General features: G+C 42.7%; 1 protein-coding gene and 2 pseudogenes across 3 annotated transcripts; 2 read left to right on the top strand and 1 right to left on the bottom strand.

Moving 5' to 3' along the window:
- Nucleotides 1–3,849: 3,849 nt before the first annotated feature.
- Nucleotides 3,850–4,406, top strand: LOC311589143 (ferritin light chain 1-like; annotated as a pseudogene). Its single transcript has one exon. The product of its transcript is annotated as a ferritin light chain 1-like (transcript).
- Nucleotides 4,407–53,219: 48,813 nt separating this feature from the next.
- TMEM260 (transmembrane protein 260) lies at nt 53,220–116,517 on the bottom strand. Its single transcript, XM_084768074.1, is given in 17 exon segments — nt 53,220–55,446; nt 57,958–58,048; nt 59,168–59,221; nt 60,931–61,107; nt 66,395–66,543; nt 69,042–69,213; nt 79,442–79,611; nt 81,020–81,134; nt 82,526–82,609; nt 85,379–85,419; nt 87,662–87,841; nt 90,689–90,802; nt 92,284–92,461; nt 110,941–111,092; nt 111,795–111,826; nt 116,151–116,250; nt 116,252–116,517. Coding segments are annotated over 17 exon segments (2,112 nt in total). The 5' UTR covers nt 116,300–116,517; the 3' UTR covers nt 53,220–55,191.
- Nucleotides 116,518–123,388: 6,871 nt separating this feature from the next.
- On the top strand, nt 123,389–124,782 carry LOC311589322 (ras GTPase-activating protein-binding protein 1-like; annotated as a pseudogene). Its single transcript has one exon. The product of its transcript is annotated as a ras GTPase-activating protein-binding protein 1-like (transcript).
- The last annotated feature ends 19,397 nt before the right edge of the window (nt 124,783–144,179 follow it).

The following is a 144,179-nucleotide window of genomic DNA, read 5'->3' on the forward strand; positions in this document are numbered from 1 at the left end:
AGTACAAGCCACCAGCTTACAAATCTACATAACTTAATACGGACTTTGCTGTGGGACAGAAGGCCCTCATTGTCCGGGCCACACAGGCTCAGGAAGTGGGGCTCCAGTCCCTGGGCCACGTCGGTCTTTCTGAGTGTCCTCCTTAGTCCTTGCTAACTCTGCCTCCTTGCGCTCAATACCCGGAAGTGGATAGAGTGATGCAAGCTCTGAACTGAAGGCCTCACGTGGCCGGGTGGATATGCCTTACTTCCCTGGACGTCCGATCTTAGCTTCCCTACACACTTCTTCGAAAAGACAAGAAAAAGAGGCCCGCCTCCTCAAGTTGAAGGCAAAGCCCTCCTCTGAGGGCAGCAGGGGACTTGCCCGTTCTTTTCCCACGCTTCCTCCGTCCTAGGGAAGATGGCGGCTGCTATAACCATGATTCTTGGTGGGCAGAACAAGACATTCCGTTGTTATTAGCTGTGTTTGTTTTGTTTGTTTTGAGGCAAAGGCTTACTCTGTAGGCCAGACTAGCCTCAGCTTTCCAGTTCTGGGATACAGATATTTGCCACCACACTCGGCCCCTGTGAGGAAGGTGTTTATCCACCCTCTCCCAAAGGCTTTCCTTGTCTTCCATGAGTCACATAAAGCCACAAACTAGTGGAACAGACCTCCTATCACCTCTGTGCTACAGTCTTGACCTTTTTCTCTCAAGACCAACCCGCCTCCATACTTGGCTTCAGTCTTTCTCTGATGGGTTTTAATCTCAGGTTCCTTCTCATCCCTGCCCGCTTTGTTTCCAGGGTGGCATCACTGCAAGCAAACCTTCCATACCATTTGTCAGCTATTAAGTTGTTGGCAACATTACACAGTGGGTTTAGATTTGGATCAGTTAGAGCTAATAGAAATTTTCAGGAAAATATTAACCAAACACACACAAAAGTCGCTCGTGTGGCTCCATCCTCTCCTTCAGTAGGATTAATCGAGTTAGATATTTACTCTTTCCTCCACGCTAGTGTGTTCCTACCTTCCATTCCAAACAAGAAAATGACACTAAATTCATTCAGTACAAATTTATATTATTATCTGAGGCATTTTAAACAATGCTTAATTTAATTTCCGTGTTTGGAGTGAGCTATTGAAGAACGGAACTGCATCATAACGCATAAATGGGATCCACACATCTGTCAGTCGCTGGGCCATATTCTCTGGTGGCTCGAGAGGCCCCAGTGCTCTGTTTATCTTTGATTGCTATTCAAATGTACCCGATCATCTCTAACCTCAGTGGAAGGAGAGTCAGCTCCTGAAAGAGTTATTCCCTAGACGGGCACGGCAAGGCCTTCACCTTCAGAGAGGTAAAGATCCTCTCATCTGATTAGAGTTCTGATTCACTAAAGAGAGCAAATCAAATATGTTGACTGTTCATGTTCTCATGGCTTAGCAAGTAGTTAGCTGGTGTTCTGTCTGGAGAGAGAGAGAGAGAGAGAGAGAGAGAGAGAGAGAGAGAGAGAGAGAGAGAGAGAGAGAGAGAGAGCTCTTTAACAATCACAAACAGTATGCCAGGCATTGAAAAAAATCACATTTGATTTTAATCCTTTCATGAACCCCACAGGTAGCTTTCTTGTCATATAGCACTGACCCCCCACAGACAGAAAATAATTAAAAAAAAATAAATGCTGTGGGTAAATGAGCAATATCCTTATTTTACATCCAAGGGACAGGTAAAAGGAGAGAGGAATGGGATTTGGTTGAGGCCATGTGGCTACTCGGAGGTCACTGGGCACTGGGCAAAGTCACACCACTGTGACCTACTGTGTAAAGCCTGAATGAATGACAGGCTTCCCCAAGCCATGAAACTCCTGGTTGGTGGCATGGTCACCCTTTTGAAGATTGGTCCCAGAGTTTTCTTTAATTTCTAGAGTCTTTAAAAAACAAAACAAAACAAAACAAAACACCCTGGGCTGTGCCTGAGGAGCCATGACTGCTTGAGGCTCTTTCATTCTGTTCACTCTGTACGTGGGCTTGACCAGATCTTTGAGCACCAACAATACATTAGCCAGCAGCGGTCACTGAAGAGGACCTACCCCTCCTCCTCTATTCCTTGCCGGCTCTCACCCATTGCAATGGCTGGGGATGGTTTTCTTGGCTGCCTGTAAACAGGAGCACGGTATCCTTTGGTTCCTAAGAGCAAAGTCTCAGGCAGCTTAGCCATATGGTGTGATAAAATGCTCTCCCGTCCTCTCAAGTTCCAGGCCCCTTGACTGGAGTAAGCTCACACAGGTTAGTGGCGTGCATACAACAGGACTGAGGGAAGAGGAAATGCTGGTGTGAGAGGCAACAACCTGGACTTCTCATTTCACGTCAACTCCAAAAGGCCTTCAGCAGAATGATTTCACTATTATAGCAGCTATATTGCTATAATAACTGGACTTCCCTCTCCTCCTAGTGAACAAAACAAAATGAAATCAAACTTAGAGACTACTAGACCTGGGTGGGGTAGCCCATGCCCGTAACGATCCCAGCTACTGGGGAGGCTAAAGCAGGAGGATGTGGGACGTACGTGGGCTATAAGGCAGATTCTATCTAAGAAAAGCAAACAAATGCGGGGAGAGATGACTCATATGGGTGAGAACTCAAGTGTTTGGGTGCTTGGCATTCACATAAAAAAGCCAAGTGTAGCTGCACGCCCCTGTAGTCCCAGTGCTGGGAGGCAAACACAGGAGGATTCTGGGAGCTTACTAGCCAGAGGAACTAGTCAAGCTAGTCATTGAGTTCTAGGTTAATCAGTGTGAGACTTTGTTTGTTTGTTTGTTTTTTTAAATCAAGTGGAGGGGATGGAGTGATGGGTCAGCAGTTAAGAGCACTGTCTGCTCTTCCAGAGGTCCTGAGTTCAATTCCCAGAAACACGTGGTGGCTCACAACCATCTATAATGAGATCTGGTGGCCTCTTCTGGCATGCAGATAGAGCACTCACATACAATAAATAAATCTTAAAACATCAAGCAGAGATGAATGGAAGAAGATGCTCAATTATCTACCTTCTGGTCTCTACAGGCCCAAATACAGGCGCGCGCGCACGCACACACACACACACACACACACACACACACACACACGTGCGTGCATGCACACACTTCCATCCATACACACGTGCACATGCACACATACAAAAGAAGTATGTAACCATTGATTAAGAGTATAAAGCTGCACGTATTGTCCTTGGCTGGTGCCATAGTTTGAGCAGGACCCCTGGGCCCAGATCTGCCCATCATAATGTTCTTCTTATAGGTTTCTAGAACCCTCCCTCTGGATCCTTCTATTTCCCCATTCTCCCATGCTTCTCTCACCTAGAGTCCCAATAGGATGTCCTCCCTTCTGTCTGACTTTCACACGAATTCTGGTGCCCCATATTTGACCACATCCCCTAGATGGGGAGGCCTGGTGGCACTCAGAGGAAGGATAGCAGGCTACCAAGAAGAGACTTGATACTCTATGAACATATAGAGGTGGGAGGAGGTCCCCCTCAGTCACAGTCATAAGGGAGGGGAGTAAGGGGAAAATGGGAGGGAGGGAGGAATGGGAGGATACAGGGGATGGAATAACAATTGAGATGTAATATGAATAAATTAATAAAATGTATTTTTAAAAAAAGAGTATAAAGCTGAGAGCAGCGCCTTGGAGGTCCCACGGATCTGTGTCTTGCTTCAACAGTGTTGGATGGAACAGACCCGGGGACTCCCTCTTTGTTAGTTCCCAGCCTCCTTACAGAGTCTCCAGTCACAGCCTCCGGGACCACCTCTTGGCCACCATCGGCTCCTAGGATCAGCCAGCACCATCTCTGTGTAGTTAGCTCTGTACTGCAGATCAGCCATGACCTCCCAGATCCATCAGAATTATTCCAACAAGGTGGAAATTGCCGTGAACCTCTTGGTCAACTTGCACCTGCAGGCCTCCTACACCTACCTCTCTCTCTCTGGGCTACTATTTTGATGGGGATGGAGTGGCTCTGGAGGGTGTAGTCCATTTGTCCCTCGAATTGGCTGGGGAGAAGCCCAAGGGTACCAAGAGTCTCCTCAAGTTGCAGAAGAAGTGCTGGGGCTGCACTCTCTTCCAGCGTGTGCAGAAGCCATCTCAAGGTGAGTGCAGTAAAACCCAGGAGGCCATGGAAGCTGCCTAGGCCCTGGAGAAGAACCTAAACCAAGCTCTCTTGGATCTTCATTCCCTGGGTTCTGCTGGCACTGACCTTCATCTCTGTAATTTCTTGGAAAACCACTTCCTGGAGGAGGAAGTGCAGCTCATCAAGAAGATGGGGCAACCACCTGACCAACATCTGTAGCCTGGCTGGGCTGCAGCCAGCGCAGAAAGGCGGGCCACAGGCATCTCTGGGTGAATATCTCTTTGAGCTGTTCACTCCCAGGCATGACTAGGGAGCCTCCTCGCCTTCCAAGAGGCTGGCTCTCTCTGCTCTGTACCAGCCAACGAAGCCTTAAGACTTCCACCTGAATGACTCTCTCAGGCCACTAGACAGCTTTGTAACTGCCCTAGAGCCCCACCCAAGTCTTAGGCCATGTGAAAATAAAGCTTTTTGAAAGAGATTTTAAAAAAGTATAAAGCTGGTCAGTCTCAGTCATTTAAACAGAATTCATTTTAATGCAGTTCTCTGACACCTTGAGTTCTTCCTTACAAAACATCTTCTTGAATCCAATAAGTTTCAAGTGTTGTCTGGGCTCACAGAGTATCGTGACAAAAGAGTAAAAGAATAAAGAAACAACCTCTAGCCTCGGCTGAGTAAGATGCAGTTTGCCATAAAGCAGCTCTGTGAAATAGCTGCAAGAAAAAGTAGAGTAAACGTAAGAAAATTAAAGTTTACTTCATTCGGGGGTGGGGGAGGAGGCATCAGAAGAAGAGATAGTATCTTCTGGGGCTAAGGGAGGACCAGAGAAGGCATCAAGCAGGAGGTGGTGGCCTGAGAAGGGGTCCCTGGGGACCAGCGGTGGGAAGCTACCCTGGAAGATGGCTGGATGGACTCACATGTCACCCCAGAGTCTGATCTAAAGCTCCACATTGACTTTTAGGCATGGGAACTTTTCAAACACCCGCCCCCCCGTGTGATTTTTAATTTGTAGCTAGTATGGGGAACATTGGGCTGCATAGCCTTCAAGATCCTCTGCAGGCTTAAGAGGACTGGTTGCTCTTCCAGAACACCTAAGTTCAATTCCCAGCACCCACATGGTGGCAAACGAATCTAGTTACAGAGGATCTGATACTCTCTGGTAGCTTCCTTGGGCACAAGTCATGCATTTGGTGCATAGACATGCACGCAGGCAAAACATAGAAATTTAAAATTAAAATAAATGTTTTAAAAATGTTTTAAAGGTCTTGTGTAGCCTATGATGCTCTTTATGACTCAAGAGACATGTGAGACAGGTGATAATGGGTGACAAGGAGTTCTTAGCCTTCAGGCTGTCACCCTTGAGTAGCTCTGGGGATGGTCTTAAGATCAGAATTCAAAGCCCCAACTTGTGGGGTGTGGCCACCAATGGGACTTGCAGCCTAAACAGTTCTGCCCCATCCAAAGCTGGCAATGCCCCCTGCCCCCACGCCCAGCTCCTGCTGATGGCTACCAAGTAGGAACATGGGGAGGTCAGGGCTGCCAAACTCTGCAGCTTTTCAGCAGAAGCCAGGCATTTAGCAAAAGAGTCTGATTTGATTGTTAGTGATAAGTTCAAAGTTTTGATTAAAAACATTACAGGTCAAAAAGAGCACAGATCCTGTAAGCTGGGTTCCGGTTTGATGCTTCTGTCTTAGGTGTGATTATTAGGTCAAGTGTGGTGGCACACTTCTTTAATACCAGCACTGGGGCAGCAGAAACAGGAGGACCAGAAGTTCAAGGTCATCCTCAGCTACATCTCAAGTTGTGTGGGCAGCCTGAGCTCTCTGAATTTAAAAATAAATTAATCCGTGTCTAAGTTCTAATCATTTATAAAAGTTGTAATAAAACAAGATTTTGCCTGAATCAGAATCTAAATAATTTATACACTTGTCAGTTGCTATTTGTATGTCTGCTTCCCATGCTCATTTTTGAGCATTGATTTTGAAGAAATTATAATTACTAATTTATTTGTATGTAACTTTTCACCAAAAGATTTGTAAAAACGTAATGAAGTTTTGCAAGGCCAAGTTCAGTGATTATATTAGAAGTTAGTTTGATATAGTAAGTCTTACAAACAGCTAAATTCTGTCAAGGCAAAATCCATTTTAATGCATGATTGAATATTGATAATTAATGGCAACTATCAGGAAGTCATATGCAAAGATTAATTACCAACTGAGCTCTGAGAACGTTTTTCTTCCTTTGTAATCTTACCTCCTGAGAGAAGCAGTCTATATTGGTCCTACAGTGAATTGACAGATATGTCCAGAAAAAAACAGCCTCTGACTTTAATCTTTATTGGTCATGCTCAATTGGATGTACTGTTTTTTTTTCTCCCAGAGACAATATTTTTTCAGTTAAATCTTTCTGTAATGCAGGAATCATAAGGTGAGAGTTCTGAGGTCTTTAATTTTCTTCATTTTTTAAAATTTTATGTGTCTGGGTTTTGCCTGCATGTGTGTCTGCACACCACATGTGTGTCTGGTGCCCACAGAGCCTACGAGAAGCTGTTAGATCCCCTTTGATTGGAGTTACAAATGTTTGTGAGACACCATGTGGGTGTGGGTACTAGGAATCAAACTCTGCAAAAGTGGTCACTACTCCTAACCACTGGGTCATCCTCTCCCAACCCAGTCTCATAGAGGCAAGTCTCTAAGGTTCTGTCTCCCCAGGGGACTCTTATTAGTGTCAAGTTGATGGGGCCTAACCAACTCACTCTGCCATGGGTATGTGTATAGAAGAGTAGACAGCAAGCCCAGGCCTTGGAAAACTTCATTTCAGACACATCCTTGAGGGATAAAGAGAGGCACTCTTCTTGAAATCACTTCCTTTTTATAAGAAATCTAAGGGCCGAATCAAGGTGATGTGCCATGGGCTTACTCTTTTCATTGTTGTCCCTAAAGAGGTGCCCTGAGCTGCTTCCTTCAGAAAGTGACTGACTGAAATGGACTCCTCAGTCCAAGTTTATTAAAATGAGGAAAAACACTGTGAGTCCTTCAGATAAAAAAGCAGAGAGGGGCAAGCTATCCTCACATCGGATTTGCACTCCCACCTCAGCTTCTGCTCAGAATCACTCTCAGCTTAGGGGCCTTGGCAGAGCCAGCTGTGACTGGCAGCAGCTCGGGTTCCCTCTGCAAAGTTAGCTGGTGGCCGGTGACTAATTACACGGTTGACATCTTGTTAAGACAGTGCCACATGTGTCCTCCTTGGGCTGCAAATTGCCAGGTTACTGGTGGATTTCCTGTATGGGTGCTAATTATACCTAATTCAGCCCTGAGATTTCCACATTTGTCTTTCTGTCACTAAGTTTGTGATGACAAATAGCTCATGTCGACGGGAGTGACCTAACTGTCTGATGCTCACTTGCATAATAAAACCATCTATGAAGGCAGAAGCACTTAGCCATCCTTTCAAGACACAGAGCATCTTCTGCAGGTCTTGACCCTGAGAAAAGTTTGCTTTCTCCTGATATTTGTTTTCAGAATAAATTAATTACCCGAGAAACATAACAAAGCCTCCAACTCTAACACTGTGTGGAATATAGTCTCTGGCAGCCATTGTGTGACTGAGGGAGAGGCAGCTCAGGAGGGCTGGGCTGCTAATGGAACTACCACTGGGCAGGTACCACTCCAATACACCACTCTTGTACACAACCACTTCCTGCGTGAAGACAATTTGCTGGAATACCGGAAATGGCTTTAAGGCCCCTTGGCAGCTGGCTACATTGCTGTATAGGCTGCTTATGAGTTCTCTCTGGCTCTGTCCATGAACCACTGTGCTTCTGGGTCCCCAGTATGGAAGACGGGACCATGCCTGTCAGTGAAGGCCACTCATTCCTTTCCACACTGGCTTAAAAGCTTTTGTAAGTGATCTCAACAGTGGTTCTAAATGTTTTTAAGAAAAGTCTAATATTTCCTTTAGAAAGGGGAGTGTCCTGACATGTGCCTGCTGCTGCTGAGGTAGGAGAGGAGGATGTGGGTGCTGTTGGAGCCAGGCCTTGAGGTCTAGTCCCCTGGAGGGAGACAACGGGGAAATGAGGACTGCAACATCCCAGTGTCTGTGGCCTGTTCTGTCCTTGTCAAGCCTCTAGGTGCTAGCCTCAGCTATTTTTAATGAATCACAATTACCTGGGAATGGAAGTCGAACCCGGAAATCTGCCTTTGAGAAGCGAATATCTCCACTAAATCCCTGAGAGTTTGGAAGATCTTTGAGGCAATTGAGTACTGTTAAATGGCTCTGAAGTCTACTTAGGAAGTTGAGGCAAGAGCACAAAAAATTCAAAACCAGCCTAGGCAACCTGATAGAATTCTGGCACAAAATAAAATTTAAGATGTCCGTGGTGGCACAGACTGTAAGGCTGGCCTTCAGGAGGGTGAGGCAGGAAGACCAGGAGTTGAAAGCTAGCCTGGGCTATATAGCAAGTTCCAAGTCAGCCTTCAAGATCTTGTCTTTGAGGTAGAGTCAAGAGGAACAGAAGTTCAAAGCCATTCATTCTCTGCTACTGAGTGAACTCAATGTTGTCCATGCCTACATGAGAGTCTATCTTTTAAAAATGATGATGATGATGATGATGATGATGATGATGATGATGATAAATAATACTAATGAAAAGTCTTCCATGTGACAAACATCGGAAGTCTGAAAGCCTAGTGGCTTCTTGGCTGCCAGGGTTAAAAATAAGAAGGTAAGAGTTTTTCAGGGCTGAAGATGGCTCAGTGGCTAATAGAACTGATTGCTTCTCTTCTGGAAGGTTCAGTTCCCAGAATTCACATAGCAGCTCTCAACTGTCTAGAAAGCTAACCCAGGGAGATCTGATGCCATCCTTCTGCCTCCCTGGGTCGGTGATGCTGAGATATACGTGCAGACAAAACACCTGTGCTCGTAAACTATAGCCAAGTAAGCTGAGTATGCTATCATGGGTGCTCCCAGGGTATCTGAGAGGGAAGGAAGGTCACAGGTTCAAGGCCTTCCAGGACTAGAGAATAAATTTAAGGCCAGTGTGGGTAACTTATTGAGACCCTGTCTCAAAATAAAATGCAAAGAGTGCTGGGGATAGAGTTCAGTGCTAGAGAGCTTGTCTAGCATGCACAAAACCATAGGTTCAACTCCTAATGCTCAAAGAGAAAATGGAGGAAAAGAGGAAAAGAGAAAGAGCAAAGGGTGGGTGACCTTGAAGTTTATAATTGGGTCTCACTTGGGTTTTCATCTGATTCTACAAATGTTGAGCATAAACCCACAACCACATCTTTACCCTGAGGCTTCACAGTCACATGAGCTCTTTTGGCTATTTCCGATGGGGACACCGTTGGCACTGAGACCAATCCTAGTGATTTGGTAAGGTGCTGCATGGCTCAGCAAGCCCTGCTCTGTTCTGTTTTCTCATCAGCTGGATGAGAAGAGAGAGCAGAGGGACGGGCTATAGAGTCTGAATGTGTCCTGGTGTTTTGTGTTCAAACTCTTCTGCTGATTGCTCACTCTTTGATTTGATCCACCTTGCCTGAGTGAGCGGCTCCCAGGGTCCTCACACACACTTGGGGCAGAAGCCCATCCTAAGCATACTGTTAAAGCTTCTGGATGAAAAACAATGTAACCTTGATCTTGGCAGCATTTCCTCTGACTTACCCCATGCCCTGCTCTTCACTGGGCACCCATGAAAAGCACATAGGCAGAAAGGTACATTGCTATAGAATGTAGAAAGCTCTAGAAAAAGAAGGTAAAAAAGCAGGGGCGGGGCATGGAGTAGGGACATGCCTACATTTCATGCATAATTACTAAAACACAAGGGGAGATGCTGAGAAAAGAAACAAAAACAGAAACAAAAACAAACAAACAAACAAAAACAACCTCTCAGAACTAAAGATATTTTTTTCAAAGCAAGATATATTTTTTTTTGGTTGGGGGGAGGTTTGAGACAGTGTTTCTCTGTGTAGCCTTAGCTATCCTGGAACTTGTTTTATAGACCAGACTGGCCTCGAACTCACAGAGCTTCACATGCCTCTGCCTCCCTCTCAAATGCTGGGATTAAATGGGATTAAAGCCTGTGCTGCTGGGAGAAAGGGGAAGGTAGATCGCTGTGAGTTTGAGGCCAGCCTGGTCTACAAAGCGAGTCCAGGACAGCCAAGGCTACACAGAGGAACTCTGTCTCAAAAAACAAAACAAAATAAAACAAACAAACAAAAAAAGCCTATGCCACCACCGCTCAGCTAAAATACAATCTTTTAGTTGTCAGTAGCAGCATCATATGCCTTTAAGCTCAGTAGATGCACATGGATCTCTGCGAGTTTGAGGCCAGTCTGGTCTTTAGAGATAGTTCCAGGATCCAAGGCTACACAAAGAAACTCTGTCTTGAAGCACCAAAAACCCAAAACAATATTTTTTGTTTTGTTTTCTAAATAGAGCACAGGAACAAAGTGCAAACACCGTTTAGGCAACTTTGACAAGAATGAGAGTTAGGGAAAATCAAGCCTGTACTTTGAGGCTTTTATTATCTTCCTGTCCACCTGCTTCCTTATCAAGCATTGTTGAATGCCATCATTTAGAATCTGCTAGGATGTTGTTGTGTTGTTTGGTTTTTTCTCTTAGACAGGGTTTCTCTGTGTAGCCTTGGCTGTCCTGGACTCACTTTGTAGATCAGGCTAGCCTCGAACTCACAGCTACCTGCCTGCCTCTGCCTCCTGAGTGCTAGGATTAAAGGCGTGTGCCACCATGCCCTGCCTGATGTTTTTTCTTCAAGCTTTTCCTCTCACACATTAGGTCTATCACAGCATGAATCGAGTGCAGACTCATTCTCTATCCCTGAAAATATTCCCTCACAAAGAAGCTCCAGCAAAGCCATTGTCAGAGGCGAGCCCTGTGTTCTCTGGGCCAGATGGGATCCTCCTAGGCCCAGAGGAAAAGGAGCAAACTTTCCTGGCACATGCAGCACAGGATAGACCCTTTACAAAGAAAATCCATCTCATTCTCTCAACCTGCTGAGTCAAGACGGTTTCAGTCTCAGAGTTCAAATACCAGGCTGGGAGGGAAGAGGAAATAGACAGAGTCCTGTAAGTACCAACCTTCACCGCCTCCCAGCACTCCTTGCTTTGTTTTCCACACATCTGCTAGGTACCAGGCATATTTTTAGGCCTGAGCAAATGACGAGCAAAACTCAAGCCAGAGATTATGAAATTATGAAATACCAGATGGTAGCTGGGAGATGGAGAAATAGCAGGGTGAGGGGACAGAGAATGAAAGGAGGGTGGCTAGGTCACTCTCACACATCTGTCCATTCAGATTGAGGCATTACTTCAGCCGAGTGTATTGGTCTATCCATCTTTTTTCTCAGGCAGAGGAAAGGGGCATGCCTCAGGTACCTGGACATCCACACTGCAAGGGACTGGGAGAGAAGGCAGGTAGGTAGAGTAGGAACATAGAAGCAACGTCAGGTTTGGAAAGCATTGGTCTCTGCCTTGGGCTCTGGTCTCTTCCTCTCTCATATTATCTTTTGCCCTTTCTCTTCACTCTTCACTCACGGGTACTTATTGTCACCTGGAGGAACCCTGCCCAGCATATGATAACTAGCACCTCTCTCTCTCTCTCTCTCTCTCTCTCTCTCTCTCTCTCTCTCTCTCTTTCTTTCTTTTTTGGTTTTTCGAGACAGAGTCTCTCTGTGTAGCCTTGACTGTCCTAGACTCACTTTGTAGACCAGGCTGGCCTTAAACTCACACTGATCCACCTGCCTCTGCCTCCCGAGTGCTGGGATTAAAGAAGCCGGGTGTCACCACACCTGGCACACCTCTCTTGCTTTCTGCCCCCTCACTCTCTACTATTCCCTTGGGATGGCCTTGTCGCCTTTAGCGGGTACATTCTGTGTTCCAGTCCCCCAGGGCCTATTAACTGACTGGCTGGTTTTTTGCATTGCATCTGCATTTGCTGGCCTGCCAGGGTGTCCAGAGGTGGAAAGTGCTTCGAGACTCCTTTTTCATCTTTCCTTTTCCCTCCTATAGTGTCTCAGGCAGCTTCAAGACCTTAAACACAGCTGCAAGTAGGCAACTTTCAAATTTCACTTAGACCCACTGTCCACGTGAGTTGTCCACAAAGAAATATCAGGCATCTCAAGATGGATGGTGTTCATCTGTATGCCCTGGATCCAGCTGGATCTTCCTTCATCCAAGCTTGTGCAACGCCATCTTTCCATCTGCTCAGGACATCAGATGTGAGGTCCTTTTTACTTATCCTTTATTCTCACACCCAGAAAGAGATGGCTCCTAGCCAAATAAATGCAAGAATTCAGCCATCTCTCAGCCTTTCTAGTCCCAGTCACCACCGGCTCTCATTGTGCCTGTTTCAAAGGCCTTCTTACTTTGGTCTATTCTTGGCTTGGGACCAGCCCCAGTTGTGGTAACAAGTATTTCCCATCATTTCAGTACTTGGATTATAACCTCCAGTAGCTCCTCCCACCCCACCCCACCCAACCTACAAGGTCTAGCTTGCCCCCTGCAATACAAAATCACTTTCTCTAGGCTTGAGGGAGCACAGGTCTCTGGTGTTTCCCGGACCACATCCTGGTTTGTGCCGATGCTGTCTTCAAGAGCTAATAGGTGAGTGGTTTTAAAGTCAGTCAAGGTTAGGTAGACTCGTTAAGTAATGTATTTCTAAACTTCACCTGTAAGATAAAAACTTAAGTGACAGTATCTAAGGAGCAGATTCATTGGCTAGACCAGCAGCAGCAGTGCCCTCACTACAGGAGAAGCCTATTTCTTTGGAATAACTCAGCAGCTTTGTTCTCTTGCCTTCCAACTAGTTTTTCTTCCCTGAACCTCCCCACCTCCAAAATAAAACCAACCAAGGGGAGAGAAAGCAAAAAACAAAAAAAAAATGCCTAATTCTATTTTAATTGTATGGGCTTGACAGAACTAGGACAGCAGGACAACGCTTTCCGGGATCAGTGTGTGTGTGTGTGTGTGTGTGTGTGTGTGTGCGCGCGCGCGCGCGCGCGAGCGCGCGCGTGTGAATAAGTATTTGCAAGAAGCAGATAAAACTTGACTGTTGGAGAACCTCATGGTATCACGGACCTGCCAGCAAATCCCCAGTGCACAACGGAGGCCCTGTCACCGTGAGCCAGGCCTTCCGTGTGGGACAGCACAGGCCTTCCGTGTGGGACAGCACAGGCCTTCTGTGTGGACCAGCCAATGAATCAGTTGTTCAGCCGTTACTGTTAAGACTGCTCTGGGTGCATGAGCTCCCCAAAGACAACATCTGAACTTGCTTTGCCCTCCTCACACAACATGTGTGTATTTGAATCAAGGAAACCCCCGCAGCCTACAGACATGTTTTATTCACTGCACACTCAAGGAGTTCACTGACTGGAATTCAATAGAAAGTGTTCTCTGTGTGAAAGTAATTTCAGAAAGTAATCTAGTTTATGGAAATGAAAGGCATCAAAACACAAAAAAACACCATTTCTCTACAAGTGCTTTGCCTCAAATATTTGACATGGAAATTTGTATAATCCCTCTGGGGGCACGTGGGTCTCACCAGTGTTAACGTCTTTTGAAATGAATTTCACAAATGTTTATTTGCCATGCCAGGCTGACAAATAATTTAGAATATCAAGCCATCTTCCTGGAATCAAATGTAATGACACGGATCTCCAATTGCGGAGGTTAAAAGGTGTGAATTGTAATTGGGTCTTGGAGATGACGTCATTTTCAAGGCCTGTCCCAGAGAGCAGGAAGTATCACTTAGCTGTTCAGGGGCTCTGGATCTCCTTGTCTTTTAGGGAATGCACCTCAGAAATGACAGTGGATCATCCTGGGCCGTGTTCTGATTCATTTCCCACAGCGGAAATGATTCTTAGTGCACCTGCCTGGAGGGAGGGGATGGGGAGGGATGAAGAAGTGGACTGTGTGCCGAATGGGACGGTTGCTTCTTACAAGGGCTTTTAAGACAGAAGCACATTTGGAGATGACCCTTCTGAAATATTCTTTTTAAAAAACATTTATTTATTTATTATGAGTACTGTGTTTGCCTGCATCTACATCTGTAGGCCAGAAGAGGGAATCAGATCACATTATAGATGGTTGTAAGCCAATATTTGGTTGCTGGGGATTGAACTCAGGACCTCTGGAAGAGCAACCAGTGCCCTTAACCTCTGAGCCATCTCTCCAGCCCCAGAAATATTCTTGAGATGAAACTGAATCAGAGAGAGCTACCCCATCATCTGCTGAGTCTGAATGGTCCCTCATTTCTTCCTTTGGGAGAGCACTGGATTCTCATGTGAAAAAAATGAAAATAAGAACAACCCATGTGGAATTAACAAGATTTTCTGAGGGGAAGAAGGTTTGTTGTAAATTCTGATGGCCTAAGGCCAGTTTCTAGAACCCACATAAGGAGAAAAAAAATAACCCCCTTAAATTGTCCTGTAATCTGCACATGTGTACCATGGCATGAAATCTCTCACACATATATGACAAATAAATACATGGGGGTGGTGTACTACTTCAAGCTCATGTGATCCTAGGAGAGCCTTCAGCCTCTGGTGATGAGGTCCTTCCCTGGAGCCACAGCTTTATGACTAATAAGAGAGTTAGAGTTGGTCTAGCAATCCCAGCATGCACGTCTGCACACTAGCAATCCCAGAATACACGTCTGCACACTAGCAATCCCAGCATACACATCTGCACACTAGCAATCCCAGGATACACATCTGCACACTAGCAGTCCCAGCATACACATCTGCACACTAGCAATCCCAGGATACACATCTGCACACTAGCAATCCCAGGATACACATCTGCACACTAGCAATCCCAGCATACACATCTGCACACTAGCAATCCTAGCATACATGGCTGTACACTAGAAATCCCAGCATATACTGCTGCTCACTAGCAACCCCAGCATACACATTGTCTGCACACTAGCAGCCCTAGCATACACATCTGTACACTTGCAACCCCAGCATACATGGCTGCACAAGGACCATAGCTTGTCTGGCTTTGCATAGTAGGTGAGGAGCAGGGTCAGCTGCAGACCAAGGCCTCAGTTCCTAGATGCAGTATCTTGGCCACCTTGTCAGCGTCCTCCTCAGTCTCAGGGTCTCTGAATACTGAAAACTGTACCCAGCCTACAGGAGGCTTGAGCGAAGGCCTAAGGAAGGGCGGAGGGGTATCCAGATCTCCAGCCCCATTCTAAAAACTTCTACAGGGAAATGGGGGCTATGATCCCTCGTTTTGAGCCTTGGCCAGCCCCCTAACTGGCTGTTCTAGGCTTGAGCCAGCCTTTGAGAGGAGAGACAGTTTCCACTTCCTTCCTGCATGGAGAGAGATTGCCTGGAGAGATATGTAGATCCACAGGCAGGAGAGGGTGCCAGAGGGGTGCTAATGGTGGGTACCGGTCACAGAATCTATCAGTTTTTATTATTGCATTGAAAAGTAAAATGAAACAGGTAAAATTAAAGTTTTGGTTTTGGTGACGGCCTTGTCAAATAGCCCAGGCTGTTCTCAAATTCATGATCCTCCTGCCTTGGCCTCCAGAATTCTGGGATCACATATATGTGCCACCATACTCATCCAAAACTTGAATTTTTATTTGACTCAAATATGAAAAAGAGTTGGGGCTGGAGAGATGGCTGAGTAGTTAGAAAGCCTACAGCTGTCACAAAAGACCAGAGAGTTTGGTTTCCCACATAGGGTGGTTCACCACTGCTTGTAACTTCAGCTCCAGAAAATTCTCAATCCTCTTCTGGCCTCTGGGGCACCTGCATGCATGTGTGCATCCCACACACAGACACATACACATAAATAAAAAAAAATAACAAAAAGTAGCAATAATAACTGTGGCTCTTGGTGATGTTGGGGGTTGAGCGACAGGGCCGTATGCATCGTCAACCACACCGCCACACACTCTAGGTATTTTACATTTCTTTTCTCATATGAAGTCATCAAAGCCCAGAGTATCTTTGTTATGTACAAAATGCTTCTGTCCAGAGTTGCCACACACACATGCTCAACAGCTGAACTGAACGTTGTGTTAGCCTTGCAGTTGTTTGCTGGCACCTCTTCCCCAATATCACACAATGGAACTGTTCCTCCATACATGAACTCAGATAGAAACCAAAAATTCAAGAAGCCACCTAGGCTATACCAAGAAGCCAGATTCACCCTGTGCTGTTTGGAGGCATGAGGCAGATGGAGAACTGTTCTATGCTTTTCTAGGGTATAGGCAGTCATCTTTCCAATGGCACCCTTACAAACTTGACCCTCAATTCATCTCACCCAAGCGGAGCACCAGAATAAACATGCACACCTGCAAAGGAGCTAAGTAACTATTCGCTCTGAATAAGAATCTGTTTTATGGGGCTGGAGAGATTGCTCAGAGGTTTAGAGCACTGACTGTTCTTCCAAAGGTCCTGAGTGAAATTCCCAGAAACCACATGGTGGCTCACAACTATCTCTAATGAGATCTGGTGCCCTCTTCTGGCACGCAGGCAGAAAACTATGTACTTCATAAGTAAATAAAACTTTAAAAAAAGAATCTGTTTTATAGAGGAATTTGCATTAAGATTGCTTAAACTGGGGCCACTTTTGCTTTGCTTTGTTATTACTGTTTATTGCTGTTGTCATGTGTGATACACATGTGTGTATGCAGGCATGAGTGCCCTGGCAAACTTGTGTTTATAGGTCCCCTTTCTCATTTACTTGAGTTCTAGAGATTAAACTCAGGTCAAGAGGCTTGCACAGCAAGTGCCTTTACCTACTGAGCCCCTCCCTCCCTCCCTCCCTCCCTCCCTCTCTCCCTCCCTCCCTCCCTTCCTCCCTCCCCCTCCCTTTCTGCCTGCCTCTGTCTCTCTCCCCTTGTGAGACAGGGTCTCATATATCCCAGGCTGGCCTTGAACTCACTACGTAGCTGGAGATGAAGTTAAAGTACTGGTCCTCTCACCTCCACCTCCCAAGTGCTAGGATCCCAGAGAGGCACCATCACATCTCGTTAAGTCTTTGCTGGGGATGGAACTCAGCTGGGGCTTTGTGCATGCTAGGCAGGTACTCTCAACTGAGGTATAGCCCCAGCCCTAGAACATTTCTCTTGTATGTCTAGAATAAATCCATTTACTTAAAAGCATTCCATTCCATTTCACCAAGTGTCTCTCTTCCTCAAAAACAGAACCTTGCCATGTAGTTCTGGGTAGTTCTGGAACTTGGGTAGACAAGGTCCTCAAACTTGAGGGGTCCTCATGTGTCAGACTGCCAAATGCTGGGATTGGCCAGCCTCCCTCCACTTTAGTGTGGCATCCTGTCACTGCCAGTAGACCTGTAGCAGCCATAGGAAAAACTCTGCTGTTACTGTCCCTACAGCTAACAAGCACCATGGGGCTCTGTGAATCTTGTCTTGCCCACCCCCACCACTAGCCTTCTCTGGTTTGCTTTTGGTTTTGGACACAGTCTTATAGCATAACCCTGGTTGACCTAAAACCTAATTTGTAACCCAGATGCCCTCAACTTCATCACAACCGTCATGCTTCAGCCTCCTGAGTACTAGGATGACAGGTCTGAACTACCGTGCTCAGTCAGCACTGTCATCTGTGCCTGGTCGTAGTAGTCCTCCTGGCTTTCCTCCTCCTTCTCCTCCTCCTTCTCCTCCTTCTCTCTCTCTCTCTGTTTTCATCTTTTTGCATTCTGGGCAGGGGTTCGACTAACGCTTGGGAGGAAATTTTTCCTGCATACGGACAGAACACACGACACGAAGAAGGGGGCAAGTCTGGATTCTGATCAGACCTCGTTTATTGAGAAATTTCACAGAGTTTTTATAAGGCAGGGGGGCAGGGAAGCGTAATGCTATGGCAACCAGCTGTAGGCTAGCTCAAGATGCGAGGAATTCCAAGCAGGTCACAACGTCCTGCCACACCGAATATTTTGCTCTTTATCTAATCTAACTGTTAAACTACAACAGGGTGGCTCCGTCTAAATCCTATCTTTAGTCTAACTGCTGAACCACGACAGGGTCAGCTGGTGTCTGGTAAATGGCAGCCTGCTGGAGAAATCAGAATCTAGGCTCTGACAAGATGGCTGAACATTGGCTGTATAGCCCTTCCCCTACACAGTCTCCCAAGTGTTGGTATCAAAAGCTGAGCTGTACCTGGCTTCTGGCCACTGCTCTGAAATCCACTAGGTTCCATGGATGGACGATCTGTCCACAGCACGTGCCTCACCTTAATGGAAATGGGGAGGAGGCTTCCCGGGTTCTCTGCATGGATTAGACCAAGAGCATAACGATGAGCCTCTCAGCGCTACAGTTGCGAAGGGCGAGCGACCTCTGGAGATGTCTGGACTCTTCCATCCTTTGGGGAAGTCTGAAGGCAGAGGAAGCAGGGACGGAAGAGACCTGCCGGGCGCTTCCTTCTTGTGATGTCTGATGCGCTCCATAGGCTAGCCTCACCATTCAACAGCTCCTCTTCCCCTGTACTTTGTCCGGCACGAAATGTACACCATTTAATTAAGTACTACCGTCAATTGAGTGTGCCATGCCTTCTTTGTAAGCCCAGAGTCTGGCACGGAGGCCCAACTGCCTGGGCTTACAAAGGCCCGGGGCTCCTAAAGGAGCTGCCCTCCACTCGAGGCTCCACTGCTGGAGTATAATTTCCACTTTTGTAGTAGTAGCCCTGCCATTTCATGTTATCCTGGGTCCTACACATTTGTGCTTGGCCCTGTGCGCATACAGACTTTTGCTTTAGATAAAGAGCAAATTGATACTGAAATGAAGTCAGTGACATTTTAAAAGGCTGAGGCTAGGCGAGTGTTGGGTCCTGGAAAACCGGAATGGGGCCAAGAAATCCACTAAGCAGGTAAAGGGTGTGGGGTGTGGGTCGGGCGGGGGGGGGGGGGGCGAGGGCAGGATCCTTTTGTTTGTTTCCTCTTAAGTGACACAGAAGTTCCCTAAACCCCAAATGTGGAGAGCCATCAGGCCTGTTCTCAATTTTCAAATAAACAAGCAAAGGAAAATGAAGGTAAGAAAAGGCCAGCCAGGCTCACGCTTGATTCTTCTTAGAAGAGGAAACATGGGCCATGTTGCCAAAGCTGACCTCATTTCCCAATTTCCCAAAGACCCAATTTCCCCAGCTGCTTTGTTGACATAGCAACAGTGGATTCTGAGAGGGCTGTTATAATGTTAATATGTATTTCATGGTGGGTTTGCCCTGTGTTCTCTCCTCACCTTGGGATGCAGGTTGGAAAAGAGGGGATTTTTGGCTCCTGGCCACTGAAAATCAGAATGCCACGGAGCAGGTGAATCTGTCAGCGCCCTCCCACAACTGGGTGAGGCCCCACCCCTGCGCGCTCCCAGGGTACACCACCTTCCTCCAGGGAAGGAGCTGACTATGTAGGTATTTGAAGTAATAGCTGCACCTTGGGGTCCATTTCCATCCTCCTCCTACTTGGGGTGTTAAGTATAACACCTGTGAGCCATTGTGCAGAAAATCAATTATACCTTGGGCCCAGTGATAAGAATTCATCCCCCTGAGCTCAGTTTTCAAAAGGCTTCAAAAGGCCTCCCACCTCTTTGCCTTTTTCCAATGCAAATGAGCAACACTCGGGAAATTTGCATGCCAAATTCCAGCATGAGTTTCAATGGAGTAAATGGTCATATTTATTAGTAATGGCGGTAGATGAGTAAGCGGTATTTAATAAACGCATGTGGAATGCTCCAGCCTTTCTATAGCACTTAGTTTTCAATGCTTCCTTCTCCCTGCACATCATCTATTTCATTCTTAAAAAAGCAAACAAACAGCCCCAGACCCAGAGCGACAGGGACAATAGGGACTTCAGAGTCTCACTGTTACTGATGAAGAAAATAAGGTTCGAGAAATATTTTTATCTTGGTTAAAAAATCACAAAACTGCTCTCTCTATGAGCTTCCGGTCAGCTAAGAGCTCGAATGTGGCTCCTAGCAAGCCCTGATGTCCTCTGTACTACAATGAAGGGCTAATGCCATTTTAGAAGGGCAACGGGGACAAAAGCAGAGTTACACTAAGGGACTGCAAAGAAAAGTATAAGCAATAGTAGCTAAAATCTATTAAAGGTTTCCTATGCACCTGTCATGGATATGATCTCATTTAACTTTTCAAATTGAGCTTTTTAGTTTGCAGTAATTGTAGTTTCACGTGCAACTGTAGAAAACAGCAGGCACAGTGGCTAAGGGAGGTTGCTGCGGCTGAGCTGCAAGTGCAGGTGTTGCCTAGGCTGGGCATCCATCAAATTCAATACGAGCTTGAACAACACAGAAGGAAACTGTGCCAACAAGAATTGTTTTTAATTAAAAGAAAGAAAGAAAGAAAGAAAGAAAGAAAGAAAGAAAGAAAGAAAAGGAAAGAAAGGAAACAAGGCAGGAATGTCGCTGTGGGTTCTACCCTAGGCACCCTGCCTCTCCAGTGAGACCTTACAAATCCTTTACTAAGTTGCTCCCCCCATATCAGGGTCTTGCAGAAATAAACAGTCAGGACCTGGAGAGCAGGACACCGGCACCATTGCAGTCAGGACCACAGCTCCTGTCAGTACACGATCACTCACGGTGTCTTTTCAAGCCATTTCTCTCCTACGAATGCTTCTCTTGATTTTAACAACCTCCTTCCACTCTAGGTACCTACAGCTATTTTTTAAAATTAATTTATTCAGATTACAACTCAGTTGTTCTCCCATCACTTGTATCCTCCCGTTCCTCCTACCCTCCCACCCCCACCCTATTACCCTCCCTTAGGTTCATGTCCGAGGAGGATCTCCTCCCCCACTTTATGGTTGCAGGCTAACAAGTCTCATTTTGGTAGTCTGCCTATTCTTTGTTTGAGTGCTACCAGGGCTCCCCACCAAGGGGAGGTCATCAAATATGGGGCACCAGAGCTCTCCACATAACTGTGGAGGATGTCCTGTCCATTGGCTATATCAGAGTAGGGGGTCGGTGCTTACTACTTGTATTGTGTTATATGAAAGGAGAGAAGGTACCTACAGCTTTTTTTTTAAAAAAACATTCTGCTTTTATTTTTTAACACATTTTGATTGAAAAATAAAATAATTCATATTACATCTCATTTGCTATCCCATCCCCTGCATCCTCCCATGCCTCCCTCCCTCTCTCCCTCTCTCCCTCTCTCCCTTCCTCCTTCCTCCTTCCCTCCCTCCCTCCCTCCCGCTTTCACCCCATTCCCCTTCCCTATGACTGTGACTGAGGGGGACCTCCTCCCCCTGAATATGATGCTAGAGTATTAAGTCTTTTCTTGGTAGTCTGCTATCCTTCCTCCGAGTGCCATTGGGCCTCCCCAACAAGAAGACATGGCCAAATATGGGGCACCAGAGATCATGTGAAAGTCAGTCCCCAGTCTCCACTTAACTGTGGAGAATGTTCTGTCCCTTGGCTAGGTCTGGGTAGGGGTTTGATGATGACTGCACACTAAGTGTCCCTCAGTAGAAGAATAGATAAAGAAACTGTGGTACATTTACACTATGGAATACTATTCAGCTATTAAAAACAAGGAATTTCCAAAATTTGTGACAAATGGATTGAACTAGAAATGATCATAATGAGTGAGCTAACCCAGAAGCAGAGAGACTCAAATGGTATATGCTCACTTATAACTGGACACTAGCCCAAGGGGCAGGTCCCATGAAAGTCTTCACTTACCAGGAAAGTGGGACAGAGGGGAGGACATCCTATTGAGACTCTAGGTGAGAAAAATATAGGAGATAGGGAAATAGATGGATCCAGAGGGTCCCAGAAACCTACAAGAAGAACACTATGATGGGTGGATCTGGGTCCAGGGCTTCTGCTCAATCTAAGGCACCTACAGCTATTTTAAGAGTATGGCTTAGGCTGGAGAGATGGCTGAGAGGTTTTCTTCCAAAGGTCCTGATTTCAATTCCCAGCAACCACGTGGTAGTTCATGACCATCTATAATGAGATCTGGTGCCTTCTTGTGGCTGGCACGAGCACAGGCAGGCAGAATACTGCATAAATAATAAATAAATCTTAAAAAAAAAAAAAAACCAAGAGTATGGCTCCAGTGGACTTAAGCAGATTTTTGGTGATGTTTCCTCCCACTCAGCATCAGATTCAAGCTTGTTGTGTGTGATGAGGAGGGAGCTCAGTTTGGTCCTCAGCACAGCACAAGCTGGATGTGCTGGCACACACCTGTAATCACAGCCCCTGGGAAGCAGAAGTAGAAGGATCTGGGATTCGAGGTCATCTTCAGCTATGCAGAGAGTTCAAAGCCAGCATGGGGTAGTAGTGCAATTGTCTCAGAGTAATCACTGGTGCAGAAAGCAATAGTCAAGACTTTATGGTTTTGAGACACAGAACCAAAAGCTGGGTGCGGTTTCCTTAATCCTTTGGTAGCCTTCACTGGACTTTAATACAAGGGCTTAAGCTCAGGTTTTTATCATGCTAGGCAGCGTGTCGTTTTTATCTTTAACCATTGTTGTAACAGATATGCGTAACTACCTTACTGTGGTTTTACTCTGCTTCTCCCTAATAGCCAACCATAGTACATCTTCCCATATACACGCTGGCCATGTGGGCAGTCTCTCTGATGGAATTGTTATATCTCTTGTCCGTTTTTTATTGGACTGTTTGCTTGTTTTGTTCGATAAACTGTTGAATTTTGGGAATTCTTTATATATCCTAAAGAACAGTGGTTTGTTTGGCTGGTTGGCTGGTTTGGGTTTTTCTTGTAGGGGATGGGGTGGTATAGTATGTATACTATTCTGTAGCTTGGTTTTCTCTGTTATTAGCTTGTTTTTTCAAGACAGGGTTTCTTTGTGTGGACCTGGCCATACTGGAACTCACTTTGCAGGCTAGGTTGACCTGAAACTCAGAGATCCTCCTGCCTCTGTGCCTCAGCCCTCTGAGTGCTAGGACTAAAGGTGTGTGCCACCGCCTCCTGGCTCCATGTTCTTAACAGAATCTTTCCATAGCAAAAACATTTTTAAAAATACTTTATTTATTTTATCCTATATGCTTTAGTGTTTTGCCTGCATGCATTATCTGTGTAAGGATGTTGCATCCTCTGGAAATGGAGTTAGAGACAGTTGTGAGCTGCCATGTAGGTGCTGGGATTTGAACCCAGATCCTCTGAAAGTGCAGTCAAAGCTCTTGACCGCTGAGCCATCTTTTCAACCTGCAAAGTGAAGTTTTAACTTGGAGAGTAGTACAGAGTTTTGCTCTTTTGGAACTGTTGCCTTCTGCCTCAGTGTCCTTACACCTGAGATCACAGGCATAAGTTACCAGGCCTGGCAACATTTTAAATTTGGATTGAGTCCAGCTTCTTTTTTAAAATGTCTTGTTCCTTATGTCTATGAATATTTTGTCCCATGTGTGTCTGTGTACCTGAGTGCCTGGTGCTCAAGGAGGCCAGAAGAGGGTGTTGGGTTCCTTGGGATTGCAGTTCCTTTTGGTTCTGAGTCACCATGTGGGTGGTAGGAGCCAAACCTGGGTCCTCTTCAAGAGCAGGCCATGCTTTTAACCGCTGAGCCATCTCTCCAGCCCTAAACCCAATGCCTTAATAGTTTTTTTCTTTTGAAGATCATGTTTGTGGTGTCAAGCCTAAGACCTCCTTGCCTATCCCCAAATTTTCTCCTAGCTTTACCCCCAAAATAAAACAACAACAACAACAACAAAAGGATTATAATTTTATCCTTTACTTGTTCTTTACTTTTGTTTTTTGAGGCTGGGCCCCCATGTAATCCACGGTGTCTTCAAGTCTGCAGAAATCCGTTTCTCTGTCTGCTAAATTCTGTGATTGCAGGCGTGAGTCATACGCCCAGCTGCTTTTTTCACTTTCTATTTAAATCTGTAACCCCCCTCTAGGGAAGCTGAGGCAGAAGGCAAGACTTCCAAGATAGAAAAACCCTGTACCTCTCTCCGAGTTCCAATTTGTGGATAAGAGTGATGACTATGGTCAAGGGAGTTTTTGTTTGGGTTTGGGTTTAACACGAGACTCTCCAAGGACTCCAACCCCAGGCCTTTTGTTTTCCCCCTTCCCATTTTCCAAATATTTCAGTGATAGTAAACAACCACATCGGGTGTGTGTGATACTGGGCATGGAACCCAGGACTTCATGAATGCTAGACACGCTGTCCTATCGGCTGAGCCACACCCTCAGCTCCCAGTGACAATGACGTCATTGAACCCACCTATCCTGGAACTCATTGTAGCTTTTTTTTTTCTTCTTCTTTTTTCTTTCTTTCTTTTTTTTTAAAGAGGTAGGTGGGTTTATCCTTTTATTTATTTATTTTTAAAGATTTATTTATTACATATACAGTGTTCTGCTTGCATGTACACCTGCACACCAGAAGACGGCACCAGACCTCATTATAGATGGTTGTGAGCCACCATGTGGCTGCTGGGAATTGAACTCAGGACCTCTGGAAGAGCAGCCAGTGCTCTTAACCTCTAAGCCATCTCTCCAGGCCCTCTTTTTTCTTTTTAAGACAAGGTTTCTCTGTGTAGCCCTGGCTGTCCTGGACTCACTTTGTAGACCAGGCTGGCCTTGAACTCATAGAAATCTGCCTGTCTCTGCCTCCTGGAGTACTCACTGTAGCTTTTACCTTCTTGATCTATGAGATAATCAATGCCCTCCTTGTTCACTTTGGTTTGATTTAGAATTCTCATTAATTGCAACCAAAATCATCCTGATGGGGCTGGGATACTGCTCTGTGGCAAAGTGCATGCCCACTTCCATCTCAGTGCTGGGAAAGCAATTCTGATAGTTCACTGTCAGATCACTACGGACTGTAGTTTACTGCCCCAGCATGTGTCCCGTGCATGGGACTTATTTCAGTCCTAGGTCACTACTTTGTGATAGAGATGTTGCCCAATGCTGAATTTCTCATCTAAGCAAGGGAGAAGCCAAGTTTAAAATAAGAAACCAGGGGGGTTGGTACATACCTCTAACCCCAGCACTTGGGAGACTGAGGCAGGGGGATTATGGTGAGTTTGAGACTTTGTCTCAAAAAGTCAATAAATAAATATAACTTTGAAAATTGAGAGTATCTGGGAAACAGTGGTTTATTGTTTCTGCATCTCAGTGTAACACACCAGGAAGTTGAAGACATTGAGAGATTTAATTTATTTTCTTCAATATACATTATAATTCTAAACTGTGTCACTGTTGATGAGTATATGTATTTCTAAAATAAAATTAAAAATAACAGATGTATCAATTTAATTAAAAATTAAAATAAAACATTAAATTAACTAGTTAAATTAAATTAAATTAAATTTTGTTTTTGTTTTTGTTTTTGTTTTTGTTTTTGAGACAGGGTTTCCTCTGTGTAGCCCTGGCTATCCTGGAACTCACTCTGTAGTCCAGGCTGGCCTTGAACTCAAAGATCTGCCTGCCTCTGCCTCCTGAAAGCTGGGATTAAAGGTGTGCACCACCACTTACTGCTCACCTAATAAATTTAATTTTTAATTTTAAAAGTTAATAAAAATGTAATTAAACAAAATGATTAAACATTTAAAATAATGAATAAATGTATTGCTTTTAGTGTGAAAATTTGCAGTTTTTCCAAATGCTTCATAATATTTAGCTCTTAAGATACTTTGCCAGGCTGGAGAGATGGCTCAGTGGTGAAGAGTACTTGTCTGCTCTTCCAGAGGTTCTGAGTTCAATTCCCAGTAACCACTTGGTGGTTCACAACCATCTATAATGGGATCTAATTCCCTCTTCTGTCTGACGTTCTCTTCTGTCATGCAGGCATACATGCAATAGAGTGCTTATATACATAAATAAGTAAATCTTTTTAAAAAGATACTTTGTCATGTAGTGTGGTGCACACCTGTCATCCCAGCACTTCAGAGGTACAGTCAGGGGGACTGGGAGTTTAGGGTCATCCTTAGCTCTATAGCAAGTTCAAGGCCAGCCTGGCTACTTGAGACCCTCTCTCCAAACTACTCCGTGAAGTCAGTGAGAAGATGTATCTTAGGCTTCAGGACGGTGATAGCTCTGTCATGGAGATCTTGTCCCCTGGAGAGGCGTTTCTTGCATTGAATTGCATAAAAAAGTATCATGTGTACCATTTTTGACATGAGTAAGACTTGTGGACCCCTTTCAAGATAAGTCTCTTTCTTGCTCCTAGCTCACCACAGATGACTTTCATATTTCATCAAGGTTAAAAGGACCATAAACCTGCCTGCTAGTATCAAGTGGTCTTAAAACCATCTGAAAAGGCATGCTATCTGGATAAAAGACTTCCCTTCACTTTACCCATAGGAATCCCAAAGAAGCCCCATGCAGAAACAAATTATGTCCAAAGGCTGTGGCCCATTTGTTTTCAGCCCACTTTTTTATTTATTCATCCATCGACTGAATTTATGCCTTTGTTTTTGCACAACTATTTTACTTCAGGGTCCATGCTGGCCTTGAACTTGTGCTCTTCAGCCTCGGCCCCCTAAGTGCTGGGATTACATGTTTGTGACACTACACACAGCTTCAGCATGGTGTAGGTATGTTTCTACTGCATGGCAGACATTATAGTAGGCACAGGAACACCTAAGGAAGGTATATTGTCCCTAGATTCAGCATAGTACAGGAGACACAAAAGCAAGCCATGGCAATCTTAACAGTACAAAGGTTGTAGAACATCATGCCTTGGTCTCCAAGGGGATCTAGAGGTGGTATACTGCCTTGGCATGTGTCCTCTGAACGCTCATTTTGTCCTGGAGACAGCCTGACGTCAAAGAGACATCTTAAGAAGCCCAGGTCTCTAAGTCCCAACATATAGAAGGTGGAGGTAGGAGGACTTTGCTTTCAAGACCAGCCCGGGCCACAGAGCAGAGCCCTGTCTAGAACAAATGAAATCAGAGCACAGACAAAAAGAATACCTGTGTCAAGAAGGATTTCCTGCCTTTAGTTCTTCCAAAAAAGAGCCTGAGCTTAAAAAGGGTGGGCTGTTGTTCACTTTGAGAAGAGACCCTAGGCACTGGGAGGGGGACCCAGGAAGATGCACAAGAGGAGAAAGGGAAAGACCATTTAGGAACACATAACAGAATGGTTAGCACTGCACACGGGTGGGCTTCCCTTCCCCTCATTACCTTCGTGGCCCAGGGTGGCTTTCTGAAGTTCCAGGTGGGAAAGCATGCCAAAAGGTCCTCCCTACACTGCCTGGTCTGCCCCCTGCACTGTCTCCTCTGTGGGGCATGGATCCCCTCATACTCCCAGGCTTGGTTTGCATGTGATCCAGCTGTCTGTGCTGGTTCACACTGGCAACAGAGGGAGAGAAGCCCTAGGGTGGAATGCAAGAGAAAGAAAGCAGAGCTGGGGAAAAAGGCCTGTGGGGCTACTGCTGGGCGTGGGTGGGGTGCAGCAACAGTTGGAACTACACAATATCCTGAATCAATACAGGAAATGGCATTAAAGGCTTTAATCCCAGCATGCTGGAGGCAGAGGCAAGCTGATCTCTATGAGTTGGAGACCAGCCTGGTCTATATAACGAGTTTCAGATCAGCCAAGGCTATATAGTAAGACTCTGACTCAAAACAAACAAACAGAAATAAAACAAATAAAAAAGGAAGGGCATCAAAAGTGCCTGGACTAAAGGGAAATTTAATCTGTGGGATAGTAAGTTACGGTGATGCTAGGCTAGTCCGAAGCATGAAATTATGAACACTCACTCATTCCTTTGTTTGTTTGTTTGTGGTGCAGTGATTGAAGCCAGGGCCTCAAACATGTTAGGAAAATGCTCTACCATGGAGCCCTGTACATTCCATTTTGACCAAGCTGTCTACTAGACTAAGCGTCTGGTGGCTTCAGCAAGGCCCTCCAAGGAAACCAGCCAGGAACAGGCGAGTTTTGATCAATCAGTAGGAGGGGAACAATATGGGAACAGTGAGCACCGGCGGAGAGAGCCCTGCATGGACTGCTGAAATCACAAGTTACCTAGAAGGTTCTGGAAAGAGGCCTGGGGTCTTCTGTGGAGAGGAAGGAATTGCCAATGCACACTTGCCACTTCCACTCAGGACTACTCCCTCAATGGGAAGCTCAAACATAAAGACAGGAGGGCCTCGGGAGCTTGACGCGAAGTGATGCTACGTGGGCTGACAAGTATGTGAGCAGTCAGAGAGTGTAGCCTCTCAGCTAATGCTGCCTTGCAAAGTGCAGCAACAACACATGTCTGAAATATAAGCCATGTTTCCCCAGAAGGCAGGGCCAGTTTCTATAAAGACTGGTCACAATGCATAGCCCTCTCACTGCCCCACCAAACTTGGGTGTCACTAGGATTGAGTTACTGAATACACTGCTCTGAATACACAATCCTCCTCAGCTGGGAGCCAAGGCGCAACCTCTGTGGTCAACAGCTCTGCACTAGAATAGAGAGGCTGTCAGAACCACTAGGCATCAATTCTGACTCCTCTTGCTGTTGGAAAATACCTCAGATGCATTTAAAACTAAATGTCCAAGTGTTTCTGCCAGAAGGCCAAACTTTGCTCAGAATTCTCCAAGTAGCCTGATTCCTTACACACCCGGCACTGGCAGTCTCTGAAACCTGCACACACAGGTTATAAATCTCAAACGAAAAGAGGAAAAGACAGAGAAAAGGATCTGTAGATTTAAAAAGAGTCCCCAACTATCGAGGTTGTAGGTATACAGCTAGTTAGGGCCATGACTCCTTACGTGCTTTCTGTGTGCCAGGTCCTGTTTGAGATTCCTTTAATCCTCACCAGAGAGTAGAACAGACCGGTTCTCTCATTTTATAACCATGGAAATTTGATTACGCAAACTTACTCAAGATTACACAGTTCAAACAGGACCCCAGAATTGGGGAAAATGGTATTTATAAGCTGTCTTTGTGACCTGCCCACCAAGAACCAATACCATCACCCTCTCCAAGTACGAGTTGTGATGTTTCCAGTCATGGGTTCTAATGCGTTGTGGGGGTTTTTTTGGTTTGTGTGTTTGTTTCTCGTTTGGTTGGTTTTGGTTGTTGGAGACAGTGTCTTTCTATGTATTCCTTGGTTGTCTTAGAATTCACTACGCAGACCAGGCTGGCCTTGAACTCACAAATATCCACCTGCCTCTGCCCCTTGGGTTCTGGGATTAAAGGCGTGTGCCACTATGCCTGTCCCAGTTTTTGGTTTGGTGAGTACAGACATTACTTTTTGTCCTTCATTGCCACTGCTCTGCAAAATCAAATTAGCACCAAGATCACACCATCCAAATTAGGCCCTTTGGAGGCTGCAGAAATGGTGGGACCAGGTAGCCCTGATATATCTTCCTTCTGTGAATATTCTTTTCTTTGATGAAAGACTGTCTTTGACTGACTAAAGCTGAGGCAATAGCCCTTCCTTTTTGTGTTTGAAGGATATTTGATTGCATCCCGTGATGCTGAAAGCAGCTGGGTCCAGGTAGACAACTTGTGACTTGGCCTCTCCTCTCTGACTAAGTAAGACATAATGGGTCTGCTCTCTTTCTTATGGAGTCTCTATACTTCTCACAGATGCCCACTAAGCTCTTCTGAGGTCATATGTGAAGCCCAGCAGGGCACTTGAAATCAACTGAATGAGCATCCTCCTCTTTTTGAAATATTAAATAATGTTTTTCATTCTGGAGTTACTCTTGCTAGGCCCCTTACCATCGTGGCCGGACACTTTGCCTCCATCATGCACACGGCGTGTTCATCTCTTCTTGCAGAACACAATCAATATTCTGTCCTTCCTGTCATTTAGATGTTACTGTGTAAACATCAGTTTTAGAAGAAACAACACCAGCAGTAAACACTGCTGTCTACATCAATCAGCCACCAGGAGAAACAAGAAGTGGATTACGACAGAAATCCTTTTTGCTCCAAATCGTAATCAACTATATTGGATGCGCAGGTTGTCCATTTTAAAAATTTAATAATGGGTTTTGGTCCTCTCGGTTCTATAAAAGGGCATTTATAAATATTAATATGGAATAGCATGGAAAGAACAATGCATAAGAGTAATGAGAATCACAGAATCCTACCACATTTGACACTGCCATGTCACCAGCTTAAGGATTAGCAGGTTAACCTTAGAGTTAAAAATATTGCTTTATGATTAAAAAAGAAATCTCCGAATAAAAAAATTTTTTTAAAAAGCTCCTTATTGCACCGTGTGCTCCCTTTGGCTTCTTTATTTTTCTGCAGGTTATGGGATCACTGCTTCGATTGACATTTTGGGGGAGAGCAGGCTTAGAGGAAGGTCGGCTGATGGATCTGCATTCTTTCTTGCCCAGGTCACTCTGAGCTTGGCTTTTGTCTAATTCTAACCCCTGACACACTTGAGTCAAAGGCCTAGCAACTAACACCCTATTTTAGCTGCTCCCCCGCCACGGCCTATTTTAAATGGTAAAGTTACTCAAGGTGTCAGTTTTCCCTGGCATTTTCTAAATACATCTAGTAAAAATGCAGCAATTTCATAGCAAATCCAAGTATTGAGATCTAATCACTGCGTAAGCTGTGGGTTTTTTTTTTTAATTCAAATCTGAACCACCAATATAGCTTAAGATGTAAATGAAGTGGAGAGAGAAACAAAGCAAGAGAATCTCTGATGGCCTTTCTTGCTGCCATTTGATGCTGGGGGCCTTATCAGTCACCGAAGGAAGCTAACTGAACTCCAGGGGCAGCCTGGCTGCCATCCTCCCCAAGCCCCCGCCAAACAAAACACTTTCAGTAGCCTTAAGAAGAAACGGTTAAAAAAAAAAAAAGGTCAAACTATTCAGGCTTTGCCAAATAAATCCCGAAGATCATTCTAATTTCCACCCTCGGATCTTTTAAGTCGCCCTGGATGCCCCTTATGATACGCTGATCCACACTTACTTTCATTAAAACTTTGTGACTTGGTATTTTTCAACCCGATAGCTTCACTAAACTAGTTCTCAAAGTGTCCGCTAAGCCGCTATGCATAAAACTACTTTGCTGTCATGGTAGCTTCTAATATCACCTAAACGCAGGCGGCGGCTCTGGGAATGAACCTGATCTACATGCATTCCTTCTGAGCCTGGGAATTACTTCGCTTTTGCTTTGACTGGGTATTTTATGAGGAAGAGGTACACTCCTCTGCAGCCCCGACCCTAAGCCCTCCTGAAACCAAACACTGAATTATCTACCACCCCATATTTGTTCTGGAAGCAATCTACACAGAACACGACTTTATCTGCTAAGATTTCCAACTGGGATTAACAGATGCTAAAAACATTTTGGGGAGGAGGAAGGGACCCACAGTAGAGAAAAGAATAAAAATGAAGGTCTCCTCCAACAATGGTGGGGCAAAGGCAGAGAAGAGGCAAGCTAAGCTTTCAGAGTGAGGTTTCTCAGAGGGGTGCATGAAGAGGCAAGCTTTATTGACGTAAATTTAGAAATGGTTAAAGGAAAGTGAGTACCAACTCCGGGCTTTTGGCCATCCTGAAAATGACTCTCTGAGTGAGAGAGCCACATCCACCTCCCCCGCCCCCCACTCTGAGGTCTGAGAAGAGTCTTTATTTCTGTTTATCACCGTGGTCAGTGTATGTTACCGAAGTCAACAGAATAACTGGCAACGAATTTTCATTTAGGTGGAGATCATTTTTCTAGGGGAAAAGGGGATTAAACACAAAATAAATAACCAGGAGGGCAGGAAAACAGACTCCCAAACCCTGTTGAATCTATAGTTGCCAGGCATTGGGTTCATACTGTGACCCCAGATGTTCCGTCCAACGCAACAGGAAGACTGCCTAACTCAACATCCAGCTGCCTGGGGTGGGGGTGGGAGCGGGGTAGGAAATTAATTTTCCTAGAAGCTGGCCTGGCCTCTGCATGAGCTGTCTTCAGGTGGGGGGAAACTATACAATTTGATACTAGGCCTGTGATGACATTTATAAGCTCTCAGGCCTTGTAGTCCAGCCAACTGGAAACCTTTGTGCTATCAGTGGGATGGCGTGTGGAGTCTCCGTCCCTTCCTTCCAGGATGTAAGAGACAATAAATACCCTAATCTTGAGTAGATTTGGTCACTTTCATGAAGCACCAACTTTAGCTCCAGGCATGCTTTTGACATCAACATGCAAAGACTGACACCATGATACCTATTACTGTTAGCTTTGACTCTTCAAGCAGCAAGGGCTACCAGAAGTGTTGGTGGCCACTTTTCGTCCTGTTGGAGACTTCCCACTGTGGCTGAACTATTCTGGATTCCTCAGGAGCCATTTAATCTTACATCTCTACCTGCTGCCCATACCATTATCAAATTGTACACTGTTGAGAAATTTTGGCATGGGGAGGCCTGGGTAATTCATTCTCTCTCCCTCCCTCCCTCCCTCCCTTCTCTCTCTCTCTCTCTCTCTCTCTCTCTGTGTCTGTGACTGAAAAGGCCTGTAGGAAAATTCTCACAGTCACACAGCCATCTGTGTGAGAGTTGGCAGTTACAGAGCCTGCTCGGTGCTGTTCTCCTGGGTAAGTATCTCAACACTTTAGAAAGAACCTGGTTCAGAAAACTGAAACGGTTGTAGAAGCCGAAAGGATGCAGGAAGAACCCATGGGGGGGTAGTGGGGGGGGATGGGGGGTGTTGCAGCGGGTTTGGAACATCCCTTCCTATTTTTGATCATTGTCACTAATGTACCAGAAATGGGTTAATCATGTCTCACCACCCCCACAAGAGGAAACCCAGAGTCTCCTGCATGCTAGGCAAGCACGTTACCAACTCAGCCACATCCTCAGCAAGGGGTTAGTCACCTCTTTGAAGACTGCAACAAAAAGTTCAAGCGCCTGGGTGGCTCTTCAAAGAGGAGGTTGAAAAAGTCCCGGGCAAAGGGTCAGAACCCTTGGCCCTGGCTGTGTCAGGCTTGCTGTTGGATCTCTCAACCACATCCACATCTTTCAAATGAGGTGGCTGACACCATTAGCGGGGTTATCTCTGAAGGGTGAGAGGACAAGGAGAACTTTCACTCTTCACTTTAAATATCTTTAGTTTTATTTTAAAAATACTTATTTTAAGAATATAAACAAAGTGTTATTATCACTAGTTTGTTAATTGTGTGTGGGGGTGTGTACGCTTTTGAGTGTGCACATATCACGACATATGTGGAGGTCAGAGGACAACTTGAAGGAGTTAGTCACAGACTCTGACCATTGTAAGCCTTGAGAATGAGACTCGTGTCATTGGGTTTGGCAGCAAGCATCTTTACTCACTGAACCACCTCAGTGATGGTCCTAACAACAGAACTGTCTCATAGAAATTGTCCTTTCAGTAAGGCTATGCTGGACATGGCATGACAGCTGTGCCACCAGTGGCTGGCTCTGACATAATGTGGCTGTGACTGTCTCACAGTAGTCTTTCCTGGTTATCTCCAGGCTTGACACTTGATGATCATGCCTGTCTACACTAAGGCCACCAGAAAGTTCAGATCATTCATTTACCAACATAGGTACATCAAGACATGTGCACCTGCATAGTGAGCTCGCTCGCTTGGGTCACTGAGGCAGATTGCAAGGGCTGCTGGTTTGGGTGGGACCTGGAAACCGGCACTTTTTCTGAAGCACTCTACCTAGTTCTGGTGCCAATCACATTGCCTGTGATACATTAATATTAATGGGTGATTTCTTTAGGGTTCCCCAGGTACAAGGGTCCAGACTAGAAAACATAATCACCCATGGACAAACCACGGAGACAGGTGACCCTAAACACAGTTATGACCTGCCAGTGCCCCATACACAGGTGCAGGATTAGTGACGGGATGTGCATGCTTGGCCCAGTGTGTTTTGACAATACCCCATCCACAATGCCCTGTTCTCCTTCTGTCCCCACACCGAAGGACACCCAATGGCAAGTTAACATGCAGTTACAACAAACCTCAGAAGCAAACAAATAAAAATGGCTCAACAAGAAGTGGTCTTGGTTTCCAGAGAATTCAGTCCAATTTGCCATCAATATCAAAGTTGGCTTTTGCTGATGCTGATGGGAAAGGCTGTGAACAAAACAGCCTTTCTCTGCTAATTAATTCCCTTCGAAGAACTCTAAAGATCTTTAATTACACAGTTTGAAAAGCAGCAGTCACCCGATCGGGGCGATCACCCGTGTGGCGTTCCTCACTCTGTCCACCTGAACGAAATATTTTCTTGTTTTCCCGGCTTCGAACACCTAGGATGGGCTTGCAGTAAATCCTGCCAACACTATGCCTTACAAAGGTGCTCTGATGTCAGGTATAAAGAATGCCACCTACAGCTTAATGTCTGAAAAAAATTTCCTAGGGCTGCAAACAAGGAAGGGTTTTGTCTCCTTAATGCCCAGTGTGCGATCGAGTGGAGATAGTACCTCCATCCATAATCTATGAGTGAAATTAAAGTTGTTGAAAGATGTGGGGTAAACCAGAAGCCTTTGTTTCTTTACCAAACAGGGGGAAAAAATTAAACCACTAAATGTTTTAGCAGATTTACTCAATTTCCAATTAAACCACAACTGTATTATTCTAGACCTCCAAGAAAGCAGTGTTCCCCTTCTCTCTTTCTCTTCTCTCCCTCTACCTATCTTTGAGTGCACACAAAGATACAACAAACCTCAGAAGCAAACAAATATGTGCAATATGACATATTAAACCAAGCTATTATGTATATGTATGTGCATGTGTGTGCTCATGTGTGTGTATCTATCCCAGTGTTTGTCTTGTAGGGAATTGGGGGTGAAGAGAGGGTTATACAAGCTTGAAGGTGGTTCAAGAGAGGGTTATACGAGCTTGAGGCCAGTTCAGTTATGGTTTTGGGGGGACTAGATTAGTCTTAGGGAAAAACCCAGTAGTCTACCTCCTCCTACCTCTCAAGCCTGGAAGCTTCCATTGCCCCCAGCAGGTCCAGGCAGCAGGCCGGAGAGCAGGGAGGGCATCAGATCTGCTGTACAAGAGCACCCTCTGCCAGCTGGCATTGAGGACTGGTTGGGAGGCCTGTGGGCCAGAAACAGGGGAGAGGGCAGAGCTGTACAAAGCCTGGGGCTGGAGGCCAGGCTGGAGAGAGATTCTATCTTCAGGCGTAGACGGCACACTCACCTCTGAACAATAGCCATGCAGGCAGGGGCGATGCTGGTTTCCAAGGGCTCTTCACACTAATCCTCCTCCCAAATCCAGTCCCTAGGAACCTGAATGGTCCTCCAGACACCCATTCAGGAGAAAATAACGGGTGATTTTTGCCCTTGTCTCCTGAGATCTCCGGTGAGCACTGCTGTTCTGGCTGACATGTGTTTGTAAAGATAAAGTACAGGGCTGCTTTGGGGGGGGCCCTCCCAGGCTCTTACAAAAAGCAAATGGTGCCAGCTTGGGCTCTGTGTGGCTTTTTGGAATTGAGCTGTTATTTTTTTTTTTTAATATGCAACTCTTTCTGAAAAGGATTCGAAACAATTTAGAATAAAGACAAACACAATAAGGTCATTCAACTAAAATTAAAAAAGCAAAGCCTTGAAAAGGAGGCAGGAACATGCATTGATTATACAATGTAATAGAGTTCCTATGAGTTAGCATCAGATCACAACCTGAGCTTCCTGGCAGCCAATGCAAAAAAGGGTATCCAACCCAATGGTCTATACAATCTACTAGAAGGAAGCAGTATGGCTCCCTGGAAGTGAGTCCTCCCTTTCTGCTTTGTTTCATGACTGTTTGTATAGGGAACTCAAAAAACACCATACGTAATTATGTTCTAATCAAATCATGAATGGTTGTGGCACTCTGTTCTTGTACAGCAAATACAGAAACAGTTCTGATATACTTGTTTCTTTTGGGGTTGGTTTTGTTTTGTTTTTGTTTTTGTTTTTTAGACAGGCTCCCAGGTAGATCAGGATGGGTTTGAACTCATCACGTAACCTATAATGGTATTTGACTCCTGGTCCTTCTGGCTCAGCGCCCCGACCTCACCCCCAATACTAGGATTACAGAGGTGTACCATGATGCCTGGCCTTGACGTACCTATTTCTTGCTATAATCATTGGCATTTGTCAAGAGCATATGTTGGTAATAGCTTTGTAAGGGTAACTCTTAATAGGAGCAACAGAGAGAGAAGTGGAAAGTAACTTGACCAAAGTGATGCTGGCTCCTGGTGTTTCATTAGCTATTTTTGAGATACCTACTAAGTGCCAGGTTCTAGATAGATGTGCAATCAACAAAGAAGTGGGCGAAGCCCTTCTGTAGCTAAGGGTATGATCTAACCAAAATGCTTAAAACCCCTCGGTGTCTCCAGAGGGATGCATGAGCAGGTATAACAGATCGGGGGCTTTCAGACTTTTGTTTTGTTTTGTTTTGTTTTTTCGAGACAGGGTTTCTCTGTGTAGCCTTGGCTGTCCTACACTCACTTTGTAGACCAGGCTGGCCTTGAACTCACAGCGATTCTCCTGCCTCCGCCTCCGGAGTGCTGGGATTAAAGGCGTGTGCTACCACACACAGCTTGGGAGGGTGCATTCAGATTTAAGTTTTGGAACTCCTTCGCAGACTGTAAGCAATGCTAATGCTATGCTGGGCTCTGGCCGAGCAGCATAACACTGACTACTTTTCTAACCTCACTGTTAGCTTCAATCTGCTGCCCACAGTAGTTCTGGGAGTCGTAAAGATACAGCGCAGGAGATGGTTTCTGTCTCATTGGCCAGAATTGTCCATTCCTGGTCTAAATGGATCTACCTTTAGACCAGTCAGCTGCCCGCTGGCGGTAGCTTCCTGTGGTGATTGGCTACTGCGGAAGCTTGCTTGCTCCTAAGCATAGCTGCTGAGTCTTTCAACTCGGATTCCCTGGGACATGAGGATTTGAGTAGAGTGTTGAAGAGGCTGTGGGAATATATGTTTTCTTGGCTTCAATTAAAAAAAAATCCTAATCATCATTTGCCTTATTTCTAGAGTTGGATTCAGTTATTTTCCTTTTTTTTTTTTTTTTTTAATGCAGGGAGACCTTCACCTCACGGCAATCCTCCTACCTTAGCCTACTGTCCGGGGATTACAGGTGTGTCCCACCAGTATTTTCCTTTTGCTGCTGTTTTTAGTCAGGGATCTTTAGCAAAGCAGAACAGACAGTGTGTGTGCATGTGTGCATGTGCGTGCGTGCATGTGTGTGTGTGTGTGTGTGTGTGTGTGTGTGTGTGTGTGTGTATGTGTTTGTATAAAATGAAAGGAGATGCCCCAGAATGACTTAGAACCAACAGTGGGCGACCATCTGCACATTGGTAGCTGATCAGCTTATGAATCTGTAGACCTGTACTACCAATATGGCCCAATATAGAGACAAAGGCCTGGAAGACATTTGGAGAATGGCTGGTCTGAGTCCCTGTTGGAAGGCAGATAAAGCTGGATTCTGACATCAGTGCAGAATAAAGTCATCATCACCATTATCATCGTTGTTGATGTGTAGGTAATTCGACTGGCCTGTCCTCAGGGGCCTTCAGGTCCTATCAACATCCCACGTCATCCCCTGTGCCAGGTGCACAGGATATAAGGGTCTGCTAACCCCCTAGCTCGATTTCTCTGTCTCTGTCTCTTTCGGTCTTTCTTTCTCTCTCTTTCTCTGTCCTCGTGGCTCACTCGGCCTCTAACTCCTCTCCTTCTCCTCCCCCAAATAAACCTCCTGTATACCAGGTATGCTGCGTAGCGGCCATATTCATTATTATAACGATCACCACCACCACCATCACCATCATCATCATCACTGTTAGCACCACCATCAACAGCAATAGGATAGACAGACTTACCAGAAAAAAAAATGAGGGTAGGCAGGTAGGCAAGGGCTGTTGCTTTTTCTTGAAACTCCTTGTATCTGGGCTACCCATCCAAGGATGCTATCCACTCTGGAGGAAGAGGGTCTTTTCTCCTCAGTTATTCTTTCACAGAAAAGCCCCAGAGACCCTCCTAGAGGCATGTGTGTTGTTCAACCTGTCAAGGTGACAACCAGAGTCAACCACTCTAGCAACTTTCTTAGTTTACTCTTTTTTTCTTTTCTGTTTGTGCCTATTTTCAGGAAAAAAACAGAATTATACGAACAGGTCATCCTATTTCTGATTGTACCCACATTTAGTTCATCTTCCACACTGTTAGTAGGATAATGTAACAGTCCTGGCTGTCCTGGGCTTACTTTGTAGAGCAGGCTGGCGTGGAACTCACAAAGATCTGCCTGCCTCTGCCTCTCGAGTTCTGGGATTAAATGCGTGTTCCACCACACCTGGCTAAAATAAGTCTTCTTTTAAAAAAAGACATAGAAGGAGGGGGACTTTTGAGGAAGAAGGAGTTTAATTACTGGAGGAAGGAGATTAAAGTTTTATATATGTAATATATGCTACATATAAGATGTATGTATGTATGACAAGAAGCCAAGGCTTAGAGCCATATCCTTGGAGAGACTGAAGTGTGTGATGGTCCGCTCCATCAGAGCCTTCCAGGAGTTACATACTCAACAACGAGTTGGAATGGCTGAAACCCAAAACACTGTCACCAAGTGCAGGTAAAGATCATTCACTGATGGCAGGAATGCTGCTGGGTAGCCTCCTCCCAGACGGCCCAGGAAGCAGCCAGGGCCAGGAGCTCATTCCAGACTGGACTCTGGTCAGCCTGAAAAGCCAAACTGAAATCTAGCTTGGTTTATCCATGAAAAGAAGGTTTGAAATGATCCCAGTCCCATGAGAAACTGAAGGTTCTGATTCTGGCCTCTTCCTCTCCCTTCTGTGGACCAGGGTGCCTGACACACAACAAGCGTACCTTGAACATTCACCAAGTAAAAACAAAACCAAGGTCTCTATAATAAACAGTTACACTTGCAGCCTTTTTTGAGACCGTTTTGCTGAGTAGCCCAGGCTAGATCCCAAACTCAGGATTTTCCTTCTCCAGCTTCATGAGTGCTGGGATTACAGATGTGCACACCAGTCCCAGTTAAGAACTTCTACCCTTTAAGTTTATGATTATGAATAAAAAGTAAATAGAAAAAAATAGAACTTCTATCTTCACTCACTCTTGAGGTTACACATTAGCTTGAAAGAGCATGTGGGACAGAATTCAGAGTTCTACTGTTAAACTGAAGAAAGTGAGCCAGGCATAGGATCCAACAGCCCACACTTTTCCTGTCTCAGAACTATCATCTATGGTATTAATCTATTGTATCCAATTTAATAGTCACAATAGTCTTCAGTGGAAATCAATACTTTCATATCAGACAACAGGCTCACCAAAGTAGTCACTGGCTTTGTGTTGCAAAGTTAAGAGATGGGACAGCCTGGGCTTAGTCCATCTTTACTGGGAAACTCCTTAAATGTTCTATGATGCTAGGGGACCTCCTGGTTTTCTGAGTTAGAAAACTTGGCAAGAGTTTTCTGAACCAAGTCTTTAGTTTTTAGAGGGAAAATGAGCTCTCTGCTATTTAAATAAGAACAGAGGCTGGCTTGGTGGCCCAGTCTGTAATGCCACATGCTGCTAAGGCTGACAGACAGCCTGAGTTCCTGGAACTCCACCATCCACATGGCAGAAGGAGAGGACCAACTCCTACAGGTTCTTCTGTGAGCACGTGTGCATCTGCACCACTCACGCACACGAAACAAACCAACCGTGAGCAAGGGGACGCTGCTGCTTTGGGTTGATGGGGTCAATGAGTCTCGTGAGTTCACATCTGGTACCATGACGTTAGCAAAGGGAGGTGCTGACTTAGCACAGCTCAGGTATGCGCACCTGTGACTTGGACCTTTTCCTGGAAGTCCTTTGAAGAGAAGCATTCATCTTTGAAATCACGGCCCTAGAAAGTGACAGTGGGGAGAATTCTGAGACCAGAAACCACAGCTCGTCAATGAGGAAGAAGCCATCTGAGTCCAACTTTATAAGAAGATGGCTTGTGATTTGGGACACAACCTGCAAAGCCATCTTTGTAGAGGGGTAGAAGATTCGTGCCATGCATTCCCAGGAAGCAGAACTGTGATGCAAGCAAAGGAAGCAAAGATGCACACGGAGAAAAGAGCCAGATCCCAGTCTGTGAACTCTGAGGGGGAAGAAAAGGCTGGCACAACAGGCGTCCACCCCAGGCTCTGCTCTCCGTTGTCCTCAAGTATCTTTGTGTAGGCTCTTGACTACTGCCATGTGCACCAGGGGAAACAGATTTGCACATCTTGACAAGCTTTTTTTCCCCCTTTAAGTACTTTGTTTTAAAAATTGGATGAGGCGTTTTCATCTTATTTTACGTGGGTGTTTTGCTCACATGTATGCATGTGTACCACGTGTGTGCATGTTACCTGCCGAGGTCAGAAGGGGGAACAGATCTCCTAGGACTAGACTAGAGTTAGTCATGGTAGTAAAATCACCATTGGGTGCAGGTTCCCTGCAAGGACAGCAACGCTCTTCATCCCTGAGCAGTCCCGCCATCCCTGACTCAAGTTTTTCTAAAGAAATACCAAGAGCTTATCTATCAACCCTTGGAGGGAAGGTGTTTCCCCACAGAAGTGGAAGTAAAGGGAGCATGGACCAAGGCAGAGAAGCTAACTTCCAGCTTCTGCAAGCCTTGGAGCAGTGTAACTGTTTCCTCTGAGATTGAAGCATTCCATCCTGCAGGGAAGCTAGTTAGAAGTAAAGGAAACAACTCAAAATAGCTCAGGAAGTCCCTGAAGCTGACTAGATTCATTAGGCCCCTCCCTGCAAGAGTAAGCAAAAGTTGTGGAAAGTCACTTTCAGAAGAGTTTAGCTTCAAAGAAGACTCAAGACAATCTGCAAAGAAGACTGAGAGACCAGACCAGCTGCCTGGAAGAGGTTTAGATAAGAGTCACTTGAAAAGGACACTCTCTAAGCTGTTGAGCTGCCTGCAAGTGGTGCAGTGTGCTCCAAGTTTCCCAGTTTTTGTGAGCTGTCACCCATGCTGGGATGAGCCAGGGTAATGCAGCTGTCTTTGAGTCATTCCTGTAAGTAGCCCCTCATCCATACCTCTTTAAATAATTCTAATCAAACCCTGGATCATTGATGTGGTGGTACCTGTACTTTGGTCTGCTGTGGTTGTGAGGTTTCTTCTTCTTCTTCTTCTTCTTCTTCTTCTTCTTCTTCTTCTTCTTCTTCTTCTTCTTCTCTTTCTTTTCTTGTTTCTGTGATTCTTTCTTTCTTTCTTTCTTTCTTTCCTTCTTTCTTTCTTTTGAGACAGGGTTTCTTTGCATACCTCTGGCTGTCCTGAAACTAACTCTGTAGACCAGGCTGGCCTTGAACTCAGAGATCTGCCTGCCTCTGCCTCCTGAGTGCTGGAATTAAAGGGTTGTCTTTAATCCTCCCAGTTTATTGTGGGATTTCTGTCTGGGGTGAGTAATCTTGTGGTTTGTCACCCCAGAAATAATGTTGTCTTATAACACCTATGGTGGACAGTTATTGCTTGTGTGGTGAAGGGTGAGGCAGGTGCCTGGTTTTGTGGGTGTGGGTCCTGTCTAGCACTGAGCAGATTCTGCATGGGGCGGTTTGCAGTGACTCCTCGACTGTGGCGGCTTCCTGGGTGTGGTGGCTGTGTCCAGCTCTGGAGCAGCAGCTCCCATTGTGTCAAGGAACTTCCTGGCTGAAGAAAGCTACAGCTAGATGGTCTGGTCCTGTAGAGCTGAGTCAGCCCTCTCCACAACTCTGACAGCCGTCTGTGCTGCTTTAATGCATCCTTAGTAGCAAACCAGTGGGGGTCAGGTCTGTGCTTTACAAGCAAACCCTTACATATATCGCTTGGAGGGGGCCATCTGCACTATCAAGTACAGCTTCTGACAGAAGAAATGACTTGAGATAAGAAAAGCAGCTGCGCCATTCAGAGTTTCTTGGCAAGTGAAGCTTTTGGGAGCTAAAGTGCAGCTGTTGACATTTTGGGTGCAATGGTAACTTTATGTGACAATGATAATGGCAAATGGGAATCAGAGCTCTGTGGGGCTTGCATTTCACAAGGCATTGAGCTCAGCCTAAGGCCTATACCGAGGGCACTGCAGGGTGAATTCTAACACCACCTTCCCGATGACAAGTAGCTGCTCTCCTCTCTGCTTTCTTGATCACCCCCACTTACTTCCCCTACCTCCACCCCCACCCAGCACACACGGGAACACACTAGTGAAGGAGCTCGGCGCAGCAAAGTCTCGCTTCAAATGGGGGAATGACAAGATGCTCAGCGAGGCACATGCCGAGGAAGGAGACTCACTTGGTAAGCACAAGGAAAAAGGAATCCTGACAGCCAGGAGGGTGCTGACATCATTCCTCTGCTGGCCCAGGTTGCAGTTCTCTGCAGTGTCTGTCTGTCCATCCATCTGCCCATCCGTCTGGCCGTCTGCTCCTCTCCCCTTTTGTATGTCTATGAGGGAGAGAGACAGAATACACAAACATGTGTATGTGAGTGCCCATGGCTGGCAGAGGACAAGCTTAGCTGTCACTTTTCCATCTACCTATTTTCTTAAGACAGGTTTTATGACTGGCCTGCAATTTGTCCTGTAGACTAGGCTGGCTAGCCGAGGATTCCCATCTCTCCAGTGCAGGGATTACAGACATGTGCCACCATGCTCAGATTTTTCACATGTGTGCTAGGGAATCAAAGGCAGGTTTTCATGCTCACAAAGCAAGCATCTTACTGACTGAGCTACCACTCCTTTCTTTTGTTCTCTCTCTCAAACAAAACAAAACAAAACAAACAACAACAACAAGCCCTGTCTATTGCCTTGAATATTTCATAACAGTCATTCACAGTACAAAATTAAAAAAGGATAGAGCAACGGTTCTCAACCTTCCTAACGCTGTGACCTTTTAATACAGTTCCTCATGTTGTGGGGACCCCCAACCATACAATTATTTTATTGCCACTTCATAATGCTAGTTTTGCTACTATTTTGAATCGTAATGTAAATATCTGATATGTGAACCCCCCCAAACGGTCGTGACCCACATGTTGAGAACCACAGATATAGAGGGACAAGTGGGACCCTGGTCACCTGTAGGTCAGTGCTCCTGCCTTGCCTAGAAGCCAGCTCTGTGGCAGTTCCCGCCCATGATTCTCAGGTTCCAGGATCCTTAGGTGGCATCTAAAGATACATAGCAGATCTCTAGAGGGGGAGAAGGGGTTGTGGGTGGTGACAGCCCAGGATTCCAGGCTCATCAGTTTAATGCCCGCAGATGGTGCGATCAGATAGCGTGGATGGGATAGCCTGTGGCTGCCCATTCCCTGCTACCGGATACTCAGGAAATAGTCAGTTCCAGGCAGGAGGAGGCCTACACTTTTTTTTTTTGTCTTGAGTTTTTGCCTGTTAGGCTTTATTACATTCTGTTTTCTTTCAGCTTTCCCTTGCAGTCAATTAGAGCACTTATGGGTGAATGTTTGTTTATATATGTCATGTAGCTGTCCCTTCAGGGGTGGCTCTACGCATCTGATGCAGGAGACTATGTTTGTATTTTAAACTAAGTGGAACTGCCAAAAACCCCTCCCAGGCTGTGGAGAGTTCCCAGTGAGGAGTGTGCTTAGAAGGCCTGTGAGGAGCTCAGCCAGTGAAAAGCCCTTGCTGCCTTGCAAGCCCTGCAGACCGAACTGGATCCCTGGAAGCCGCAAGAAGGTGGAATGAGAAAACTGATGCCACCACCACACTGTCCTTTGACCTCCACTCGTGCTGTGGCATGTGTGCCCACACACACCACACATATAGTAAATAAATAATTTTAAAGACAAAAATAAATCTTAAAAAAGAGAACAGTCTGTGCCTGCTGTAAGAGGAGAGGATAACCCCTGAGTTAATCAGTGTATTGGCAGTTCTCTTGTTTTCTGAGATTCACGCCCTTCTTAACGACTCTGTACCTGTCCATGATAGTTTTCGGGTATGCTGTGCCTTTTGCTGTAGGAATTAGTACCAGCCGCCTTCAGAATGACTTGCCAGCTAGCCCCTCCAGAAATCTGAAGACATAATTCTTTTCTTCTCCAAATTTTCCATCTCTAAGCCTTCTAATTCTCCTTCAAATTTTCATCTGTAAAGTTAATGCAATCCAATAAGAAAATAATGTGCTCTTGAGACATTGACACGCTCAGAGACATTTTATCCTGCCCTAAAGCCTGCAAAGTTTGAATTTTCCTGCAGATAAAAAAAATAGCAAGAAATAATAGAATAATTCACTGTACTGTAACAATTAAATCCAGCAATCGAACATCACGCATTGGTAAATACAATGCTCACGACAGCTCAAAGTCTCCCATGTACTTAGAGACAGAAACAAAGTTCTAAATCGAAAGCGTCTATTCCCAACCACATCCCAAAATGTAAATAAGCATCCAAGCATGCGGATACATATCTTTACAGAAGCAATTACAAACATGCCTTATCATCAGTCCAAGGAAGTCTCGGGCACACACAGTCTTCTCTGCTATGCCCCCTACTGGAAAGAGCACGCAAGGCCGGCTGCGTTATTTCTGATTAGTTTTTGGCATCATTCTCCGCGTCTACTTTGGGAATGCAAGGCGTGAAATTTATAGTAGCAGGTTTAATATTCCATCCAGCCAAAGTGATTTCACCACAACGACTTTACCTTCGGTGGAATATTTTGGGTTGGCTCCCCGCCCCCTCAAGAATATAGATTGCTTCTTCCTTTCTAGATTCTTCTTAAGCTGTCACCCAACTCAGTACGTGGCAGGAATAATTTCATGCTGATGAAAATGTGTTTAATTCCACATCTTGTAAGAATAATTACTTAGCATAATGCCACTTAAAGTATATTTTTATCTGCAAATGCTAATGAAGCTACAAAAGTCTGAATCATCTTTTGAAAGAATTAGGGTATTAAGGGTGCTTTGCCTCTACTCCCCTTTCTGCCTGAAGAAGAATCCAGAACCCAGGGACTAATCTGAGAGTGGATCCTGCCAGCTTCGAGATGGGTATGAGCCTGCTGGCTTTGAGGGGAATTTAAGCGCAGAGGCTTCCTCTGAGCCTCCCAAGCTCTGGCCACAGAGCCTCAGGCTTTCTCAAGACCAGCCCTCTTCACCCAAGTCTCCTGGGTAGCCACTGGGAAGGAGGGAACTTGGACCCAGGGCCAAAGTAGACCACCTACCTTAGTGTCCTTATTGGTAGCAGGCTATGGCTCTTATCTCTTTGATCATTGGTGCACCCAAGTAATAAAGACCACTGTCTTGTCTATTGTTCTGCCCAGGGCCCAAAAAGAAAGAAGTCAACAAAGAATATTACAGAGTTAGGGGCAAATAGCTGCCTTTCTTTTGGAAAGGTTGTAGAACTACAGTGATGCCACAAAGATTATTCGGGATAGATTATTTTATCCCCTCTGCACCCAACTCCGCCCAATGGGACATCTCACACATCTCCACAGAAATAGCTACCAGCATGAGCCTGTGGTCCACACCAAAGACTGTCATGTCACCGCTGTGCATTTTGATGCCATGTCTACTAAGCCTTCTTAGCCTTGTGACACCTTTCTCTGTCTCTTTCATCTTTCATGATGTCAGAACATGGGGACAGTGTTCATCAAATATTCTGTTGACTGTCTTGTTTGTGTGATATTTTCTCACAGTTGGTGAGCAGATGTATGGGGCAAGAATACTACAGATACAAGGAGTCTTTGTTGGTGCTTTATGGAATCAGGACCTGCTTTACAGCAGGGCTGAACAGGGACATATGCTGAGGTTACTCAGGGACTCTTAAGGAACCTGAGGCATGGCTGTAAGGAGAGCTAGGTAGAGCCTGGCTCAGTGACAGACTTATCTCCTTTCTCTGTTATGATCTTGATAAATGGAGAAATGGGAACACTTCTTTGCTGTGGGGAGACAGCAATGATTTTTTGTAAAGATTTGATGCCAATTAAAGTAGCAGAAGGGCCCAGTGGCACATGCCTGTAATCGCAGCAACCGGGGAGGCAGAGACAGGAGGATCTCTGAGAGTTCGAGGCCAGCCTGGTCTACAAAAGCAAGTCCAGGACAGCCAAGGCTACACAGAGAAACCCTGTCTAGGAAAATCAAAACTAACCAACGAAGCAGTCAGAGAAGGCAGGCACTAGGGATGTGGAAGCATGCAGCAGTGCACCAAGAGGAACGTGCTGGTGATGGATGCGTTTGGGTCTACTGTAGCCCCTTGCGGATATATCATCAGGGCTCTAGATAACCTGGAAATGAGATGCAGACATCTCAGTGGGTGGAAACTAGTGAATTTGAGGGGAAGTAACCATTTCTTAAGCAGTGTTCCCAGCAATTAGAATACGAGTTGGATTTCCTTGCTTGGGTAAGATTTGGTAGCAGTAATGGGATCCTTACATCCTTTAAAAACTTATATTTTAACTTTTTTTTCCTCTTTAAAGGGTAACTTCATTAGGGTTGGGTCCTTGTCTCCTCGGGACTTGTCTGAAATCTGACACTTAGGTTTGGATCATTCTAGCAGCTCAGAAAATGCTTATTAGGGGAATTAAAAATTTTAAACTAGTGAATGAATAGATTGCTCACGTTCAGATTTGTGGGCATGCTGCTCTTTCCTATGCAGAAAGCTATGACCTTCACTTCAGGCTGGATGTGAGAACTCAGCAAGGGTCATGTACCTGCCACGTGCATATCGTGTGCGCACCCTGTATACAGGACTTTGAGCTCCCTGTGCTGGATGAACCTTGCAAGCACGTGGAGATGTTGGCAGGAAGGACTGTTCTTTGAAAAATCCCTGAGTCCTGCAGAACCTGGATCATTTGTAGGAAACTGAGTAGTATCAAATGTACAGATGGCAAATTCTGAAGAGGAGGCAAGTGCAATACTGTTGGGTTTCCTTCTGGTAGCCCATAGTTTTAGAAAATGAATATAAGGGAAGGGTGGTCATCACAGTGGGAATGGGACCATGTGGAATAAATCATAAATGTGGTTTTTACACATACATGCATCTATCTATCTATCTATCTATCTATCTATCTGTCTATCTACCATCTATTATTTATGTGTTTGTGTTTATTGTTACACACATGCATGGCTGAGATATGTCTCCCTAATTGACGGTACTGATATAATTTCTCTATTTGCTGTGATTTTGGTTACCTTCTCATGATTGCCAATTATCTCTACAATTTCAACAGCATTATTTATAGTTCTCACTGCAATTTAAATTGAATTACTAGGGCTTTCACATAGAGCTGGGGAGATGGCACAGTTGGTAACGTACTTGCTGCAAAAGCAGGGAGACCTGGTTTGATCCCTGGCACTCATGCAAAATGCTGGGTATGCTACACAGTGTAAGCCGAGCCATTGGAGAGACAGACAGATCCCTGGGGCTAGCAGGCTAGCCAGCCTAATTTAATTGACAGACTTAGGTCCCAATGAGAGAACTTGCTTTAAAAAGCCAAGGTGGATAGTCCCTGAGGTCAACTCTTGAGGCTGACCTCTAGTTTCCATGCACATACATAATTGTGTACTTGCATACATATGAGCATGCACCCCTCCCCAACATGTACAAGTTTCCAGGTGTGTATTTAGTGAGCACATTTTAGACATATGAGAAGTAAAATATTAGGAGGTCTCCTCCTCCCCCACCCTTCACACTTTTTTTCTTCTTCAGATGAAGTTTTTCTCTATAGCCCAGGTTGGCCTCCAACTCACCATCATGCCTGGCCTCAAGGAGGCTCTGGGTACATACGCCATATAACCATTTTGACTGATCACCAACAAAGCGGCCAACACACGGAGCATTGTATGCACAGCACTGCATAACTCATTGATCCTCGCAGTCCCACCATGGCGTCTATTCGAGCGCCATCCCACAGAGAAGGGAATTAAAACATATAGAGCTCACCGGACAGGGGTGGCGCACACCTTTAGTCCCAGCACCTAGGAGGCAGAGGCAGAAGGATCTTTGAGAGCTGAGTTTAGCTCTAATTGCTCTAGCTACATAGCTTCCAGAGCAACACCAGAAAAAGACCTGTGCTCCCTAGAACAGTCTGCTCCCCTGGGACTGGACAGAGGGGAGCTGGAAAGGATTGGGCTTCTGTCCTTGGCTCCAGTGGAAGCCACATGAATACTAGGCACACACTAGTTATGTGTTTCTTCATGCAGTGGCCCAGAAGGAGCTCAATGCTTCACCTCTCCCAAGGACATCACAGTGAGTGCCTGCAGGAAACAGCAACCAGCAAGGGAAGTGTTACGGGTGAGATGAAGGTGTTTCTGAAGGTATTTCCTCAGGGCAAGCACACTACTAAAAAGAATACAGTCTCCATCAAAATTGCAGGCAAGTCACAGGACTCCTAGAACTATTCAGTACTATTACCATGGGATCTCAGGAGACTGCTTTGAAATAAAACTCCAGTTTGGATTGGTTCTTAAAAGTTCATATCTTGGTACATATTAGCTTATAATATTCAACAGAATTAGGCTCTTTAAAACCATTACTGGTTTGCTTATAAGAGAAAAAGCAAGAGAAGAAATTGCGTTCTATTAAACAGTGGCCCTGGGAAGTGGGCTAGCTCAATGTCTTTATCTGACACACGGGAGGCACATAGTATAGCTTGCGGAGCTACAGAGGAGGGGTTTTAATTTCTTGGGAGGCACCAAATTTACTTGCCTCCCAAAGATGAAAGACCACATTACTTTCAATTCTGAGTCAATAAAAAACTGCAATGGCCACTGAAGCAATTCAGCTAATGGGTAATGTCACTAAGACGATTGTTATAATATTCTTTACTAATATATATTATATATTACAAATCATATGTAAAACTCAGCAAAATTTGGAAGTAACATTCTCACCAACATGGAACTGACCAGTAATTAAGAAGCATGACATGTGGGGTTGGAAAGATGGCTCAGTAGTTAAGAGCACTTGTTCCTCTTGCAGAGCACCTGGGGTTTGGTTCCCAGCACCTATGTGGTGCCTGACAACCATCCTTAACTCCAGTTTCAGGGAGTCTGATATCGTCTTCTGACATCCTTGGGTACCAGACATTTGCACAGTGCACATACATACATGCAGGCAAGACACTCATACACATAAAATATTACAGTCTAAAAAAATTTTAAAGAAGCTAGATATGCATTATTTTAATGTTAGTAAGTGTGTGTGTGTGTGTGTGTGTGTGTGTGAGAGAGAGAGAGAGAGAGAGAGAGAGAGAGAGAGAGGGAGAGAGGGAGAGAGAGAGAGAGAGATTAAGAGAGAGATTGATTTCCAGTGGAAAGCCAGGGATGCATCCAGTCCTGCTAAAAGAGAGAAGAGAAATTCCATGCCGAAAAGTTGCACTTGAGGAAGAAGTTTACGTATGAGTCTTAATTTCCCATAACAAGGTGATTGTGGTTTCATATTTCTCTGTCTGCAAGAGATAAATTCTATATGGCAACTCAATTTATACATTTAGATGTAAATACTATATCTAAATTTAGCAGTGATGTTATATATAACCATGTGCATATATGCAAAGTGAACTCAGTTTTATGAAATAATATTCCCTCATGTCAGCTCAGGTGCATTCTTCTGTTTTTCCTCTAGTTCACTGGGAAAAAGCTGGGCAGCTCTTACTATGATGACTATATGATCCACAGGTTGACAGCTGCTCACCCTGCACACTGAGAGGCTGTCCTGGCCATGGCAGCTAAGTGCACTGGTTAGTGGTCCAAGTTCTGACTGCTGAAAGATAAGCAGTGGTGTCAAGATCAGTCAGAAAATGAATATGCTATGGCTTGAAACAGAAGTTAAGAACAACCACTAAGTGTAAACCCTCTCCACTAACAAGTCACACTATTTTATATTGAACTTTGGTTTTGTTTTTCTATGTGCAAATATTTCTTTATTAAAATTATTTTTAATTTAAATATTCACTTTACATTCCTATCTTAGCCCACTCCCTCCTCTCCTCCCAGTCCCACCCTCCTGTCCCTTTCCCCCTTTCCCCACCTTCTTCTCAGAAGAGGAGCGCACCCCCTTACCAACCCACCCTAGCACTTCAAATCACACTAGGACTAAGCTTACAAATAGTTCTTAAATATTTGTTATGTGTTCTAGTGTTTTGTCTGCATGTATGTAAGTGCGTGCCTGGTGCAGGTTAGAAGCGGGCATTCGGCCCCAGGAATTGGAAGGAAATGGAAGTTCCCATGTTAGTGCTGAAAACTGAACCCAGGTCCTTTGCAACAGCAAGTGCTCTTAACTCTGGAGCCATCTTTTTTGCCCCGAATTTTTCTTTTTTAAAGTTTCCTTCTACTCAATAGATTTACCTTTTAACCAAAAGCACCTGAGTTTTGGGGAAAAGAATCTCCTTCCATTTAATGAGCAATTCCTTATAAAGGCACTTTCAGTACCTGTCACTAGAGCAACAGCAAAGGGTTTTGTGTAATTAACTTTTAAAAGTGCTATTACTAGTACAACAACCCTGTGATGCTTCCTTTGTATTTTCAAAGACATTGTAAGAGGATTTGGGTCCTCAAAATCTTCAATATTTCCATTCTTGCAGACTTGAGGTTCAGGAGTTGGTGTTTCAGTATCATGGGCATTCCTGTCTTTCGGGGTACTTGAGGTTCTAGGTAGTGGGTGATGCCCCAGGGCTGAGAATTGTGATCTGATTTCCAAAACAGTGACCTCTGTAAGTTTTTAGCATACATTTTCATAGATGAGCAATAACTACAGGTATTAAAGCTATTTCCATGGGCTGGAGAGATGGCTCAGAGGTTAAAAGCACTATCTATTCTTCCAAAGGTCCTGAGTTCAGTTCCCACCAACCACTTGGTGGCTCACAGACCTGGTACCCAGTTCTGGTATGCAGGCACACATTCAGACAGAATAGTATATAAATAATAAACAATTAAAAAAATCTACTTCCAGTGGTTCAGCCTTGTAATGGAATAACTATTTCATTTAGTTAAGGAAATTTGAAATTTCCACTTTAAACTATTTCTGCACCACTTCTAAACAGACGACTTTGATTAAAAGAACAAAATTCATAATGTATATTATTAGTTTATAATATGTAGTATATACCAACATAAATACTTGATTCCAGGACTGGGATGTAGCTCAGTGGAGGATCTTGGCTATATTTTGTTTTGACTTATTGTACTTTTCTTCCTCTAACAAGACTTAACACCAGACATAACAAATTCTAAACAACGAAATTAAGAGAGGATGGGTTCTTGGTTTTCGCTTATTCTGTATTTTTTTATTACACCTGAATTTAAGGTTTTTACCATATCCTCGTGCAATGACACGTGGACAAGAGAATCCGTGTTTGAATGCTGTAAGCGGAGCCCTGGAGAGGAGTGCAGCCTCTGAGCTCCATCCTGGTCTTCTGACCACTATCCTGAAATGCAGTGACCTCAGCAACTGAAAATTTAAGTATCTTCAAAATACCTTTATGACTGTGAATTGATTTTCACCCATAACGCATTGATTCTGCCAGAAAACTGTCCTTCAGAGGCCAACAATCGCTGGCTTCAGGTTCATGGTCTGTCTGCCCTTCCCACCAACCAGCATTTGTTTTCTAACAGCATGAACTAAGCTTTCTAACACATGTTGCATTGGTGGAGTTAAAACAACAGCTGTTTCAAGATAGATCCAGGTTAGTTTGCTTCTCTCTACCCAGGTAAGCACGCCACACTACTCCCTGGGCTTTGAAAGATAGCGTCCATGCTGCTCCAAATCAAACAGGCCTTCTGAGAGTCCTGACAATGACGTCTTCATTGAGCACGAGCAGGGCTGAGCCTCTACTCCTTGTTTGCTCTGCAGGGCTGCGCCAAGATCTTGGCTTTTAATGTCCCCACCATCCTTGGAAACATCACTTGTTTGGGGAATGAGCTGAAGAATGGTTTTGCATCCACAACAACATTTGAGGACAAGTGAAAATAGCATGGATCTCTTAGGGGTCTGGAATTATTTTCTTTACCTAGCGACAGCACTTGAGTTGTCAGAATCTTATTACCCTATGATAGTGCATTTGTAAAATTGTATCAGATATAAGATCGAATGATTTGCTGTAATAGGATTCATTCTTTTTAACCTTTGAAATTGAAGTTTTTCCTGAATATTAAAAGCATTCATTTTAACTGCTGACGGATATTAATGGGAAGTATGATTAAGGAGTCACAATGTTTAACTTTTAATATGCAAATAGAAAAATCTACTCTTCTTATCCTAATCTGATGACACCGAGTTATCAGCAGAGTATAATAACCTGACTCTCCTCCCCAACTGGCTTTAATTAAATCTCTTAATGGCTAAACATCATAGCTTCATCATCAGAAAAGTAACATTTACAAACTCCGTTGTAAGCTTTGAAAAGTTTAAATACACTATAAAGAATTTTCTTTTATTTTGCCTCTAATTTGAGTAACAGACCAAAATACATATTTTTTTAAAGGTACTCTTAAAAAATGAGAGGAGGTGAACACCAGGAACTGTGCACGTCCCACTACAGGAAGCAGGGAAGGGTGAGAAGTGGGACGTGCTTGGTGTTTTGCTAGGGAATATGGAGGTCACAATGCCCTCGCTCTGAGCCCTTCGGTGTGGGCTGGCCCCAGGGCCCAGGCAGCAGGGCACTATCCCACTTGCTCCTTGGGCTAAACTCCAGGCAGAAGTTGGCTTTGTGGGGTTCCTGTAGATCTGCCAACCCATGGCACTCCAGGGTCACTGAGGAGGACGCCGGCCAAATCCAGCATGAGAAGCCACCTCCTCACGCCCTCCCCAGCTGGGGGCTGGACTGAAGGGAGCCCTTTATCCGAGAGTTTATGGTGTTATTCTCTAGCCAAGGAAAAGCAAGTGTAGCTTCACACAGGAGAAAGGAAAGGATTCTTCGAAGTAGCTGATCCAGGAATGAAGGCTAACCAAGGCTAAGCATCCTCAATTCTTAGCTCCATTTGCTATTTTTCACTTACCGATGGTTTTAAGGAATCGAAATAGTTGTGATTTTATCTGTCTTACGTTATATATTACTGCTTTGTCTAAGAGTGGTCTAAAGCCACTGCTGCACAAATATCAAATAATCTACATGCCGTGTGCTAATACGCATGTGTAAAGCACACTCAAAAGCAGACATGCCTACATGCTGACACACGTTTAAAAGGCAGGTGTTCTCTTCTGAGGCTACCGTTAGAAAGTGTTCCTTTTAATAAACACTGTGTGTGTATGTAGATGCTCAGATAAATAGTCACACATTCAGATGGACGGTCAGAAACAAGCACAGTCACCACACATACTCAAGCAATTTTTCTGAAGCAATAAAGATATTCTAGAGAAATGTTTGAATTTTATTGTCCTTTTCTCCCAGGAAAGTGAAAACGATCATCCTACATAATTTCTCTCAAATGGATAGACTTTAGGCAATTTACTGCTGCTTCCTTCAATTTCCACACCACACTGGGCTCCAACAGGTTTTTGTTTTAAGGTGAAGCAGGTTTCTGGCTCTTCCCTGTGGAGAAGTTACTTTCAAGTCAGTGAAAGTTCTTGGCCCATGATTAAAAGTCTTTGCCAATTAGTACTCAACAACTTCAATTCAGTTTTTTCTGGTTCAAGATGAGCAGGAGCCTAATAAGGCTGTGATAAAAGGGCAAAAGGCACCGAGAGCCAAGAGCGGATTAATGAGCTCCTCCATGTATTTGTCTTCCTAACAGCTGAACTGTTACAACTATTGACACTCTTCAAAAGGTTCCGCTCTGAACCCTGTCCAGGCACTGCAGGCTCCAATGGACATCTTCAAATCCAGAGAACGGAGGAGCAGGAGCTTCCCCTGTGTGATGCCAAACCCAACAAAGCCCCATGGATCAGGTAATGAAACTTCAGCTTTCCCCCCTTTGAGATTTATTTACTGGCAGCTGACAAGGGGCAAATGCAGCTCGAATTGTGCAGTCAAGGCCCTGTCAAGCTTTTAGAGGCACCCTTGTCTTGAAGCACCTTCATGACTGGCATTTCGCTCAAAAGCCCTCGGCACTGGTCCTTAACAGCTTATGACATCACAAAGGACACTCCAGACAGATGCCTACATGGCATCCTGCAGCATTTTAAAAGAGAATTAGTGGTTTTAATTATGGTCGTAGTATGAAAGGGAACCATGCAAGCTCCACGGGAGACCTTTGATCAGACCCTTTTGCTAGCACAATGCCACGGAACTGTGACTACTCCTGGTAAGGGGCCTTTTCTTGCTGAATGACTCACCAGTGATCTTTGAATGCAGACAAGCGTCTAGCCCTCCCTCTTCATTAGTGAGCATTTCTATACAGCGGCCTATATAGTGCTGGAGTCTAGGAGCTATACAATCGGGGGTGGGGGATCCCCACAGATTCTGGTCTCTACTTAGGAAGTGCTGAAGGACTCTGAGTGACTTTATTCATTAAAACAGGTTGCTATTAATTAACTGTCATAATAAAATAAAGAACTATTATTTTTGGCATTTCTTGCTATGTTCTCTTTAGTAATATGTATAAAAGATGCCTGTAACAGAAATGAATTTATTGAACAACTTCCCCACCCCCACTCTTGCCTGTGCCCCTTTGTGCATCTGGGCAGCTACTTACTAATTACTGGGTCTATCTAGATCTGTGAATCCAAATAGAAGGAAAACATAAATATGAAATTAATTAAAGACATATAAAATGACTTAGTTTGCCCATTTCTGCAACTGAAATCAGCAAATACGAAATTAGCCTTCCTTCTCAGTCACTGCAGAACCAAAAAAAAATCACAGACTTGGTAGTATATACTATAAAGTTTAAGACTATACAACAGTTATAGTTAACAACAACAACAACAAAAGGGGATTCTAATGAGGTCTAACAAGAACTGTTTGTACAAACTCTTACTTGCAGGAAGTAGAAGATGCCTTTGATCTGGAATGAGTGTCACCTTTTTACTTTTTTAAATGGCTCCCAATAAGCATGGACCGTCACAGACTCAGGGTCAGCGTTTTAGGTCTGCAGACAGTTCCTTCTCACCTAGACCCACAGTCAGTCGCTTGCTGAAGACTGCAGATGCTTTTGAATGCTTCTCATGGAAATGCTAATTTGGCAACATGAGATAAACACAATTTTGCATAAGGCATACATTGCAGCCAGTAACATGTGTCTGCTGTATGTGATGCTTATATCCAGCAGAGAACTGAGACTTTTACTTTTTTGATACAGCTTCTTTACTTGAAGGGAAAACTTCTGGACTTGAGGAACTTTGGAAGCAGTACAGTGAGCAGGGCTGCCACCCTTTGCGGGCTCAGACCTTTTCTGTGTTTCTTAGACTTTGCAGCTCTTTTCTTAGGTGCTTGACAACTGCCATGATGTCTGCTCGCTGTGGATCCTTCTGTGCTTTCTGAGTGTAGAGATGAAAATGTCTGATGGTCTCAGACAGCAGGACTTCAGGGTCTGCGCCTCTCCTTGGAAGGCGCAGCATCCGCTCACAGGCAATGGCATAGTTCTTATGCCAATTCACTGGGTGTTCCTCTCGTAACGACACTATTTCCTTATAGAGCTGGAAGACAGCAAATGGTGGGATTCCACTGTTATCCTGACAGATTTTTTCATGTCAAAACCAGAAAACAGAGGAATTAATAACACAAGGAAAAAAAATCCAAGCAGCCTACAGTAAAAAAAATCTAATCATTGCCAGGCCATGCAGAAAATACAGGAATGCTGCGTAATTACCGCAGTAGCAGGAGTAAGTGTGCTTCATGTAAAACTGCTTCTGGGGCTTTGGATGCTGCAGGACCCCGAGACACACTGTGTCGGGACAAAGTGCTTGTCCTCCAGAAAGATGTTTTGGGAAAGGATTTAGTTCTAACTGGAGGAAAGCTGTTTACTCAACAGGCCGAGCAGCTAAACCTCTACTGCTGGGGGGGAAAAGCTTTAGTAGATAGCGTGGAAAAAAGAACTTGGCAGAATTGAACTTGTGTTCCACATTATTTATGTGGATTTCTCTCTACATGAAACAACAGGAGTATTAGCAGCAACACAATCCAAACAATCCCATTGTTACCAGGTGTACTGGGCACAACAGAATCAAGAGCTCCCCTAAAAGGGCAATGCTGAAATCCTCACAGCACCCTACAGTTTACCATCATAGTAGCCAAAACCCACAGAAACTCAGAACTTTGATTTCCCAACTGCAGAGGCAGTATTAGTTGGGTGCAAGTAGAACCAAAACATACATACATACATACATACATACATACATACATACATACATTCATCCATTCATTCTTAGCAGCAGTCTAGAATTTTTGGTGTTGAATTTTCCAGAGGGCATGTGCCAGAGGGCATGACAAACAGCTAAATGGAGATGAGTTTGCACAAAGGGACATGAAGCTTCTTTCCTCAGGAACTTCATTGTCAGGTTAGCACTGCGTAACAAGGAGTGTGAGGGAAGACTCTGAGACAGACCAGAGTAATGCTTCCTAAGTTAGGGCTGAGTTTCCAACAGCAGGTAGTGGAAATGCATGTATTAAATTATCTTCTTCCCATGTCAAGAACTCCACCGCATGTGACTGTCCTTTGGAGGGTTAATAACCCCATCTGTCTTCGAGCTCCTAGTTTCCTTTATCCCCCTCACACTGGTGACTTGCAGTTGACATATATGTTGGAGTGGGCCTAGGCCCTGACCTCTTAGCTGCCAGACACAACTCTACAGGCTGCCTTCCAAAACTGACCCCTGCACTGTTCTTGAGTGGGGTACCCTGGAGGACTCTGCCTTTGCCTTGTAGTTACCTCCTTATGGACCACCATCTCTCCCTGGTTTTCTTGGTCTACCATCTGTTTGGCCAGCTCGTCCTGCTATTCCAGCATGGTACTTCATGGCACCTCATCCCAGCACTTGGGCTCAGCTCCCTAGGTCCCATAACTCCTCTGTCAGCATACGGAAGACTAATCTGTGACTGAACATCTTTACCATCCTTTTTGCTGCCTCTGTGACAGCAGGGACAAGGCCATTTCTAATATAATATGTGGTATTGAGTGGGTGCTCAATAAAAGCTGTGAGTGAAGACTGAATAAAAGTGAGTTCAAAATTTAGGAGCAAAATGAGTCATGCTGACTGGATACCATGCTGCTTTATCTCAGCAGCAAGCAAACATGCTGGCTGAGTAGAACCACAGTGGTCCAGAGAGAGTGGGGTTTGGCTGTTCATATATGTAGGGCCTGAGCTGTGTGCATGGCCCTTACCAGGATGGATGTTTCTACATGGCAAACTGGCTGACTTTCTCAGGAGTGCTAGTGTAGTAATGACAGGAAAGCAGAGCCTGTCAGACAGTGCTACCACAAGCCTCTCTTTGTGCCTTTCTTAGCGATGTCTTTCGAAGGGGTGATAGGCTTCCCAAGGCTAGTCAGAAGACAGCTTCTTTCTGTAGCTTTTTACTATCGTCAGGACCCCTCTACCAGCCATGGCCTATCATTTCATGCAGTCAGTGTCAAGATCTTGCATTGGAGGTGACATGACAGAACTTACTTTAGTAAAGCCATTGTGTTAGTGTCCTCTTGGCACTGTAATAAAGAAGTAGACACTCTGGATAAAAACAACAAAGGCTCACTGTCCTGCACCCAGGTTAAGAGTCTCGGATGTCAGCGGGCTGCGCTCTGGAGCTCTGGAGAATCTGTTCCCACCCTTTCCAGTTTTTAGAACCTTCTGCACTGCAACTCACAGCCCTTCCTCCATCCCTTAATCTCTCCTTTTGTAAGTCCCCTGCGATCATACTGAACCCAATTAGCTAATCTGGGAAAAGCTTGATCTCAAGCCCTTTAACATGTGCAGGGCACCCTTTGCCACAGACGGCAGTGGTGCGGGCACTGTGGGGTGTGGATGCTACTCTGCTTCCTGAGCCCTTTACCTGCAACACTGTTTTGACAAATTGGAGATGGTCCCCAGATGTGCTGCCTTATAATGTTCAAGACAACCTGGACATCAGAGGATAAAAAGTCTGTTGCACACCCTCTCTCAACTCCAGTCATTTCCACCTCCCAGGAGATGCCCTTCCACAAAACTGAAGCGTACTTTATATGCATGTGTGTAGAGTTGTGCTTTCACGTATGGAGGCACCGTGGCAGTCTCGGCCAGGCTGAAGATGAAGAATGGTGTTTTCATCCTGGAGGTGGGAGGGAGAACCCTCATTAGAATCATATCACACCATGGAATGGAGAGTCCTTTCCTCTGCATTCTTCATTCTCTCATAGTCATGGGATCGTACTCTGATCCAGCAGCAACCCAGGAGTCCCCCAAAGCCAGAGCAGCACTTACTGTCCCCACCAAAGCCCCCCAAGGTGCAACAGCAATCACACTTAATACGAAAGGTTCTGGGAGAAATGCTCATGTCATCACTGTATGGCTCCCTACAGATATGCGCCACTGTATGGCTCCCTACAGATGTGTGCCACTGTATGGCTCCCTACAGATGTGTGCCACTGTATGGCTCCCTACAGATGTGCACCACTGTATGGCTCCCTACAGATGTGTGCCACTGTATGGCTCCCTACAGATGTGCACCACTGTATGGCTCCCTACAGATGTGTGCCACTGTATGGCTCCCTACAGATGTGCGCCATTGTATGGAAGAGCAGTCAGACAGGGACAGGTGCTGTGTTTGTCAGAGCATCCCTGAAGCTGCCCATCTAGCAGCTCCTGTCATGTACCACCAGGTCCTTTTAAAAAAATTTATTTATTTTTATATGCATTGGTGTTCTGCCTACTTGTCTGTGCAAGGGTAGCAGATCCTTGGAACGGGAATTCCAGATAGCTGTGAGCTGTCTTAAAAGTGGCACAACTGCCAACTGTGCTCCATGAGGGCAGGACCTGTGTGACATTCATGGGTAGCTTCTGGCCTGTCACACTGCCTGGTGCTGGTACATATTAGTGGAGGGCTATAATAAAAAGCTGACCTAGCACAAACAGAGACAGGGCTGCAATGCTTGATCACAGGAGTCGGGAGTCAGGAGTGCTCCATCACCATCACCATCACCATCATTAAGCGCCCTTGGAAATCCGTCTGCCTCGTTCTTTTATAAAATGAGGTAAGAGTGTCACAGGGTGTTATGAAGATTATTATTATGTATTGTACATAAATAATAATACAATGTCTTGAACAAAATAGCTATTCTTATGCTATTTTTATTTCTACTCATCCATATTACCAGAATGAAAAGTACCTCAGGCTATTTCTTTGCCATATTAAAAACAGAATACAAATAATAAAATGTAGACCAGTCACCTTGCTTGCCACATCTCCTCATTGGCCACAGATTCCCAAGAAGATGGATCAAATCTGCAGTGACAAGAAAAACAGTATCTTTCTGTCATCTACACTGCATTATAAACATGTAATGCCTGAGTTATTGTCTTCTGAAGCTACTGAAACAGGCTGGCTCTGCTGACACTGACAGTGATCACCCCGAAACGTTCCCATAGTAGGTGTGCTCTTAATTGTGGGTTAAGTCGACGAAGGGGAAGAGGCTGCAGGCATGGACAGCTCTTCCTCAGAGCATGAAGTGACAAAGCGAAGCACAGCCACACACTAGGACACAGCCAAGAACTGGTATGCAGAGAAGCTTTGCGAAACCCCTGCTGGGATGTGGGCTGCTTGAAGAATTCTGGCCAAATAATGACTAGCCAGAATTTTATAATTAAAAAATTATAATAAAAATTAAGAAGTCTATAATTAAACTTTCTTATCATGTATCTGTTTAGATAGAATGGAGCTAAGGAACAATCTATATGTGTAACCTTCATCAACTATCTGAAGAAAATGTAATTTAAACTTTTTTTGAGAAAGGGTTTGATTATGTAGATTAGGATGGTCTTGAACCCACATCCTTCTGACTCAGCCCTCTGGGTGCTGGGATGTTAGGCACAGACCACCACACCCAGTAGATTGTTATTCCCAACTTTTTTTTATGAATCAAAGCAGAAGAGTTGTTCAGCTCCTGCCATTACATAACAATGTGGTGTTGATCATATTGTCTCAAAAACCTTACAAAGCACCTGTTACTATGACATTTCCTCTTGTGCCTGTTTGTAAACAATAGGTTATCTAATATTAAATAATCCACTAGCTTAAAATATTTTTTAAACTATGTGTTTTAGGGGTATGCACATATGACGTAGGTGGCTGTACAAGGCAGAAGAGGATGCTGCATGCCCTGGAGCTAGAGTTACAGGTTGTTACGAAGCCACCAAAGTTGGTTCCTCAGCAAGAGCTCCGCAGGCTCTTAACCAACTAGCCATTTCTCCAGCTCAATAACACATAATTTAAAAAATCAGATAATGGGGCAATTTGTTTTGACGGACTTATTTTCCACATAGGTAAGGGTAAACATATGTAGAAATGCTTAGGAAGAGATTAATAGTGCCCTATGCAACACAACAAGGCTGACGACAACCATGGAAAAGGTTCTCAGATCCAGCCTTCCTTAGAAACTGTGTGCTTGTCTTCTTAGTTTTGTGGTGGAGACTGAACACCCCACTGCAGCCACACACTAGGAAAGTGTTAGTGCTGTACCACTTGAGCTACATGCTAAACTCGTTTCTACATTCTTGCAGAAGGAACATGGCAAGTTCACACATGTGGAAGTTGTCCTGGGTAACAGAATGCCTCCTAAAGCATAATCACGCACATGAGACCCTTCCATGCTCAGGGTAGTAAATCCCGGCTGCTGTGCATTACACCTTAGAAAAAACCACCCTTTTCTGTTCAGGTTTTATGATCACTTGTGGGCAGAAAATGATATTAATGAAAAAAATTTAAGGCATCTCAGGAGCCAAGTGTGGTGGTACAGACTTATAATCCCAGCACTTGAGAGGCTGACTCAGGAGGAGCCTGCGTTTGGGGCTAGCCTGCATAGTGAGAATTTGTCTTAAAAAAAAAACAAAAACAAAAACCCCAAACAAAACAAAAAAAGGTATCTCAAAATATAGCCCTTTTTGTTTTTAGACACAAAACTGACATCCACTTAAAATCCCACTAGCTGCTCATACCTTCCATATTCCTCAGTCCAGTTATAGAGAGTTTGCGTGCGTTTAATCCACTCCTCTGGGTTGAATACAATCTTTGAAGGAACTAACTTGTCACAAGATCCCCATGGCCAAAGTGAATATTCCTTTTTCCAAGTTGGGTCACCTTCATGAATTCCTATGCAAACAAATGTTTCTTTTCTATCCAAAACAGAAAATTCTACATGTTACATTCCTTTAGTTCATGGAAGGCCATTTTGGACTTCTGAAGCCTTACTTATTTATACACCATTTGTTTATTTACATCTTCCCCCACGTATAGTGCATGAAGTTTATTTACTGTAAAAAAAAAAAACAAGAGAAAACACTACAAGAAGGAACAAACAGATAAGAAATGTCTTCCTGCCTTTCATGCTCAGCCTGGGGACCTTGCCACCAGGAGCTCTGGTGCTGTTTTTGATATCCCTTCTTATTGTATAGGTAGAATTATAAGCCTCCTGGTCCTCACCCGTCCATTGTGCTGTGCTACCTCTTGTTATTTCTATGCTTACATTTGCATTTGTAAGTCTCCCCAGAAGCCTAGAAGCATCCCCAGGATGGGCTCCCTGCATTAACTTTGAATGTCACGCAGCCCAGCGTGAGGTTAACACATAACAAATACTGGCTGCAATGATATTAATCAGATTTGAATAACTATTAGAAACCATAGTGCCTGCAAAAGTTAGAAACAGAAATGGCTTAAATAGTAGTTCTCTCTCAATTTGTGGTTAAGTAGAAAGAAAAGATGGAGCAGCATATTAGGAGAATGGTCTGGAAGAAGAGAATGGCAGCTTAGATAGGACTGCCTCTATGATTTGGGAAAGATAAGTAACTGGATGTGTCTTTTCATCTGCCTGGTGTCCTAGCACTTTTGAGAGCTACATGTGGCATCTAACATGAAACTCAATCTCCAGTTAACAGATCAGTCTGGGAAGATGCAGTACTCTCAACTGCACTCAGCAAAGCTCTGGGAGGAACTCAGCAGCAGCCATCAAGGGCTCTAAGGGGCCCTGAAGAGATGACCGCTAAGACCTGGACCCAGAAAAGACCCAGATGTGAACACCAGAGCGCCGTTCTTTCTCTCTTCTCTGCACTAAAAACAGAGGGATGGACAAAGAGAGCTCCCAGTTTTCAACCCCAAGGAGTGAGAAAGGGGTCCTGAGGCTAGAAGATGGGGAGGGGTGCCATGGCAGATGTGGGGTTAGAAGCGTGGTGATGAGTGTGGTGGTAGCTAGACCGGAACCCCAAACCCTGAGTTCCCGTAGCAGTATGAGCTCTGTCTAATGCTTGATATAGACAGTTATGGATGGGAAGGACATGGCGGAAGATGAAAGCTTTCTGGCTCAGAGTATGTAGAAAGTAGGCCCTTGGGAACTGGAAAATATTGGGGTGAGAAGAAAGGTGACATATCATGCAATCCCATAAAGCTTCAGATGAATTCCTGGCTTATTTCTGAGCCATGAGTTCACTGTGGAGTTCTGGCTCCACATGGGATTCACACACTTGGCCATAGGGCAAGCCACTACTTGGATCAGATGCTGAATAATGATGTGAAAAGATAATGTCAGACGGATGAAGACTCAAAAATGAGAAGCCAGAAGTGTTGTTGGATTTATTGGCAGTTCTGTCCTGGCCAGAGGACAAAAATACCAAGAATGCTTAAGGGCACTGGGATGGGTTTTGGTTTGTTTTATTCTTTTTCCTAATGAGCACAGCTGACAGGAAGCTCTGAGGAGTCAGACCCCTCAGGTGTGCTCTAAACTCCAGTTACACACCAGGATGAGAAGTGCATGTCCCACCTCATGGGTGGGACAGCTGGACTGACCAGCTCAGTCTAATAGAATTTTATCACTCCCAAGAGCAGGAAAGTGGCAGCTCTTGCTGAGACCTCCATTGCGACATAGTGTCCTGGCTCACGTGGTCTTCAACACGTACCTGTGGAGGGGGGCGGACGAGTGGTGGTGGGAGACAGGAGACACAAAGAAATGAGGGCAAGTATGGATTCTGATCAAGCCTTGTTTATTGAAAAATTTCACAAGGTTTTTATAGGCATGGGGGCATGGGTATTTGCATAAGTGAGGGTTGCTATTGATATTTAACTGTGAACTGCTCCAGCAGGTGTCTACCTTTACAGCTGCTATAATCACAGAAGGGGGAGAAATTCCAGGGAGACAGAGAAGTTGTAAAAGATCTGGTTAGTCAGGAAAAAGTTCCTGGAACTGCTGCTCGCAGGCAGCTGGCCTTTAATCTGAAATACCAGTAGTCTTACTGGAAAAGCTAGTTTATAGCCAGAAAGGAGTAGCTTTTACTATGAGCTCAGGGGTCTTAGAATGACCGTCCCCCATAGCACAGGACCTCTGCTTACTACTTCCTTTCTCTTGAGCTGTTTTGAAAATCAACCTCTCCATTATCTGTGAAATTCATCCTGTGAGTTTGTGAGACAATGGACCCAGAAGCCACTGGCCTGGGGTGGCCATGGTGGCTGTGGACTGCCTGGTACCCTGTTGCCTGAATCATCTCTCACTTCAACTGAGGAAACCTCCTGTTCCCCCTCCCCCCATCAGTAGTATCCAAGTAGGCTCAGGGCTCAACGCCAGCCACCAAGAGCCCTTTACACTGAGCTGTGCATGCCTCCTTTTACTTTGGGACAAGGTCAAAGTTAGCTATACTGGCTTTAAATTCACTCTGTGGCCTAGACTGGTTCTGAACCTGCAGTTTTCCTGCCTCAGCCTCCTCCTGGGATTACAGGCTCCCAGGACAAGTCAGTCAACAGTAAGAATGGTTTTCACTAACGTTATGCTGAGCACAGCATGATGGTAGCTGAATTCACCCTGACTTCATCTGGAGATAGCAGAATCAGAGCAGAGAGGAACAGGGAGGCTGGGCGGGCAGCTTGGCTACACAAGAGCAGCACAGGACATTTGTGGGTTTGGATTGTGCTGTGTGCTGACTGTGGGATGCACACAGAAGTGTATACATGTCAGAGTTCATACAAACGTATTCCCCAAAAGTCTAGTTTAATGCATTAAAAACAAACAAACAAACAAACAAACAAACCAGTTACAGCTGGGTGGTGGTGGCACACGCACATCTTTAATCCCAAGAAGCGGAGGCTGATGGGTCTCTATCAATTTGAGGCCAGCCTGGTCTACAAAGTGACTCCAGAACAGCCAAGGCTACACAGAGAAACCTTTTCTTGAAAAAAACCAAAACAACAAAAACAAGCAAACAAACAAAATAACCCAAAAAATTACTTGTTCAATAAATTAGCTTTCTTCTTTAAAAGTATGTGCCGAGGGAGACTTCATATGATGGGCCTAGTAAGTGTCGTTGATCACTTCTGAATGAGATGTTAATATTTTAATTACTATTAGCATAGTATTATTAATAGTGCTCTAATACGCTAGTGCTCTTCACGCTGACTTGAAATCCTACCTCTTCCACAAAGACTATATACAGAAGGCATTCATTATAACTCATAGTTTCAGTATAGTTAAAAAGTAGAAAGTCTACCAAGCATTACAGGACTCTATACCATGCTTTTATTTTTATGATAAATACACATTTTTAATGTTTGGTGTTGTGAGGAATATCTTCCCAGTATTTAAAAGATAGCCTATTCTACAATGAACACATACTACTCTCTAAAAGTTAAAAGCATTAAAATCAGACGCCAATAGGCAATGCTGCTCCTGACACCTTTGTTAGTCAAAAATGTTAACAAAATGTTGTGGGCCAGAATACTCACAAAAATCTAAAAAAACCCAAAAATCTAGATTCAGCAAATAATTTTAAAAACAAAGAAATTGTTCAATATCATTCATTCTACAGATTCCTTAAGACTGCAAAACAGGATAGCAGCTTACTGATTACAAAGAAAATGTTTATGATGTGGGAGGTACAAGAAGCTGGGTTGTACTCTCCACGAAACACACCACCTGCAGCCACATGCACGTGTGTATGTGAGTAAGCGAGGCATGCTAACAACAACCCAAAGCAAAGCCAGCTGATCAAATGACAACAGTGGTACCCTTGGCAGTTTTTATGTAGTGTCTTATTTCCCATGAAACATGTTAGACTCTCATTTCTTTCTTTTATGTGTATATTTTTTGTGTATGCTCCTGTGGATGAGGGTGCCTATGAGCTAGAAGAGGGCATTGGATCCCTTGGACTCAGAGTTTTAAAAGGTCATTATAAAGTGGGACTGGGGAACTGAACTCAGGTCCTCTGGAAGAGCGGTAAGCACTCTTGAGCCACCTCTCCAGCCCCACCTTCATTTCTTAACGAATGCTGAATGAAACACCCACAGGCAAAAGTAATGGCTCCCTTGTCTGTGTTCCCAGAATGCTTAAGCTCATGTAGTTGAATAATCTATTGACTAGGCGCACACAGCATGTTTCACACTGGCTAGTGAAGAACTTCCCATATCCTGGCTGGTTAGCGTCACATCACTGTATACAGCCAACCAGACTATAGTCCACTTGGACTTGAACCTGAGCCTTGTTTATCTTTTGATTGACAGGGCCTAACACAAGCTATAAAAGAACAGACATTTGGAAAGTTTTGAAGCTGATTTCTTTAAAATTATAAAAATGCCAGTTTAGGAATGTTAATGGCTCATTACACCTTACTTCTGAATATAAAAATTAAATGCTATTCTCACCACACATTTGTGCCCACTCCCTTTCTATCTGTGAGCCACTGAAAACTGGCTCAACAGTGTCCCTACCAAGGGAGAATATGACAATGGAATTTATAAAAATTTTCTTAAATGTTCTTCACAAGGAAAAAACCCACAAAAAGAAAACAAACAAACAAACAGAACATGAAATAAGTGCTTCTTTTTCAAGCCCCGGCCTGTGCTAAGCATCTGAGGCAGAAGCAATCCATGCTCAGGCCTCAGCACCCAGGGCGTACTCATTCCTGACCTTACCTACAAATCATTTTATGTTCTCAAGTACAGAATTCACAGTTCTCTTATTTTATCCTCAGCTAGCATAAACTGGAGGTGTTTTTCTTATTTATAAAGATGTTTTATCCTTTATGAAAATGCTTAGGCTATTTTTATATAGTGATTATTCTTGGAAAAAACTGCTTTACACTTAAAAGGGGGCCACAGTACTGATCGGGAGGAACCCATAATTGCTTGCGATCCACCTGCAATGATTTCAAGTAGGCAGGCACATCTCCAATTTCTCAGAATTGTGCTAAGATCTTATTTGCTGTTCTTGCCAATCTGTCTTTATTTTTCTTTTACCCAGAACAATACCGTTTATTTCTGCCTGGTCTCATTTATGCACAGATATTCAATTTAATTACAAAGATAATCTCACTGGTGACAGGGAAATAGGTAGAAAATTGGTCTTGTGGATGAGGCACAGCTGCTTCAGAAACAATTTTAGAAAAGCTTAAGATTTGAGAAAAGCTATTATATGAAAAGAATGCTTACTGTTTGTTCATTTCAAGAAAGTGATAAAGATTGAATGTGACCATTCCACTGGGTAACACTGTTTCCACAGGGTTCCACCGGTCCCCAGGAAAGTGCACTCCTGGCAAATGCCTTGCCATCTTGGGTAAGTACCACTCGTAAGTCATCATCTGTTGGAAAGACCACATAAGGAACCACACCTCAGTACATGCCCAAAGTCTCAGGTGCACCAACAGCTAGGGGAAGGTTCCAAACTATGGATGTACTTGTTAAATAACTGGGAGAAACCACATTCAGACCAACTGAGGAATTGGCACTGCTATTTCTTTAAGAACGGCTTAATTCTTAGGTGTCATGTCATAACAGATGACCACTGCCAATGTCGGTCATCAGTACTTGCTCTATTTCACTTTTATGCATTTGCGAGCTCTCAGATGATGGTCCCCAATCTTAGACCTAGAGAATTGAACTTGATTTTCAGAGCCAGCAAAGTCAAAGCCCTCGGACGCCCTCCCGTCTCCCCAACCTCTATACCTACCTCTAGTATAGGTCTAGGCCTACTCCTCAGTAGCCTGAGCTCCCAGAGGGAAGTGACTATCTTTTCATCTGTGTGCACTTAGCACACTGCACAGCATACAACTACAACTTATTTTAGTTGTAGTTGAAATGTCTTTAATGACAGACCAAATAACCTAGACAAAATACACAAATGTATCATTACTACACTCTTATTTTTAAGTGTTGCTCACTTATAATGAATAAGATATAACCTCTGCCCCTGAGAAGCTCAATTGTATAATAATCTAGGCCTCAAAGCTGAGAACCTATTTGGCTAAATAGTCTAAATTTATTAGTAGTTCTCAATTAATCACATATCTTTATACATTTTTTATTCTGTTTTAATTTCTGAGACAGGGTCTTGCTACGTAGCATAAGATAGCTTCAAATGTTTTTGTTTTGTGTTTTTGAGACAGACTCTCACTATGTCACCCTAGCTAGTCTAGAACTCACTTTGTAGACCAGGCTGGCCTCAAACTCATAGCGATCCGCCTGCCTCTGCCTCCAGAGTGCTGGGATGAAAGGTGTGTGCTACCACGCCCGGCCGCTTTTCTTAATTGTATACTTAATTGTGTATTTTCATAGAAAAGAGTCCTACTTACATTTTGAATATGATCACTGTGCTCATATTTTACTTACCCTGATTAAGTCATTTAATTAACAAATGACAGGTTAATTTTAAATGCATATATTGTACGATTCAGATTTTATTACCCAGTGGTTTCAGTACTTGGGGCTACCCACATCGGTTGAATAGTATGTTCTGAACTTAATATTCCTCAGTGACTTTCTAGTGACCTTACTGTAATTCTGTCAGATTCTCTGATGGCCCATTCAACAGCTAATACCTTCCCTTTTACAAACACACTTCTGATTGTATCTCCACTCTCAGGAAGCAGTGTGCTCAGGCCCAGTGACTCACCGTTGCCAGTGAGTGTTCCATTTTCTTTTCTCTAAGCACTATTCTAAAGACTGATTTGCTCTTTTTGGCATTTATGATTAAGATAAAAAATCTTATATTAAGTATAGTTTTTCAGTTTTAGATATCTGCTTTGTTTAGCAACTTGTTTCTTTTGAGACAGTCCTGTGCACACGAGGCTGGCCTTGACCTCTCTGAGTAGCTAAGGATGACCTTTATCTTCTGATCCTCCAGCTTTTCCTCCTAAGTGCTGGGATTACAGGTGTGCACCTCCATATCCAGTTATGTGGAAAACAGTTTTAGTAGCACATTTAAAAAAAATAATTATGTTCTTAAAAAACAACTTAATTTTATGTGTACGGGTATTTTGTCTGCATGCATGTCTATACCATATACATGCCTGGTGCCTACAGAAGCCAGAGGTAGATATTAGATTAGATGCTTGTGAGATACCACTGGGTGCTGGGAACTCAACCTGGGTCCTTTGGAAGATCAGCCAGTAGCAGACTTAACAGCTCCAGACACGGCAGTTTTTATAAGTCACCTCCTAACATATTTCCATCATAGGATCAACACTTTATATAAAAATTCTATAGCAGTGTTATAATTAATAATTTCTAATTTAAGTGAAATATTTACTTGCCTGTTTTTTTTAATATTCAAGTAATTTAATTTTCATAGGTAGGTCAGTGTACAGTGGTATTTGCTTGGTGCACTGGCTAAATGTAAGAACCTAGTCTAATACTTGACTCTAAGATGAAACATGTTGATAAAACAGTTTAAATGAGGAAGAAGCAAATTATAAATTATCCCAACATATATAAGAGTGTGATATATCCATTCTAAGAATGATTATGGCTGGCGGTACACACTGATAATCTTAGCACTTATGAGGCCAAGCCAGGATTATGGTCAATTCCAGGATACCATATACTGTGAGGCCCTGTTAAAAGTAAAAAATAATTTCTTCTCCCCATGGAAAACCCACACATATACACACACAAAAAGAATGATTATGAAGAGTCTATCCAGCCACATTTTAAAAAATTAATGCTTATCTGTTTATTTACATGGGATCATACTGTTTGCCCAAACTGGCTTCAAAATCTTGGGCTCAACCACAGGCAGTCACTACCATGGATGAAGCGTTTAAAAGTTGCTATGCGAGGAGGACACTTTTCATATACTTACTTCTTGATCCACTAGTGAAACATCTGGCCTCAACCCCTCGCAGTAACGCAAGTAACGGAGAGAATTCCCCGGCAAGTCTCCTCTGAGTAAGATGATGGCATCACGAGGCATGGAGTCCAGAAGATTCCGTGCAAACTGATCAATCACGTTATTGGTTCTTTGGTCACAAATGCTAAGCAAACAGATTTTTCCAGATTAAAACAGCAGTGCATCTCCACAGTTTTAATGGGCCTGGCTTCATTTCTATGCTTTCCTTTGCCTTTAGGCAACTACACTTAGTGCTTCAGAGTAATGCCAGCTGTTCTCTGAGAAGGCACATATACTTAGCAGAACAGTTTATCAGCTCAGCTTTTTGTTTTTCTGAGACAGGGTTTCTCTGTGTAGCCCTGCCTGTACTGGAACTCAGTCTGTTGACCACGCTGGCCTCGAACTCAGAGATCCACTTGCCTCTGCCTCCTGAGTAAAGGCATGCACCACCACACCTGCCAGGCATCACCTCAGCTTCTTTGGAGGGTGCTAACTGAAACAAAAGGAGAAGGAAAAGCCCATTGCATGGCTTCTACCAATTTATAATCCTGTCCATAAAAAGCAAAGTCTGCTCTCATGTATAATTCTCCACTGGAAGTAATCCAATTTCAGTTATAAAAGTAGTTTCTCACTACATAGAATTAAGGTAATTTTGGGCAGGAGAGATAGCTCAGTGGTTAAGAACACTGCTTTTCTAGAGGACTTGGGTTCAATTCCCAGCACCCACATGATAGTTCACAACTGTCTGTAACTCCAAGATCTGACACTCTCACACAGACATACATGCAGGTAAAACACCAATGCACATGAAATAAAAATAAATAATAATAATAATAATAATAATAATAATAATAATAATAAGAAGAAGAAGAAGAAGAAGAAGAAGAAGAAGAAGAACTGAGGTAATTTCGTTTTCTAATTCCATTTCTTCCCAAGGACTAGTCAGAAATACAAGAGGAAATCTGCTGACCTCTGACAAGAATTTATATAGCATATGTGTGACTATGGCATGTGCAATATTGAGGCTTGCCACCACCTTTCCCCACGCCCTTGTCCCTGGGGGTCAGGAAGGAGCCCCCTGGGAAGGGTGTGAAGGTGCATTAGATGAGCCGTCTGCTGCCTGGAAGCTGTCGTCTGCCGACACTAACCCCCGCGGTACAGCTCAAGAACCAAGTGGGCTTTCTGATGTTGAGGAAAAGGTGAGTGATTCTGAGAATAATATATGAGAAAAGAAAAGAGCGTGAGAGGAAAAAGCAACAAAACAACAGAATAAAACCCAAGTGATGTCATTCTCTGTATTTCCTTGTCTATCCGCCCATCTGTCTGCTGGGCTGAGGTGGGAACACTTCTAGACATAGCCCGCCCTGTCCTTGAGGCTCACACAGCAATGGGTGCTTCCCATCAGGCAGAGGCATTACTTTGCTTGTGATAACTGACATTTTGTCACCAGAAAAGTTGCCGTTTACCCTATTCTCTGGGGGCAAACAAAAGAAAAAACAAAACGACCAAACAGACAAAACTGGACAAAGCACCCAGCCTGTCCATGTCACCAGTGCTGAGCCTGGACACCCCTCAAACACCTGAGCCAGAAGAAAGTGGCAGGAAAGGCTGAGGTTGAACATATGTGGCTCAGAGACTGCTCTCTGGGGCCATGCTGGGATGTGTGTACCCCATCTCACAAGGCAATGGCGATGCAGGCTTTGTAAAGCAGCCTCCAGCCTGGAATTCTAAAGAGCCTTAGTATTTCCAGTGAGGGACCTTGTATAGGCTGGCACAGTGGAGGCTGCCTCTATGAGGGGTGGCAAAGGGAAATCCAGAGTAAGACAAACCAGAAAGGACTTTGGAAATGCACAAATAAAGTTAAAACAAACAAACAAACAAACAGGAAGAGAGCAGAAGCAAAGCCATGCAGCACCTAGAAGCTAGCAGAACAATCTTGGTTGCTTGGTGCCCTGACATGGGATGGGCTTAGATGGTACTTCCAAAGGTAAGCCAGGCACGACCTGGGTGGCCTACCCTCCAGAAAGCCCACAACCCTCAGGAGCCTCCAATCCAGGTGCCAGCTTTTGGTGAGGCAGTAATTGCTCCAGCAAACAAGCCAGCTGAGAAGAGAAACCCCATTTTGCCATCTTGTATGACTCAAAGGGCATGGCTGGGCACTGTCTGGACAAAGAACCCATTCTTAAAAACCTAAGCTACGGAACATCCACAGGGCAGGAGTCTTGACTTGCCACAGTCTGTGGGTGGGGGAAGGCTGAGAGCCACCGTTGTGGAGAGGTGGAAGGACAGACGTTGACAGTGGAAGGAGAAAGTGACAGGAGGCTGGGGCTCAGGCTGGGAAATGGCAAAAGAGAGGGTAGGAGGGAAACAGAGAGGAAGGGAGGGAGCATGCTTGTGTCAGGAATAGAATTAGCTTGAGACCGTGTGTGTGTGTGTGTGTGTGTGTGTGTGTGTGTGTGTGTGTGTGTGAGAGAGAGAGAGAGAGAGAGAGAGAGAGAGAGAGAAAGAGAGAGAGAGAGAGAGAGAGAGAGAGAGAGAGAGAGAGAGAATCTGGAGCCATCTATCTTTGTTCATTTCTGTAGAGCCTGAGACCTCTGAGATGCCAAGGGTGTACATCTGTACCCCTCCAGCAGAGAGACACAATCACAAGGCTGCGGAAGTAGGAAGGCAGGCCCTCTGTCTGTGTTCCTGTCAGTGCTGTGGCTACTTCCCATGAGAGGACACTCCTTCATCTGTGAAGCATGATCAGGGGAGTCTCAGAGTCAGAGAATCTTCCCAGTACGCAGACTGTAAAGCCAGGTGTGGCCAGCAGAGGGCCCTGATACACAAAGAAGAAAAATGGCTGCTGAGAAGACAGCTCTGGTGGGCACTGGACACTTGTTGAATATAGAATCCCAAACAGTATAAATAAGGGGTCTGCAAGTTCAAATGACCCTGTCCCCATGCACAAGTATGAGTCTCCAATTCTCAAGGACCCCAAAAGGGACTGATGTGACACCTTATCCCCCACCCCCATGTGCGTCTTTCCCCCACTACACATTTAGTAGAATTTTTACTGTATTTTAAGAATTTTCAAATATTTTTAATGGGCTGGTAAGATGGCTCAGAAGATGAAGGACTTGATGCTAAGTCTGATGACCTGGGTCTGACCCCCATGGTGCCATAAGAGATGATGGATGGAGAGAACCAACTCCTTCAAGTTGTCCTCTAATCTGCTATATGGCAGTGCATGCCACCTCCCAAGGAGAAAGAAATACAATATAATTAAAATCTTTGAAAAGAAATGATTTAAAATGGTTTTATTTAAAGGTTCATATACTTTTGTTAACATGCTTTTCCACTGGCAGCAATACATTTTCTTCTTCTTAGCTTAATTTTTATCCCCACTCCCTCTGTTTACATTACTAGCTTTTAAAGCATTCTCTTATGTTTTTGTTCTTTTCCCTTCTCACATTTGTCTAACCCTGGCTCAAGCCTCTTCACTTCTAAGGAACCTTTCTTTGTCGCTGTTTCTTCTCCACTCCCCTTCTTTCTCCTTTCACTTATTTAATCTGGCAGTTGCCCCTTTTCTCTCTTCTTGGTCTCTTTCCTTTACTATTTCCACACTTATTTGAAATAATTGTTTACTCTATTGTCCATTCACCACAGTCTTGTCATTTTCAGCCATTGCCATTGGCAACACTGAGTGGGCTTATGGGTTTTAATGTACTTATATATTCGGTATAGTTTGATGATTCTGTTGCTACAGCAGCTTGCTGCCTCCTCACTGGGAGAGTGGGCTTCTCAATAAGATCTTCCCCCAAATGCATAAGATATATCAAAACCAATAGATATATAGATTCATTGCAGAAATTCAAGACACATGAAACATCAAAACAACATGATCCCCACAAAAGATCATATTTCCTCCATCAGTAAACTCAAAGATACTGAAGTAGATGAAATGCCAGGAAAAGATTTCAAAAGTTTTCTGGTAACACTGATTATCCAGGAAAATTCCAATAAGCAGAAGAATTTAATGTATAACATAGAGAGGAAAGTCAGCAACACAGAGGAAAAAGCAAGAAAAAGCAGGAAAACATGAGCAACGTGGAAGAAATATTCAGCAAGAAAATTGAGATTTGGGAAGTGGGGGAAGAAAAGAAGTAGAAAGATTGGAAGAGAAAACTTTAGTGAATCAAATAAATGCATGGTGGAAAACATTGCTGGTAGATTTGGCTGAGCCAAAGAAGGAGTATTGGAGATGAAGGTCAAGGTTGATGAAATATGGCATTCAAACATCAATAAGAAAAATAAACAAACATGACCACACTGTCCATGAACTATGGAATACAACCAAGATGCAAAAATCCAAGAACCCAAGGCTAAAGGAAGGAAGTGAAGTAATAAACACTAAGGGTACAGAAAACATATTGGATGAATAGGTTTATATTTGAATTTATAGCAGGACAGTTCTCAAATCTAGTAAAAGAAATGGACATTCAAACACAAGAAGCATCTAGAATCCATAGACAGAAGACCAGAGAAGAACCTCTCAAAAGCATATTAAAGGCAGGATGTCAAAATCCGAAGCAAAGAAAACAGTAACAGGGAAGACACCAACTCATCCTTAAAGGGAGAACCATCAGAGTAACACCAGCCCTTTCATCAACAACCCTCAAAGCCAGAAAAGCATGGAATGGTATCTTTCAAGTTCCTAAAGTAAATAACTGCCAAGTAAGACTGATACATACAGAAAAGGTGGGTTTTAAAATTGATGGAGACAGCAAAGTGTAGTGGCACACTCCTTTAATCCTAGCACTGGGGAGGCAGAGGCAGGCACATCTATGAATTCAAGGCCAGCCAGTGTGGAAGGATGGTGGGTTTTGCCCCAGGCTTTGCCCCTTGGAAACACCACGAACACCCCAGTGAGATTGACATTGTAACAGACTGAGAGGAGCCATTCTGGGTCCAGAAAGCAGGAAGCCGACCAGGGACTCCAGCCAGGCTATTGTGTTTTTAATCAAACATCAATGAGAGGAGGAAGTCGGAGGAAAGACTGGATTGCAGGCCCTCGAGAGAGAAGCAATGGAGAGGAGAAGGCTACAGGGTTGGAGGGTGCAGGCCTGGAGACACCTAGGGATTCCTCCCGTGGAACTAAAAACCAGGTTTACTCCTGTTTCCCTTTAACCCTTTCCCCCTCCTGTATACGATAGTTGGGTTGTATAATAAAGTCTAATTGTTAAGAAACAGAGCCAACAAATTGTTTCTAATTTACCTGTATTATCAGTGTGCCCAGCTAGCAATCAATTAAGATACAGACACTTGTTATATTTTAAAATAGTCTTAGTTAATATGGGACAGGGCAGACACTAATCCTCTAAACTACTTCCCATAGTGGGGCAGGTAGCCAGGGCTACAGAGAGAAACCCTGTATGAGACAAAAAACAAACAAACAAAAAACCCAAACCCAAACCAAACCAAACCAAACCAAAAACACCAACCAAATAAATAAAATTGACAGAGAAATAAAATTTCAAGGCAAGCACAAACTTCCTGACTGCCAAACAGGCAAAGAAGAAGATACTTAGATACTACACACAGTGGAGAGAGAAAGACACACTGGTAAAGATACCCACAGATAGATCCAGGGGATGGAAGTAAATGGAAGGGGGGAAAAAAAGAAAAAGAAAGAAAAGGCTAGCATAACTCTGGGTGTTTAATAAAATGGAGTCCAAACCCAAACTAGTCAGAAGAGATAAGGAAGGTGACTGATTATTAATAAAGAGAGCAATTCATCAAGATGAAACAGCTGTAAATATACATGCATCATATGTTGGGGGAAAGCCTCAATTTCAAAATCAAGCATTGATTGGCACAACAATCCTGAGTCAATGAGTGGAGATGATTTCAACGTTGCACTACTATCACTAAAAACACCCAAGTAAAAAACAAGCAAAGCATTGTCACAGGTATACTACACCACAGATCAAATGGACTTAATAGATTTATATGCAAAAAAGTCAGAATACATATTCATTTCAGCAACTCATGGAACCTTCTCCAGAATAGGTCACATTCTAGGCCATAAGATCAACTACAAACACTAATACAACCAAATACAAAATACCAAAACCCCTTTGGTATCTATCAGATCATAGTATAATAAAACTAAAAATCCATACCAAGGAAAATTACAGATGACACAAATATGTGGAGACAGAACATTATACTCTTGAATGAACAGTGAGTGGGTCATTCAAGAAATCATGGTAGAAATAAAAAAGTTCCTGGAATCAAATTAAAAAAAAAAAAAAAAGAAAGAAAGCACAGTTATCAGAGCCTTTATATAAAGATAGGCAAACCTAGCAAAAATGGGTGTGGGGTGGGGACAGTAGAGAGACTTAAGTTAGTATAATTTGAACTGAAAAGAGAAGATTATCATGATCCCAACTAAATTCAGAGAGTCATCGGGGAGTACTTTGAAAACTTTTTAAAAATTAGAAAAATCTAGAAGAAATAGATATTCCTTGACACATATGGCTTACCAAAATTAAATCAAGAGGATATAAACTTAAATAGGGCCTTTAAAACTCCTGAGATTGAAACAGTAATACAAATCCTACTATCAAGAACAGTCCTGTCCATACGTTTTCACAATTCACTGGGGATAGTCTACCAAACCTTTGACAACCAACGTTACATGAACTGGCTTAAAGAAAAGAGCACACACTGATTTTTCAGAGGACCCAATTTAGTGCCTAGCACCTGCACTAGGCAGCTCACAAACCTCTATGACTCTAGCTCCAGAGTGATCCAATGCCTCTGGTATCTGTGGGTCACTGCACTCACATGCATAGATTCCCCCCACATATACACAATTTTAAATAAAAATAAATCTTTTAAATTCTTAGAAATTGAATTCAAGAGCACATTAAGAAAATCATGTATAATGGCTGAGTAGTTTTAGCCATGAGATGTTAAGACTGTATTAAGATAGACAAATCAGTAAGTATAACTTAGTATATAAAGACTTAGAGGCAGAAATTGTATGATCATCTTAATTGATGCACAAAAAATTGTCATCAGTGTTCAATATTATTCCATAATAAAAGCCATGAAGCCATTAAGAATAGAAGGAACAAGCTGGGTGCAGTGGCATACATCTGTAGTCCCAACACTCGAGAAGGCAGAAGCAGGCGGTTCTCTGTGAGTTTGAGGCCAACCTGGTCTACAAAGTGAGTTCAGGACAGTCAAGGCTAAACAGAAAAATTCTGTTTCCAACAAACAAACAAACACGAATAGGAGGAACATATCTCAACATAATAAAGGCTATATATAACAAGCCTATAGGCAATATTATATTAAGTGGGGAAAAATTGAGAGACCTTCCTCTACAACCTACAAGAACAAATAGATGTCAAAAAGAAGTCAATTTATCCCTATTTGCAGACAACATGATCCTGTATTTGTATTTAAAAGACCCTAAAGACTCTACCAGGAAATTCTTAGACCTGATAAACACTTTCAGTAAAGTATGAGAATACAAAATCAAATATAAACACTTATAGGCTTCGTTTTTTTTTAAAAAACCTACTTTATATGGAGTTCTTCAATGCCTCCACCTCCCTTCCAAGCCACCGACAATAGATAGGAGATAAAGAAGGTTCATAGGGACAGGAGAGGTAGACCTTGTAGACTCAGTTCCTTGGGCCAATTCCACTCTTTGCCATCAGGATTCCAGAAGACCCACTCAACAACAAGCCAGAAATTCAGCAACCACAACAGCCAGAACCCGAAACCTTTAAGTGTTCTCTGGAGTATTTCTCTCTAGGAGCATCTTCAAGTGGAGAAATGAACAGCCAAGCCATGTGAAGTGATGCAAAAGCCAAGCCTCTGGTTTGGGGCTCATTTTTATCTCCTTTTGGAGTTCATACTAAGATGTTTTCCAGCTGGCAAAGACCATGCCCCCGCTTGGAGGCTTCCTCTTCTAGTGGACAAACATCATCTGTTCTCTCACAAGTCTGTTTGCAGTAGACAAATGCTGCACACACTCACACAAGCCTATTTCACATTTCATACTTGGGATCAAAACAAACACACGTTTACATCCACTACATATACTTTCTAGAAAGAAATAAGGAAAAATCCCATTCACAATAATTTAAAAAACTTCTAGGAATAAACCTAATCAAGGAGGTAAAAGACCTCTCCAGTGAAAGTGTAAATATACCAAAAAACTTGAAGGAGATTCTAGAAAGATGGAAAGATTTCCTATAGTCATGATTAGGCAGAGTTAATGCAATGAAAATGGCTCTAAAACGACCAACTGATTCTGCATAATCCATATCAAAACTCCAATGACTTTCTCTACAAAGTTAGAAAAAAGTCATAAAATGCACACAGAAGCACAAAGAGCTCTGAATAACCAAAGCAATTCTAAGCAGAAAGAATAGTGCTGGAGCTAGCACAATACTGGAGCCATAGTCAAAACAAAACGTGGTATTGGAACAAAATAGACCAGTAGACCAGTAGGATAAAAAGAATATGCAGAAATGAATCCACATTGTTATAGCTACCAAATTTTGACAAAGCTATCAAAAACAAACTTGAAAAAAGGACAGCTTGCCTAACAAATGATGCTGGAAAAACTAGATTTCTGTATTAGAAGAATGAAACTAGATCCATATTCTTATCCCACTCCCAAACAAACAGTTAAAAATGTATCAAAGTCCTTTATATAGGACTTCAGGCTTTGAAACTGCTAGAGGAATAGACAAGTATGATACTTCACAATACAGGTGTAGGCGAATAATCCCAAGAGGTGACAAGTAGGATTACGGGACACTTAGCATCTTCTGCACAGCAAAGGAAACAATCAGAGTAGAGAACTGAAAAACAATGTTGGCCAAGCTATACATCAGACTGGGGATCAATACACATGATACTGTGTACAAAGAACTGCAATCAATAAATAGGATAATAAATTGAGTACACAGTTTTCAACAGAAGAAATACAAATGGCCAATAAATAGTTGAAAAAGTGTCTATCATCTTTAACCAAGAGGGAAGTACCAAATTAAAGCAGCTCAGCCCCTTTAATATAGTTCATGTTGTGGTGACGTAACCATAAAATTATTTTTTGCTGCTACTTCATAACTATAATTTTGCTACTGTTATGAATAGTAATATAAATATTTATGTTTTCCAATAGTCTTAGGTGACCTGGTGAAAGGTCATTTGATTCCTCAAAGCGGTTGTGACCTACAGTTTGAGAACCATTGGCTTAGACAGTCTGTTTCACTCCTGTTAGAATTGCTGTCACTAAGAAAACAAACAACAAATGTCAAGGATGCAAGGAATGAGGAATCTCTAGTCATGCTTAGAAAGTAAACTTACGCAGTTTATTACTATAAACTGAGTACTATATTACTCAGCTATATCACTCTTGAGTATGTCACAGGACTCTACATGATCACAACAGGCATGTTTACATGTCTGTTTATAGCTGCACTATGCACACTAGTCAGGAAATGGAAGGAGAGTAATCCATCAACAGATAGGTGGATAATCAAACTATGGCACACACACTGCGATTTTATACAGCAAAGGAACTCAAATCATGACATTTGCAAGAGAATAGATGCAACTGTGAACCACTACAATAAACTAAATAGCCACATTCAGAAAGGCAAATACTGCAGTTTTCCATCATAAGTGGATCCTAGATTTAAAATTATGTGATTATGTACACATATATGTATGTGTAAATGTATGTATGCGTGTATGTACAGTAGGTTACGGACACCTGTACATACATACATGTGTATATGTATACATGTGTACATGCTTATGTATGAAAGGAAGTATGTGTTTATATGTGTGTATAGGTTTGTATATCAAAAACGTAGGAAGGGGCCATGAGAGGGGAGGAGGAGTTCTTAAAGAAGGCAAAAATAGGGAGGGCAAAGGAAAGGAGAGCTACCTCAATGGGTGAGCACAGGGCAATGGAAAGCAGACCTACTCAATGGGCAGGTGAGCACAGGGAAAGCAGCAAGGAAAGGGGGCGTGAGGACCAAGTGCAATGCGTGTGGTACCAAGATGCTAAACAAAGCCCATTGCTTGTATGCTACCCTAAAGAACTTATTTAAATTAATTAATCTATATATTACTTTATTTATTTTGAGACAGGGTCTTACTATGTAGTGTTGGCTGTCCCGGAACTCTCTATATAGACCAAGCTGTCCTTGAATGTAGACCTCTCAATGAATGCCCTATGTTGAAATGGCTGGTCTTAGAATTCAGAAGGAAAAAACAAACAGTCCTAGGATCTACATGGCCCAGTGTCTCTAGTGTAAGTACCACTTTTCAGGAAGATAACTGTATGTTGTTACCTATAATTTGAGTATATTTGATAAGCAACAAAAACAGTTGCTGACAGCCACTCCAGATTGCTAACGCCATAGCACTTCAGCACTCGGTTAGTCTCAGATACAAGTGTGGCCAAACCAAGGCCAGCGAGGACTGCCACCACTGCATTGCTCTGCATCCAGAATCGTTCCACCTGTGAAGAGACATGCAAACAGTGTGTTCAGCTGGCAGGTTTATGTGATCCATTGGAACTTACACATCTGAGAAAACGTTTACCACATACACTTAGCTCTGTGTGTGTGTATGTGTGTGTGTGTGTGTGTGTGTATGTGTGTGTGTTTTGAGACAGGGTTTCTCTGTTTAGCTTGGCTGTCCTAGACTTGCTTTGTAGACCAGGATGACCTCGAACTCACAGAGATCTGCCTGCTTCTGCCTCCTGAGTGCTGGTATTAAAGGCGTGAGCCACCACGCCTGGCTATACACTTAGCTCTTATACCTGCTATCATTAGGCTTTGCTAATTCACTTCTCCAGCCCAGTCCTAGGTCATTTTATTTTCCACTTTTCCAATGTTCCTACTTCCTAATTTGGCTTGTGCCCACACATTCCCCTCAGAACCACAGGCTTCATCTCTACTCCAGCAATATGTAGGTGGAGGAGATAAAGAAATGACTTGGCTTTACCCTGGGGAGAAATGTTTCTTCCTTTCCCTACACACTCACTCCTTGTGCTCTCAGGAAGAAGTTACACTCTCCAATCTCAGCATCCCCAGTACTAAAGGTGATCACCCACCAGCTCAGAATAAAGTTATCTTCTTCCTCATCTGGTCCAGAGCTTAGAGGGCCAAGCAGAGCATCATCTATTAGGTTTCACAAAGGATGCACAGAAACCAGCTGGGCTCCACTTTACTTTACACTTCAGTCTCCAGTGTGAGAACTAATAGAAGCAGGGATGGTGGCTCATGACTGTACTCCTAGCACTCAGGAAACTGAGGCAGGAAGAGGTGAGTTCAGTGTAGAAAGAATGGGCTTCAAACAAAATAAAACACAAACAAAATCCCTTATCTCAATCTCAGAGATGGCTGTCAGGAAAAACCAAGTATCACATTTGTTTGTGCAGCTTGAGAAAGGTGACATAAGAAGACATGATAGGAGCTCTGTTTCCTACCCTTTAATTCATATTTTGTTTGCTACTCTAAAAGAATTCCAGGCAAACGCAGTTGCTACATTTTCAAGAATGCATACACAAAGTTATCTAGCCCATCCTGGGCTGCTTTTTTTTTTTTAATTTAACTAAACGCTACATTGTTTGCTTGCTGATTTGTGTGAGACAGGATCCCACGTGGATCTCAGGGTGTCCTCGAACTCACTATGTAACAAAGGCTGGACTTGGTCCCCTTATCCTCTTGTTGTAGCCTCTTTAGTGTTGAGATTGTGTGTGTGTGTAATATATATATTACGTACTATTTACTATTGATAGTAATAGTATATAGAAATATTTACTACTTCTGAAATAGTTTCTCCTTTAACAAGGTTCATGAAAGAAAAATTTGTACAATCTCCAGAAATTTACTGTTTACAAGATATATTGAAGTAAAACTTACCACACCCATGAAAAGTGGCTTGGAAATATCTAAATTTGCTCTCCAAGCAAAGAATAACGAATAAATGCAAAGCATTCCGGTGAAAAGCCATACTAATGAAGACTTCCGCTTATCCCTACAAAAACCAAAATGTGCCCAAAATTACCCATTTGCATAAATAGTTGATGCCCCAGAACAGTAGCAAACACAATTACACACTGCAGGTGATTTAACCTGTAATGGTGCAGAAACAGACAGGAATTCACGGAAAACGCAACGCCAGCAGTCCTCTCAAAAATGAGAAGTCATCAAGCCCGTGTAAATACAAACATGCTTTTATGTTAAAAAACAAAGGTTTAAAAGGGCAAATTCCAAGGTAAAAGTCCACCAGTGATATGACAGAGTGCACTAATGCAACCCTTGTGAAGAGGGAGTTTGGGAGTCTCTGTCACTATCAACGCAATTGCTGACTCGGTGATCTGGCATTCAGATAACTGTTTTTGAGTAATAACAGAAATGTAAATAAACACCAATCCCCGAGTGCTTCAGTGCCGCTTATAATAGTAGGAAAGTGGAAGCAATTCAATGAGCTTCGAGCTCAGTACATCTGCAGATGCAGCTCAGCTCAGTGGTGGAACACTTGCTATGTAAGCATTAGGCCCTGAGTTCAATCCACAGCACCACAGATGGTCCATAAATTAACTTCTCTACACTTACAGGGTAGGCTATATTATGTATATTTAATTAACCTAAGGGGGTGTGTTTGTTTTGTTTTTGTCTAGTATGGAAAAATGTTAACATATTTTATAATGCTAAGTATTAAGCAAATTTAACTATAGATATAGGTACTTACAAATAAATATATGTGACAGAATAGAAAGCAAATGAATAAAAAATAAACAGGGCTTTATTATATAAGCTAGGCTCAAACTTACAGTGTTATGCCTTAACCTACATGTTAGGTTACAGTGATACACCACCATGCCTAAAAAGAAGGTGTTTTCTTAAAACAAACAAACAAACAAACAAACAAAAAACATAGTGGAGGAATTATATAGTTGTAGGCTTCTTTTGTAAGCCAACAACAATAATCAGCTATGAGCAGAGTAATGGATCAAATCCAAGACTTGAGATGATTAAATCTTTCTTTTCTTTCTTTCTTTCTTTTTTTTTTTTTTCTTTTTTCTGAGACAGGGTTTCTCTGTGTAGCCTTGGCTATCCTAGACTTGCTCTGTAGACCAGGCTGGCCTCGAACTCACAGTGATCTGCCTGCCTCTGCCTCCAGAGTGCTGAGATTAAAGGCATGCGCCACCACGCCTGGCGATTAAATCTTTCAAAGTCACTTATTTGTAATCATAAGACAAAATAAGACATCAAGAAACCATATACATATTGCCTTAATAGAAATGATCAGGAGTCATTTATTCTAAATTTAAGATAATGCTGGCAGCACTTTACAGTGACACATAAAACAGAGATTCAACATGAGAACATAGGAAACACAGCAGCAAAGAAGGCGTTACTCACTTTCTAGCTAAACATATATTTGCCCAAACTGCAAGAGCTTGAGTGTTGAATGAAAGTTCAGTCTTCATATTTATTATTTGTGAACTAAAAAACAAAAACATAGTACTTTATTGCTGGCATAAAAAAATTCAGTGAATTTCAAATACAATACTTTACCAACAAAACATTCAATTATACACTGATCTGCTCTAAGGACTATGGTCCTATTTTAAAATTAGTTTTTCTTCTTTCCAATTTTGAAGAGGGGTAACAAGTATTATTGAAAGAGCCAAACTACTCTAAGATTTTCTGCTTCTAGTATTTGGTTCTCGGCACATATACTTTAGAACTGGCAGTTTAAGACCTTACTAATGGCATAGAGGAAAAGTTACCTTGAAAAGAACCTTAGGCAGTTTCTGTTGTCACTGGTGATTTAGTAGCTGAAATAAAAATTAATCTAAGCTGTTTTCTGAAGATCCAGTTAGGAAGGGAAAAGGGGCCAAGAGCAGGGCTCTGCCATCCCCCTTGGGGTTCTTTTTCCTTAGGCAGCTTCCTTGTTTTCCACATCATTTGGGAAAATGTGTAATCAATCTCAGAGAAATGTGTCCATTTATTTTGTATAATTGAGCTAAATTCTTCCGTTAGCTAACAAGCATTTTCAAGTGTTGAGTCCTAAAACTGCCACACTGCCTAATTTCTATAAAAAGCAGTAAGTCTACACACTATGGAAAATTCATTCTCCCTACTGGCAATTTTCCTGGAGAAAATGTGATGCCATAATTACAGGAGCCATACAATGAGCATTTTACTAATGGAGACACATCCACTGTGAGAAGGTACTCTCACTCATTTACAAATATTGAAAAATTGATTCTGGTGTGAGGTCCATTTCTTCAAAAGAAATGAAGTCAGTCTCAGAATTAATTCTTAGAGATCGGTTGCTTAAATGTAAACTCTAAAAGATGTCCACTGCCTAAGGTTAGATTCAGTAATTTCCTGATACAGGATTGCAATTTAGAGATATGTGTGGGGAAAGAATTTAATTTGCTTGACTAAAGAAGTGTAGATGATTACGTTTCATCATTCTGAAGGCTTTCATGGAAGTTAATTATGCATCTCTTTTTTCAACAGCCCACCCACCTGAAACAACTTAAGTCCAGAAGTGATTTCATTCAGTGCAAGGGTTATGTCTCTCTCCAACCTGCATGATGGCTGGGGCATGGCATGGGTGGGAGTGCATTTGATGCCTAGCAGCTCCTAGCCAATGCAAGTCCTCCAACGGACGGCTTTTATGTGCAACATATATATGCTGGATGTATGGTCTATGTTACTCTTGAGAATTCTTTGGAGCTCATATGGGACTTGCTGAGGTAAAATACAGCAGTGGTCTGGGGAAGGCAGAAAAGAGAAGCAGTATGTCTACATGGGACCTAACTGATAAAGCCAGCTGCCTACAAAGGAAACCAGTTTCTTCCACCTTCTCCATAACAGAAAAGAAAGAAGTGCTGGAAAAGTCTGAGTTAAAAATAAAAGGAAATATTATAAGTCAGTTGTGAGAAAAATAACTATGGCAGAGAAATATTTTCAAGATCTGCTATAAAGTTAAGACAAACTAACAAAATTGTATGTATTTTATTAATCCAGTTTAAAAACAAACTATAAAAGAATGCAAAAATATAGACACAATATTAACAAATTAGTAACAGCGGTTATCTCTGCATCCTGAAATTATAGGTCATTTTAACTTTTATTTTTGCTTACTTGTATTTCAAATTTTTCTATGATTATGTATCCTATTTCAGAATATGGGGAAAAGGTTTAAAAACAAAGGAAGAATACCAAATATAGTGGTACACTAGCACTCACAGGAGGATTGTGAGGACAGAGCCAGCCTAGGTTATACACTAAGACCCTAACTGCAAAAACTAGAGGAAGGGATCTGTTCTTTGGGGCACAGGTACATAATTCTAACTGAGGCAGCAGGATTCCTTATTGCAGGCTAGCTTGGGTTACAAAGCTAGGCTTTGTCTAAGACAGACAGACAGATAAGAGATGGAAGATAGACAAACAGACGGACAGACAGATAGAGGTAAGTAGGTAGGTAGGTGGGTAGATCTTTCTTTTACATAGTCCAGGGAGTTCCAAACAAGAAATTAAGAGATCACTTTAATGTTATAAAAACTTATTTTTATTCTAAAATTTACATTTGAAGAATTGTAATTGGTATTGATAGTTTTTAAAGTTGACATGGATAGTTTCAAGTGCCTTAATCTCTGTAGGTTTTAAAGCAAACATTAATCCACTCTTCAAAGAAAACCATTAGTTAATACATATGAGATATATTTGCTTAAGCTGGCTCTAATAAGGTTGGGTGTTAAAAATGCGAAAGTCAAAAATAAAGCTTTCAACAGCCAAAAGGGAGTCATAAGAGACAGTGCATACACTTAGTTCTTAAGGGTTAAATGAGCAGAATTCAAATTCAAATAACAAGAAAATTGTTCAAATCATGATGAATGCAATGCTCCACAATGTCCCTAAGAGACAGATAATGGGAAAGCCATAGGGAAGAACAAGTCATTTTCAGAGCAACACCATATGGGCAATTTTACACGCAGGTGAAACATGTGAGGTTTTAGGCACTGCCAGTCTCCCACCAGCCTCGCTGCTGTGTCTGCTGCTCGCATCAGGCTTCCTCTTAGTGGAAAGCTGTAGCACTTGGCAATACAGTGTGCATAAGCAGCTATTAATTGTGGAGGTGAAAACTACTTCTCAGATATGCTTCTTAATAAAAAAGGAACTAATAAGAAATCTCACAAAATAATTTGAAATAGCTAGTAAAAAATTCACTTAAGATAGTTTTGAAATCATACTCACAGCAGTACTGTAGACATGCTCGATCCTGTTTCAGATTTGGCCTAAACACAGGAAAGTTTATTTGCACAAGACTGAAGTTCTGAGAGGTGAGTCGGTTTTCGATGACCTTGACTTAAGAGCCCCATATTTTAGATATACAACCCAAAACATCCCTTACTCTTTGAAGCTTTATTAAATTTCAGAACCAGTGAGAACTAAGCATGGGTACCCACAAGGAAACTGTTCCAGACGGATTGACTCCACTCTTACATGCCTGCTGTGGCCTTTCTGTGTTCTGCAGGCTTTAGTGAGAGTTCACAATAATCTGTTGGCTCCCATTTCTCATCAATGTGTGGATGATACAAGTCTTAAATCTAGAAGTACCTTCAATCTGCACTTCTTAAAAAACCAACCTGAAGCAACCAGAAGGCCTGAATTCAAATGTTTACTATTAGAAAAAACATCTTTGGTGGGGTAGTGGTGGCACTCAGGAGGCAGAGGCAGGCAGACCTCTGTGAGTTCGAGGCAGCCTAGTCCACACAGAGTGAGTACTAGACAGCCAGGGCTACACAGAGAAAGCCTGTCTCAGGGAAAACAAACATATATTTTTGCATATATTTATCATGCTTATGTGCACATGCATGACACCACAGCCTACATGTGGAAGTCAGAGGACAACCGGCAGGAGTCAGTTATCTTTTTCCACCATGAAGGTTCCAGGGCTTGAACTCAGATCAACAGGATTGGTAGCAAGCACCCTCACCTGCTAGGCCATCTTGCTGGCTTCAATCTACATTTTTAAGACTAAACCAATATTAAGTAAACAAGAGTATAAATTTAAAGAATTAAATTCTCTACATCAAATAGTAATTAACAATTATTCTTTTATTAGTGTCTTTTATAATGAAATATATCCTAGATAAGACATATATGTATACACACACAGACAAACAGATACACACACACACACACACACTGTACTTAAAGGATAAAGAATTAAAAAAAAATCTTCAGATTAGCCATCCAGGAAACGAAGCCTAGCTAGATATGGTTGCATAGGCTTTTAGCCCACACTGGAAGGCCGAGGCAGGAGGACATGAGTTCTAGGCCAGCCTGGGCCCTACGGGGAGATCTTGTTTCTCCAAGCACAGAAACAAAAAGGAGGAATACACGAAGCCTCACCAGTGCCATCAGGTATCTCACAGGCTCTGACAGGCCCCTCCTTCCCTAACTGTCCCTACCTCTTTTATGCCTTTACTTGTTTATTCATTCATTCAGTCTCACTATAGACAGCTGGCCTAGAACTTGTGACCCTTCTGCCTCAGCCTTGAGTGTCATCGTGCCTGGCTCTCTTCCACCTTTCAGAAAGCGTCATCACTCTTGCAGGCAGCCTTAAACAATAATGCCAGTTTTTGAAGGGTTTGGTATGTCAGTGATATCACATATTATGGATTCTTCTGAAGTTTATTTTCTTAAGCAAAAAAGAATACAAGCCAATGAGAAAATCCTAACACCACTGTCTGTATTAAAATAATCTATCTTCCACTTTCCCTTTCTTTTATCCTTTATTGAAATGACATTTACTTTCCACCCCACCCCCACCATGTCTGAGGGGAAGCAAGGCCTGTTGAATTTCCTAAGCATGCCATCTTTAATTTAGTGAGCTTCACTTTCTGAAGCCCTGGATGACAGCTTCTCTATCTAAAATCAAACAGTAATACCAATAGTATTCATCAAGGATATTTTCTAAAAAGGAAAACCTAGGACTAGAGAAAATGGCTCAGTGCTTAAGAAAGGACCCACATTTGATTCCCAGCACCCACATGGTGTTTCACAATTGTCTGTCACTCTGGTTCTAGGGGATCCAACATCCTCTTCTGGTCTCCATGGGCAGTGCACACACAGGCTGCATAGACATACATACAGGCAACACACCCATGCATCAAAAAAAATTCAACTTTTTAAAAATTGAAAAATAAATGAGAAGGAAATGTTAAGCCCAGTGTGGGTACACATTTATAATTTCAGCACCCAGGAAATGGAGGCATAAAGACCTCAAAATGGAAGCAAGCCTATGCTATGTAGCAAGACACCGACTCATAAGATAAAAAAAAAAAAAGATGTGTGTGAGTGTGAGGGTGGGGTATTCTTGTCACAACAGACAGTACAGGTAGAAAGCCACACTCCAAGGCACTAAGCTGCTTCACAAGTGACTAAAATGTCAACCCTGCCTGCTGCCCTTCAGGCAAGGTCCAGACTGGACACTTGTTTCCTCCCTTGGCAAGGCTTTAAATGTAAGTTTACCAGGCTGAATGTTCCATACTCTTCCCTGAGAAAATGTGTCAGAAAGCCTTGCAGTGTCGTCTGGTCTCCCCAGGTCCAGCGGGCGCGATTGAGGTAGGATGAGACAGGCAAGTAGACATAGGGCAGCAGGCCCGCAGAGAAAGCCAGAGTCAGCTTCAACAGAGAGCTAAGGGTGAGTTCCTGCAGGGGACACACAGTGGGAGATATCCTGGAACTTCCAAAACATAGCAAGGGAAACATCAACTGTGTTTGCTTAAAGCTGATCCCTCAGTTTATGTTAAGTCACCACAGAATACTATGTTAAACCTTCTGATTACTGCAGATTACTAGAAAATTGTACCAGCCTGGATTCCTGTTACTGGTAAAACCTGAGTGAAGCAACCATTAGCAAAGCTGTGTGAGTATCAGGTGTCCTGCATCCTTTACATTTAAGCCATGTCCTGACACGCAGCACCACACACTGAGGTGACCCCCTCAGAAGCGAGTGCCTGTTATCTGGCCCCTAACACTATTGCATCGCCATCCTCAGAAGTGGCTTTAGCTGTACACTCCAGGACGGTTATACACGGACGCCTTCCAGCAGCTGTGGCTACTTCGTGGAAGTGTTGGGTGCAAACAAAGCTAGCTGTTATAGATGCCCAGAGCGTCCACGCTTCTCTCCCAAGGGAGTTTGCTGTTACGTGTAGCCATGCTGCTTCATCTGCTCTATTTGGAAGAATTCCCCATCTGCACATTTCTAAAACAAAATAATTGGAAAACAATTACAAAGATTAAGTCATAACAATGTGGATTCCGGTATTGTAGAAATATTCAAGCTTTGCTTGCTTTAATATCCAGGAAAAGGGATCTCTTACAAACATCATAATTGGAAACTGCCAACTTTTCCCCTTACAGAAGCAAGAAAGTCATCTGTGAGAATGAATATAAGAACCAGGACTCAGAATCGGCAGAAGAAGAACCAGCAGCCGACTTCTCTCTGCATTTTCAAACAAGCACTCTTAATTGAAAATGAAGTGTGTTTATTAGAGCTCTGATCTCATTTGCGATTTCCGCAGTGGAAATGAGATGTGTGATAGTGAGGACGCATGAAAGCACGCAGAGCCGGCTAATCTGACATCGGGCAGCTGCTGTTCTTAGCAGTGGGTCTAGGGAAGTGAATGTTTTCCTTGTGAAGGCGCGGCACATCATAAAGTTGAATTTAGAATGGAAAGAAGCAGTTATCATATTATTATCATTTTGTATAAGAAATAAGCAGGGACAATGACATGAGGGTAAAAGCCCTTATATACCTATGTAGACATGTAGAATCACACACCACCCCTACATTACTCTAGAGGTTCCTCTGACTTCCCTTCTGCTATTTAACAGAAATGAAAGAATGAGGTTGATATTGAAAGCCAACCACGCATCAGGAGCCAGCGCAGGACAGGGCTACAGGTCCTCAGCCCAGGCTCTGTAGTTGTCACCTCTGAGCCCTGACTTTACACAAATTATATGGCTCTTCTTCCAGTCAGCCAGGTGGTACTTTCCAGAGAACAGAGCTGTCTGCCTCTGCTGAGGTGGAGTCTGAACCTAGAGCAGCCAGGGTTGCTCACTTATTTGAGCACTGACCCCTCCAGGTCCCCACTGACTCAGGATGTGTGCTGCTCACTTTCACACTTTGCTGGATTACACTTTCAAATGTTAATTCTTCGCCTTAAGTTCATATATTTTTGGATTTAAGCCTAGCTGGCTTAAACTTTCTGTGTAGCCTATATTGGCCTTAAACTCTCAAGCCTTTTGATTCAGCCTCCCGAATGCTGGGCGTATAAATACACACCATCACATGCAGTTATGTCTTCATCGATTATCAAGGGTTTATATCAGAAAGAACTTTCTGTATATTCTATAAAACCACTGTTAAACACCCTGAGAAGACCCTGGGCCAAAGAACCAAACATCAGTAAATAACAATCTAAAAATATGCTGCTGGTTAAGCTGTTTAATATCCCCCATGTAAGGACTTACACAATTGATGTCACAGAACTAAATCTAAGAAAAAGTTGTTCTTTGTCAACCATTGTTTCCTTTTTATTTAATCACATAATAAGAATTTTATAATCTCCACATTACCCTTTTTGACTTGTTACCAAGATGTGTTAAAGTACAGTAAATACAATTATTTAAAGCTTTAGTATAATTATTTCCTTATTTTCATATAATAATTTTATTATATGCTTTATGCATTTTCTATTACAATTCTGACTCTAGTTGGGTATAATTAACAAATAATAAAATGAAAACTGAATATCACTGAGTTTCTTTGCAAAGAAACAATAAATAAAGTGACTACTCAGCACTGCTTTATAAGTTGGGTAGTTTACCTTCTAGAAGAACTCTGACAGAATTAAGGACATTTCTCTTCTCAGAGTCTAACTCACTACCTGCCTTTTCCTGCCTGATTCTCCCAGTGTCTAACAAAGAAGTCTCTTGTATTGCTTCTTTTTGCCATTTTAATGAACATTACTGTTTTCTTTCAGAGAAAGATAAAAGGGAGAGGAGCAGAGGAATCATACGGACTCGAAGGACAAGGACCTTCATTTTTTACTTCAGTGACGCTTCCTGCTGTTGTTAGGCTCCAACACCTGAGCAAGCAGGCCGCACAGACAGCGCTGCATACTTGAGAGAAGGGCTGAGCACTGCTGCTTGGCTGTCTGGGTCTTAGGACGTAAGAGAGCCAGCTAGGAAATGTGCTCTTGTTGTTCTCAGGCCTTCCGCCTCTTCACACTGAGGTGCTGCCAAGAATCATGAGGAGAACGATGAAGTCGGCCAGATGCCAGCATAATCAATATTGTAGAATTCTGTAAATCCTCTTCAAAGTCAGTATCGTTAAAGCCTCAAGGTTATTTACACTCTTCATAAAACTAAAAAAACAGGAAAACCCTAAATTTTCAGATAACACAAATGCTAAACTGAACCTTTATGAAATAGTGTATATAAATAAATGTGTGTGTGTTTGTGTGTGTGTGTAATATACATAAAGCCTACCTTCTCTTTGAGAAGTCGGAAGAGAATCCAGGGTATTATGCACAAAACATACAGTACTATTGTGTGCTGGTTACACAAGCTAAGGCCACATGAGAAAGCACCAATGACTGCTATCTGAGAAAGAGAAAGAAACAACAAGTCAAACCTCACCTAGAACTCCAGTGTAACAAAGACCTCACATACCTGTGAAGCTTCTGCTTGCCAGGCCAAGTTACAACCAAGACTCGAGACGCTGGCAGCAACATGATCATCGTCACCAATATTTATCAGCAGTTGTTTGGGGTAATTTTCCCCCATTCTCATAAAACCCTACAGTTTGACCTTAAAGCTATCAGTAAAGCGACTCCTGGGAAGCCGCTTACAGTGACCACCAGTAACTGGGTACTGTATATTTTGTAACTGAAAATCTGTCATTGAAGTTCAACAGTTCTGCTTGACATTTTCCCCTACTAAATAAATAAAAATTTATTTAGAACCTTGGTTATCTTGTAGGAGGCTTTGGTGAACATGAAGTTGTTCTGTAGTTGGTAAGATTCTCTCCTTGACTATACTGCAATTAGGCTACAGCGAACTCTTCTCCACTGTCCAATTGCAGTGCAGATCCTGCGCGCCCCATGTTTGCGTCCCACCTTCCACAGTTCCACAGCTCATCAGGGCCTGCTCCCTCCCAAGAATACTATGAATTTGGTTTGACCCAAATATCCCTTTATCCTTATGTTTCCCTGGTTCCTTGCTGGCTCTTTGGCTATAAATTTCTACTTTTCTTTGTATTTGGAGTCAAGCCTGATACCATGGTCCCTGTGGATGAACCCAAGGAAGCCTGTTATGTCCCTTTACATGTACATGGTATGTTGTGTCATGTTTTTCTCTTTAACACAATCAGAAAAGGTTGTTTTAAACAAAATGCTCTAATAGCACTGGAGATTTATGGGAACTACAAATAACCCATTTCATCTTTTGTTTCTGTACTCTAACAGCAAGGAAGCCTGAGCTAAGATGAAGGAACCTCCCGAGGAGCAGGGGTGAAGAGCTTAGAAGACAAGGCTGCAGATGGCTGTGGTTGCCATCTCCTCTCAGCAACTTGGGCTTTTACATTTGATGCTCTTCTGGCTAAAAATAATTTATAACTGTGATCTTTCCTTAAGGTGGTCTATCCACAACTTGGCCTTACAACGCACAGACACACACACACACACACACTCTCTCTCTCTCTCTCTCTCTCTCTCTCTCTCTCTCTCTCTCTCTCTCTCTCTCTCTCACACACACACACACACACACACACACACACACACACACACACACACACACACACGCTGGTCTATTAACCAATCGCATACTTCCCTCAGGACTCACTAGACATCTCATGATTCCCATTCTCCAAGCCCGTCTGAACTCTTGGGCAGGGAAAGAGCCAAGCTCAAGAGCTGCGGCGCTTCCATCCTAACAAAGGGGCTGAGAACAGTCTCTCCACCTGCCCAGATCAGCCACGCAGGAATCAGAGTACATAATGTGGTCTAAGCCCAAGTGAAAAAGAAATACATTTCTGTCTAAAAATTGAAACAAAGACTGATTTCACTTTGATCAAAATGGCTTACCTTTGATCTCTCCTTTGCGGCTGCTGCCTCCTCAAAACGCACAGTGAGCGCCATGAGCAGCCCTACAAACAGATTGTTTAAGCTAAAAACCTCGGCTGCAATGGACCACTGCCATGTCAGGCGAGAGAACGAAAACACCCCCGCAGCAAGGATTCCTCCAGCATGTGAGCCAGAAAGCCTGCAAACACAGATAACATGAAATCTCTTTCTGAACAAAAGGAGCTGACTTGGTTTTTCTTTCAGAAACTCTACCAGCAGAAATTATGACAATCGCCCAGCCCTCTCCCAACACACTACAACCAACCCAGTCTTCATATAATAATTCTAACAGTTTTAGTTAGGAAACCCACATGTCAACAAACTGACAAGCCTCTGGACAGAATGAGGCTTAGTTCTCAGATCAAACTCCGGAACGTGAGCTAGAGAGATAGCAGCTACAGATAAACCTGCGCCATTTTCCTGAACATCCACAAAGGAAGATGGCCTAGCTGAAACTGTAAAACTTAGTGCAATGGCAAAACACCTATTCAGGAACATTTGATTCTCATATCTCATGGAATGTTGCATCCTAGGACCTTCTACCCTATCTCCCAGTATGAGACTAAGGAGGTCTTGGTCAAAGTATTTGATGATGTTAAGATCTTGTACAGCCATGTTCTTAATTTCTGTTTTTGCATTAGACAAAGTTAAGATAAATTATAGTTTTCAAAAGAGGCAGATGGGAACATAAATGTCAAAGGCTACACCTGCAAACAACTTCTGACTCTCTGAATGTCAACAAGAGTCAAGCAGTGACCTCATGGGGCTCTGCACCGTAATTCAGAGATAATATTTGTGACAGGTTATATGACCAAGCACACTAGAGTGTATCTAGCCAGAATAATTCCTACCTTGCTACAAATCTATAACTATAAATAAATTACTGAGTATTTCAGGAGTTTTGGAAATCTAGTACCCAGTACAGAGTATCTCAACAGGAGTAGGAGATCCAGTAACCCTGATGGAGTATCTCAATAGTACAAGAGGATCCAGTAACCCCCAATGGAGTATCTCAACAGTACTATGAGATCCAGTAACCATTATTAGGCCTAACAATTATGATACTAACTTCTCTGAGCCATTAATTTTCAGATATTTTGTTTTGTATAAAAATTATGAAGTAGTGGGCTGGAGAGATGGCTCAGAGGTTAAGAGCACTGTCTGTTCTTCCAAAGGTTGCGAGTTCAATTCCCAGCAACCACATGGTGGGTCCCAACTGTCTAATGAGATATGGTGCCCTCTTCTGGTGTGCAGGCACACACATGGGCAGAATACTGTATAAATAAGTAAATAAATCTTTTTTAAAAATGAAGTAATTTTTGTCAGCCATTGTAAAAAAAGTTAAATAAAATTTTCAACATTGGAGCTGCAATGATGGCTCAGTGATTAAGGGTGCCTACTAGTGGTAGCACACACCAGCACTTGGGAGGCAGAAGCAGTAGTCTCTGAGTCAAGGCCAGCCTGATCTACAGATCAGAGTTATAGAGAGAAACCCTACCTTGAAAAACCAGAGACAGAGAGAGAGAGAGAGACAGAGAGAGAGAGAGATGGGGGGAGGGGAGGAAGAGCACTTTCTGTTTTTCTAGAGGACCTGGTTCAGTTCCTAGCACCCACAGGGCAGTTCACATGCAGAAGATCCAATGCCCTCTCTGGCCTCCTCAGGCACTGCATGTACATGGTGTACGTATATCATGCAGGCAACACACACACACATGTAACATAGAAACAAGACATCAATCTTTTAAAGCATTTTCAGCACCAAGGGGGCTGGGATTTAGCTCAGGGACAGAATCCATATACAAAGTCCTAAGCTTGACACACAGAACTAAAAACAAAAATAAAATTCACTCATTACTCTTGTTTTCTAATTTCTATTTGCAGTTGATTTCTGTTCGCTCATAAAAAGTACAACTTGCATGCCATTCACAGCCTCTCACTTTCCAAGAGATCCTGACTCAACTGACAAAGTCACTTCCTCCTTTTCAATGATTTCCTATCTATTCACTACTTTTGCGTTAAATTTCTGTTTTAGAGCCAAACACTTAATATTTCCTAGCTTGTCTTTTCTTTTCTAATCTATTTTCCAATTTATTATATTATATTAGTTTTAAAAACATACTTTCCAGCCAGGCATAGAGGATGCACTTGGGAGGCAGAGGCGATCATCTCTGGAGTTCGAGGCCAGTATGGTCCATAGAGCAAGTTCCAGGATAGCCAGACAGAAAAACCCTGTCTCCAAAGCAGAAACAAATAAATAACAACCCTCACTGCATCTTCATGACTACCTAGCCCCCAAACCTCAAAATTCCTCATTGTCAGAATGTTGTCATAAAAGAGTCAGCCTGCAATCCAATCTTCCTATAAGCTGGGCCCCGTCCTTTGGCTAATACCAGCATTATGCTCTCTGCTGATTAGCTATGTGCCTCAAAACTCCCTACTGTGACATGCCAGCACACACTGGGGCTCATGTTGTACCCTAAATACAATGTCCTCCCTCCTCCTTCCTCTGTACTCATATCTTACTCTTTTCTACAACGTCTCTTCAATTCTTGGGTTCCTAGCTCATCTCTGAGTACTTCCATAGCTGTCCTATGTTATAGTAGAAGCACCTTGTTCTAAACATACACAGAAACAAGCAGAGTGGATTAACCTTAAGAGCACTTTTGGGTTTTGTTTTTTGAAACAGGGTCTCACAATGTAGCACAGGCTAACCTCAAACTCACCATAATCCTCCTGCCTCCATCTCTTGACTGCTGGGATTACATGTGTACATCACCAGAGATGGTTTTATTTATAACACTTAAGTGGAACGTAGTTTCGTCTATCAATCCAATTTTGGAAAGTTGTCATAAGATACAAGCATCTTTCCTCTACTTAAGACATAAATCAATGCAGTGGGAGAAATGCCAGAGTCAAGGGTAAGGACAGAATGAGTCTGAAACAAATTCACTTCTTAAAAGCTCTTTGTATATTCTAGATATTAATCAATAAGTGGGCAAATTAATTAAAGATCCTTACATGAAGAAGTATAAATGCCAATAAACTATGAAAAGGTGTTCACCACTGTTTATCATTAGAAATATACAAATCAAGATTATATTGAGGTTTCATCTCACCCAGTCATTAAGATCCAGCACTGGAGAGCATGAAGGTAGGAGGGGTCCCTGATAATGTACACAGAAACGTCACTATGAGAAATGGTATAGGAGTGTCTCAAAACCCAAGACTAGAAATGACATAGAGGTCAAAGTCTAAGCCACCTACACAGCACCTAAGCAATGGCGTCAGCCTCCACACCCATCACTATATGAATGAAGAAAAGAATGTGGCTTAGGTATCCGACAGAGTACTCATCAACTATGTTTTAGAAAATAAGTCAATCTCAAAAATATAAATACCACATTTCTTCTATGTAGAGTTTTAGGAAAAAAAAAAAAAAGCACAGCATGATGGTGCACACCTTTAATCCCAGCACTTAGCAGGCAGAGGCAGGTAGATCTTTCAGTTCAAGGCCAGCATGGTCTCAAAGGAAGTTCGAGGCAGTCAGGGCTATACAGACAAACCCTGCCTTGAAAAACTTAATTAATTACTTAATTATTAATTAATTAATTTTCAAAACCTTGAAATCAGAGGGGAGACTATTTGAAAGCTGGATGGGGTACAGAAGAGAGTAATAAGGAGGAATGAATAAGATCAAAATATACGCTCAACTTGCATGAGACTGTCAATATAAAATACAACATCTTACACCATAAATATAATATTCCTAAAGATTAACAATTTCCTCTTTTTCTTTTCCAAGACAGGGTTTCTCTCTGTATAGACTTGGCTCTGCTAGACTCACTTTGTAGACCAGGCTGGCCTTGAACACTCAGATCTGCCTGCCTCTGCCTTCCAGGTGCTGGGATTAAAGGTGTGCACCACCACACCCAGTGTAACAATTACCTTTTTCAAACAAATAAATTTGGGCTCAGATAGGTTCGGGTTCTTTTTGCAGGTTAGTTTCCTGTGGTAACTGATGGCTACAGCAGGATTCACACTGTAGCAGAGTGCCTAGTGCTGCAGTGTGGTGGATTCAAAGACAGGTGTTTGAGTTTTAATGTTAAATAATTTATTCTGGATTAATGGCAAATTGTATTTTGACTAACCAACTGTGTGCCTTCTGGAATGAGGAATGAACAAGAATAAAGTTTTGATAGTTATTAGAATTGTGTTTGTTTCCATGTCACATCAAAACAACATACTATTATGTAAGACTAAATTATATTCAAAATTTCTGTTGACAGGTTTAAAATTTTTTCAGAAACAGTTTGTTGAAGTTAGAAACCACCAGGTGGATAATTAAATAGAACCAAAGAGATTGACATTGTTGCTATCAACAAATCCTCAGGAAGAAAGCCAAAGATCTCCTAATATATAATGATTTTAGACCTATGTTGCTATGCTCAAGATGCTCAACATATTTGAACTGATTACATCAATTAATAGAATTATGAACTGTTACTAGCTTCTCTTTTAAATATTTCATAGGATTGAAATATTGAAGGTTAAATTATTGACGCTACAGAGAAAATGTATTTTGTTACCTTAGACTTTCCCATGATTACTCTTTTACTCAAGAGTAACCTCACGCCAACAACACCTGAATGCTCCCAACCTAAGATCAGGATGGTTTTGCACTAAACTGTACACTCTTGTGCTAAAGTTTCCTCAGTGTTAGAGAAATAACATACGAAACTGTTGAGTAAAGTTATAGATGAAAAGGTAAGCATTTTCTATAAAAACAATGATAGGAATCAAGTCTATGACCATCATATTTAGCATCCAGGGAGCTTGCTCAGAATCAAACTAATGGACCTGGGGTTTAGTTCTCAAGCAATCTGAGGACAGAGGGCAACGGGCCTTTTACGTAGTCTGGCATCAGGGTACGAGGGGCTAGCTTATTTCCATTCCAGTGAGTACCTATTGTCCAATTTTTTTTTTCTGCTGTTTTTCTGAGTCAGGGTTTCTCTGTATAGCCCTGGCTATCTTGGAACTCACTCTGTAGACCAGGCTAGCCTTGAACTCAGAGATCTGCCTGCCTCTGCCTCCTGCGAGTTGGGAATAAAGATGTGTGCCACTAACGGACAGCTCTAATGCACACATTTTAACATTGCTTTTATGCTAACATTCAGAATTAGCATTACTGACTGCATAGTTTTGCACCATGCATGAAATGATGGTAGATTAAGAAAAAGGGGTGATTTGACCTACCTGCTCTGAGAAACACCAGCACTCAGGAACAATGCATACAAGATGGACCATCTCTATCCTCCCCCCCCTCCCTTGCACACAAAGTACTTGGGCTTGAGCCAAGGCCCTCAGGCATGCTAGGGAATGGCCCACTGCTAAGCATCTGAGGTTGGAGACTGCAGAGCTATGAGTAGCAGCACTGGCCAAGCCAGGAAAGGAAGAGCAGCAGGCCACGGACAGACCTCAAGAAGAGAAGGGAAGGGGATGGAGGCTGGATTGGCAAGAGGAGGATGCGAAGGCAGTCAGAAAAGGATACAGATTAAAAATGTAGAGTAAAGTGTAACAGCATGGTCTGGTGCTTTATATTTGATTATTATTATTTTGCTCCCTGGGATCTGGCTGTTGCCCAGATGTCCTTGTTGTGTAAACCTTGCTCTACCTAATTTAAAGTTAACTGGTTAAAAAAAAAAAAAGGCCTATGCCTGGGCAAGACAGAAGTGAGAGGTGGAGCTAAGATTCGCTGGCTTTAGGGACAAAAGGATCCTGGGAGAGAGGAGAGAGGAGACACGTGTGGGGAAGAAAGGAGGGAGCAAAGCTGCCATGGGTTTTTTTGGAGAGAACCCCATGGCTGGATTGGCATGCATGGGTGGAGGAAGTGACCCAGATGAGAGACATAAGCAAGTCTCTCTGTAACTAAGGTTGGGAAGTAGCCCAGATGGAAATGATTAGAGCAGGCTGCATGGGATGGGGGATGGGAGCTAACAAGGTAGCTTAAGGAAGTATCTGCCCAGCCCCAGGTAAAATGGGGCCTAAAGAGGGAGGAGGTCCCCTTCAGGGACAGTCATAGGGGAGGGGAGTAAGGGGAAAAAGGGAGGGAAGGAGGAATGGGTGGATACAAGGAATGGGATAACCACTGAGATGTAACAAGAATAAATTAATAAATAAAAAAAAAGAAAAAATACAACAGGTCTCTGCGTCTTTTATTGATTATGATAGTGGGTTAGATAATACTGTCATAATAATTATAGGCTATTTGATAGCAAACATTATTAGTCGTTTACATTTCCTACAACAGCAAGGGCTGACCACACTGTGAAGCATGAGAGAAATGGGCTAACTGAAAGCTAAAGTATACTAGAAATCGTGTTGGAAAAGAAGATGTCAGATTATTAGCGGCTGCAGTAGGCCAGTTACTAGAAGCTGGACTGTCGCTGAAGGCATCTCAGGATAGAAAAGTGTCTAATAAGGCAATTCTTAACTTTCTAAGTTTTCCATATGTCCTGAAAGCCAAGGTTCATGTGGCTGTGAAGAGATGGGCTCTCTACCTGAGTCAGGTTAAGGATACAGACTCTCTAGAGCTTAGGAGATGGAGTGCTGCACAGCCTCTGGGTGCATTACTCACATCCTCCTTCCTTGGCACTTCCTGTTTCTTCTCACCACAATGCAACAGAGATAGTGACTAAAAGCAATCTGGCCTTGGGGTGTGTTCAGGAAGCCATTTCAGGGCCACGGCTGGGCTCAGCATTAGTCTCACAGTCACATCTGCCTGGTTCTTTTACACTCTTGTTCACTGCTGAAAACAGCTCAAGTACGCCCTGCCACAGCTTTCTGGACCTCTACTGTGTTGTTCATTGCTGAGGTGACTCCTCCAGGCACACTCTGTAAGGGTGGGATCTGGGCTGCACACTTCCGTGCTCCTCCATATATCACTCTGTGTTTCCCCATGAGCTCCTAACACTGATATTCCCACAACATGCTTAGCAACACTTGTCTCATGCTACACAGTTGGACTGCTTTATCTACTAGCTGACTTCAACTAACAACAACATATCGGAAAAAAAAAATACCCTCCATATTTCATCCCCTTAGTTTCAAACTTATGTATGTCCAACTGACTACTATGCTACCCTAAATCTGATGTCACAAGTCACTCAGTGCCAACCTGAACAAAATGAACCTTTCATCCTCTACCTGCCACAACCCCTGCTATTTTATAGTCTATTTCATGATTTTCATTATTTACTTTGGTTTTCTAAGAGAAAAGAAACGAGGATCAACATTTCCTCTTCCTTTCTCCCTGCTGAACATCTCACACTTGCCAATTTTACTTCCTAACTACTTTTCTAAAATATTTATTTTTATTTTAAGTGTTTGAGTATTTGCCATGCATATGTGTACCAAGTACATACAGTGCCCATGGAAGCCAAAGGGGCTGTCTGATTCCCGGAACTAGAGTCATGGACAGCCATGACTACCATGTAGGTGCTGAGAATCAATCCCGGGTCATCTGAAGGAGCAGCAAGCACTCTTACTTGTCCGGTCATCTCTCCAGTCAGCCTCCATCACTGTTAACTTCATCTCCCTCCACCCACACCATAACTACCCTATTCCAGGTATTAGTAATCACTCTGAGCTTAAACCAGCCCTGAAGCATGATAAACCCTAAGGTCTATGTCTACCACCATCACCAAAGTGGAGGAGTCAAAACAAACTCACTCTTACACCTGTTGGCACTAACCCTTAATGGTTCCTCTTCTATCACAACCGTAACAGAAGGCCATGACCATAGTCAAGCTCTGTAATGATCTGGTGTCAATCTATATGCACCCTCTTCCTCCTTATGCCTCCCTTCCCCTCCCCTTTCCTCTTTCCATTGTTTCTGGGCTAAGCTGAAGCAGAAAAATCACAGCAAAAGGACATGGCAGTGGAAAGATATAGCAAGACCAGAGAGGCCAGGATGAGACAGACGTTGTTGCTTTAAAAGAAAATGCCAATTGTTCTATTTTACCAATTTTACTCAGGAGCCAGATACTGGGGTGAAAACCTGCTAGCTCAGAAAGGCAGAGAAAGCACCCAGCTGACCTTCCTACTCAGCTCACCTCCCAATGGAAAAGGCCAAAAAGGCTCACTAGCTCAGCTGACAGCCCAGGAGGAAAAGGCAAAATACTCAAGGCCAAAGGCTTGCAAGCTCAAAGCTCAAAAAGCCTAAAAGGCCAAGGGCCAAGGAGCTGAAAAGCTCAAGAGCTCAAGAGCTCAAGAGCTCAAGCCTCTTCTACTTGTACACACTGTCTTACATACTCAACTCACAGTCCCTCCTACTCTTTAATCCCTGCCAGCTGGTTTCTGGCTCTGCCTCTTGACCTAGGGTTAACTTCAATAAATCCTGTGTACAGAAAGCTCTTGGATTAAACATGTGTATAAGGCTGGCTGAACCACACCTTAATCACCTGCTTACAGTAAACAGAAAGTTCTTGGATTAAAGGTGTGTGTTAGGGCTCAACCATAAGAAACAGGGATTTACAATTCACAAGCTCAGGGATCACAATGAGATCAAATATCCTGCAACAAGACCCCCCCAAAGGCACGCCTCTAGTGACCCCCTTCCTCCTACCAGGTCCCACCTGCTGGCTCCCATCACCTACAACTCAATAAAGGCACCAGATTTTCTAAGAAGTTCCCTAAACTTTTACTAAGATTAGGGTAGTTGCCCATCCTCTGGGAGGTCAATAATTTAAATGTATTAAGTGATAATGGATTGCTTAGATTTCTAAAAATAACTGATTCTCAGGAATATAAACTTTTTACTGTAAACAATAAAAAGATAATAAAATCAGAATTGGATAACTTAAAATCCTCTATACAATACATTACAAAGCCTCCCACCCCCACTTTGGACTACTGATACCACTGGATAACCATGTCAAAATAATGGTACATCACATACATCTCTGGTACGTATATGTTTGGAGAAAAGCTACTTAATTTTTTGAAGATAAATATTTTTCACAATTGTGTAGTTTGTTTTATTTCCGTTTTTGTTTTTTTCTTTTGAGACAGGGTTTTCTCTGTGTAGCTTTGGCTGTCATGGACTTACTTTGTAGACCAGGCTGGCCTTGAACTCACAGTGATCCACTTGCCTCTGCCTCTCAAATGCTGGGATCAAAGGTATGTACCAGCCCCACCCAGTCTTCACAATTGTGTATTCTATATTTATGACACAATATGAAGCCACAAGGACACGCATACATGCACGCACGCACACACACACACACACACACACACACACACACACACACACACACACACACCACTCAAAAGCTCCATTGTGTTTTCACTTGACAATTCAGGAACCTTATCTCATTTTTTCTTTTATTTTCTTGAACAAACCTGTATATAAGTAATCTTTCCAAAAAACCAAATAGAGTTAATAATCTGCTAGGGCAGAATCTTGAAAATAAAATTTAATAAAAATTAAAAGACATACAAAATTTCTGACTCATTCACACTTGACCACACCAATAGTAAACAGGAGGGAAGGGAGTTCAAGGAGGGGTAGACTCACTAAGATATTGAAAACAGTCTAAAGACACTATTTGTGATGAGTTAAGTACAGTATTAAAAAAATTGTTTTCCTTTCTTAATCTAGTTTTTGTTTGTTTGTTTGTTTGGCTGGCTGGTTAGTTAGTTTTTTCAAGATGAGGTTTCTCTGTGTAGCCTTGTCTATCCTAGACTCACTCTGTAGACTGGGTTGGCTTCAAATTCACAGCAATCCACCTGCCTCTGTCTCCAGAGTGCTGGGATTAAAGGTATGCACCACCACGTCTGACTAATCTAGTTTTTTATAATGTGAAGTCATTGTTCTTCAAAAGTACAATGTATTTTTAGAATTTACTGACTTACAGCCGAGCCATATGGAAATTACATACTTTGAACATCACTGCTTTGATAATTTAAATAACACAACCACTATGCTGTAAAGGGTAACCACATACCAATATCAATAACCAAAACCACGTTTTTATACTTCTGAAGAGGTATGCTTAATTCTAAAGTGTCACACCAGTACAGAAAAACAAAGATACAGATGATTTAAAAGACTGGATTCAAGTCACTGAAATGTGTTTTATTTTTATAGTACTGGGGTTTCAACACAGGGTTACAGACACAGTAGTCAAGTGAAGGACAACTCAGTTATATGTCCAGCCCTCTTTGAATTTTACTTCAAAGAGAATGAGAGAGAGACAGACACACAGACAGACACACAGACACAGACAGAGATATGAGGTCTCTCTAAATTCCCAGACAGGCCTTGAACTTCCTATATTCCTATCCCATTTTCCTGAGTAGCTCAGATTATAGGCCTGCCTGCCATGTCAGGCCCAGTTTGTTCTATTTTTTAAATAAACATATTCTATATATAAACATATTATGATATATTTGTAGTAAATGAATCTTGGTTTTTGTTTGGATTATCACTAAAATCATGTGGTTCACAGCCAAGCATTAGTCAGACAGAGATCCCAAATTATTTATCTTCATCGGGTCCCTCCCCTTGGAGCTCAGGGAACCCTATGGAAGAGGGGGAGAAAGCACTTTAGAGCCAAAGGGTTGAGGGCACTAGGAGAACATGGCCCACAGACATCAACTAAGCAGAAACTGGAGCAGCAACAGCAGAGCCCGTGTGGGTCTGCGCTAGGTCCTCTGCATATATGATATGGTTGTTAGCTTACTGTTCTTGTGGAATTTCTAATACCAAGACTAGGGGTGTCTCTGACTCTTTTCCTGCTCTTGGGACCCTTTTCCTGCTATCATGTTGCCTTGCACAGCCTTGATGTGAGGGTTTGTACCTAGTCTTATTGTATCTTGTTATGCGGTATGTTTGGCTGATATCCCTGGGAGGGCTACTCTTTTCCAAAGGGAAATGGAGGAGGAGGAGGGGAGGAAGGAAAAACTGCTGTTGGAATATACTGAAAACAACAACAAAAAATCATGTGGTCCAAATTTATTACAGCAAAGAACAACGCAAACAGACACATGGAGACAGTGTGAGAAGGGTGCTCAAGTCTTTTCAATTTCACTAAGTAATGCAAAGGAAAGAAATGCTCTGCTCAAGTAGAGCAGCTGGGACGGTTTTAAGACAGTCTATCCTAGTAACTGTATGCATCGTAATTCTCTAACTAAAATATAACTGCCTTCTTTCTGGTCCATAACATCTGTGAGACCCAGAAAGGGCTCCTAAGAAAGCTACTGGTTTTGCAGTAGTCCCCTTACTAAGAGAACAGTGCTCTTCTGTTGACACGATGGATAATCAGGAGGTTACAATTTATACCACTCACACAGAATTGCTAAAGATGATAACCTGCATTTTTCTTTCCACTGCAAGGTATTTGATTTTCATGTAGAGTCACATATTTGTCTAACCCTCAATCAGAAGGCAAATAACAGAAACCTGAAATTTGTTCCAAACACGCATTTGATGTGCCTCATAAAATTCATGAATGCTTCTGACCTCAGTGATACTTGCACAAAGAACCCGCTGTGGGGTGCACCAGCTTTCATCTGTACTGAATGTTCCAACTTCAAGTAGGTGGAACTGCATGAAGCAGTCTATGACCATTAGTAGTTACAAATTACTAGTAGTGTCACTTCCTGTTGACAACTAAAAAGCACACTGGCTTTGAGGAAGGAAGTATGCTAAAGCAGGACACAGGCAACTGCACATCTTTTTCTTTCTTTCTTTTCTTTCTTTCCTTCCTTCCTTCCTGCCTTCCTTCCTTCCTTCCTTCCTGCCTTCTGTTTGTTTGGTTTTTCAAGACAGGGTTTCTCTATGTAGCCCTACCTGTCCTGGAACTCACTCTGTAGACCAGGCTGGCCTGGAACTCAGCGATCTGCTTGCTTCCGCCTCCCCAGAGCTGGGATTAAAGGCATGTGCCACCACTGCCCAGCACATACATCATTCTTATCCTTTCTTATTCTTATTTTTTTGCGTTTTAATCACGAAGATGATGTAAAGATTTCCTTTTGGCTTGTTCACATAATCAACAAATTTTTTATCTCTCCAGGCTATGAGGAGAAGAGTCAGACTAGAATCTTAGGCCATGAAGACCTAAGCACTGTTATGTGTCTTTCTTTTGTGTCATTCAACATTCTTGTAGCAAATATGCTCTGAGCAGCTAATGTGTCAAGCTCTAGTCAGTCAGCTGAGAGCCAGGGGAGCTAAGCCTTTTCATTTCCAAGTTCAAACCTGATGAACAAAAACCAGTAATTGAGGACATGGTATATTCAAGTTTTATCTCTTTAGCCATACCACTAGGCCTGAAAAGTTATAATCCTTACATCTTTTAATAAAATAATAATAATAATAATAATAAATTATCACATAATAATAAATAGAAAATAAATAATAACATAATAGTAGTACACTGTGACATTCCCATCTCAGTGTTGTCACTTTTGAGAAAATCACAGCCAGGTTGCTTTCCTCCCTGAGCTGACCAAGACTACTGTTTTTGCCTGTAACAACTGGCATGTGTTACTCATAATTTAAACCATATAAAAGTAGAGGAAATTTTAAATCCTTCAATAAGGAAAAACTAGATAGTAAAACTAAAATGGAAGGAATAAGATTATGAAGCGCTTCCATAAATAAATGTAATCAATCAATTTCCGTGAGAATTGAGATTTACAGCCAGCATGACGGTCTCACAGATAAAGTGACTTGCAGTCAAACCTGAAGACCTGCGTGTGGGTTCCAGGAGCTACATGGGTGAGGGAAAGAACCCACCCCCTTGAGCTGTTCTCTGACCTCCAAAGGTGCACTGTGGCATGTGCCTGCCTTCACAACGCCCCACAATATGGTTTTTTTTCCTGAAAAAAATTAACCTAAATAAAGCTATCTAATAAAGCTATAAAATAAAGTTTAAAACAATTCATTTTATTATACTTTACTATCTCATACCTAAACTAGCTAGAAGGATGCCCTGTGCTAGTCTTCAGCTACCCACTGTTTGTATCCAAGTACCTGCTGAGGCGTGGTTACAGAACACAGTTCGTTTTGTCTGCCATTTGTACAAACACGTACAACCTGGAAATGAGCTCGCTTCTCAGTCCTGACAGAGCACCTGGCATTCAGCAGCAGCACTGACACTGACATTCCCGGGCCATGGTATCTCTCTCAACACCTGAAGTCCTGTTAACTGGAAGCTTAGAAGATGGCCTCATTTTCACACTGTTAAGATGTTACAAGTGTAGGAAGTAAACACAAATTAGCCAAGTAATTAAAATAAACAGAATGAGAGTACTAAGCTACTTTCATCACCAACACTAACAAACATGAAAAACAAGAAACTGAACGAAAAGTATCTGACTCAACCAAAGTTATGAAGTGCATTTTAGTATTCAATTCGTTACGGTCATCATCTATCTTTTACGAGTTTGAAAAACTCTAAGTCTGTATGAGTTATAAGTTATAGTTTTATTTATAATTTTAAGAAATATGTGCATTTATTAGCCGGGCAGTAATAGCTGATGACTAGTTCCAGCAGCAAGCATCTCGGCAGGAAACAGATTTAGCAATTTAAATGTTTTATAAGTTTTTGTAATTGAGGAAACTTTTCATAATCTGACATTTGTTAAAACTACTTATTAGAAATTATGCAGCACAGTGGCTGTGGAAATATGAGCCAGCTTCACAATTATAAAGTCAGCCTGTGCAGCCCTCCCCTATTGTACATAGTGGCATAAGCCCCACGGCGGCCTATCAGCTAACTGGCAGGCAGGGGGCTGCTCTATTCAAAGTGAGAGATACAAGCTGCAGGGCAAAAACCTGGCAGCTCCCATCTGACCCCACAATCCCCTACTGGTGACAGCTCCAAGCTCCATGGCAAATTAGGCCTTCTCATATTACAATTGGAGAAGACAGATTCCATTAGCAGTATCTGAAATTGAGTGGAGAGCTGCACTGTTATCAGACTTGACTCATAAGCACTGCTATTAATCAGAGCTATGATAGCATTTATATATTTCAAGCTATCTGCTGCCGCTGTGATATTCTGCTACAAAGGGTTGATGGGACTTAGGAAAGTGAACAATAGAGCTTTCTGGGAAAAGCAGAGTAAATCAAGAAAGTCTATGACTTCCGCACATTCTGAAGGGATTGCGGTTTACATAAATTTTCTCCCAATTGGAGATTGAGCTCTTCCTCATCTTACACATGGGATTTAGTTGTCACTCAATGGTAACAGCTGTGAAAAGGTGAAGCGGCCCACCGCTCAGAATATTGCCTTCGCTTTTAAAGCAATTAACCCATGAACAGGAGGATACCTGGTGATATCAAAGGGATTAGGCCAGCCAGTGCATTATTAACATCTCCTTGAACTAATTCTAACTCTGACTAGCTGTCAGAAAAGACTCTACAGTCTTAAAAGAGTTTTGCCCTGCTTTTTCTCCCTTCAAAATGAAGTACTGCTATTTGAGCCTAATATGTCCCTCAACTTATAAGAAAATGCAAATGAGCTGGGCTCTTAATATGCTTAACCAGCCAAAGTCAATGCAATTCTAATACAAGTATGAGGAAAATATATGATCAATTAACCAGGGATCAAGACAGATATTCCCCTGAATGGAGAAGAATGCTCTGCTACTTCCCATTCCCCTCCAAGCACGAAAGCCTGGTGACAATCTGTTACTTCTGCATAGTTACTTCTGAAATTAGGAAGCGCCACACATTATTCTCTATGGCAATAATCTAAAACACTCTCTGAGTTGGAAAATCCAAATGTCCCTTAAGCAGGAGATTCCACATTCTCCAAGGTATGGCATTTTAATTTTCTATTCTTTATTGAATGGAATCTTAATAGAAGCTGTAAGAATAGCAGACATACTGCTCAGAATAATGCACTTTCCAAAACTATAATCAAATTAAATTTAGCAGTGAATTAATGTTTAGAAATATGTAATATGAAAAATGACAAAATTACATGCATAAAATATGGACATAAAATAACCTGGCAGAAGATACTGTTACTTCAATTGGTGGTAATTTCTTTGTAGTCCCAACACACCACTGATTATTCACACACATATAGTCTACATAACATGTTTTACACTAAGATCTGACTTCTTACCACACAGTGCTAAAGGTCTCAGTGCTTTTACAAATCTGCAGAACAGGGACTTTTAGAAAGCACAGAATATGCTTATTTAATGGGTGGTTTATCTTACTCTCTTTAAAAGTGAATTTTGTTATAAAAAAAAAACTAGAGTATGTTCTACTTTCATTTCTCATTGGATGCTCAATAAACACCGTAGCATGGATTTATCTGTGGTTTCATCTGGCCACTAACAGGTGGAGATCATCACCACCATCATCCTCATCCTCACATGCTGACTTTTAAAGACATGGAGAATGTATTTCTTACCTTATACCTTCCCAAACAAATGACACAAGATGTGCCCTGACTGGAGGCTGTGAAGAATGAACCCTTCCTGAGGTACAGCGCACAGGAAATATGTCTGAGGTACATGATCCTGAGGTACAGCGCACAGGAAATATGTCTGAGGTACATGATCGATGATGATGGCTTAGCCCTCTCCCTAGTTCACTTCATACGATCTAGTTTGGAAAATAACTTTGAAATCGAATAGTAAGCAAAGTTAGATGGCATTCATATTTATAACTTAAATTACCTATAACTTTAAAAAATTATATATAGCATCTAAGAATTATAAATAGGATGCTTTAAATTGCATACTAACAATTTAAAAATGATTTACCTTAGTAGTCTTTTAAAAAAAAATCCCTGTTCTTCTAAAACACTAACTTAATTACAAAGCCTTAATATAAAGATATAGGGATGAATTAAGTATTATTTCATTAAAATGAAAGATAAAGTTCCTCTAACAAAGTGCATGCTTTAAAATGTCCCAAAGGGAGCATTACAGTATTGCCACATGCTCACTATTTTTAATTCAATAAACTACAATGACACAACTGCTTTCAGTGTGCTATTTTACTCATGTGCTTCCACATTAGAGCAGATCAAATACAAATGAGTTCCTGCCAACCATTAGGAAAGACTGACAAAAAATGCAGTGTTAATAACATCTTAGGGCTTTTAAAAGCAAGAGAAGGATACAAGAAAGGCAAAAATTACATAGTAATTGGAAACAACGAATAAATTGTTCTTTCAATCTAAGTCATGTTTACTGAGGAAAATGGAGCTTTTTACATCAACACATTTAAACAGAGATTTGCTTTTGAAATACAATCTTTGTTTAAAAGGTACAGAAGGTCTTTATGTCCACCCTGAGAGGTAAATATAGTGAATGCTATGTGAACAATTACCTGGGAAAAAAACCCTCTAAACCTGTTAAAAGAATTAATTTACTGCGCACCAGTCAGCACTAGCCCACATGTACAGAAATGCTCTCTTAAGGGTGGGGGCGAAGAAAGAACCAAAGTACTTCCTGGATCAAACCCTTCAATATTCAACAACAAAATGGAAAGATGACTGTCTATAAATGAATTAAGTAGTGAAATGTCTCCGAGACAGATTCTGATCAAGGAGGAAACCTGTAAAGGAATATATTTACTGTATGCCAGGACTGGGAAAAAGCCACCGTTGTAATGGCTGCACAAAGCCTCTCCTGCTGCTGGGTTTATAATTCATAGAAGAAAGGTTTCAGAGGTTAAGTTCAGGTCATACAACAAATGAAATTGTAACAAGCCAGCTGACATTGTATAATGTCTTCTTCCACTCAATCAATAGGCTACTGTTAGTCCTATTACCATAGAGATGGCTTCTCCTTTCTGAAGGGTGTCTATTGTTTGACAAAACAGATTTGCCACTTGAACTGGGTTGTTCCCAAAGGACGTGTACCTTGTCAGTTATTTGTAGTCAAAATAATGAAGTATTTTCATATTAAAGTGTATGTGAGCAATAATGTTGTTGGATTCTTTTTCCGGGAGGAAACAACTTTTCTGAAGTACTGTATTAGTAAAACCACTCAGATCGCCAGGCTAGTAGTATTAGAGTTCAGATTTAAAATGTCAGCAAGTGCTATGATTCACCAACAATGCTGTGTGTTCCAGCCAAAGAGGCACATGCTAATGTGCTCATCTGAGATGCATATAATCAAGCACAATAAGTAATAAAAGCTATTTCTAAACTGGGCAACTGAAGGAAAATTATTTTCCAAAGCTATTTGAATTTAGAAGAGGTTTTTAAATATGATTTTAAAATTAGTAGCTCCCCATGGAATGGTATCAACAATATGTGAAAAAAATATGAAAAGTTTAAGCACACCAATTGTCTTAGGTGCCTCAGAGCGCACACATGCACATGCACACACTCACATCACACACGTTCATAGTAATGAAGTGTATATCTTAAAGTTTCTTGTGAAAATGTATAACTCATGTGTTCAATATTGAACAGCTTAAACTCCAAATTTTAACTCAAATATTTAAAAACAAAAAAGATCAGTTTTTTTCAATGAAAACACTATAGGTACTTAGTCGTAGAACTTTCAGAGAAATAGTTTTAATCAAAATTATTCCAACATTTTAGAAAAAAATATTCATAACACTAACCGACCCAGGCAGAGACCTTATTTTAAACACTGCCTCTTAAAGGGTTGAGTATCAATAAAAATATGTGAGGTTAAACGGAAACAGGTCAAGTGATATGAATAAAATGTAGTAAATTAACAAATCTATAAGAGTTGATTCTGAACCCTTTCTACAAATAGATTTAAAAGTAAGTTATGGAATTATTATGTTAGCTTTTCCATTTCTATAAATAATTCAAAAGAAATTTAGAACAAATTTAAAGGATAATACTATGACGATTATATTAAAAATCGTAGCTGGTAAAATTAACATTGGAAACTGAATCTACTCAAATTATACTTTATTTTAAGAAAAGCCTACAGAAGCCTGATTTTTTCTTCCATTTCCCACAAAGTACAATTTGTATCTTTTGGTATCATCCTCTTAGGAAACAGGTCTAGAGTAAGTTAAGAATGGAGACAGAAACACCAAAGGCAAACAAGTTAACAATATTCTAAACAAGTAACCAGTTTAGTAAAAGCACAGTAGCTTCCCACTGGGAACTAGGCAGCAGGATCTATACTGTCTCCCTTCCCTAGGGCTGCAGTGGACACTGTGAAACCTGAAACCCATACCTCAGATGTGCTTCCCTTGGCTAACAGCCTCATACAGCACGTTCATATTTATACTATCATTGGGTAGCAGGTCCAGCCTGAGAGGCAGCTGCCCATCCACAGCATGGTGAGTAATTAGGTGAACGTATCATTTATAAGACAAGCTTTGTGCTGCTGGGCTAAGTCAGCCCACCCTCCCTCATCTTGGTAAAATGACAAACCTCATTAGTTCTGCCTAGCCAGAGAACTGTGACAATGAACAGGTGACACCCACAGCCCACTGTACAAAGCAGAGCCAACTGTGTACATCTGGGGGTAAGGAGGTGCAACCATGTGACCTAGGGAAACCACTTAAGCAGCAAAAGGTTTTACTAAAGTGTGTAGCTGGCCAAGAGGAATCACAACTTGAATTACTCAAAACTGACTAGTCAACTACTTTACCTGAAAACAGTGAAAAAAAGGAGGGAAGCTGCTACCGCTCCAAATAAACCACAGAGAAGGTTGACTCGGTAGGCAACAGAACCAAACGGGAAAAGTGTGATTGCCAGCTTAGCTGCCAGTGTGAACAAAGGGTAGCCGGGAGGATGGGCAACCTATGGGAAAAACACGCAACAGTGAGATGGTTCCATCTAAAAAGATGTGTGGCCTGGCTTTAACTGGAGACTAGTCCTTTTCTCAGGCAAGCATGATGACTATGCCTCAGTGACTAAAGGTCTGAGCGGTGGCTTTCTGTTGTAATGTGTGACAATATAGTTCTTTTCCTTAGTGGATCTAGCATGTCTGTTATATGGTATGTCACCTAAAGAAAAGGTGACATATTCTACTGTCAGTCCTTAAGCAGTTTGCGCTCTACAGTACAGTTGGGTCATTTAAAAGGTTATTGAAAACAGGCAGGTCCTGGAATATCGTCTCGGGGAGAGTTGAAAGACCACACTGCTATCGGATTACCACCATGCTGACAGTCATAAGGTCCTGACTAAAGGGATCACACACTATAATAAAGTTTATTAAATAATAAACTTATTAAAATTGTTAACCCGATTTATTCTCTGCAGCTTATACAAAATTTGGGGTGGTAATACGCCAGCCACTGTATATATGTAAAGGCTTTGCTTTATAATTTCAGTTAATTGGATTTAAAACTTAAAGTAAATTGTCACGTACTGTACTTATAAGTTACTAAAAACTAGGGCTTGAAAATAAATTAATCTACTTTATTCCATGCTTAATTAAACTTTCTTAATTCCTAAAACTGTTAATGAGAGCATTGATTAAACAATAAAACTAATACTTACTCCAAGCTCATGTGCGGCCGTGATCAGTTCCCCTGTGAAAAAATAATGTAAAACCAATAATTACTATTACAGAATGACACTCCTCCAAAGTTTTTAAAATCCGGATGCTTGCATTGGGGTTTTGCATTAATTTGGCTGGATAAAACTGTAAATCTGGAGAGATTTAACAGCATGAAACAGTCTAAGAGTACTTTCTCCCACAGGTCTTATTAACTCACTGACTCTCTTCCAGAACTTCAAGTAACTGGTCAGTGGAAAATACAGGTGAATTCTCCTGTTAAGAAATCATTTTCCTTCCTCAAAGTTGTATTTACTTGCAAATACACGAACACATTTACAGATGTGATGTGATGTGCTGAATTCTCTTAAGAACTTAGCACAAACGCAATTGTAAAGCTGCGTGGTCATAGCTTTGGCCTGTTATCTTAGTGCTTGGGAGGTGGAGGCAGGAGGATTACCCTAAGTCTGAGGGCAGTCTGGGCAACCTAGTAAGACTGCCCTTCCTACAGGAAAAAAAAAAAAAAAGAGGCATCTGACATAAAAAATGTGCAGAGTCAGGTTTGGTCACTCTGTCATGTATTTGGATAACTGGCTACATTAAGTTAGGTTTCTTTAAGCAATCTGTATTGTTTTGGTAAGCCTCCCAGAATATATTGCTTTAAGCCAATAAGTCCCTCTGTTCTTGGAGCTCCTCAATGCTAGTGGTGCGTTCTAAGCTTACAGCACAGGAAGTAGCCCAGTGTCTGTTACTGGAAGTAAGAACAGCACTTTTGACTCACGTCCCTACACAACAGCAAGGTGAGACTTTAGTCCCTAATAGTGAAGTGTGGTTACTGCTGCTTTTTGGGAAAGGCACTAACACACACTTTCTATTTTTTTGAGAGATACCAATACTCTGTCTTTAATCTACTGTCCTGGTTAAAAAAGTAGACCTCCACCTTACCTGGTCTTTTTACTTTAATATATATTTGTTCCAAAACTATTCTTGACTGCAACATCCTCCCTCCAAATTATACAAAACCAAGAAGCTGGATCCCATCCCCAGTCTATAATTTCTCAATGGCTTCTGTTACTTATTAAGTTTGGATATCTTAGCAAGAATAAGGGCTTCTCCAGTCAGGGCTAACGGCTTCAAGGTCCCTTTGGCAGCTCTGTTTCCACACACCCTATGCTCCTCAAATCTGAATACCAGTGTGTCCACTAGAGTGGTCCTTTTCACACTCCCACCATCCTTTCACCCTGGAATATTTCTCGACCTTCCCTGTCAAGGTCTGGTTCAGCATGCCACCTCTGAGTAGACCTTTCCTTACCCAGCTCCAGCCCCAGCATCCTCAGCCTGTTAGGCATTCCCTCTCCTCCACAAAACTCGTTCGTCTATTCAGCACTTTCCAATATAGGATTATATCCTAGCCAGTTGTTTTCCCTTCTCACTGGGTTTAAAAACACCATCACATCCACTCTGGGATCCCACCAAGAAACCACCCCGTCTCCTCTGACCACCCACAAAGAATCAGACACAAGTCCTTTCCACACAGGGTGGTGAAGACATATACTGCCATCCTTGCTGCTCAGAAGCCTCGTTCTCGGAAGTGAATCATAGCTGCACAGAAGCTCCCTAAGGGAAGCCAGATCCACGCTACTTCCTTAGGTCAATCTCTGATATTGGTGCCTGAGAGACTGAGGTACATTTCATATCCAGAACTTCACACTTCATTTCAGAAAAAATTGTTTAACTGCTTATAACTGTTTCCTGTGTAGCTATTCAAAGGCAGTGATCTTACAATTATACTCCACAGCCTTGCTCGACTTTGATCTATTTTTGTTCTTTTCTGTGAGACTAAGTACACCGTAAGTTCCAGCTTTCAAGGTCACCATTCTCCTTCACTCAGAATGTATTCAAACTACACTGTGACATTAATACCATTTCCTCTGCTTTTACACACACACACACACACACACACACACACACACACACACCTGTATTTTTACCCCTGGACTTCTGTTGCTATAAAGACAATGTGGAATTTGACAAAATTCTTGGCAATACTCAATCTAAACTAAAATATGCCACTGTTTAAGATCTATGGGGAATTCATGACCAAGAGCAAAGGAAACACTCTTAAAATGCATGTGAAGAGGGGGAAGGCAAAGGTAAAAACCAAAATAAACTCAGCACCTCTTGAGTTCTTGCTTTCTCCTAGTCCTTGTCATTGGAGTTTCCTAGTTAAAGGGCTACTAGTATCAGAACAAAACTTCCTAAAGGTCTGCCAACATCTGCACTCAAACTTGCCGGGCAATTCTGAAGTATATTTAGATTTGAGACAGACAATTTTGTTTTTCCAGATGGAAACTAGCAGCAAGCCCACAGCTGACTGTAGATGCCATGTGTCATCCATTAAAAGCACTATATTTAACATATATAAATCCATCTATAAGTTAATTCTTTCTCTCAAGGATTATGAGAATTGTCCATGAATGTCCAATAGTTCAAAAAAAATAATTTGGGCAATGCCACATAATGTGGTAGATCTATAGAGTAAAACTTAAAGACTTATTAGAAAGAGTGCATGCTTTATTTCATTTTGAGATGTGTTCTGTTTATTGACAGAATATATATTTCATAAACATTCAAGTACATCCAACACAGAAACAATATGATCAAAAGTAAGTTTAAACAATATTTGCATATTGGCACATAGTTGAAAAATAGCTCATTGACAATTCTCAAAAATGACCATAAAATATCAGAAGCAAGCACTATTTAGCATCCCAGAAAACAAATCAGAACATGTAAGAAGTTGGCAATTCAGATGAATATGTAACTTTATTCTTTTGGTAACAAGTGAAATACAGAATTATAAAAGAAGGCAGCAGTTCCAAATGTATTATCACTATGTGTGATGGAGAATTCAACAATGTCCCCAAAATTCTTTTGAGTAGGCAAAAAAAGAATGTTGTAAGATCCATCTGCTTAGATTCTTTTCGGAAAACCCTCACTCACTGTGACTTTGGGTCTACCTAACTTGTACATAACACTCTCCAATACCAAACCTCTTGCTACCCTTCAACTACTTCAGTAGCTAATATTCATCATGCTAATGAAGTACCACCCCCAGTAAGTGCGCAGTGGAACCCGAGAAAGAGATGACCTGAAAAACGGAGCACCAAGGATTCCTCCCGTGGCAGGCAATCTTGAAGACAGTCCTGGTAATCCCCGACTCCTGGCTATCCTGCTGTGTAATCCTCTCCCCTTTGAACTGGTCTAGATTTACCGACTCCCTCAAATAAAACAGGGCAGTGGCATATCACTTCCAGGATTAGGTTTCAAAATGACAGAGGTGTCAGGCAGAATGCTCTCTTCCTTTTGACAGGAATAAGCTATCTTATGGTGAGAGCCACACAGCAGAGGGATAGACTTGAGTTTGTAAGTAGAAGCTCCCCACACAGGGCCCGGAAAGGTCTGCAGCACCGGCCCACACCTTGTCCCGTGTTAGTGAATCCAGCTAAGCTGCACTCCACAGGCGGGGGAGGAGGGGGCTGGGGGGGGGGCTGTCGATAAATGTTCCCTGCTTCAGCCGCTAAATCTGGGTGAACTTGTCAGGTAATGAAATGATAAGCAGTCCACGGATTCTTCAGGAAATAGTTTCATCATGTTAAGTTACAGCACCATTTTGGTTATTATGAGCTATTGGTCACTTGATCTGGCAGTAAACAAGAAACATGTTTCTAGTCTCAAATATGGAACAATTATGCCCCTGGATTAACCTGTGTAAAACATACTTTTCCTTTACAAAGAGAGGGGTGCTTTAAGTAGGACCTGCCTGGCATTTCCTTGTATGAGTTTCCCTCTAAATTTTCTACATGGCTGTTTCCTTCTTAATATTCTGGTCAATACTATGACCTCCTTCTGGAGGACCTAGTACTCACTGCCACTCTCAACCACATTTTCTCTTCGTGCCTCCATAAGTTACCACCACTTAAAAATGTTTATTTAGTAACTCGTTGTGTCATGTCTACCTAGAACGCTCCATACTATTTCTTCACTAATGTCAATCTTTTCGTCTGTGACATTTTAAGGGCTCCATATACTCATGGACTAAAAAAAGGATCGGAAAGTAAAAATGATTCGGGATAAGTAGACAGGTGGTTAAAGTTCATCAGTAGAAACCCACAGAAGCTGGACAGCTCGAGAATACAGAGGCCAGAGATGCAGGTAACCAAAAGAGAACTGGTTCTGGAACTCAGAACCCTGCTCTGAGCTCCGACGACGAGGACCGAACACTAAGGCGGCGGGTGTCACCCGGGGACGGGGGGCACGCGCGGGGCGGGGAGGAGGGCGGCCTGCGAGTACTTTACCCGAGTCTCCCCCGGGCAGCGAGCGGGGCAGCGTGAGGGTAAACACGGCAGCCACAGCGGCGAACACGACCACGCTGCCGGGGAGGCCCCCGGAGCGCCTTGGCCCCAGCTCGGGATGCCGGGCCCCCGCCGTCGCCATGGAGACCCATGGACCGGGACGCGCGCAGCTCGCGGACAGCGAACCCACGCCGCGGCGGCGACTTCCCGGGCCGAGCGGCGCACGCGCAGCCCGCGCCAGCTTCCGGTCTGGCAAGGCGGGGCGGACCACACCTCCGTCCGCCCGGCGGGGGAGGAGGAAACGGTGGGCGCGTCCCGGCACGGCCTAGGAGTGTTCTAGGATACACCACGTGGGGTGGTGTGGCCGTGTCGGTGTGCTTTGAAGTAATGGATCACAGGGAGCATACTTACCTAGGACAGAAAGCCTGCGCCAGGCCCTACTGACCCTATGCAGCACCTCGTCCCACCCCTTCCGCATTGGCTTGGTCGGTTCCGACGGAGAAGGAAGCGGCGTCGACGACGGCGAGCCAGAAGGCGCTGCTCTGCCCCTTGTGGCCCGGAGTGGAACTGCACAAAAGAGCCCTCTAGGAACCCAACTAGGGGTCTGTGCAAAGTCAGCTACAAGTACACTAGTTGTTATCAGTGGACACATTGATCTTGGCTATGTACTTAAAACGATTTGCTATTTGCCCCATTAAATTTAATGTAAATCCATGTGCTAGTTATTAATAACCTAATCTTAAGATATTACAATGTGCTAGTTTTGGCTTTTTTTTTTAAAGTAGTAATATGAGATAAGTTGGTCTACTTGAGTTCTGGCACTAACAAAAATAACTCTTCATGATAAAAGTGTCTCCTGCTTAAATAAAGAGGAATGTTTTGGTGGAGACCTGCTCTAAAAGTGGGAAATGAAAATGGAGAAGGCACATAAATAATGCAAACGAAATGCAAAAAGAGATGAGAGCTACTGGACAAACTACATAGGCATGTTGCTGGGAGCTGAATCTAGAATGTCACACGTGCTGGGCAGGCACTTTGCCACTGAGCTATCCCAGCCCTTAGTAAGTATTTTAAGCATATAGTTTGCATTATTATAGCAATTAATCAGACTGAGAAGGGAGGTGGGGCAACCTCCCTAGGACGTATGCCGGATTACACAGGAAATGAGCGGCATCCCCAAATGTCAGGACAGGAACAAGGTGCCCCAGTTGTAGAGTTGATTGGCAGTAACTGTGCCCACCTATCTTAGTCTTGGCTGGTGTTTATAAAATGCTTTATTATCTGAGCCCCTGAGAGACTGGGGTTGTGTGTGTACTTTCCTATTGCTGTGAGAAAACAGTACAACCAAGGAAACTTACACCCAAGGAGAACAAAACTGGTTCCTTTTTTTTGGTATGGTGCTGCTGGTTATATTGGGGCCACTGGAGATGGCGAAGAGCTAAGCTGACTCCTCCCTCAGTGACAGCTTTTGCTGTAATTTAGATTATAGGAAAACACCGTGTCCTCCTCCTCTTCCTCCTCCTCCTCCTCCTTCTCTTTCTTGATCCATTGACTAAACAGAGTAGCTTTGTTCTTTTTATCTGTGGCCCTTGGCATCTGTGGGTTGCTAGCCCCTCGGCCAGTCAGTCTGGGAAAAGAAAGGCAACAAAACAAAACGCTCCCCCAGGAGCTCACTAATGTGTCATTCTTCCAAGCGCAGAGCTATTGGCTCTGCATCTTTCCTGTACGTTCTGAGGTCATGCTATGTCCATCTTGTGTATGGTGTCAATTGTTTACTTTCACTCAGCAAGAGGAACAGAGAAGAATGCTGCACATGTCTCCTTTCTGGAAGCAGAGATCTATTCCCTTTGTTTCATTCTCTCTGAGCACTAAGAGTTGCTTTACAGTCTGGTGTGGTAGCATAAGCCTTTAATTCCAGCACTTAGGAGGCAGAAGAAGGTGGATCTATGTGAGTACGGGGCGAGGCTGGTCTACAAAGTGAGTTTAGGACAGGCAAGACTACATAGAGAAACCTTGTCTTGAAAAACCAAAGTAAATTGAATGATTATTAATATTTAGTATTGATTTATAATTTTAGTATAATCAGCACTTACTTCTTAACCAGCTATATACCCAAATAACTACACAGAGAGACTACTATCCATTTAATTAGCCTCGAGCACAATGCTGTGCAGTAATTACTCCATCCTAAACCTCCAAACTAGTATAGTTTCCTCGCATTCAGATTTCCCACATTATATTTGCTTTTTACTCATATTCTAGGTCAGGTTCATGTCTCCTGATGTTTCCCAGTCCTCTGCATGTGCACTACCCACCTCCATCCTTCCTGCTCTTTCTCCTCCTCTCACTGGACCAAGATGTTCCACCCTATTCTCTGTTATTGCTCAGTATTGGCTAGTTGGATTTTATTGGCAATACAGAGAACAAATTATGACATGTTTACACAGACTTGAGACAGGAGATATGAAGGAGCAATAAAAAAATTTTTTTTGTTATGATCCCAAGAGTGGGATGAGGAACAGACTTGTGAGAGAACAGGTGATGTTAATCCACTAGAAGACAGACCACCTTGTGCTGGAGCTTGATTGTGGCCAGATGAAGAACATCAGTGGCCAGACTGTGGGAGGAGCTATATATATGAACCCAAAACAGGGGAGGTGACTTTCTGGAGAGACTTAGGATAGTTTTGGCTACTTGTTGCTCCACTTCGAGGTGCTCCTAGAGAGAACCGCTGGAGGGAAGGCTTCGGGGCTGTGGGCTCCTGCTGAGGTTCCCATTCCAGTTGCTCCAGGTTCTAGCAGAAGTCCTGCTTACTACACCAGGAGAATTGTTCCTCACAACTGATATCCTTAAGCTTTCATTATTATGTTCTTTAATCTCCTTTTCCTATTGTTTAGGTTAGCTGGGTTATAAGTGAGGCACTCTTGGTTTATAACTTCATAATAAAATATAATTGTTAAGAAAATTGAGCCCACAGGGATACTTAGAATAAACATCACAATGCAATGCCCGGGTTGAAATCAGAGAGCGGGGCAGAGAAATCAGCATTTGAGTGAAAAAGGGTAAAGTGTACACAGTCCACAAGAATATTGTGCCAAAAACAACAAACAAACAAACAAGTAGTTGCTTTACATGGGTTGGAGAGATGCCTTGTCAGGTAAAGATTGTTGTCATACAAGCCCGACAACATGAGTTTAACCCCTCCAAACCCACTGCAAAAGCAGGATAATGTGGTGTAGTGAAGTGAATCTGTAATTCTAGCACTGCTACATAGACATGGAGGCAGAGACAGGAAACCACCTTCCCTGGAGCACACAGCACAGCAGCGAGAAACAACAAAGACCTTCTCTGGGGGTGGGAGGAGAGAACTGACTTACAGATGCCATCCTCTGGTCTCCACACGTGTGCCATGGAATGAGTGCACACACAGTCAGTTATACACACATGCATGTACAGACTTGTTAAAAAGATATTAATGCACTAAAATTCAACAAAAATACAAATTTAATCATTCCCAACTGATACAAAGCCAAATATGCCTTTATCTCTCTAACACTGATGATACTTTATATTAAAATCTTCAACTGAAAATTAAATATCTGGAATATTTTTGGATAAACCTTCTACAATAGAATAACACAAGCGACACAAACATCTCTGCCAATTGCTTTAAGAAAAATATTTGAAATTCAAACAAAGAATTTGAAAATAAGGCATAGCTTTCACCTTTTAAATTCTCAGAGATATCTAATATTTGCAAAGAATAAGTAATAAAAGAAATTGGTATAATATTTGAGATACCAACTTATCAAAAATCTATAAAGACAGTAATGTAATTTTATCTAGACTTGTCAGTGAGCATACAAAAACGGTGATCAGAGATGCAAATTAAAAATGATAGTGAAATAATATCTACTTACTAAGTTTGTAAAAATCAAAGCCTGATAATATATAATGTTGGTAGTATAGAGAACAATAGATGCTAGAGATGTGAACTGATGCAAGCACTTTAGAAAACAGACATTTTTCTGACAGAGATGAAGATACAGCGCCAACAATCTAGACAGGACATGTGAGGCTCCTAGCTCGAGAAGACAGGAGAAAGATTGAAATATCTATAACACTGTTGCTCATAGAGGCCAAACAGGAGAAACTTCAAACTGCTATGGACATAGAATAGATACCTTCTTACATAGAATACACAATATAATGGTATACAGCAAAAAGAGCCAACAAACCAAAACTAGTGGATAACTATAGATAGATATCCTATAGATAACTATAGGTAGTTATAGTTAACTAGAGAGATAGTTATGTAGTTAACTATATCTATATAATTATATAACATAGATAGCTATTACAAACTATTGAGCAAAGGGAAAAAGTTATTAAAAAACAATGATTCTAGTTTTTTAAAATACTAGAAGACAATTTTTAAGACGTATTTTGTAGTATTTAAAGAGTGTATTTTTATTATTTTTCACCAAGTGTGTGTTGTGTATATGCACAAGAATGAGGGTGCACAGCGAGGCTGGAGGTTTGGATCCCCTGGAGCTGGTGTTACAGGTAAGCCATCCAACCGGAGTGCTGGAAACCAAAATCATGTCTTCTGGAAAAACAGTAAGGGATCGTAACTGCTGAGCCATCTATCACTCCAGCCCTATCCATGGTGTTTAGAACTGTAAAGGACACAGAAAACAATGACTGTAGATGCTGCGGCAGTCACTGCTGCTTCAGATGGGTCACTGGAGCTAGGAATGGAGAAGGTACATGTGGGACTTAGAACCTGGCCAATGTTGTGTTCTTGACTTAGGCTCCAGCTATATGGGTATATCCTTTGAAACCATTCCTTTAATTTTATATACATACTTATTTATTTGTGTGTGTTTATGAGGCTTATGCAGGTACCACAGCACATAGTTGGGGGGCGGTCAGAGGACAACTTGACAGAACTGGTTCTCACCTTCACCATGTGGGATCTAGGGGTCAAACTCTAACTAGCAAGCTTGGAAGTAAGCACTCTCTGCTGCAGAGACATTTCATCAGCCCTGACATTATTCTTTAGACCATTTATAAATGCTTCTATGTACCCATATATTGATAGGATGCATTTTGAGAAAAGTAGACAAGAATAAAAATTTCTGATTGCCTGCCTACTGTGTCAGCCAAGGTTCTTTATAGGAACAGAACCAATGGGGGAGGGGGGGCGTGGCACGCAAGGGGTCACACGCACTTCTATGTATGCATGCATAGTTACATAGGAGGATTATAAAAAGTTATTAACTTATTTGTGTGTGTGTGTGTGTGCATGTCCGTGTGTGCAGTTGTGTGTGCCCTGGTGTATATGTGGAGGTCAAAACACACCTCTTGTGACTTGGTTCTCAGCTTTGTCCCTAGCTAAACAACCTCTCTTTGTTGCTGTCCTGCACACTCCAAGGCAGCTGTCCCAAAAGCTTCTTGGTGATTCTCCTGTCTCTACATCTATCTTGCCATAGGAATGCTGGGATTGCAGGTACTCTACTACATGTGTTTTTTTTTACATGCGTTCCAGGGGTTCAAACTTGGGTTGGATCAGGCTTGTACATTGGGTACCTTTATTCACAGAGCAACCTACCTATCTGGCCCAACTTATATTGGCTTACATGCCTGGCTATCTGCTTCATTCAAGAAACTGTAAACCCCATAACAATGACTCAGCCTAGTGCAAGGCTGAAGAAATGCAAGCTTCCTAAAGAGCCATGGCTGTGACTCCAGCTTGAAGGGTTTGGAGCAGCTGGGGTCTGATGCACACAGGTGATGGCAGCAGCAGTAGCTGAATCCTCTTAGGAAGAATCAGCATTGCATGCTGGCTGGCTTCTTCCAGTGATCCATCTCAGTCCCCAGCCTCTTGGATGTTACCACCAACATTAGGATGGTCATCTGGCCATAAAACAGAAGACTCTTGCCATATGTAGTAAGGCCCTTCCATTGCAAAACATCAGTGAATGTTTTTTATTGAATAGTTTTATTTTTTAAATGTGGTATTATAAGAATCTTGTAGTCCAGGTCATATGGAGAGACAGATTAAAAGTCTGTAAGAAGAGCACTGTTTCCCTGGAGTTCCAAGATGGCGGCACCTATCACGCACTGTATCTCACCTACCGCATGGAGACCATGAACCAGACTGGGAGCCACAGACACCAAGACCTGTAGAACACTAGGTGAGTGGGGTCCCACACAGTGCAGACTACTGGCAGATCTGACCCAGGGTCAATCAACAGCCCACGGACGTCCTGAACCCACTCGCCAGACTTTGGAACTAAACCCACCTGTAGCTACAGCTGGCCTCTATAGCCCAAGTGCAGTGTCTGGGACAGTGGAACACCAGAGCTCCTGGCCTGGGGATGTCTTAGGGCAACAGGTGAATCTGTCCTTGGACACCCTCACCTACCCCATGCCAGTCCATGGAAAGGCCTGGAGACCACTCTTAGGAGAAGCTGAAACAGCCCTGAGGGGTCTGGATGGGGGTCTGAGCTGCAGCCATAATTCAGTGGGACAGAACCACCACAGTCCTGCTGTCTGAACAGGTCCAGGCAGGAACCTATCTACCCGCCACAGCAGTCTGTGCCTGCACAATTGGGCAGATAAAACCTGGCCTGGCCAGTCCTCATGGCCCGGTGGGATCTACCACATGTTTGGGAGAGGCTGGAGAGAGGACAGAAAATTAAACAATGGCCCCCAACACAACTGGTCTGAATCCCTTCAGTAGCTTGAACGGGATCAGACAGAAGCCTACCTCTGCTGCTCCAGTTGGGAGCTTAAGGTGTAGCGCAAAGTCTCCTGGAGCAGAAACCAGGTCACCTGCCTGTTCCAGGGAAGAACTCCTTGATTCCCACAGGCAAGGGCACATGACCTATGATCACTTACCAACTAACCACTCTCAACAACCAGTGAAGGACACCAGAAGCTACCACCCAACATCAGAGATTGCAAGATGACTAAAGGACAGTGTAAGAATGCAAACAACAAAAACCAAAACAACTTGGCATCTCCAGATTCCAGCTATCTAAAAGAAAGCAACCCTGAGAACTCAAACACAATTGAAACACAAGGAAATGACCTCAAATCCTTAGTAATGAAGATGATAATGAAGAAATGAATAAAATCCATAAACAGATACAGAGAGATGCAACCAAACAGGTTGAAGACATAAAAGAAGCCTATAGATGCAGCAGCCCTGTCCTCCCGCTCGGCCACACAGGATGGTTATGGAAAAGCCTAGTGCCCTGCTGATTGGGCGTGCTTATGGACAGTAGTACACCCTGATGAACCAGGCGCCGGACATGCTGTACAGATTTTATGAAAAGAATTCTTCCTATGCCCACAGGGGCTTGGATACCAACAGGAAGCCAGCAGATGCAGTCTACGGGCAGAAGAAAATCACATAAAAGTGATGTCACAAACCTTCACCAACTGCCACACCAAGATCCGCCAAGTGGATGCTCATGTCACTCTGAATGATGGGGTGGTGGTCCAAGTGAGGGGGATGCTGTACAACAACAACCAGGCTCTGAGGAGGTTCATGCAGACCTTCATCCTTGTTCCTGAGGGCTCTGTTGCCAACAAATTTAATGTTCATAATGACATGTTCAGATACCAAGATGAGATCTTCAGTGCCTTTGTCACGGAGCCTCAGGAGGGTGAATCTGAGGAAGAAGTGGAAGAACCTGAAGAAAGACAGCAGACACCAGAGGTGGTGTCTGATGATTCTGGAACTTTCTATGACCAGACTGTCAGCAGTGACTTGGAGGGACATTTAGAGGAGCCTGTTCTAGAGCCAGAACTAGAACCAGAGCTGGAACTGGAGCCAGAACCTGTACCTGACATCCAGGAGGACAAGCCTGAGCTGCACTGGAGGAAGTTGCTCCTGAGCATGTGCAGAAGAGCACTTCCCGGGCTCCAGCAGACATAGCCCCAGCACAGGAGGACTTGAGGACATTTTCTTGGGCATCTGTGACTAGTAAGAACCTTCCTCCTTGTGGGGCTGTTCCAGTGATGGGGACACCACCTCATGGGGTCAAAGTGCCACCTTCACAGCCCTGTCCAGAATCGAAGCCTGATTCTCAGATTCCACTACAAAGGCCTCAGAGGGATCAGAGAGTTTGAGAGCAACAGATCAATATCGCTTCACAGAAGGGACCCTGGTCAATCCGTGAAGTTGGTGAACTAGGAGATGAGGAACCTCAAAGAATGGTGAGGCACGCTGACAGTCACCAGCTCTTCATCAGGAACTTACCACATGGGGTTGACAACTCTGAACTGAAAGATTTTCCCAAAATTATGGGAATGTGGTGGAGCTGCACATCAACTGTGGTGGGAAGTTACCCAACTCCGGTTTTGTTGTGTTTGATGATTCTGAGCCTGTTCAGAAAGCCCTTAACAATAGGCCCATCATGTGCTGTGGAGCGGTCTGTCTGAATGTGAAAGAGAAGAAGACTTGAGCTGCCAGGGAAGATGACTACAGGGATAATAGCCTTTGGGTACCAGGAGGCCCCTGTGGTGGGCCAAGTGGTGGGATGAGAGGCCCTCTGCATGGAGGCATGGGCAGAAACCAGGCTTTGGCATGGGCAGGGGAATTACAACTTCAAGGCAGTGAAATGCTTAGCCCAGATCTCCACAAAGCACACAGCCCCAACTCCTGCAGAATTGGTGAATTCCTTCAACCAGCCTTTTGTATCTTGGAGTTGTCTATTATAAACTGCTTGAGTTTGTACAATGTTATTTCACTTGTATTCATGGTGTGTGCTCCCCAGCCCTTTCTCCTCCCCTGACTTTTTAGTCCTTCACTTCCAGTTTTCCAGAATGATACTTTAGGAGGAATAGTTTTTAAAGAAGATGAAAGACTGACCTTCAGTCTCACGCTGCATATATGCTGGAGTCTAACAGCCATTCCCCAAAGGAGCGTGTCTCAGTTTTCACTGACAATGGATGTTCCTTTGTTGGGAAACATAGGATTTGATAAACATTCTGAAAGCAGGAAAAATCCATATTGTCTATCAAGAGTCATGACTTTGCCAGGTGGTGGTGGCACATGCCTTTAATCCCAGCACTAGGGAGGCAGAGGCAGGTGGATCCCTGTGAGTTCAAGGCCACCCTGGTTTACAGTGCGAGTCCAGGGCAGCCAAGGCTACACAGAGAAACTCTGTCTCTAAAAACCAAAAAAAAAAAAAAAAAAAAAAAAAAAAAAAAAAAAGAGTCACAACTTCCTTCTGGTGTGGAAGGAGATGTGGAACCTCAAAGGATGCCGCTGGGTCCCTGCTGGTGTGGCTAACTGAATAAAAGGTGTTTCCAGAACTTTGTTCTTTTGACATGTGATTACTAAACAGTTCTAAACCTCTCTTTTACCATTAGATTTTAAATTGTGATGTAGCCAGTCAATGTCTAGGACACAGCTAAGGACTTTTGTTGAACTGTTAGATTTTTTTTGAGGTAGAATTTTTCATGTTTTATTTGTATTTGTAAAAAGAAAGAAAGAAAGAAAGAAAGAAAAAGAAAGAAGAAAAAAGGACAAAAATATCCCCACAAGAAAACAAACCCCCGCATCTGATAACAAAACCAAGCAAAAATGTGCCTTCTATTTATTTGTGATTCTGGCCCTGCGATTGTTTAAAGAAAAGTAATAAAGATTCTAGATTTGTTTTCAGATTCAGAGGGGAAAAAAAAAGAGAGAAAGAAAAAAAAAAGGGCCACTAGAAGAAATTCAGGAAAATACAAACAAACAGATGAAGTAAAACAGTTCAAGATCTGAAGATGAAAAAGGAAACAATGCTAAAGGTACACACAGAAGAAAAACAGGAACTAGAGACCTTACAGAAAAAAGCAAACAACACAGAGATGAACTTCTCTAACAGAATCCAAGAAATGGAGGAACGAATCTTAGGACTAGAAGCTACAATTGTAGAACTTGAAGCAACCATCAAAGAAAATGCTAAATCTGAAAAATTCCTGACACAAAACATCCAAGAAATTAAGGGCAACATGAAAAGATGAAACTTGAGGATAATAGGCATTGAGGAAAGAGAAGACACCCAACTCCAAGGCCCAGAAAATATCTTCAACAAAATCATAGGAGAAAATTTCCCCAATTTAAAGAAAGAAATGCATTTAAACATACAAGAGGCCTACAGAACACCAAATAGAATAGACCAGAAAAGAAAATCTTTCCATCACATAATAATAAAAACACAAAATGTACAGAACAAAAAAAAAAATATTAAAAGTGGCAAGAGAAAAAGGCCAAGTAACATATAATGGCAAACCAATCAGAATAACACCTAACTTCTCAACAGAGACCATAAAAGCCAGAAGGGCCTGGACAGAGGTCCTGAAAGCCCTAAAAGACCACAGATGCAAGGCCAGACTAATATATCCAGCAAAGCTATCAATAACCATAGATGGAGAAAACAAGATATTCCATGAAAACACAAATTCAAACAGTACCTATCCACAAACCTGGCCTTATAGAAGTTACTAGAAGGAAACCTCCAAACCAAAGTTTCAAGCTACAACCAAAATTACCCAGGAAACAGATTATTACACTGTCACAAAAATGTAACCACACAAACACTCTAGTGCAACCAACATAAAAAACAAGGGACTTAACAGTCACTGGTCATTAATATGCCTCAATATCAATAGTCTCAATTCTCCAATAAAAAGACATAGACTAACTGAATGGATGCATAAACAAGACCTAACATTCTTCTGCATTCAAGAAACACATCAATGACAAGGATAGACATTACCTCACGGTAAAAGGCTGGGAAAAGGTATTCCAAGCAAACACACACAAGAAGCAAGTTGTGTAGTCATTTTAATATCTAATAACATATGAAGATGGTCACTTCATACTTATCAAAGATAAAGTCAACCAAGAGGACATCACAATTCTAAACATCTATGCTCCCAATACAAGGGCACCCACATTTGTAAAAGAACTATTAACAAAGCTTAAACCACACATCAATCCCCACACATTGATAGTGAGAGACTTCAACATTCTATTGTCACCAAAGGGTAGGTCAGTGAAAGAGAAACTAAACCAAGAAATAAGGACACTGACCAACATCATGAATCAAATGGATCTAACAGATATCTACAGAACTTTTCACACAAACAGAAAGGATTATACCTTCTTCTTAGCACTCCATGGAACCTTCTCCAAAATTGATCATATAGTAGGTCACAAAGCAAGCCTTAACAGATTCAAAGAGATTGAAATAGGATACCTTATATCCTATCAGATCACCATGGTCTAAAGCTGGACTTCAACAACAACAGAAATAACAAAAAGCCTACACACACATGGAAAGTAAACAACTCTCTACTTAATGACACCTGGGTCAGGGAAGAAATAAAGAAATAAATTAAGGACTCCCTGAAATTTAATGAAAATGAAAGAACAACATACTCAAATCTGTGGGACACATTGAAAGCGGTGCTAAGAGAAAAATTCATAGCACTAAGTGCCTTTATAAAGAAATTGGAAACATCCCATATAAGCAACTTAATGACACACTTGGAAGCCCTGAAAAAAAAAAAGAAACAAAACACCCAAGAAGAGTAGATGTCTGGAAATAATCAAACTCAGGGCTGAAATCAATGCATTAGAAACAAAGAGAACAATTCAAAGAATCAACAAAACCAGGAGTTGGTTCTTTGAGAAAATCAACAAGATAGGCAAACCATTAGCCAAACTAAATAAAAAGCAGAGAGACACTATCCAAATTAACAAAATCAGAAATGAAAAGGGAGACATAACAACAGACACTAAAGAAATACAAAGAATCATAAGATCCTAATTCAAAGGCATATATATGCCACAAAATTTGAAAATCTAAGGGAAATGGACACTTTCTTGATCGATTCCACTTGCCAAAATTGAATCAAGATCAGATAAACAAAGTAAATAGTCCTATTTCTCCTATAGAAATAAAAGCAATCTTTGATAGTCTCCCAACAACAACAACAACAACAACCCAGGATCAGATGGTTTCAGCACAGAATTCTACCAGACCTTCAAAGAAGAGCTAATTCTGATACTCTTGAAGCTACTCCAAAAGATAGAAATTGATGGAACATTACCAAATTCATTCTATGAGGCCACAGTCATGTTGATAACTAAACTCCACAAAGACCCAACCAAAAAAAAGAGAAAATTTCAGACCAATTTCTCTTATGAACATTGATGCAAAAATACTCAATAAAATACTCGCAAGCCAAATACAAGAACATGTCAAAGATATCATTCACCATGACCAGGTAGGCTTTGTTCCAGGAATGCACGGATCGTTTAATATAAGGAAATCCATCAATGTAATCCACCATATAAACAAACTGAAAGAAAAACCACATGATCATCTCCTTAGATGCAGAAAAAGCATTCAACAAAATCCAACACCCATTCATGTTTAAAGTTTTGGCGAGATTGGGGAAACAAGGCACATACCTAAACATAAAAAAGGCTATATACAGCAAGACAATAGCCAACATCAAATTAAGTGGAGAGATACTGAAGGAAATTCTTCTAAAATTGGAGACCAGACAAGGCTGCCCACTTTCTCCATATCTCTTCAATATATTTCTTGAAATTCTAGCCAGAGCAATAAGACAACAAAAGGAGATCAAGGGGCTCCAAATGGGAAAGGAGGAAGTCAAATTATCCCTATTTGTGGATGATATGATATTCTACATAAGGGACCCCCAAAATTCCACCAGCGAACTCCTACACTCCTACAGCATATAAAGACCTTCAGCAAATTGGCTGGATACAAAATTAACTCAAGAAAGTCAGTAGCCTTCTTTTATACAAATGACAATCATGCAGAGGAAGAAATTAGGAAAACTGTACCCTTCACGATAACCACAAGCAATATAAAATATCTAGGAGTAACTCTACCCAAGCAAGTGAAGGACTTGTTTGAAAAATACTTCAAATCTCTGAAAAAAGAGATTGAAGATATCAGAAGATGTAAGAATCTCCCTGTTCATTGGATCGGCCTGCTGGGGTTCGACTAAAGCTTGGGAGGAGAATCAACCTGTATGAAGAAGAGAGCACAAGACATGAAGAAATGGGGCAAGTCTAGATTCTGATCAAACCCCATGAATTGAAAATTTTCAGAGTTTTTATAGGCATGGGGGCATGGGTGTTTGTATAAGCGAGGGTTGCTATGGATACCTAACTCTAGAATGCTCCAGAAGTGTCTACCTTTACAGCTGCTATAATCATAGAAGAGGGGGAAATTCCAAAGAGAAAGGGAAGTTGTAAAAGATCTGGTTAGTCAGGAAAAAGTTCCCAGAACTGCTGCTCACAGGCAGCTGGCCTTTAATCTGATTTTACCAGTAGTCTTACTGGAAAACTAGTTTATAGCCAGAAAGGAATATCTCTTACTATGAGCTCGAGGGTCTTAGAATAACCGTCCCCCACAGTAAACCACAACAGGCGTCTAACTGCCGAACCACGACAATGTCAGCTGGTTTCTGGTAAATGACACACCACTGGAGAAATAGGAGCCTAAAGGCTCTGACAAGATGGCTGAACACTGGCCATATGGCCTACTGTCCCCAACAGTTCATGGATCGGGAGAATTAACATAGTAAAAATGGCCATCTTACCTAAAGCAATTTACAGATTCAATGCAACCCCTGTCAAAATACCCACACAATTTTTAAAAAGACATTGAAGGATCAATTCTCAACTTCATATGGAAAAGCAAAACCCCAGAATACCTAAAATAATCTTATACAATAAAAGATCCTCTAGAGGAATCGCCATACCTGATCTCAAGCTGTATTATAGAGCAAGAGTAATTAAAACAGCAATAGGCTGATTGATCAATGGAATTGAATCAAAGACATCGAATCATCGAATTAAGAATCAAATTCACACACATATGGTCACTTGATTTTTGACAAAGAAGCATTTTCAACTAATGGTGCTGGTCCAACTGGATGTCTACATGTAGAAAAATGCAATTAAACCCATGTTTGTCACCATGCACAAAACTCAAGTCCAAGTGGATTAAAGACCTCAACAGAAAACCAGAGACACTAAATCGGTAAGAAGAAAAAGTGGAGAAGAGCCTGGAACACATTGGCACAGGAGACAAATTCTTAAACAGAACACCAACAGCCCAGACCTTAATGCCAACAATTAATAAATGGGACCTCATGAGGCTGAGAAGCTTCTGTAAGGCAGAAAACACTGTCAACAGAACAAAGGGACTACTACAGACTGGGAAAAGATCTTCACCAACCCTACATCTGACAAAGATCTAATATCCAAAATATGCGAAGAACTCAAGAAATTAAACACCACCAAACCAAATAACCCAATTAAGAAATGAGGCACAGAACTAAACAGGGAATTCTCATCAGAGAGTTATCGAATGGCTGAGAAACACTTAAAGAAATGTTCAACGTCTTTAGTCATCAGAGAAACGCAAAACAAAAAAGACTCTGAGATTCCATCTCACACCCATAAGAATGGCTAAGATGAAAAATTCAAGTGACACCACATGTTGGCAAGGATGTAGAGAAAGAGGAACACCCCATTGCTGGTGGGAATGCAAACTTGTACATCCACTTTGGAAATCTATCTGGTGCTCTCTCAGAAAACTAGGAATAAGGCTTCCTCAAGACCCAGCTGTTCCACTCCTTGGAATATACCCAGAAAATGCTCCACCACACAACAAGGACATATGCTTAACCATGTTCATAGCAGCCTTAGTCATGATAGTCAGAACCTGGAAACAGCCTAAACATCCCACAGTTGAAGTTGAAGAATGAATGAAATACTACTCAGCTATTAAAAACAAGGAAGTTCAGAAACTTGTGGACAAATGGATGGAACTAGAAATGATCATACTGAGTGAGTTAACCCAGGAGCAGAAAGACTCACATGGTATATATGCACTTATAACCGGGCACTAGCCCAAAAGTCATGTCCCATGAAAGTCTTTATTTACCAGGACATTGGGATAGATGTGCGGACATCCCATTGGGATTCTAGGTAAGAGAAATATAAGAGAATGGCAAAGTAGAAGGATCCAGAAGGTCCTAGAAACCTACAAGAAGAACATCATGATGGGTCAATCCGGGACCGGGGGCTCTGCATAAACTACTGCACTAACCAAGGACAATACAAGTAGTAAACATCAAACCCCCTACTCTGTTCTAGCCAATGGACAGGACATTTTCCACAGTTATGTGGAGAGTGGGGATTGACTCTGGCATGAACTCTGATGCCCCATATTTGACCATTTCCCCATGTGGGGAGGCCTGGTGGCACTCAAAGAAAGAATAAGCAGGTTATGACCATATAGTGGGGGAGGAGGTCCCCTTCAGTCATAGACTTAGAGGAGGGGAATAGGGTGAAAGTGGGAGGGAGGGAGAAATGGGAGGATGCAAGTGATGGGATAACAATTGAGATGTAATCTAAATAAATTAATAAAAATTTAATCAATTACTAATTATTTTTATGTTAGTTCTAGGGGTGACTTGTCTTTATATTCTGCTTCCTCTCAGTATTCTTGTGATCTTAAACAAATTTTTTTCTTTTGCCTATGTAAGTGGCACCAGGATTGGAAGCCAAAGCCTCATATCTAGGCAAGCTCTGTAAGCACAGTCTGCTATTTCAGCAGCTCTTGAACAAGTTTGTTAAGTCCTCTGATCTTTTTCCTGTATATCTGAAACATGACAATAGAATTGCACCATCCACATAAATTTGTGCTGAAGATGAAGTAAAGTGGCTGGAGCGATGGCTCAGCACTTAAGAGCACATGCTGCTTTAGCTGAGGGCCCAGGTTAGGTTCCCTACACCCATGGGTTGCTCACGACTACTGGAACTTCAATTCCAGGGCTTTGATGCCCTCTTCTGGCCTCTGTTGATACCTGCACACATATGGGTGCACACATACTGAGTTAACCCAGAAGCAGAAAGACTCACATGGTATATACTCACTTATAACTGGGCACTAGCCCAAAATACCTGCACCCCATACACATCATATACACTGTTAATTTTTTTTGAAGATTAAGTTTAGTAAAAAGAAGAACCTGCCTACTTCTTGAGTTAGGGGAGGAAAATCACCTAAAACTACAATGTTATGACTCAGCTCTGCCTCATCTTGCTATGTATCCCATATATGTATTCCATAGCCCTTTATTGTGACATTGGAAAAGTTGCCATGGGCTGCAGATGACATTTTAAGAGCATTTACTTGGGGCTTATAACTGGGCACTAGCCCAAAAGTCATGTCCCATGAAAGTCTTTATTTACCAGGAGATTGGGATAGGTGTGCGGACATCCCATTGGGATTCTAGGTAAGAGAAATATAGGAGAATGGTGAAATAGAAGGATCTAGAGGGTCCTAGAAACCTACAACAAGAACATCATGATGGGTCCATCGGGGACCAGGGAGGTCTGCATAAACTACTACAGTGGTTAAGAGCACTGTCTGCTCTTCCAGAGGTCCTGAGTTCAATTCCCAGCAACCACATGGTGCTTCACGACCACCTATAATGTGATCTGATGTCCTCTTCTGACATTCAGGTGAAACACTGCTGTATATGCAATAATAAGTAAATAAATGTTTAAAAAGAGCATTTACTTGGTAGAGTAGAGAAGAGGAGCTGAGTAAGGGGTAGGGAAAGTGTTTGCCAAGTAGCCACAGTAGTAATGTAGGCAGAGCTGACTTTGGTCTCAACTGGAGCATGGCACAGAAATCAGGAACAACTGGATTAATGCATCATGATACTCAGATTTAAATATATCATTTTCAGACAGTATGACCTAACTAAATTTTCTGCACCCATTTTTGCACTTTGAACTAATTTTTTTTTCTAAAAAGATACTTTTATATAGAGCAGTTAGTAGTTTCAGAATCTATGGATGTCAAAACATGTCTGTTCTTCATTCTGATTCTGAAAGATGATTTATTTGGATACAATTTTTTAGATTCAGTCCTGATGTGCTAGCACATACCTGTAATGCCAGTGCTTGGGAGGTGGAGGCAGGAGATCAGGAGTCCAGGGCACCCTTGGCAACATAGTGATTGAGTTACCTTGTTTTCAACAACCAATAAATAAGTACATAAATAAAATTGTAGATTCGTAGTGTTCTGCCTAGGAACCTCAGTTTCTTTTTGTTGATGAGAAACTGCTTTCAGGCTTGAGAGATGGCTCAGAGGCTAAGAGCACTGACTGCTTTTCTGGAGGTTCTGAGTTCAATTCCTGGTAACCACACAGTTGTTCACAACCATCTATAATGTGATCTGATGCCCTCTTCTGGCCTGCAGATGTACATGCAGGCAGAGCACTGTGTACGTAATAAATAAATTTGTAAAAAAAGGAAAGAAAAGAAAAGAAACTTACCAATTAAGTCACAACTCCTTTAAATAATTTGTATTTTCCTTATTTAACATTTTAGGGGGTTTCTTTATTTAAAAATTTCTGTAATGCATAAATTTATTTCTCTGTGGTGCTTGTTTCTTTCCTGTTTGAAGACTCTCATCTCTTAGTTTCAGAAAGTGCTCAGCCATCTTTTCAGATTGTTTCTCTGTCATGTTATTCTTCAGTTTCTTCTGGAACTCATGGCTTCTCCTGTTTCCATTATCTTCACTATTTTGCATTTTTTAAATCTCTTGGAATTGTGTTTCGAGGTTATATCATGCACTCTTTTTTCCCCCAACCAGCTGATTATGTTTTGAGTTATACAGATGGCTGGCTTAAATTTGGGCATAGTTTTATTTTTTGTTTTTTAGTTCCTTTTATTGTTTGTTTTGGTTTTTTCTTTTTTCTTTCTTTTTTCCGAGACAGGGTTTCTCTGTGTAGTCCTGGCTGTCCTGAACTCCCTCTATAGACCTGGCTGGCCTCAAACTTACAGCGATCCTCCTGTCTCTGACTCCCAAGTGCTGGGACTAAAAGCATGAGCCACCACTCCTAATTTGGGGATAGTTTAAGTAACCAGTTTCCCTTTAAGTGATTGCTCTTCATTTTCATGTGCACAGAGGCCAGAAGAGGGCATCAGAGTCCCTGGAACTGGACTTAGAGGCAGTTGTGAGCCACCGTGTGCTTCTGGGACCCTAACTCGGGTTCTCTGTAAGAGTGGCAAGTGCTCTTAACAGCTGCGTCATCTGTGAAGCTGTTTTTCATTTGTTTTTACTTTTTATATTTATTTGTTTTATGTTTTATGTTTTTGTTTTTGAAACAGGGTTTTTCTATGTAACAGCCCTGGCTGTCCTGGAACTAACTCTGTAGACCAGGCTGGCCTCACACTCAGAGATTCACATGCCTCTGCCTCCCAGGTGCTGGAATCAAAAGTGTGCGCCGCCACCACCCAGCGTCTCCATTTTTATTTCTAATTGCAATAGTATACATATAAAGCTTACCATCTTAACTATTTATTTTGGTCGTGTCCCTTAGTATTCCTTTCTTCCTGTCCCCAAATATATCATATCCTCACACTACAGGTAGATGTGACCCTGTCTGCCTTCAGTTACTGTTTTCACATGTTATTTACGCTTTTAATGATCAGTTTTCAAATTGCTCAAACTAATGGGTCTTTATGACATTATGATACATATTTGTCATCATATTTTGTCCTAACAAATCCCTTCTCCCTCTGTCCTCCCTCATTCCCCCTGCCATTCCTGACTAGTTGTTCCTTTTCTTTTTTAAACTCCTCCAAAATAGTTTCCTTCTGTTTTCACATCACATGTATCACCTTACTCTCCCCTTTTCCTGTCTTTCCTTAAAATTTCTTCCTCTTTACTCATGGAGTGAAGATCTCCATTCTACACTCATGGCCTAAACACACACACACACACACACACACACACACACACACACACACACACACGAGAGTCGGGGAGAGGGTGGAAGAAAGAGAGAGAGAAGGGAGGAGAGAGAATGTATATCTGTGTGTACCTGAGTGGTACAGCAATAAACATGGATGTGCCAGTATATCATAGTGCACACACACAAGCAGGTACTCACACATCTAAGCCAGTGTTCTGTGCTATATTTTATTGACTCTAGTCTTTTGTATGCATACCTAGGAGTGGGCTGGCTGATTATATGGTACTTCTAATTATTTCTGAGGAAGCTCCACACTGATTTCCACAATGTTTATCTTCTCACGAGCATTGTCTAAGGGTTCCTTTTTCTCCACAATTTTGCTAACATTTGTCCTTTGTTTGCTTGTTGGTAGCCCTTCTGTCTGGAGTGTGACAGGACCTCAGAGCAGTTTTACTAACTTGCACCACCTTGCTGTGTGTGGGTGTTAAACCCGTCTCCATATGTATGAGCTCCCGGAACTTCTCTTAAGAGGTAACTGCCTATTCAGTTCATTTGTTTCTTAGTGTTTAAATTTTGCAGCTCTTTATATGTCTTATATACAAATCACTATTTGATGTGTAACTGGCAAATGTTTTTCCTTATTCTTTGAGTTGTCTCTTCATCCTGGTGACTGTTTCCTTTGCCTTAGGAGACCTTCTTAGTGTCTTGTAATCTCATTTGTCAATTCTTGGGGGTACTCCTGTGACTTTGGGAATCTTTTCAGAAAGTCTTTGCTTGTGTCATATGCTGAAGATTTTTTAAAAAATATTTATTTATTTATTTATTATGTATACTGTGCTCTGTCTGCATGCACATCTGCAGGCCAGAAGAGGGCACCAGATCACAGTATAGATGGTTGTGAGCCACTATGTGGTTGCTGGGAATTGAACTCATGACCTCTGGAAGAGCAGCTAGTGCTCTTAACCTCTGAGCCATTTCTCCAGCCTGAAGCTTTTTTTTTTTTAACCTGTGTTTTCCTCTAGAAGCTCCCACTTTCAGGGCTTACATCAAGGCCTTTCTTCAGTCTACTTTGAGTGATTTTTTTTTGTGAAGAATGAGAGCTATGAACTACACTTCATTGTTCTACACGTGGAAATCTAATTGTCAAATAGGCTGCCAGTTCTCCAGCATTATTGACTGCCTTGTCAAAAACGGGGTGGCTAAGACTGCTGGGCTCATTTCGCAGTCCTCTATTCTATCCCATCTATCTGTGTGTCTACCCTATGCTATCGCCATGATGTTTTGTCATCATGGCTCAGTAATGGAATTTCAGTTCAGGTCCTGTGCTAGCTCCAGCATTATCCTTTCTGCTGAAGGTGCTTTGGTTATTCAGGGTTTCAACATGAATTTTAATATGATTTTCTAGTTCTGTGGAGTGTGACTGCATTGCATAGGTTTTTACCTCTTTTTTGTCTTTAAGAAGTCATTGTGAATAGGATTTTTCATCCTTGGATTCTCTCAAAGTGAGTTGGTCATCAGTACATAGGAAAGCTATTGGTTTTGTGCATTGGTTTTGCATTTTCCAACTTTGCTGAAAGTGCTTTGATAAGAGTTTCTTTTATATAAATAAAATAAAATGTACTTCTTTTATTTACATTTTGCTTTTACTCAGAGTTCCTTTGGAAGGGCTAGTAGAGATTATTCAAGTGGGTTCATATTTCCTAGGCTAGCTCTCTATGTCTCCATTACCCAAGAAAAACCATTAACCGAAGAGCATTGGCCGCTATCACACACAGCTGAACAATGTGCCCTGTCTGTCATCACTGTGTAGCCCAGGCTGCCTTCAGTCCTCCCACCTCTGCCTACAAGTTGCTGGCTTCCCAAGTGGGCTCCACAGCTTCCCTCCGAGTCTTCTAAATTCACTAAGGCTTCTTGGAATAAGGGGGTATTAAGTATAACAAGTGTGGAAAAACGCCTTTGGGGATCCAGACCCATCAGTGGCAAAAGAAGCTCAGCATACGCGGCCACTTCAGCCCATGTCTACTGTAGGATTTCCAGGAACAATCTGGAGTTTCAGAATGACCCGTAGAGCTGCATTCTGCACCAGACATCCATTGTCCAAGCAGAACCAGTGACATGCTTTTGTGAAATAGGATTCAGGCAGCCCGCTGGTGAGAAGGAGAATGTAAGCCTCAGAGGTGGTGACTGCTGAACCCCGAGTGAAAGACTTGGACATCCACAGAGACCAGTGATCCCAGATGCAAGAACTGCATCCCAGAGTATACTGTAGGAGCAAGTATGACTGAAAAGCCTGCAGGAGAAAGTTGTTTACACGTCCCTGGAGATATCGGAACTGAAGGGCCATAGGACTTGCGGAGCCCCCTTGACCTGTTTGACCCTGGAAGGAGAAGGATGAAAGTGTGGTTGAGATGTAAAAGAAAAGATGATATTGAAAAATAAGATAGCTGTACTACAGTGGTGCATGCCTTTAATCTTAGCACTAGGGAGGCAGAGGCAGGCAGATCTCTATGAGTTTGACATAGCCTGGTCTACACAGCTAGTTCTAGAACAGGCGGGGCTACATAGAGAACCCCCCCCATCTCAAACAAACAAACAAACAAACAAACAAACAAACAAATAAAAAAGGTATCTGTAGCCATGCTTGCATGTTCTTCACTCTCTCTCCAAAACAGTTAACTCTGTCCAAGTAACTCTACATCCTCCCACTGGAGTATTGTGAGCTTAAAGACATTATAAAGTAAAAGATGTGGTGCCTGAAAGTAAGTTTTCAGATGGAGGGAAAGTAATTGCTCTTTGCCCCTACCCTGAAGCTAACTCAGTGACCAAAACCTGAAGGCGCTGATAATATTCTTGTGTGTGACTGCTGAGGTGAAAACTTCTCAGTTCTGCTCTGATATGCGTAACTCAGACCACCAAAAGACATGTCTGTATTGAGAGGGAGAGACAATTCTAAGCATGTCAGCCACTCACCTTGCCCACTGTGATCATGTGGCACTACAGCATACTCTAGTGGTGGCAAGGAAAAGCTGTGTCCCCTAGACTGCACAGCGTCTCCACTGCTGGGGAGTCCTGAGAAGGACTTGTTTCCGAAAAGAGCAGAGGAAACTAACAGACTGTTTCAAGACAACTTCCCGCCTGAAAATAAGGAATTTCCAAACCTTACAGTTCTCAAAGAGTAAGGCAAATTCACCCCTCCCCTTCACTCAATACCAAGAGCAAACAAACAAGAATTATTAAGTATCTCCCGACAATCTGAAATGACATCCTACATAGGGAGGTTTCAGGAAAGCTTTGCTTTTGCTTCTCTTCCTAAATCCAATCCACATTCAGAGTTTCTCCTTGGAAATTCTTTAAAGAAGGGAACAGATAGGAGATGTAATACGCTAAGCAAACACCCTTCAGCCATGACTGCTATTACAGACTTGAGTGAGTACTATTATTTTAGATAAATAAGAACAATGGACCAGAACCAATTTTACATAGGGAAATATTGTTCAATTTGTTGCTAGCTTTGCTGAAGTCTCTTCTTCTCTGTGGAGTGATAGTTAATTATAAGTAAGAATGTTTGTTTTTGCTTAGTGATAGCACCATTAGGAATCACATGCAGACATTAATCAGGTAACAACACTGTCACTTGTGTGTGTGTCTCCAAAATGAAGGGATATGTTCTCTTGGTTTTAAATACACCCTCTACTCTTAAAAGTCAAACATGCAAACTGGAAGAAGAAAATTCACCACCCCCCACTACACACCTAAGAAAAGAAAATAAACTCGTAAGCCATATGCTTTGTGTACAATTGTTTAGACTTAAAATATAGAACTATTCAGAATGAATTAAAGAGATTGTGTTTATTTGATTTCAAGTTATCTCAGCAAGAAACACATTTTTCATACCTCTTTGGAAGAACAGCAGGTCAAATGACACATTTCTGCGTGACTCTTTGAGAGTTTTCAGCCACACTGCAGGCTCCATCTGACCTGAGCTCCAAGCTTGAAGGAACAAAAGCTCATGTTTTAAATGTTCCCCTAAGAGCCTTTCTGGGGGTGGGAGAGTCAGGAAGCTGTGACAGGCCATTTTAGTTTTGTTCTATGACACTAACCAGTTTAATTGTATTTCTAACCTAATTAATTTCTCCAAATGCAAACATTATATGGCATATAATTTTGGAATTTTGCAAAAATAAACACAATTTGCTTCAAAGTCACCCACATCCTTGAAACTCTGCAGAGCTCCCCTCTGCAATTTCTTCCTCTTTTTGAGTAGCTTTTCTTTTGGTCCGCGTTCAGCAGCTAAGGTGGGCCTTTGGTACTAATGCTAAGACAAGAACCGAGCAGGTTGTTACAAAGGAGATCCAGACTCCAAGAAAGCAGCTGGTTTTATTAATAAAATAAAAACCACACACTGGTGTAAGTTAAATGAGACTGCGATTCCCTTATTAAATGGTACAATTAAATTAATATGACAAATGTCTGAGGATCACGGGCAAGAGGACCTCATCGGCTGTTTCCGAAAGCAATTATTCTGAATAGAAAGAAAGACTCTGTTCAGAGTGTAACTCAATATAAGGACCTGCAAGTCAAATGTTGAGCTCTCTAGAACTATCAACCTTTGTTCCCATCTTTATGAAAGCAATTCTGCCATTTCCATTCAAGAGAAAGATTGCCAAGCCTGAAATAAAACGCCATAACCGAAAACAAAAACTGGCCTGACCTCCTTGCTACACCTGATGCTTCCAATACCGATTTCCTCTGACTGCTGCTTTCTTCACCTCCCTTGCCCCGGGCTTTCATAATCCAGAGAGGGGGAAAAAATGAATTTCACTTCCCAAATGCTAGAGCTGCTGGTGCAGAACGTAACTAAATACCAGCAGCTGTGCCAGGGCACCTGGGGCCATAGAAAGAGCCTCACAAAAGACTCGGTGATGAGCAGGGTCCCAGCTCTCTGCTTCTCTTGGTTTCCTGGGCTTTAAGACGTGCAGAAAAGATTGCAGCTATGCTCTGTGCAAAGCAACAAGGGTGTGCATGGCGGGGATTGTCGTGGAAAAGACGGGGTAAAACAGATGTTCCAAAAGCTGCAGAAGGGGACCTGAGTCTTGCCACGATTGCGCATGGCTCCAGCTTCTCAACTGAGTGTTCAATTTTACCCCTCGGGGGGGTGGGGTGGGGGGGTGGGGTGGTCATTTAAGATGCAGATTCCAGTTCAGTGAGTGGGGCCTGGGATTCTGCATTTCTTACAAGTTCCTGTGTAGGGTGGATGCAGCTCACACAGGGGCTGGAGCAATTCACTGCCTTTCCTGTGAGTGTGTTCCTCCTGTCATAGGTACAGCTGCTACTCAACTCAAGGATTTTCTTGGAGATGATCACTGTACAGTCTGTTCCCCTGGTGCCTCCCTTAGCTACGGGTGCAGCACAGCTAGCAAAGGGAAAGAGGAATGACGTGCTAACAGTAAACTCTTTACTGAATGTGTTGTTGGTGAATTTGCAGGGGAGGAACGAGGGGGAGGGGCAGGTTCCAAGGCACAGATTCAGTTTTCGCAGACTGACAGTATATTTTGAGATTAAATGCCCAGTCTCTTCCTGCCTCGGTATCCCTCTGTACTGTCACAGCCATCTCCCAGGGGAGGGAGCACGTGCCGCAGGAGAGGACTGGATTTGCAATGGGAGGCCTTTGGGTGACTTTAATTCAGCCTTAAAAATGGGAGTGGATCTGAAGGATTAGAAACCCTGGTGATGTAAGCTTGTACTTCCACCCTAAGTGAATCGTAAGGTCCTGTTCTGCCTGGGCTATGGGGTGAGTTCAAGGCAGGTTGGGCTAATTAGCCAGACTCCCTTCTGAAAAACAAAACAGCTGGATGCAGTCCAATGGCAGAGTGCTTGTCTAGTACGCTCAATGTTTAAGGCCTACTCCAAATCACAGAAGGAAGGAGGCACCTGCGTAAAGCATGGTAGCTGCTCGGTGAGTTATGGGCACTCGCTTTCCAGCGCCGCTTGCTTTAACCCTGGAGCTTTCACATTAGCAGTTAGCTGTGCATTAGAAAGACCTGGCCACTTGCAAAAAGCCCTGTGTTCTCCAGGGCTTACCCTTGACTAATTAATAAAGCCTGAGCGAAGCAAATGAAGAGCATCATTTATAAAGCTCCACGCCTGCAGCTCAGGCTGAGAAGTATAACTGTATCTAAGAAGTGAGAGTCATAGTAATTTCTTTCCATCAGTAGGCATCTACATTGGGGACTAATTAGACAGGGGCAGTATGGATTCTAGAGAAGCATGCCCTCCATATCCCCAAGGCGTGTCTTCTCTCTACTCACCCTGCAGGGGACAGCAATCTGCCATAGCTGGTGCTGGCCAGCCTTTCTCTCTAGACCATAGTCTTGCTGCTATTTGAGTGTGACTCTTGTTTTCTTTGTGATTCATGTTTATTCACTATATTATTCTCTATAACCCCATATGGTTATTTTCTTATCCTCATGCACGTTCATCAGGGTTTTTACCAATCTTTGAAATTAAATGGACTTCCATAGATAAAATAATCACAATGAAAAAAATCTATGGAAAACCTTATAGATTTAAATCCCAGAGAACTCACTCCAGGTGTGTTTGGTTTTACTGGGATGCATCTCATATGAGTTTTATATTTCTCTCTCTCTCTCTCTCTCTCTCTCTCTCTCTCTCTCTCTTCTCTCTCTCTCTCTCTCTCTCTCTCTCTCTCTCTCTCTCTCTCTCTCTCTGTTTTTAGGAGGTGTAGCACAATGCACTGTAACCTAGCCTGGCCTAGGCCACACAGTCCTCCCGTCCCAGCCACTCGCATGCTGGCTTTACAGGCATAAGCTCACGTCTCCATTTATTCCCCACGCAACTCATCTGGCTTTCCTGTGTATTCTTGAGCAAATCAAGTTATCAGTGCTCCTTGTTCTAGCGCACTGCATCTGTTCAATCAATGTCTACCGTGCGGCAGTGAATGGTAAATAAAATACAGCATGTGAGGTGCATCAACTCAGTGCACCTCACCAGGTCTGTTTGATCAGGGTCAAGGCTTTCCAAGCAGTGTGTGGACTGGTCCCTTTGCTAGGCTCCCCGGCTCCTCCCTAACAGGTTGGCTGCCCATTGCTGCTCATGTCCTTGTCTGCAGATCACATGGCAGAGCCGCACAGAGGTCTGTGCTAAGGCATGGAGATCCCAGGCAGTGTTTTGGGGCAGGGGCTACAGCATCTCGCTTAGCTTTTCCTTTACTTCCACTGACCCAGGAATAAGTCCTGGGTCTTACTCCTAACACCATTCCACCGCTGATTCCTAACATGTTGCTCCCAGACTATGCTCCCTGGCTCACTGTCTGTTTCCTTCCCAAGAGGCCTCACAGAATCATTGCTAGATACAGATGGACTCAAGGAATCAGCTGTGGGCCCTAGATGGGCTCTGACGTGCTTGTCACCCACAAGGGGGCAAGGCCTTTAAGGGCCAGTGGCCTGTAATTACCAGATAGGAATAATGACTGTCACTTAGTAGGTGAGAAATATATTTTCCTTGGCATTTCAGAACCACAGAGTGTGATGGCAATTAAAGGCCGTGCAAGAAGCTGCTTGAGTCCAGACATGGTGACTCCCAGCACTCAGGAGGCAGAGGCAGGAGGATCTCTGAGTTGAGGCTAGCCTGATCTATAGAGCAAGTGCCAGGACTAGCTAGTATGACACAGAAAAACCCTGTCTTGGAAAAAAAAATTCAAAGGCGGCATTGCTTGTGACACAGATCTAAGACACTCTCTGCAAGAAAGGCACCAATGTCCTAAATGGCAGAAACATGGTAAAGATCACGTGGGGCACCTGCAAAGCAAAAGTGTGTTAAAAAGTGAAGAGACATAGTGAAAGGCAGTGCACTTTTTATTCTCACTGTGCATAATAGAACTTTTAAGACTATCCTGTTGCCACTGTGACCAACTGTTGCTTTCGTAACTGCCAGTGAACCAGTGAGCTCAGTGCTTTTACCTTTTGTCTTGAGTGCTTAAACTCCCATTGCTTCTGTCCAATAAAATGTAAGATTTGTGTCTGTCACTTCCCATTTTAGACCACACCCAAGTGCTTGGTTGGTTGGTTTGTTTTTTTATCACTGTGACAACTACTTTACACAAACAGCTGAAGGGTGAAAGAGCTCTCGCATTTGGATTGTGGTTTCAATGGCTTCAGCCACAGTCCTTGGCTCTGGTAATGATGAGCTCATGGTGGGGCAGGATATCAGGGTGGCGGGAGATTGTGGCAGAGGCTTCTCCACTTCATGGCAGACAGGAAGCACAGGGATAGATAAGGAAGAGGCCAGGAACAAGATAGCTCCAAGGACCTACTCCCAATGGCCTACTTCTTCCTGCTAGGCCTCTCTTTGCAAAGTTTTCAGCACCTCTTCAAACAGCAACACTGACTGGGTGGTGCTGACCTTTGTGGGACCTTTGGTGAAGGGTGCAGCACTTTATATTCACATCATGACACTGAGAGTCTTGTGCTTCCTGGGAGTCTGTTCTGGAAAACATGGCGCTTCGGTAAAGTTGAATCATTGTTCCAATTTAGAATGAATTTGGGAAGTCATAAAGAAGATTATTGTGTATGAATCTAGAATTATAGGATCCCAATATTGACCTTCACCCTCTTGTAGTCCCTTATTTGACAGAATAGCTTTACAATATTTTTTTTTCGGGGGGAGGTGGGTACATTATTTGCTGTTTGTTTGTTTATTTTATGTCTGTGAGTGCTTTGTTTACATGTATGTACTTCATTCACACCAAGACATCTGATTTAACTATAGATGGTTTCAAGGCACCATGTGGTTGCTGGGAGTTAAACTCAGGGCCTTTGGAAAAGCAGGGAAGCCAGTGCTCTTAACCACTGAGTCAACTCTACAGCCTCCTTGTAGCTTCTTGTACAACCTTCAGTCCCAAACAAAATCAGGCAGCCCCTGGTTTTGTGGGTGGATGGAGCATAGACTCAAGAGGGTAGGTGTAGGGTTAGCCTCAGCAGCAGATGGAGCCTCTGTGGCCCACCACAACAGATCAAAGTGGGTGGTCCCTCAAGCTGAGGTGGCCCACTGTCCCTCCCCTCCCTCAGCCCTGCAGCTCACTGACTCCTGTCTAGCCCTTGAGCAACAGGCCACTGACGCTTCAAGTGCAACACTGGCAGCCCCTTCTTGCAGCCTCTCTCCTCCTTCCAGCCCAGG

Source organism: Acomys minous, assembly GCF_964271855.1.
Source record: "Acomys minous genome assembly, chromosome: 18".
In the NCBI taxonomy this organism is placed as follows: Eukaryota; Metazoa; Chordata; class Mammalia; order Rodentia; family Muridae; genus Acomys; species Acomys minous.